A 121,962-nucleotide genomic window follows, 5' to 3' on the forward strand; every position below is an offset into this window, starting at 1 on the left:
TTGTTGTTACAGTTCAACAACAAAATCCAAATAAAAAATGGGCAAAGGACTTGAAATAGACATTTCACCAAAGATGATATAGAAATGGCCAAAAAAACCCATGAAAAGATGCCCAACCTCACTAATCATAGGGAAATGCAAGTCAAAACCACAGTGAGATTATCACCTTATACCTGTTAGGATGGCTACTACCAAAAAAACCCAGAAAATAACAAGTGTCAGTGAGCATGTGGAGAAATTGGGACCCTTGTAAACTATTGGTGGGAATGTATAAAAACAGTGCAGCAGCTGTGGGAAACTGTGGTGTTTCCTCAAAAAATTTAAAATGGTACTACCATATGATCCAGCAGCTTCACTTCTGAGTATATATGCAAAAAAATTGAATGCGGTATCCCAAATGAATGCATTTGTTAACCTTTATGTAAGAATCTATTTCACTTCATCATCTCTAGCATTCATGTTTGGGGTCTTTGCTAATTTGATATCTCATTCTAATTTACTTTTCTTTGATTTCTACTGTGTTGCTAATCCCTCCTCTGTGAACTGTTGGTTCAGTTTTTAAATACAATTTTTAAAGGTATTTTCCATTTAGTTATTACAAAATATCGGCTGTATTCCCCGTGTTGTACGATACATCTTTTTTTTTTTTAATTTATTTTTTTATTAGTTTCTGCTTTATAACAAAGTGAATCAGTCATACATATACATCTGTTCCCACATCCCTTCCCTCATGCATCTCCCTCCCTCCCACCCTCCCCATCCCGTCCCTCCAGGTGGTCACAAAGCACCGAGCTGATCTCCCCCTGCGGCTGCTTCCCACTATCTATCTACCTTACGTTTGGTAGTGTATATATGTCCATGCCTCTCTTTCGCTTTGTCACAGCTTACCCTTCCCCCTCCCCATATCCTCAAGTCCATTCTCAAGTAGGTCTGTGTCTTTATTCACGATACATCTTTGAGCCTATCTCACACCCTATAGTTTGTACCCCGATTCCCCACCCCTATATGAACCCTCCCCCTGCAACCACTAGTTTGTTCTCTGTATTTGTGAGTCTGCTACTTTGTTACTAAATTCACTAGTTTGTTGTATTTTTTTTAGGTTCTACATATAAGTGATATCATGCAGTATTTGTCTCTGTGATTTATTTCACTTATCATAATACCCTCCAAGTCCATCCATGTTGCTGCAAATGGCAACATTTCGTTCTTTTTTATGACTGAGTAGTATTCCACTGTATGTATATATACAACAACTTCTTTATCCATCATCTGTTTATGGACACTTAGGTTGCTTCCATACCTTGGCAATTGTGAATAATGCTGCTGTGAACATTGAGGTGCATGTATCTTTATGAATCAATGATTTTGGTTTTTTTTGGATATATACCCACGAGTGGAATTGTTGGATCATGTGGTAGTTCTATTTTTAGTTTTCTGAGAAACCTTCATACTGTTTTCCACAGTGGCTGTACCAGTTTACATTCCCACCAACAGTGTATAAGGGTTCCCTTTTCTCCACATCCTCACCAACATTTGTTATTTGTTTTTGATGACAACCATTCTGACAGGTGTGAGGTGATGTCTCATTGTGGTTTTGATTGGCACTTCCCTGATGATTAGCAGTGTTGAGCATCTTTTCATGTGCCTGTTGGCCATCTGCATTTCCTCTTTGGAAAAATATCTTTTCAAGACTTCTGCCCATTTTTTAATTGGGTTTGTTTTTTTTGATGTTGAGTTGTATGAGCTGTTTATGTATGTTGGACATTAATCCTTTATCGTATCATTTGCAAATATTTTCTCCTGTTCAGTAGGTTGTCTTTTCATTTTGTTGGTTTCCTTTGCTGTGCAAAAGCTTTTAAGTTTAATTAGGTCCCATTTGTTTATTTTTGCTTTTGTTTCCTTGAGGAGACTGGTTCAGATTCTTTGTCCATTTATCAATTGGAATATAAATTTTATCGATTTATTTGAGCTTGTTTTATATACACACATACTTTTCTAGTTTTTGTAATTTGATTTTTTTTTACACTTCTCACTTTGGTATTATTAAATAATCCCAGATCCTTCCTTTCCCTACCTTTTATGTTAAATTATTATATATACTAGATCCGTGTATGGTCTTTATCCGATTCTCATTGACCTGCTGTTACACTGTTTTAAATAATGTAGCTTTTTTGTATTACCATCAGGACAATACATTTTTTTTAATTTTTGTTTTATACTGGAGTATAGTTGATAGGATAATACATTTTAATATCTGGCAACAGTAGATCCTCATTCCTTTTTTCAAAATGTATTTGCCAATTTTTCAGCTTTTATTATTATTAATGTCAACCAGTGCTGTTCCTATAACTATAAATGGTTTATATTGTTACCTTATTATCCTACTGTTAGCTATCTAATTAAGTAGTAATATCTTTTCACTAGAGATCATTTCACTAGAGATTAGTTTTAGAACTGCTGACAAGGTAATGCACTTCCTTTGATATCATTGTGATGCTATTAGTATAGTAATATTCCCAAAAGATATTAAAGATTATTACTATGTACTATGTCTAGAAAGAGAAAATAATTTTAAATGGCCTAAAATTCAGCATCAAAACGAAGAAGTTAATTCAGAGTGGCCTAAATGCCAGAATTCTGCATAGATCTGGCTACAGAATGTCACCACTCTGACAAAAAGGAAGCTATAAAACAGGTAACTAGCAATGACTTTGAATATACTGCTGCCAAAGTCCCACCATAATAACTTTTTTATTGAAGTGAAGGAAATTATTTTTAAACTTTATATGGCAAATGAAAAATCCAGAAAAACACAAAACTAGGTTAATGTATTCCAAAAATTAACATTCAGTCACTCTTGTTGCTTGAGCCAAAGATCCCTATAAGTCAATCTAAATAGTTAATTTTCTTCTCAAAATCACTATTTCTTTGTTTTTAAGATGTTGGCAAATACTGAAAATTTCAAAAATATAGTAATGTAATTTATAAATGAAATATGTCAACACAGAATACTAATAAATTTCTTGTAGAGAACATTTATTTAAGCTGCTTCCCCAAATTTAGAAATACCCGGAAAACACAACTTCTGAAGATGCCGCAACATTTACACGGTCCGTTTTCAAAGTCTTGATATAAACAGCTCTCAGTTCTAATTTCAACTGGTTTGTCTTCAGTACATGATATTTGATGGCAAAGAATAGGATCTTTTAAGAGTTCTTGTGTAGTTCTGATCTGTCTGAAAGTGCTGAATTGAACAAATGCAGCCCACAGAATTAAAAATTTGAACACGTGAATGTACAGGATCATGTAAAACAGGGAATTCTGAAGTTTTCTGCCAGGGGTTTTTTAATGGAGAATTGTCTTTCATAGGATTTTTTTCTTTATTCTCTTTTGAGGTGGTGCCTCTGTCTTCCAAAGCCCGAGCAAGCATGTAACTAACTTTTCTTTGATGAGCCAAAGCTTCTTCTTTGTCATTTAACTGCATGCCCAGAAATTAAAAACGTACCAGTTAGTATACCACAGAGTACAGAGCTATAGTCAGAAGTATTTTAGGAAAATGTTCAATCTCCAATCTAAGCCAGTCAGTATGAATAAATCAATTAGGTGTCCACTGATTCCTAAGCATTATGCTACATGTTATTGAGGATTTTTTTTTAAAGGAAAAATAGAAAACAGCGTTCTTTCTGTTGAAAAAAATTTTAAGTCATCTGAAGAGAGAGGAGAAAGAAGTATATATTTACATGGTATGTGTGTATATATGTATATATAATACCAACATGTACTTACCTCTGTGAAAGAATGTTGAAGTTATTTATATAAAAATTGTTTTTATATTTTTATATGCAAGTAAACTTTAATACTCTTCTATAGATAAGTATGTTCATATAACAAAGTTTCTTTGTATAGTCAGGGTTGTGGTAATGAATAAAGGATATAATGCACGAGGAAGTTCGTTGAACACTTTAAAAATTCCTGAATATATAAGTCTTGTCATGAACTGTATATGTAACTGCAGATGACCAAGATGCCTGGACTTAATTACAGGGAGCCTCCTCTTTTGAGAGGTGGAGCTTTAAAGCTGCACAGGAAGAACATGGATGGGAGAAGTGGGAAGCATGTGTGGGGTGTTTAAGGAGATGAAGATCATAATTCTGGAAAATGGTACCTGAAATGGGAACAGAGCATAAAAGTCAAGTATAGAGCAATAAAGAGTTGAATTAATAGGAAGGAAAAAGATAAGCTCATCCACAGCTTCTAACAAAAAGCAAAGATACTAACCAAATCTGTTAGCACCTTAAAGACTTCCTGAGGATCATGCTGGTCATCAGTACTCTTAGAACTGTTTTCCAAAGGGAGCATACCCAACAGTTTCTGCCCTAAGTTCTTCTTACTCCTTTGCGATGGTAACCCTAAAATGGAACACGAAAATCCAGCTGAGACACAAAAAGACACTCACTGAAGTACTTCCAGAAAAAGAGGTAAGTGTGAATCAAGGCTAATTCATTCCTAAATCAGCCAGGACCTTGTCCTCTTCAGGTGACCTCTAGCACGAGTGAGTCAGGCAGCACAGTGCAGTGGGAAAAGCAGACTTTAGAGCCAGGATTGCAAACGCAGGTGAGAGGCCACAGTGTGAGAACCCAGAGCCGCGCCCTGCCGCTCTCATTGCTCAGCAGCTGCCCACAGGAGAATGCAGCCTGTGCTTGCTACCTGATAATCTCAGTCTTGCAAAGGAGCCAGCAATCCACATTTGCATGTGAAATCTCCCAGTGTAAAGGTTAGCCACCTGCCCACAATATTTGAGAACACTGTTCACTCCCAACAAAACATATCTGCAGACAGGTGGCCTCTGAACCATGCAAACTCTGCTTTAGAGCCAGAAAGACCTGGACTTGAATCCCCATTTAACCACTTCCTAATGGTACCATGTTGGACAAGTTCTCTGAGCTACATACCCTCACTTCCAGAATGAGAATAATAGTACCTATGCTCTATTGTTTGGTTGCTGTGCCATTAAATAATAGAGCACGGGCTGGGGGAAGGGAGTGGGCAGTTAGTATTGAATGGGGGTACAGAGTTTGGGAAGATGAAAAAGTTCTGGAGATGGATGGTGATGATAATACAACAACGTGAATGGACTTCTTGTCACTTAAAAATGGTTAAAATGGTAAGTTTAAAAAAAAATGGTTCTAAAGAACCTAGGAGCAGGACAGGAATAAAGACGTAGACGTAGAGAATGGACTTGAGGACACGGGGAGGGGGAAGGGTAAGCTGGGACAAAGTGAGAGAGTGGCATGGACTTATATACACTACCAAATGTAAACTAGATAGCTAGTGGGAAGCAGCTGCATAGCACAGGGAGATCAGCTCGGTGCTTTGTGTCCATCTAGAGGGGTGGGATAGGGAGGGTGGGAGGGAGACGCAAGAGGGAGGAGATATGGGGATATATGTGTACGTATAGCTGATTCACTTTGTTATAAAGCAGAAACTAACACACCATTGTAAGGCAATTATACTCCAATAAAGATGTTAAAAAAATGTACCTACTTAAAAAAGAATGGTAAGTTTTATGCAATTAAAAAAAAACAATTGTGAAAGCACCTAGCCCAGCTACTGACATAATGCTTAAAAGTCCACATCCTGCAATATGTACACTGATATTCTTCTTCATCCATAGAAAGGATGCAATTTGTAGCAGAAAATACAAAATTTATAGATTTATACAAAGAAAATTTCAAGAATGTTTTTAGAATGCTCTGCAAATGGTCTAATGGTCAGATAAAGTCTAAAGGGACAATTCCCTTTCCACCCAATCCTGATAAACCACAGTGACTGGGCCTCACACCTGACCTTTTTCAATGGCAGCTGTGGCAAAGGGGAAAAGCCAGACAAGTTGACCAGCTCACCAGTTCTGAGAGTGGATGAATCTGTCTCTATTTTCAATCTAAAAAAAAGGAAACATGCTTATAAGCTATCTCTCAGAACTTGTCTAAGCAGCCATATCAAGAAGAAAACTTAACATAGTGTTAACCACAAATAAGAAAATGACCTGTAACAATCATCTTGTACCAGATTATTGAAGTATATTAAAATGAATCAAAGTCTTATCACTAAGAAACTCACAAAGAGCTACTAAACCTTTTATGGACTTGTAAAGGCTTTTCAGAGATAAACTATTTTAAATTCTGCTTCCAGTACCTTAACGGAAAGCAAAGATTGGGAGCTGTACCTCTCAAATCGTATTTTCTATGGAGAAGTTCCTGAATTGTGTAAAAAACTAAGAAAGGCAGGAATTCTGGAATATAAAATGAGGACAAGTGCTGAACTGAATATGAATCTACCGCTTCTATTCTTTCTCCCTACTCTTCTACCTTCCATCAACAAAATCAGATTTTCAAAGGGATTTGACTTTAGTTAACAACACAAAACACCTAGGCTGCCCTCTAAGAGTATACCTTTGAAAATTTTGCAATCCAGCTCCTATCAAGGGCCTCACTGAAAGAAGAGGTGCTTGAGGAAGATCACCTACACATTGGTTGTTCACAGTAGAACTAGATATTCTTAATGTTTTCCACCAATTCCTCAAAGGCTAAGTACATTGGACTATGTTAGCTTATTTCCCTGGCAAATCACCTACCTTGACACTGAGGTTATACCTTTACCTTTTATCAAGGAATTATAGAAAACAGCCACATAAATACTAATTTTTTATTTATTATAAGTGACTGTTGAGGACTTAGCCATTATATTTGCTCACTGGCCTCTGTAAGTCTCATACTAGAAAACACCTTTAGAAGTTAATTTCAGTACAATGTGGAATGCCTGATTAAGAACGAACAAGACTTGAGGAACATTATTTCCCCCCTTTTGCCCTGACTTCCACCTGACTAAATACATAGCTTTTATATCTGCTTTCACCTGCTTTCACAGTTCTTGTTTACTACTTCTATTTTTATTATCCCTATAAGCTGTTTCTTAACACTTCAGCAAAGAGATGGGTAAAGTTTAGTTAATGAAGCTAAAATTCACAACACTTGACCCATATACTAACGCTAATATGCACGGTTTGAAGAGATATTTCAAACAAAATTAGGTATCTACTATTAAAAGTTTCATTTTTAATACTATAAGATTCTTACTGGTCCTAAGTTCATCTGAAAATGAGAGATACTGGAAATAGGATTACGGATTTTGTCAAAAAAGATTTAGAAACAGGGTCATGTCAGAATTTGAATACTAAAAATTTACACTTAATAAACTTCACTTTAATCTTTCTTGACTGATAAATGGTTTCAAATTAGAATTTTAAATTGAAGCAATATGAAGCCTACTGAATAATACTTACAAATGAAAATTGAGATTGACCATTTAGAGAAACTAAAATTTCTAAAAAATACCAGCTACTTTGTTTATATTGAACAGTCTACATACTTCAATGGCAATTTATTCTCTCATGCCATTTTTGTATATTTTGTTTACACTAATACCATAATGACTCCAAATTGGCCATGAACTTTTTTTTTTTTTTGGCCATGAACTTTTGATAGGCTTGTGAACCAAAACCTAAACCTTAACTTCTGTTTCACTTTTTATAAGAATATTAATTTGTCCAATTTAAGATTATTTCTGGGGCCTCCCTGGTGGCGCAGTGGTTGAGAGTCCGCCTGCCGATGCAGGGGATACGGGTTCGTGCCCCGGTCTGGGAGGATCCCATATGCCGCGGAGCGGCTGGGCCCGTGAGCCATGGCCGCTGGGCCTGCGCGTCCGGAGCCTGTGCTCCGCAACGGGAGAGGCCACAACAGTGAGAGGCCCGCATACCGCAAAAAGAAAAAAAAAAAAAAAAGAAAAAAAAAAAAAAGATTATTTCTCTACTGCTCAATGTCTCCTTCCAAAGTCACACATTTCAATAAAGTTTAATTAGATAGATTTAATGTTGGGTTCCGCTGTTGGGTTCTAGCACTCGTATTAAAATTTTTTCCACTAAAAATCTCTACTAAAAAAGAGATTCTCCTGTTATTTTATGGTTTCATCTGCATAAGTAACACCCAGTGACTCCTTTTTTCCCATAGTTGTTACATTTTTAGATAAATCATAACTATATGTGAAATTTCAATTATATTCACCATATTAACTGCTTAATCAACTATGATTATAACCAAAAACAACTGAAATGACACCTGATTATTACCATTATAATTCTTATTTACCATCATCTTTAAGGTGCTTCCAATTTGTCCCTTTTGTTGCTTTCTTACACATTTTATCCATTTGTGTCAATCTTAGTGCCTGGTCATTTTTCCTCATTAATTGTTGCTCAAATGCAATTCTGAATGCATCTGCCATTATGTAGGCTTCTTCTTTACTCTTCTGCAGAAGTTCCAACTGGTTTTGAAAGAAAGTTTGAGAGGTGTTAGAGGCAAAACCAGAACAATTCTTGCATGAATGCTGAGTCAGATTAGCAAATGCAGTCTCCTTGCCTAGTAGTTTTCTGCCTGCCCTTGATATACTGGATCCGCTTAATCTAATTACTACATGCCATTCTCTTCTGCAGTAGCTGCCCACTCTGAACCAGATTACCAGGAGTTTCTCTTGTGCCTATCAGTTCCCTGGTAATCCTACTCTTAGACCTCATTATCCTAGACGGGCCTCGTGTATGTCCTGCCCAACGAGGAAGAAGGGAGGATGCCAATGGCTGCATTTCAGTTCTGCCTTGGGCCATGCCAGAAAATACCACTGAAAACAATTATGAATACCATCTTTCAGATACCTCCCACAGCTGACTCTGATCTTTGTAATCTTATGCTTTTCCTGATGAATTGCTAATGTTTAGCTGTTTGCTTTCATATATACTCTGAAGACTTAAATTCCAAACCTTCAATAAAAACATTTTAAAAATTATGGTCCATACTGTATTTGTTGTGAAAGCCTAATTATAATGGCAGCTATCATTTGATTAAATGCCAGGCACGGCCCTATGCTAAACATTATATGTCTACCGTTTTTATTTTTCACAACAACCCTCCAAACTAGTTATTAGCCTCCATTTAACATACGTGTCCAAAGCCACAAAGCTGGAAAATATTGGAGCTGAGATTCAAACCTAGGTCTGGCTGGCACAAAGGTTCCTTCCACTGTACCTTGCAGCTTTTCTAATAAGCTTCATGTTTATATCTCGGCTAATCGGTGTTGCACATCCTGGTGATTTTAAGCAGGTGTGCCTTTTCCTCTAATATCTAGTAATTTTAGGGCCATGTATAGACAAAAGCAATATGAACTTAGGAAATATTAACTAAAACACAGGCAAACAACTTTTCATGGCTGTAATATCGTGCCAAGTAATGTAAATAAAATCCGGTTTATATGTTATCATTTAAAACTAAGAATAAGTTCCATAGCCAAAGACTACCAAATTAAGCTAATTATTACATATACTTCCATTTATTCTACTTTGTTTTAATGGAGAAGCAAAACCAAAGCTTTTACTCTTTTGATAACACAATACCTCCTGTTTGACCTGAAGGAGCATTTTCCGAGTAGATGCTGCCAGTCTGGCACAGGTACAGGGGCTCCCTCTGGGATCGTGACAAAGGCAGGCTCCCAGGACTGCAAGCTTTAAATCCAAAAGAATTATCCATTACTAAGTATCACATTGCTCAGCCGTACACAAACACGGGGCGCACACACAAACCCATGCACATTTTATTCAAGCACCTAGTTCAAAGAAACTGCAAAGGAAAACAAAAATAGGAAGCTGAGACCATGATTTCAGGACCCAAGGGGAAATTAACTACAAATGAGGAGAGACTGTTATTACTCGGAACAAAAATACACAGGAATTCTGCATTCCTTCTGCTCACGCTCCAAAGCCTTTCACTTGGTACCAGTTTCCTATACTTCTGAGTTCTTGGCAGGAACTTGACCTAACGAAGTAAATATAAACACCCACAATATGGATTTCCTGTGACTGGGTTTGGCCTTGCTACCCAGCATTCATTACTGTCAGGTCCTGCCAGGAGAGATGCATGCTCAGAAATGATGAGTGAATTCTAAGGAAAACAATCATCCTGCCACTCCTAAAAAAATGGTCTATGATCATGTAATAAATTCTTAATATATTTCTTGGTTCATCCACTGTTCTGGAATTGCATATGGCCCTGATCCTTCAAAACCTGTCTTTGGATCACAATGAAGAAACTAATCCACGTGGGTCACTCCTGGTTGACCACTGTAGCCAGAAGAAAAGTAAGAACTGTTGTACCCTTTTTTTTTTTTTTTTTTTTTTGGCGGTACGTGGGCCTCTCACTGTTGTGGCCTCTCCCGTTGCGGAGCACAGGCTCCAGACGCGCAGGCTCAGCGGCCATGGCTCACGGGCCCAGCCACTCCGCGGCATGTGGGATCTTCCCAGACCGGGGCACGAACCCATGTCCCCTGCATCGGCAGGCGGACTCTCAACCACTGCGCCACCAGGGAAGCCCTGCTGTACTTTTTTTTAAAAAACCATTTTGGCAACTAACCACAAGTTGCTTTCCCAAAATATTCCAACAGCTTCCAATTTAATGGAGGCGGTCTATGTAACATATTGTGCCACATCTTTTAAAGTTTCATGTGGAACTACAAAATTATTGTCTAAGCTTCCTGCTGCTATAAATTTCACATGGACTGGCTTAAAACAATTTTATTTTAGAGACTGTTTAGAGAGGAAGATTCCACGGTCTCTCTTAGTGTAAAGGCTATTTCAGAAAATTCCTTCTTGCATTAATGATAACTGTGAAGTACACAGTGAGCTTTCAGTTGACTCAAGTGTACAAATGGTGGTTATGTGGCAGATTGGTATCTTCCCTTTTCAACTTCCGGCTCCTGATAATTGTCCCTGCGAAAGTTGCCAAAAGCATCTTAAGACCTGGGTAGGGCCAATATAAAAATGCAAGGTTTCTGCAAGGACCTCTGCATCCTAATTCTATGTTCTTACCTCAGTGCTCCTTCATCAGCTGGCTCAGGGCCCTTGTTCTTGCCTGCCATAAAGTTACTTAGAGCCTACTCAAGATTATAATAGAGCACACTTTTTCTGAACTTTCTCTCCGTTCAGTTTCTTTTATTTTTCTTTTTATTGCTAGTACACTAGTTCTCCACCCAGGCAGTAGAGCACAGTGATCAAAAGCACAGACTCTAAACTCCATCTGGGTGTAAATCCCAGCTCCACCACTTAGCTGTGACTTTGGGCAAATCACTTAACCCTTCTGGGCCAAAATTACCTCATTTGTAAAGTAGGGATTTAATTGTACTCACCTTATTTGGTGGTGGTGAGAATGAAATGTGTTAATCTATGTGAATCACTTAGAACAGTGTCTGGAACTTACTAAGGACTATGTATTTGCTATTATTAGTAGTAGTTGCTTTCTTTGAAGTTCTATAATAAGTGAATGGCTACCCCTTCTCACTCCACTGGTACGCTTATTTCTCATGAGTCCCCAGGATACTTGTAAGACATTTCACACCTCAGCAAGCAATTAGCAATGCATCAGCAGATCTTTGTCCTGGACCTGGCTCAATCCCAGAGTGACTGCATCACTTTGGGAAAGTAACTAAAACTATCTGAGCCTGAGTTTCCTCCTCTGTAAAATGGGGATAATACCTGCTTTGCAGCCCTCACAAGACCATTATGAAGATCAGATTAAAAAATGTGTGGGGGCCTCCCTGGTGGCGCAGTGGTTGAGAGTCCGCCTGCCGATGCAGGGGATACGGGTTCGTGCCCCGGTCTGGGAGGATCCCATATGCCGCGGAGCGGCTGGGCCCGTGAGCCATGGCCGCTGGGCCTGCGCGTCCAGAGCCTGTGCTCCGCAACGGGAGAGGCCACAACAGTGAGAGGCCCGCATACCGCAAAAAGAAAAAAAATAAAAATTAAAAAAAAAAAAAAAAATGTGTGGGAAAGTACTCTGATGCTGTAAGCCTCTACCCAGGGAAGACACTACTAACATACTTTCTGCTAAAGCTGTAGAAAAAGGAAATAAAAGGGACAGGAAGTGGCTAGCACATCCCCTAATGTCCAAGAATGCTGTGCCGGAAAGGTATGGTACCAGCAAGGCTGAAGAGTGGACCTGGGCCTCTCTCACCCTTGGTCTCAAATTGCTAAGTATGGTTCTATCCTAGAAGTGGAGCTGATGGCGACAGCAGAAAGAAATGGAAGTGGAAAATTTCCCTCCTAAACTTTCATACCTGCTTACCTACCTCAAGACCTGAAACCTCTGTAAAGCCACTTGTGTCCCGGCATGTGTTTTCCTGAGCCATCTTCCGCTGTTTGATATCAAGCATGGCGAGGGCCTCCAAATACTGTTGATTCAAAACTAGGAAGGGCCATGTAAGAAAGTGTTAGGAGGTCTAACCCCAGCCTCACCTAATCCAGTTAAACCAACACCACATACTCACTTCTAAGCAAGGGATATACAACTACCCACAAAATCTGTCTCCAACCAGAAAATTTGATAGAATAGTGGGTATCAAGTGAGTTAACACTAGATAAAATGTTATTTTTAATGCGGAAATAATTTTGCAACCGAAGTCTGGTCTTCATTTGCTCAAAGAAAATTTGTAGGATTTTCAAAAAGAGAACATACAAAGGCTAATTATCCACACTGTGAGACGATCAGATGATGAAATCTAATATATTGTATTAATGTCAACTGTACCAGCTCTCCAAACTCTATCAGACTTTTCTTTTAGTTAAGAGTTTTCACAAGAGGCTCTCAATGCATATATTTAGAACAAGAGGGGTCCTGCTATTTACTGGAAAGCAGAATAACAGTAACTTTCCCTCTCTTCTTATAGGGTGGAAGGATACGGAGGAAGGGACAGGAGCAGTGGTTATGAGCAACTTCTGTCCTGGCACCAACCTAACATGGGAGAAATCACTATCTGCTCAAATCACTGGTGTGGAGAAGCATATCAGTGTGTGCAGTTCTCACCCAAGGGATTGCCACAGTTCACTTACTACACTATGTAAAGTGCTGCTCTCGGGCCCATTACCTGACTGAGCTCTCATTTTACGCCTTTCAAGCCACCACTTTAAAATAGTTTCTGCTGGGAATTCCCTGGTGGTCCAGTGGTTAGGACTCCGGGCTCTCACTGCCAGGGGCCCAGGTTTGATCCCCGGTCAGGGAACTAAGATCCCACATGCCACATGGTATGGCCAAAAAAATAGATTTCTAAAAAGTTAGTATCACCTTAATACTCTTTCATTAACTTCTGTCATATAGTGACTCATTATATAAAAGATATGCTCTGTGTGTGTGTGTACATACACATACATTTATATAATTTCAAGTTCTTAATGAGTCAAATAATATTCTGAAAAATATTTGTATTATGACAAAGTCACAGAAGACATTTTATGAGAAAAAATTATGTTGAATAACTATACAATTTTATACTTTTCATACTAGATTCCCAATAAACATACACCTACTCAGTTCCTCAAACATCAGGTACTCTACCATTTTGTTTACACTGAGTATAAAAATTAAAGGATAAAAGGAGAATCAGGAGAAATTACTTAATGGGTATAAGGTTTTATTTTGTAGTCATGGAAACGTTTTAGAACTAGATGTTTGTAAGCATTATGAATTGTTCACTTTTAAATGGTTAAATTTAAGTTGTGAATTTCACCTCAAAAAAAATTTTTTTTTTTTTTTTTTCTTTTTGCGGTATGCGGGCCTCTCACTCTTGTGGCCTCTCCCGTTGCGGAGCACAGGCTCCGGATGCGCAGGCCCAGCGGCCATGGCTCACGGGCCCAGCCGCTCCGCGGCATATGGGATCCTCCCAGACCGGGGCAAGAACCCGTATCCCCTGCATCGGCAGGCGGACTCTCAACCACTGCGCCACCAGGGAGGCCCCTCAAAAATTTTTTTAATTTGAAAACCTAACTGATCAAACCCACAGCCAACATCGTTCTCAATGGTGAAAAACTGAAACTATTTCCTCTAAGATCAGGAACAACACAAGGTTGCCCACTCTCACCACTATTATTCAACATAGTTTTGGAAGTTTTAGCCACAGCAATCAGAGAAGAAAAAGAAATAAAAGGAATCCAAATCAGAAAAGAGGTAAAACTGTCACTGTTTGCAGATGACATGATACTATACATACAGAATCCTAAAGATGCTACCAGAAAACTACTAGAGCTAATCAATGAATTTGGTAGAGTAGCAGGATACAAAATTAATGCACAGAAACCTCTTGCATTCCTATACACTAATGATGAAAAATCTGAAAGAGAAATTAAGGAAACACTCCCATTGACCATTGCAACAAAAAGAATAAAATATCCAGGAATAAACCTACCTACGGAGACAAAAGACCTGTATGCAGAAAACTATAAGACACTGATGAAAGAAATTAAAGATGATACAAATAGATGGAGAGATATACCATGTTCTTGGATTGGAAGAGTCAACATTGTGAAAATGACTATACTACCCAAAGCACTCTACAGATTCAATGCAATCCCTATCAAACTACCAATGGCATTTTTCACAGAACTAGAACAAAAAATTACAGAATTTGTATGGAAACACAAAAGACCCCAAACAGCCAAAGCAATCTTGAGAAACAAAAACAGAGCTGGGGGAATCAGGCTCCCTGACTTCAGACTATACTACAAAGCTACAGTAATCAAGACAGTATGGTATTGGCACAAAAACAGAAATATAGATCAATGGAACAGGATAGAAAGCCCAGAGATAAACCCATGCACCTATGGTCACCTTATCTTTGATAAGGAGGCAAGAGTATATAATAGAGAAAAGACAGTCTCTTCAATAAGTGGTGCTGGGAAAACTGGACAGCTACATGTAAAAGGATGAAATTAGAACACTTCCTAACACCATACACAAAAATAAACTCAAAATGGATTAAAGACCTAAATGTAAGGCCAGACACTATAAAACTCTTAGAGGAAAACATAGGCAGAACACTCTCTGACATAAATCACAGCAAGATCCTTTTTGACCCACCTCCTAGAAAAATGGAAATAAAAATAAACAAATGGGACCTAATGAAACTTAAAAGCTTTTGCACAGCAAAGGAAACCACAAACAAGACAAAAAGGCAACGCTCAGAATAGGAGAAAATATTTGCAAACAAAGAAACTGACAAAGGATTAATCTCCAAAAAATATACAAGCAGCTCATGCAGCTCAATATCAAAAAAACAAACAACCTGGACTTCCCTGGTGACGCAGTGGTTAAGAATCCACCTGCCAATGCAGGGGACATGGGTTTGATCCCTGGGCCGAGAAGATCCCACATGCCACGGAGCAACTAAGCCCATGCACCACAACTACTGAGCCTGTGCTCTAGAGCCCACGCGCCACAACTACTGAAGCCCAGGCGCCTAGAGCCTGTGCTCCACAACAAGAGACGCCACTGCAAGTGAGAAGCCCGCGCACTGCAAGGAAGACCCAACGCAGCCTAATTAATTAATTAATTAATTTTTTTAAAAAAAAGAATCCAAAAATGGGCAGAAGACCTAGACAGACATTTCTCCAAAGAAGATATACAGATTGCCAACAAACACACGAAAGGATGCTCAACATCACTAATCATTAGGGAAATGCAAGTCAAAACTACAATGAGGTATCACCTCACACCAGTCAGAATGGCCATCATCAAAAAATCTACAAACAATAAATGCTGAAGAGGGTGTAGAGAAAAGGGAACCCTCTTGCACTGTTGGTGGGAATGTAAATTGATAACAGCCACTATGGAGAACAGTATGGAGGTTCCTTAAAAAACTAAAAGTAGAACTACCAGATGACCCAGCAATCCCACTACTGGGCATATACCCTGAGAAAACCATAATTCAAAAAGAGTCATGTACCACAATGTTCATTGCAGCTCTATTTACAACAGCTAGGACATGGAAGCAACCTAAGTGTCTATCGACATATGAATGGATAAAGAAGATGTGGCACATATATACTGAGCCATAAAAAGAAATGAAATTGAGTTATTTGTAGTGAGGTGGATGGACCTAGAGTCTGTCATACAGAGTGAAGTAAGTCAGAAAGAGCAAACAAATACCGTATACTAATACATATATATGGAATCTAAAAAAAAAAATAGTTCTGATGAACCTAGGGGCAGGACAGGAATAAAGACACAGACGTAAAGAAGGGACTAGAGGACACGGGGAGTGGGAAGGGTAAGCTGGGACGAAGTGAGAGAGTAACACTGACATATATACACTACCAAATGTAAAACAGATAGCTAGTGGGAAGCAGCTGCATAGCACAGGGAGATCAGCTCGGTGCTTTGCAACCACCTAGAGGGGTGGGATAAGGAGGGTGGGAGGGAGATGTAAGAGGGAGAGGATATGGGGATATATGTATACGTATAGCTGATTCACTTTGTTATACAGCAGAAATGAACACAACATTGTAAAGCAATTATACTCCAATAAAGATGTTAAAAAAAACCCTAACTGATGCATTTCTTCTCTTTTATCCTTAAAATATGTTACTTCAAAATATTAGCACTTTGTCTATTGATATTTTGTTCTTAACATAGGACATTCTATTTAAAACTGATCTTTTAACATAGTATTTTTAAAGAATTATCAAAATACCACTCTACTTACTTGCATTTTCAGACTTGAGCATTTTAATTTCTTCTGTTTTCAGTTTCAAAGTTTCTTTGAGGACTGCATTTTCACAGTTTAGCCTGGAAAAAAGTACCCTCCAAGTAACTAAAACATTAATACTTTGAAGGTGAATGAGAATATTTAATCCCATAATTAGAACATGAAAACCCTAATATAATTTTTCTTACATCAAAACAGTCTAGAATTTATATATGTAATAAAATAAAAATTTAAAGGAGTGTGGTTAGAGTTTGAACTTACTCTTAACCCTTCTGTATACTTAGCTGAGAAAGTATCAGAACCAGAAATACTTCTAAGTCATCTAGTTTGAACATTCATTCTCTTTATTAAAGTTTCAATCAAGTTAATAACCATTTGAACACCAACTACATGCTTAGGTCACCTTCCAAAATTTGCATAAAAAGATACATAGGGAGGTACAAACTTCCAGTTGTAAAATAAGTAAGTCCTGGGGATGCAATGTACAGCATGAAGACTGTAGCTAACAATTATTGTACAGTATTTGAAAGCTGCTAAGAGAGTAGACCTTAAAAGTTCTCAACATAAGAAAAAAACTGTAATGATGAAAGGCAATGAATATTAACTAGATTTATTGTGATGATCATTTTGCAACATATACAAATATCAAATCATTATATTGTACACCTGAAACTAATACACTGTTATATGTCAATTATACCTCAATTTAAGAAAAAGATACATAGGGAGCTTTATCTATTGAATGAAAATTGGAATTACTTACAAGAGTTCCTAAATTGCCCAGCATCGGGACTTCCCTGGTAGTGCAGTGGTTAAGAATCCACCTGCCAATGCAGGGGACACGTTCAAGCCCGGGTCCGGGAAGATCCCACATGCTGCAGAGCAACTAAACCCACAAGCCACAGCTACTGAGTCCGCGTGCCACAACTAGTGAGCCCGCGTGCCACAACTACCAAAGCCTGCCCGCCACAACTACGGAAGCCCGCGCGCCTGGAGCCCGTTCTCTGCAACAAGAAAAGCCACCATAATGAGAAGAGTGTGCACCGCAACGAATAGTCCCTCAGCAACTAGAGAAAGCCTGCGTGCAGCAACGAAGACCCAACACAGCCAAAAATAAGTAAATAAATAAATTTATTTTTTAAATAAATAAATAAATTTGTTTTAAATAGCCCAGTATCAGAGGCTTAAAAAATTGCTTTTGTAATTAAAAACAGTCGCCAGATCATCTGGTCTAACTTATAACTTTAAATAATATACCTATCAGGACGTGATATTCCTAGGGAATATTACATGCTGTGCTTGAGACAGGCTTCATATCATTAAAACAGTGGTCATGAAGTTAGTTTCTCAATTAAAGTGAAATGTTGTTCACATCACAAGAAAAAAAAATTCTGTATCCATGTATGTGACGCATGTTGACTGTACTGTGGTGAACATTTTGTGATATGTACAGGTGTTGAGTCATTGTGTTGTACACCTGAACTAATGTAATATATGTCAGTTATATCTAAAAAACAAGAAATGTAAATCTAAGACATTCCCTTTCCATGAATTACCTACAAATTAATAAAACGTGAAATCAGTTTTTCAAGCAATGTCTATAACCCTTGAGGAATAAAGCACCTTTTTTTTTCCTTTATAAATTTATTTATTTATTTTTGGCTGCGTTGGGTCTTCATTGCTGCGTGCAGGCTTTCTCTAGTTGAGGCGAGAGGGGGCTACTCTTGGTTGCGGTGCATGGGCTTCTCATTGCAGTGGCTTCTCTTGTTGAGGAGCACGCGGCCTCTAGGCATGCGGGCTTCAGTAGTTGTGGCTCGTGGACTCTAGAGCACAGGCTCAGTAGTTGTGGCACATGGGCTTAGTTGCTCCACACATGTGGGATCTTCCGGACCAAGGCTCGAACACGTGTCCCCTGCACTGGCAGGTGGATTCTTAACCACTGTGCTACCAGGGAAGTCCTAAAGCACCTTTCTTAGCATGACCTTTTCCTAGGACTCTAGGTCTGTGATTCTCAAACTGAACTCTGAATAATTCTAAGCTTATGAGGACGTTGTGAGATGCTCACAAACATTTTATGAGATGCATGCAAACTACTTTATAAATTAATTTTAAAAAACAACCTACTCAGGGAGTTCCCTGGTGGTCCGGTGGTTAAGACTCCATGCTCCCAATGCAGGGGGCCAGGGTTCGATCCCTGGTCAGGGAACTAGATTCCACGTGCCACAACTAAGAGCCTGCATGCCACAACTAAAGATCCCACATGCCGCAATGAAGATCCCGTATGCTGCAACTAAGACCCGGCCCAGCTAAATAAATAAATAAATATTTTTAAAAACCAAAAAACCAAAAAAAAAATCACAACCTACTCAGTCAAATGCATTAACTTTGCTGTCTGGTTAACTATTTTTGTGCAGACCTCACTATAAAGCACTGTCTGCTAGTTCTGCCTAACTGAAGAGCATCCTAAGAGATAACCTGTTGACCAAGTGTAAATCTGTGTATGTGAATCAGAATTTTCTGGGTTCTGTGCAGCTATAACAAAATACAAAAAAAAAAAATTGGGTAAACAACACTATCACATTGGCAAATATCAAAACGTATGACATATTCTCTTGATGAGGCTATGGGGAAACAAGCACTCTCATGAGTTACCGTTAGGAATGCAAATTGGTACAAGCCTCATAGAGAGGAATTAGGCAACCTCTAATAAATCTACATATGTATCTACCTTTTGACCCATTCTACTTCTAAGAATTTACCTTGAAAATACATCTCCAGCAACACAAAAGTATATGTCAAGGCTATTTATTGCAGCATTGATTATAATAGCAAAATAATGGAAACAATCTAAGAGCCTATATATAGGAGAGTGGTTGAGTAACTGTTTCCCAGCCACACAATCGAGTGATTTCCAGGATATATTGTTAAACAGAAAAAGCACAAAAGAGTATCTACAGGAAACTATCTTTGATGTAAGAAAGAAGAGGAAATAAGAAAACATACATATACCTGCCTATTTGTGTAAACAAACAGAGGAAGGATAAATCACAAAATAGTAAGATTGATTATGTACAGATAGTGAAGGGAAGGAGGAATGGCAGGACATTGGGAATGGGGTAGAGGGGTGAAGGACACTTCTCTGAATCTACCTGTCTGAATACTTCTGACTGTTGGAAGCACTGTCAATGTTTCACAAAGTCAAAAGTAGACAAACAAAATAAGCAAATTAATAAGGATAGTGAAGAACTCTAAAACAGAATACAAATGGAAGCAAATGAACTTAAATGAAGAGCATAACCATACTGAAGATAAAAAAGAGGAAACTAACCAAGTAAGTTTTAAACACCATATACCTTCAGGCTAAAAACAAAACTGTAAACAAGTATGGAACTCTAGTTAATGGGTTTGATTTTACAATGGTATGTATTAGCAATTCTAAAGTTACTTTCTGTATAGTCTGTGGTGGAACAAATAAGTAAACATACAGGGTAACAGAAGTCAGGTTTCTCCTTGTGGGACTTACAAATGCAGAGAGGGGCAAGACTAAGATGAACCCTGTGGTGGTGTTCTGCAATTGGAGCTATGAGTATGATCTCCTGGATGTGATAGATACCTACATACATAAATGATAAAGAGACAGGTAGATAGATGATAACTTGATGACACAGATAGATAGATGTATATATACGTGTGTCTGCACCTGTGTATTTTCCAACTCTGTCCTCTATGAGGAACTTCACACAGTGAACCCTCAGTAGTAATGAGCGCACCTAGCACTCAGATTTGGATTTCTAAACACCATTCCCCATTAAAAGGAACTGCTGCTCCTTGAAGAAATACCTAATATTGTAGGCATACTGGCCTAGAATATCTTGTACCAGAAAGCAAGAAAGTGCTCAAAGAAAAATAGATGTCAAAACGTCACAGGAACACCTGTGCTTGATGGGGCTGCCACTGACCAAAGTTGGAAAATTTTAAGCATCAAAAGAAACCACGGGGCTTCCCTGGTGGCGCAGTGGTTGGGAGTCCGCCTGCCGATGCAGGGGACACGGGTCCGTGCCCCGGTCCGGGAAGATCCCACGTGCCGTGAAGCGGCTGGGCCCGTGAGCCATGGCCGCTGGGCCCGCGCATCTGGAGCCTGTGCTCCGCAACGGGAGAGGCCGCAGTGGTGAGAGGCCCGTGTACCGCAAAAAAAAAAAAAAAAAAAAAAAAGAAGAAATTATGGTAGTAATAGCTTTTAACCCACTGAATAATGCAAGAATCCTTGAATCCGTATTGGTATAAACAAACAAATGAGAAGGAAAAACTCTTTTTTGCAGTAAAATGCCAACATACAAATGTACAAGGAATAAGGGAATTAGAAAATTACTATTTGGCAACCATTGTAGTAATAATTGCTTCAGGTAGAATATCAGTGGATATAAAAACGAGTGGGTGAAAAGTCTGATGAGTCAGTTTCTTTACATAATTTTCAAGTATCTCTCCACACGATGCTTATTAATTACAAGGGGAAAAACAGTGACTTAATAGTGGAGAATGAGGGCAGACACCATACCTTAACCAAGTGATTAAGTCACATCCTAGGAATAGGACAAATCAGCATCACATGCCTCCAGATATGATGCACTTAGAATACATTGCTTCAGTGGTAATATTGCCCAAAATGTGTAACCCAATTCAATCCAGAAGCATCAGATACCCTCATTGTAGGATATTCTATAAAATAATGGGCCTGTCCGCCTCAAAAAAATGTAAAGGTTATAAAAGATCAACACTGAAGAACTGTTTCAGATTAAAGGAGACTAAAATTTAGACATGACAACCAAATGCAACATGTGGTTCTGGACTGGTCCTGAACAGGGGAAATTGTTTTTTCTCTTTTGCTCTAAGAACATTATTAAGATAGTTGGTAATATAAAGAAGGTCTGCACATTAAATAATAGTATTGGGTTAAGGTGTTTATTTTTATAACTATATTATGTTATAAATGAGAATGTCCCTTTTAAAATAAAATACAAACTGAAGTAGTTAGAGTAACGGGACCCTATATATGCAAAATGGTTCAGAAAATATAACCTCTATACTTATGTATTTAACTACAAAGAGAGCAAAAGAAAAGAAAAAGGAATGATAAAGTAAATGTGGTAAAGAGTTAAAATTTGGAGAATCTTGGTGAAAGATATATAGGAGTTGTTCTATTCTTACAACTTTTCTGTAAGTCTTCAATTATCTCAAATTAAAAGTTAAGAAGTAATAAATTTAAAAATCAGGTACTAAAGCCATCTATAATCCCAGATACCAAATCAATTTCTCAGTGATTAAATTATAGCATATTCATAAGGTCAAAGTTATTAAATAAATTCACACTAATACAAGAGTTGCTCAAAAGACTTTGAAAAAACAGTGCAAGGCTAAAATAACTTGGGAAACATGGCTCTTAAACTGTATTTTAATATACAGTTTATACTAGTTTTTAAAGAAAGAAAATTAACAGTAACAGTAAGATATGGAACTGGTAAGTGGATAAGCAATATGAATCTTATTTTATTTTATTTTATTTTGGCTGTGCCACGTGGCTTGCAGGATCTTAGTTCCCTGACCAGGGATTGAACCCGGGCCATGGCAATGAAAGCACCAAGTCCTAACCACTGGACAACCAGGGAATTCCCTGAATTTTATACTTAGTGTGCTCAAAAAAGAAAAGAGCCTAAGCTACATTTGAATTATACACAGTTTAAAAATTTCCAAAGAAAAATTATAGAATAATAATACACAAACCTGTCATATTTTTGGATCCAAGATTCCTCTATATTTTTAAATCTATTGCGATCAAATTCTATTTCCCACTGCAAGGCATTTATTTCCTATAGAAAAAAATAGCACTTTCAAGGAAATTACTACAAATAAATCATTTCATGACTTATGAATATCTGAAATAAATCATTTAGTCACTTCACAGAAATAGGTTAAAGACAAAAAACTAATTACTGCTCAAAAAGAGTCTATGACATTTGTAAACACATATGACATGCCTCTTTAGCACTCAAAAAGCTTTGCTGAAGCTTACTTATTATAGGGAACATTTCGAATTTGTTGGGCTGAACCTAGATTTCTCATTGCCCCCAACCCATGCAGACCCCAACATATACTCCTGGAAGTCTGAGCCCAGGACACTCCCACCAAGGGAGAGTAAAACAGGAATAGGAATATGACCATCTAGGGTGATTCCTAACTACCTTTTCAGTGAAGATGAGATGGTCAGAAAGAGGCAGGCTCTGCAGGGCAAGCAGAAGAAGAAAAATAGGAAAAGAAGAAAAACAGGAAGTGTCAATTTGGCAGGCTTAGCCCATGTGACAATCTGTTTTGAATTATAAGCTCCAAAAGGGAAGGGAGTGTATGAAGTTGAAGTACACCTAGCAGAGGGTATGCACAAATGACATATACACTGGTACGGTGATTTTTAAGGGAATTCCATTTGAAAGCTTATTGAATTGAACAAGTCTACACTATACGCTATATGTGGTCAAATACCTTCTCCAAGGATCTCTTTTGTTCCACAGTTTTTTGAAGCACTGCCTGGGTATGACTTGTGGCTTTGCCAAATATTGCCTAAGAAAAATAAAGATTGTATCAGTATAAATTAAATTTCCAATCACACTTATATGCAAGGTGAAGTTCACATTTTTATTTTAAGACAGTAGAAAATTACCTTGAGATGAGATTCCCACAGAGACCTTTTGTATAGAGTTTGATAGTTCAAAAGTCAGAAGATCTTGGTTTGGTTCTTTCCCAATGAACTTGAGAATGAATGAATGGATTTCGCACACAAAGACATGTACATGAACATTCATAGCAGCATTATTCATAATAGCCCAAAATAGCTATCAACTGGTAAATGGATAAACAAAATGTGGCATATGTACACCATGGAATATTATTTGGCAATAAAAAAAGGAAGAAAGCACTGACACATGCTACAAGATGCATGAACCTTAAAAATATGCTAACTATAAGAATCCAGAGGCAAAAGAATCTAGACACATACTGTATGATTCTATTTATGAAATAGAAAAGGCAAAGCTATAAAGCAGAAAGTAGATTAGTGGTGGCTGGGGATGGGAATAACTGCTAATGGGTAAGAGGTTCCTTTTTTGGGGTGATGGAAATGTTCTAAATTAAGTTGTGATGATAGTTACACAAGTCTAAGTTTAGTAAAAATAAATTGTATGCTTAAAACAAGTGAAATTCATGACGTTAAGTTATATCTTAATAAAGCTGTTTTAAAAACCTATAGCTCAAAAAAAAAACTATATTAAACACTGATGCTTTTATTTTAAAAGCTACAACCATGAGTTCCCTGGTGGTCTAGTGTTCAGGATTTGGCACTTTTACTGCCATGGCCCGGGTTCAATCCCTGGTTGGGGAATTGAGATCCGGCAAGCCGCGCAGATACAACCGTACTACCTATCATTGGAATGTGTACCTGATGAAAGTGTAAAAGTAACTTCTTACATTGCTTTGAAGAATTCTCAATGCTTCCTCTTTACCTTCAAGTTGTCTTTGAGATGCCTCAAGTTCAGTTTTCAAAATTTCTAACTCCTGAGGAGAAAAACACAATTAGTCTTCCTATCTGTGAGATATGCAACCCCAAATGATCAATTTAGATAGTTTACATTTAAGCTCAACATTCACTTTGACTCAAAGTGCTCTGACCTTACAAAATGAGGTTGGAAATTCCTCCAGGCTTTATAAGTGGACCAGAGAGGCTAAAACTGAGATGCTCACTGTCAGGTGCCAGTTATGACTAAAAGCCCAAATCTTTTGCTTTTACCCATCTAGGCCACACACACAGTTAATAATTTGGAGAAAAAGCTTTAGACCACATAAAATAAGAACATGATCGGCTACACAGCTACAGTAGCTATTATAAGTAGAACTGTGCCCCTCACCCCAAAAGATACGTTCAAGTCCTAACCCCTGGTACCATAAATTCGACCTTATTTGGAAATAGGGTCTTTGCAAATGTAATTAATGTCATACTAGATTAGAGTAGGTCTCAATCCAATGACTGGTGTGACGCAGCTACAAGCCGAAGGTTGTTGGCGACAACCACCAGAAGCTAGGAGGTGGTAAAGGATTCTCCTCTAGACCCTTCAGAGGGAACATGGCCCACCCACATCTTGATTTCAGACCTTTAGCCTCCATAGCTGAGACAGAATCGATCTGCTCTTTTAAGACACCAGTTTGTCAGGGCAGCCCTAGGAAACTAGTAGAGTAGCGATCACCAGAAGAGATACAAATGCACACTAAGGGACTTCCCTGGCGGTCCAGCGGTTAAGACCCCATGCGTCCACTGCAGGGGGCCTGAGGTATGACCTCTGGTCGGGAAATTAACATCCCACATGCTGTGGCCAAAAAAACCAAAAAAACCAAACAAACAAAAAAACAGATGCACACTAAGACGGGCTTTCTGTTCCTGAAAGGCCAAGCACCCTCATAGAAACTCCAACTCCCAGCAAGACGGATGGTTTCCTCAGACCCCCTGGGGTACTTTCTAGTCCTCTGACTTCAAAGAGGTTCAATTAAGTCAGGTTATTTCAAGTCACACATACTGGGAAGACAGATGGAAGAGAGTGATTATTTTCTCCAGGAGGTTAGAGAACTAAGTTGGAAAGGAGAACAGGAGGGCATGTTTATACGAACAGCCTTTCTGAGAGATGAGGAGACGAAGCCATCGAGATGCGGAGGCCAGCTGGAAGCTATGAGCTCGACAGTGTGGCTCGAGAATATCTGGAAAGCCCACAGTTGATTTCCATACCATGTTAGTAATACTTATACAAAATATCTATCAGTGGACTTTATTCACATGAGAATTTGTATGTTAGCCAGAGTACCTACCTCTAGAGTTTCCTGAAGGCGTTGCCTTAATTCCACATTTGACAACTCTGAATTAGAATCTATTAGAGGGAAAAGAAATTAAATATTTTCTTTAGCTAGTTAAATATGGGACATTTGTTTACAAAATATCAAATACAGCCTTTCCCTAAATTGAAACGAGAAAATAACTGTAATACACCAAATGATGATAAAAACATATAGCTTAAAACATTCCACAAATGAAAAGACACATACTTTTGAATCGAAAGACTCTTAAAAAAAAAGGACTCTAAAATAAAACTGTTGTTAATGAATTGGTTACTTACTACATCCAAACACAGTATTAATGAATGTTGGTGAGTAAAGTAAATAAATTTTGGTGTTTGGCTTAAGCCTGATCAATATCGTGATATGAATATCTAAGAAATAACCTGAATTTAATTTCTTTCCAAGGAGAATCACTAGAAGACTCCAGTAACTTCAATTATTCTCTCCTTAATGGGATCGATCAACTGAGACATTAATCTGGGCTTCCCAGGAACTTCATTTACATTGCAGTTTCACTGGCAATAGAAAAACATTGAAGTGATAAATTATAGCAAGAGAACAGGAAGTAAAAAGAAGCAAAAAAATTTAGAAAGAGTATTTTGAGGGACATTAAAAATTTCTCAAGGGCCTCCCTGGTGGCACAGTGGTTGAGAGTCCGCCTGCCGATGCAGGGGATACGGGTTCGTGCCCCGGTCTGGGAGGATCCCATATGCCGCGGAGCGGCTGGGCCCGTGAGCCATGGCCGCTGGGCCTGCGCATCCGGAGCCTGTGCTCCGCAAAGGGAGAGGCCACAAGAGTGAGAGGCCCGCATACCGCAAAAAGAAAAAAAAAAAAAAAAAAAAAAAAAAAAAAAAAAATTTCTCAAAACAATTCTTTTCTTTGCTATTCTGAACTTTCACCAACATGACAGTAACCAAGGGAAAACCTAAGTCATGTTTTTACTCTGATAATTCAGGGTTCCAATGAGGGACAAAAGTGACATTGGGGAACTTCCCTGGCGGTCCAGTGCAGGGAGCATGGGTTCAACCCCTGGTCGGGGAACTAAGATCTCGCATGCAGCATGATGTGGCCAAAAATAAAAAAATAAATAAAATTTTTAAAAAAGTAACACTGGGTTGACAATGACAAGTTCTATTCTATTAACACCTGTGGTAGGCAGAATAATGGCCCCCAAAGATGTCCACATTTAATCCCAGAACCTGTGAATACCTAGCAAAAAGGATTTTGCAGGTGTGATTAAATACTTGGAGATAGGAGATTATTCTGGATTACCCAGGTCCTTATAAATGAAAGGAGGCAGGGGAGTCAGTATCAGCATGAGGCAGCGGGAGAAGTGGCTGTGAAGATGGAGGAAGGGTACCACGGCCAGGGAAGGCAGCCTCTAGAAGGTGGAAAAGGCAAGGGAGTGGGTTCGCCCCTAGAGCCTCCAGAAGGGAGGCGGTCATGCCAACACCATGATTTTAGTCCAGTGAAACCTGTTTTGGATTTCTAACCTACAGACCTGTAAGACAATAAAATTTATGTTGTTTTAAACCATTAAATTTCTGGTAATTTGGAAACTGCCTATTAGCAAGAGGAAACTAACACAATATTCTTACCTAGGATCAAGTCAACTTTGATAAAAAGACAAAAGTCCGTAACTCAAAAAAAATAGGAGCTCATACCATTACTATTACTTCTTGTTTATATCCCAGTAGTTTCCTCACATTTTTGTAAAGGCATCTTAGCATAATGTTCAATTTTCAACATCTTGCTTGCAAAACAGTATCCATCCTCTATGCATGATAAGGACTTGGAAGAAAAATATACAAAGAATCCCACCCTAATTTCAAGAAGGATTTTGAAGGACTGAGATCAATCCCCAGCTGCACCATGTTTCTGTAAATCTGAAATGTTTCTTAAATTATTTTCATGTTGTTCTAATTGTGTTTGTTCCACTTTGGTGGGGAAGTTTTACAATATGGATTACAAAAGATTCAGCCACACCAGAGCTGTACCACAGTGCAGGCTGGGACTCATCCACCAGGTCTGGGTCACTTCGCAGCTGTAACATTCTATCACAATATGATTCTGAATTTTATTCTCTCCTTAGTGTACAGCACAATTTATTTTTACTTATGATAAATTCATCTTGTTTTGAGAATTTTATGACATCCCTAAAATAACCTGAAGCCTGTGTGTTCTGCCTGTAACACTCCTTCTCAGGTTGAGCATCAGGCTTGCAGTGCTCCAATGTCACCTCCTTAGAGAGGCCTCTCTTGACCTGTGCCTCAAACAGCAGCACCCCAGCCCCTCCACTCACTCACTGTCTTTTCACTTACCACTGCCTGATGTTACATAGCTGTTGATTTGCAGGTTTAGTTTCTGTCTGCTCTACCAGAATGTGAACTCCATGACATTAGGGCCTTTGACTATTTTATTTACTGATGTTATTCCCAGAGTCTGGTACTGTGCTGGGCACCTAATAGGTACCCAATAAATGTTTGTTGAATAAGACAAAAAAAGAGCAAATGAAGTATATCACTACTTCACAAGAAAAGCAAGGTAAGTAATTACTTATTGATATAACTAACATGTATGTATTGATGCAGAATAATTACTGTACTTCACAATTTGTATAATACGTGGAGACAGAAACATCAATTACTTTTACCATCACCAGTCAACCTCTAGAGGTGAATAAAGATAAATTTCTAAAATCCACGATGGTGACCCATCTTCATGTGTTGGGAGGCTGACAGCATTGATAAAATCCACAGGGCAGAAAAGAGGAGGAGAAAGAGGATGCTAGGCATTCTTACCAGTGCTACTTTGTCGGCCGTGATAGGGAATTTGGGGTCCTTCCGGGTATGTATCATGCAAGCTCTTATGCTTGGAATACTGAAAAACGGCACTGTTTCTTTCTTCCCCATTCCTTGAAAATGGGGGAGGACTAAAGGCCTTTCCATCTGATCTTTTTCTAGATGTAAATAAATGTGAAACTTGCACTTCACCAATGCCGCCAGGCCTTCTTCTGAGGCCGTACCCTAAATCGCCTTCTGCCATGTCATCGTCCTCTGCTTCCCAGGCCTGCCCCGCTGCTTCACTCTGCGGCCTCGCCTCCCTGCTCATCCGCCACGTGCCTTCTTTACCGTAGGGATAAACAAGTTATCTGCAGCTAAGAGAAAACAGTAGTGAAAAAGCCGTCAGTATAATCAAAGTTCGGTTTGCCAGGGAAGAAAAGTTCCTTCCTATATCTTGCAGGCACAGCCAGCAATGCACAAGCACACAGATGCCCCTTGCAATCCAACTGAGGCTGTTTAACATTTCAGGACTTTTCGGGTAAGAAAAGATCTGACTCCTTATTTCCAAGGAAATAGGAAAGACTTTTACTGAATCCAATAATCTACTGATCAGGATAAAGCAGATCAGGCTTTGCCAAGGAAAAAGAACGCACCTGACAAACAAGCTTACAAAGGAAAGGGATCAGTTTTCACAAGCTGAAGAGCTGTATAAAATTCAGAAGAGTCTCTGAAAACCCAGCTTCCAATGACTAAGACCATCTTGCCTCTGTTCCTCAGAACGCTTTATCTACTTCAGGTGCTCAGGGCCCTTACGCTCTCTCCCACAGCTCTGCTTGGTTCATTTTCTATTTCTGTGCAGATACGATTAGGAGAGGTTTTGTCGGGACAGTGACAGATGGAGGGAAGAAGGTCCCCCCATCGTCCCTGTCTTTCTCTAACCATGCCACACCTGTGTTCAAAACCCTCCAGTGGGGCTTCCCTGGTGGCACAGTGGTTGAGAGTCCGCCTGCCAATGCAGGGGACACGGGTTCGTGCCCCGGTCTGTGAAGATCCCGCATGCCACAGAGCGGCTGGGCCTGTGAGCCATGGCTGCTGAGCCTGCGCGTCCGGAGCCTGTGCTCCGCAGCGGGAGAGGCCACAACAGTGAGAGGCCCGCATATCACACACACACACACACACACAAAAAGCCCTACAGAGAAATGCCCATCACTGAGCACCACCCCCATGTGGAGCCCACTGTGGGCACCTACCTGGTGACAGTGGCCACCTGTTGGCTGGAGAGCACCGGAAATGCTCAGCCTTGTCCCTCCAGTACAAGGGCAGTGAAGAGGGACTTTCACCACCAGGCATTTCAAAACAGCTGCTTTGCTGAAGGTATTTAGAAATATTTCATCCTTTTCTCAAGACTCTTTTTTTTTTTAAAGGAAAATAAACACATCTGAAATCCTTTCTAAATATCCTGCTGTTTAAGTAATTGCTTACCAGGACATTCAAAAATAATTAAATCTCAGTCTTGTATTTTTGCTGAAGTCTCTCTCTTAGTCTCCCACTTTTAAAACCACACAAAGATGCCAAATAAATCTATCATGTTTGAAGGGATTTCTGTTATTTTTAGGGTCAAGGTACCATACATTTTCAATGTTTAAAAACAAAGGCCCTTAAAAAATTAAAAAACAAAACAAAACAAAGGCCCTTAAAAATTTTAGAGAGATACATCATAAAAGAAGATACTTGGAGAGTTCCCCAGTGGCCTAGTGGTTAGGATTCCAGACTTTCACTGCCGGGGCCCGGGTTCAATCCCTGGTCAGGGAACTGAGATTCAGCCATAAGGCACAGCCAAAAAAAAAAAAAAAAAAAAAAAGGAAGAAGAAGATATATAGATGGAAAGAGGCTCAATATCGTTCATCAAGGAATTATAGATTACAATTACAAAAAACTACAATGAGATTCCACCACGTACCACTGTCAATTCCAGGGGTTGCCAAGGATGTGGACACCCAAACACACTGATGGCAGGAGTATAAGATGGTACAACCACTGTGAAAAAGTGCGACAGCTTCTTTCAAACAAGTGACCTAACAACTGCATTCTTAAGCTTTACCCATGAGAAATGAAAACGTGTTCATACAAAGATGTGTGCATGCATGTCCAGAGTATTATTCAAATTAGCCAAAAAACTGAAAGCAACCCAAATGTCCATCAACAAGAAAATGGACAAATTGTGGTAGTCCACACACAGAATATATTCAGTAATAAATAATAAATTTCTGATATATGCAATAATGTGGATGAATCTTACATTATGCTAACAGAAGAACCATGTATTGTATGAAATCCAGGCAAAACAACAGATCAATGGTTGCCTGGGGTGGGAAGGTTGGCTTCAAAGGGAACTTTTCTGGGGTGATGAAAAAGTCTTCTATCTTGACTGGAATGATGGTTTGTCAAAACTCATTACACCATATACTTACAATGGTACATTTTATTATATGTAAATTATACCTCAATAATATGATATTAAATTTTTTTTTAAAAAACAGAAAAAAAAAAAGAGACCTTTTAACTGGATTAGGGGAAAAGACGAGAAGTGTGTGAATCAGCTGTGTCCTCCTAGAAAAGAAAATGATTAAACTGGATGCCTTAAACTGGCAACAACTTGGGCTTCCCTGGTGGCGCAGTGGTTGGGAATCTGCCTGCCAATGCAGGGGACACGGGTTCAAGCCCTGGTCTGGGAAGATCCCACATGCCACGGAGCAACTAAGCCCGTATACCACAACTACTGATCCCACACGCCTAGAGCCTGTGCTCCTCAACAAGAGAAGCCACCGCAATGAGAAGCCTGTGCACTGCAACGAGGAGTAGCCCCCACTCACCACAACTAGAGAAAGCCCGAGTGCAACAAGGAAGACCCAACACGGCCAAAAATAAATAATAAATTAATTAATTTAAAAAAATTGGCAACAACTTTTAAGCCATGATCTAATAACAGCTACCACTTGTTGCTTGCTTTCTGTGTGCTAGGCACTATTCTTTTTTTTTTTTTTAGGCACTATTCTAAGTGCTCTACTGAGATTATTCTATTTAATCTTCACAAACACTTTACAAGACAATACTATTATTGTTTAAGTCTAGACAATTACACTGAAGTACAGAGAGGTTAAATAACATAGCTAAAAAGAGATAGAGCCAGATTCTGAATCTAGACCCCTCACGTCAGAGATACTGTTAGACTCTTAGCCACTGCTTTCTATCTTTCAGAGAACTTCAATGAGATTAACATCAGAGTAAACCAAGTTTCTATTATTTATGATATCAAGTAAAACTGAGAGTAAAAGTCTAAAATAGCTAGTTTGGCAACACTCAACAAAGTATATTGTACCCATTTTTTCCCCAAATTTTTATGAAATCATCTTGGTTCCTTTACAAGTTTATTTCCTAAATAAGTTTGTCTAGGGACTTCCCTCGTGGTCCAGTGGGTAGGACTCTGTGCTCCCAATGCAGGGGGCCTGGGTTCGATCCCTGGTCGGGGAACTAGATCCCGCACATATGCTGCAACTAAGAGTTCACATGCTGCAACTAAGAAGTCTGCACGCCGCAACTGAGAAGCCCTCATGCAGCAAGAAGATCCCACGTGTTGCAACTAAGACCCGGCACAGCCAAAATAAATAAATAATTAATTAATTTTTAAAAAAGTTTGTCTATTTTTATTTGTCAAGGTAGATAGGATATTACTTACTGAATCAAAGACTAATCCCTAAGAGGCTGTATTTTACCGCTAGTGCAGATTCCTGCTTATAAATGCAGCCTCCTGCCTCGGTTAAGAAGGGTGTGGCCAGGGTCTGGTAGCCAACAGTGAAGAAAACAGAATTGGTCAACGCAAAGGAAAAAAGCAATAAGAGGAAAGAGTAAGCAATCACAGGATCCGCTAAGAACATTTTTCAATGTGCCACATATATTCAGGCGTCACAGGTACACCTTCCCACTGTTCAGAGTTGAACAAAATGAGCTTTCACATGGTCTAATGCTCTAGTGTTTTTTAAAATGTAACTTTGGGAATTGTTGGCTGTGTACTCTCCCGCTTTTATATACTAATTATATAGTAATAATATGTAATGCAGTCGGGACTTCCCTGGTGGTCCATGGGTTAAGACTTGACTTTTGGAACACATTTCTTCTAAGAAAGGGGAAAAAAGTTGAAGTTACTGACATTCCATTCAACCAGTTTTAAATGCATTCAAGGCTGACAACCAAGGAGGCAGCAGGATGTGTGACAGAGAAGGGCCGTGACCCAGAAGGCCTGGGTTCAGATCTCACACCGCCACGTGCTGCTGCTCTGTGATCCTGGGCAAGTCATTTAATCTCTCAGAGCCTATTTTAGGATTTCCAAAATGGCTTGAAGCATAACTACTTTATAGGGGTATTTTGGACACTATCAATATATTTGAAATCAATGTTCATTAATATGAATTTGAGTATTAGTTTCTTCATTTGTCAAGTCAGGGGACTGGATAAGATTCTTCCGTTCTTTAGACCTCTACAATTCTGGCTCTATAGCAGCATTTTCCAAAGTGTGCCCCATGGAACCCTGGCTCTATGGACTATTAGGTGTTGCTAGAAATACAAAGGTCCTTTTGGTCTTATTATGGGTGTCTTCTTATGCCAGCCCAAGCATACATGACTTGCCCAAAATTACACAGGCAGTGGCAGGGCCAGAACTAGAATCCATATCCCTGGCTCCTGGCCCACTTGGGAATGGCGACTGAATGAACAGACTACAGACCGTGAGCACACAATCTTCTACTCTTCCATTAAAACAACTCTGAAAGTGACGTGTATCTTCCTAATTGCTAAACCTAAGATCTAGCCTCATTCCTCAGGCTCCTGCGCCTCTGCAGAAGCTGTGATGCTTCTGACTCACCATGTCCAAGTCCCCCGGCCCACCTTCATTCCTCAACCCCACAGGGATCCCTGACTGGCTCCTACCTGCCCACTCAGACTCCTTTGCCTCTTCCTGTCCCTTCTGTATATGTTTGGCTTCCACTCCTGAACACTCTTAAAATACACATCTCCAGCTCGATATCCTGCCAGCAATTCAAACACAGCTTGTTCAAAAACAAATGCATTGGGCTTCCCTGGTGGCGCAGTGGTTGAGAGTCCGCCTGCCGATGCAGGGGACACGGGTTCGTGCCCCGGTCAGGGAAGATCCCACATGCCGCGGAGCGGCTGGGCCCGTGAGCCATGGCTGCTGAGCCTGTGCGTCCGGAGCCTGTGCTCCGCAGCGGGAGGGGCCGCAACAGTGAGAGGCCCGTGTACCGCAAAAACACAAACAAACAAACGAGAAACACAAATGCATTACCCTCCCCACTGCCACCCCAGGTCTCCTGCTGAGTCCCTCTGTTTCTGCAAACCCATCAATCACGCTCCAAAACATCCAGGGCCATAACTTTGGGATTTGGGGTTTCTTCCTTTTTCTTCTTCTCAGTGCCTTCAGTTGCCAAGTCCTCTAGGTCCACAAAATCTCCCCAAACCATGTCCTTCCTTGCACATCAACTTCACAGCCCCGGATGAACTTCTTTTACCTCTCCTGGGCTAAACCAATACTTCCCTAACTGATCTACTCCAAGCCATTGCTGCCAACTCAGTCATCTGCAAGCACAGATCCAATGATGCCCCTCTCCTGCCCCCAAACATTCCATAGCTCCCATGGTATATATGATTAAAGTAGGTGTCACCTTATTTTCTACAACGTAACCAGTTTTCACTTCCTGTGCCATCTGCCAGTATTCCCTGGGCATGCTCTGTGCTTCCGTGGAAAAGGGATTGTACCTGCTCCCAGGCCCCCTCAGCCTGGTCTCTTTAAAGCCTCTGCTGGAGCCATTCTCCACCCAGAATGCTTTCTCCTCTCAGGCCCCCCCTCAGTTCATGACAGCCACGCCCTCCAGTAGCCCTCCTGACTCCCCTGGGCCAGATGTGCTTTCTTCTACCTCTGAGCCCTCCTAGCTCTGCGTTGTATCTTTCTAATAGTCTGTATTTCCTACCTGACTTGCTTTTTTATCACACACGGCCCTACTGTAGGGAATGAGTGTCTCTCACTTACTTGTGCATAACAGGTGTGCCAGAGACACTTAATGGATGGAATTGAAAAAGAAAACAGATTCCTGCCCGGAAACTTGAACTAGAAGCATCCACACCCACTAGCCGGACAACTATTTCCTTAGCAAACAAGTTGATCAAACAGACACCTAATTCCTGTCAGGCTTGTCAAAAAAAGAACTGACTTCAGCCCTTTCTGTAAACAGTGATCTGCGGCATACCGCTGTAGGATTTTGTTTAAATTTTAATGTTAAAATAATTTTAGATTTACAGTAAGTTGCAAAGATAGTACAGTGAGCTCCTGTATGCCCTCTACCCAAATTCCTCTAATGCAATATTAGAGTACATTGATCAAAAATAAGAAATTAACATTGATACACGCACTGACCAAATACTTTATCAGGATTTCCCCAGTCTCTCTACTGATGTCCTTTTTCTGTTCTAGGATCCAATCCAGGATACCACATTGCATTTAGTGCGCTGTAGTTTTAAGGCTCATAATTAGCAGAAAAATATAGAAAAAAATAATAATAAAGGAGGAGATGAGAGAGGTAGAAAGAGTCTTTCAAAATCTATTCCTTATTTCTACAATATAAGATGAGGACATTCAACTAGCAAGAGCGGAAGAAGGAGCCAGTTTACCAGCTTGTACATAACCTGCCGAGTTTCTCGAATTTGCGCAGCCCCGCCCGGGGGTCTGGCCCCGGACCCTCCCCACTGTCCTTGGCTGGTAAGGAACCAAGAGCGGGTCTAAGAGAGCTGGACCCCAGCCGCCTCGCGCCGGCCCCGTCCCTCCGCCCCCTTAGCGCGCTCACCCGAGGCCGAGACTCCAAGCTGCGCTACCCGCCGCTCCTTCAGCCACGTGACCGCGCTGCCCGGCCCCAACCGGAAAGGCGGGCGTGGCGGCCGGGGTCCCGGCACCGCCCCCTGGCTCTGCGCCAGAGCCGGAGCTCACGTGGTTAGGGGGCGGCGCTGGTAGCTCTGTCCGACTTAGACGCCGGTAACGTGATCAGCTGTGCGCAACCGAGTTTTAAATAATAGCTCGAGACCTAGAAAAAGAGGGCGAGGCCGTAAGTGCGTCAATGAAGGTAAAATTAGCTGGCTCAAATATTAAGCGTCTAGGAATCGAGTAAGAGAAAGATGGACCTGAGCTGGAGCGGCGGCCCTTGAAAAGCAGGCTTTCAGAGCTAAGGAATGAGGGGGCCTTGTAGGCCAGAGGAACTGCTGGGGCAAAGGCCAGGCAGTGGGATGGAGCCAGAGGGCAGGGCCTGGTGGGCCTGGAAAGCTGCTATACGGGCCACCCATTCCTGTGAATGTAAGGCGAAGGGCCCTACCTCCCTTTAACCCCTCCCAAAACGTGCTGGGTCATTAGCTTCACCTGGTGCAATGATTTTGGTATTATACCCTAATAACCAACATCCTTGAAATAACTGAAGGAATTTTGTAATGGTCAAAAACTTGACCAGATTTAATGATTACTCTGGATTAGAAATAAACTAATGCCAAAGAAAATTCAGTTAACAATGGCATTAAGAAGAAAAAAAGGGAATTTTATTAGAGCCAAACTGAGGATTATAACCCAGAAGGCAGACTCTCAGAAAGCCCTGAGAACTGTTCCACCTGTTAGAAGTCCAAGACAGTTATATCCATTTTCAGGACGGAGGATCTTACATGGAAATGACATAGTGATATTTTACATAAAGTTCACCAAAGATACATAGCCCAGGTAAGCACGTGGAAAGCGAGCAACAAGGCACCATGACACCCTACAGAGCTGCTCTTCTTTTAGGAGGTTACATGGCTAGCATCAGAAGAAAGGGAAAAAAGTGATCTCTACGGTGGAGCATGCGCTTCTTTGAGGAGCTCTGGTTAATGTTTAATGCAGATGCACGTTCACATTAGGGAGGGAGGAGGCCCAAAGGGACACACAGAGATAATTATGTTTAATTTTTCTTGTCCTGCCTTAAAGTATACATTTTATTTCCTCACTAGTAAACCCTTTTCTCGCAGTAACAACCTTCTTAATCTTCCTCTTCTGCAAATCCATTACCATCCATTTCCCCAAAGTAAAGATACCTAGATATGAGGAAAACGAGACTTATAACTGAGGCTTTAATTTCTCCTGATTGTGAGCATACTAGAAGCTCAGGGATTTAGATTACCATAAAAGATCAATATGTTTATAACTAAAGCTAGTTTGCCTGCTGTCTTTAGTGTGTTGAGCATATTTACAAACCCCCAACTTTTCTTCACTTAAAGCTGTGACTTAACTATTTAAAATAGCAGTCTTTAAAATTTTTTAAGTCTCTCTCCCTAAAAAAAAATTAAATAACTTTGTTTTCTTTGTCAGAACTTCTCCAGAAAGCAGAACTTCGATTGCATGCATATAAAATGTATTATGAAACATTTTGAACTAATGTGGTATGCAGTTAAGTTTGTGGTTTCTTTTTTGTGTATGGAGGCACATCATTTGTTGAAAGATTATTATTTCCCCCATTGATTTGTCTTTGCACCTCCATCAAAAATTGCCCCTATATGCGTGGGTTTATTTCTGGACTCTATTCTGTTCCACTGATATGTGTTCATCCTTCCACCAATACCACACTGACTTACTTTACTCTTTATAGCAAATCTTTAAATCAGTTACTGTAAGTCTTTTAACTTTGTTCTTTTTCATCATTGGTTATTCTAGTTCCTGTATGTTTCCATATAAATTTTAGAAGCAGCTTATCAATTTTTACTTTAAAAGAGTATGCTGGAACCTAAGTGTCCATCGACAGATGAATAGATAAAGAAGATGTGGCACATATATACGATGGAATATTACTCAGCCATAAAAAGAAATGAAATTGAGTTATTTGTAGTGAGGTGGATGGACCTAGAGTCTGTCATACAGAGTGAAGTAAGTCAGAAAGAGAAAAACAAATACCATATGCTAACATATATATATGGAATCTAAAAAAAAAAAAAAGGTTTTGAAGAGCCTAGGGGCAGGATAGGAATAAAGACGCAGATGTAGAGAATGGACTTGAGGACACGGGGAGGGGGAAGGGTAAGCTGGGACGAAGTGAGAGAGTGGCATGGACTTATAAATACTACCAAATGGAAAATAGCTAGTGGGAAGTAGCCGCACAGCACAGGGAGATAAGCTTGGTGCTTTGTGACCACCTAGAGGGGTGGGATAGGGAGGGTGGGAGGGAGAGGCAAGAGGGAGGAGATATGGGGATATATGTATATGTATAGCTGATTCACTTTGTTATAAAGCAGAAACTAACACACCATTGTAAAGCAGTTATACTCCATTAAAGATGTTAAAAAAAAGTATGCTGTTTTTTTGCTTGGGATTGAATTTATAGATCAATTTGGAGAAAACTGACATGTTAATATTTATGAGTCTTGAAATTCATGAACATGGTATATCCATCCATTTGGATCTTTGATTTCTCTCATTTGAGTTTCTGCATGCAGATCTTGCACATATTTTGTTAGATTTATACCTAAGTATGCAATGCTTTTTGGTACTATTGTAAATGGTATTTTGATTTAATTTCCAGTTGTTTGTCTGGAAATGCAGTTGATTTTTGTGTATTGGTCTTGTGTATCCTGTGACCTTGCTAAAGTCAGTTATTCAAGTAGCTTTTGTGTGGTTTCTCTTTGGAATTTCTGCATAAATAATCATGTTAATTGAGAATAGCTTATTTATTCCTTTTAGCTCTTTTATTTATTTTCTTGCTTAATGCACTGGCTAGGACTTCCAGGACGACCAATTTGCTTTTTATTTGCTAGTCTTGCTTAACAAATTATATTTTTCTAATCTCTCCTTCCATAAAAATAAACCCCTTAAAAAATAAACCTCTAGATGGATTTCAGGGGCCTGTGAATCTTTGAAAAATATAAGCAACATTTTATGTTAGTACGTATATCTGTATTTCCTTGGAGGAAGTGGGTTCATAGCTTACATCAGACTGCCAAAGGGATTTATGTCACCAAAAGGATTAAGGAATAAATTTTAAGTAAAAGCATAGGTATAATTTTCATGATCTTGTTTTTCACATATGCAGCAACCAAAGTTATTAAGAACAGTGTTTTTTGTTCTTGTTTTTACTTTGCCCTCTCCCCTGTTGATAGGAAAGAATAAATAGTTCTCTGCAGTTTTGACCCCTATCATTTTTGTGTTAAAGATAAACACAAATTTAAATGTTGGTAGGGATTGGTGGTAGGACATGCTTAGAATGCAGAAGAAATATAGCTCAAGTAAGGCCAATACCTTATTTCAAAGCCCACAAAAATAAAAATATACCAAGAAGGGCATAAGGGGAAAAAATAACTAGTTATCCACATATCAAAGCTTATTAAGACACTCTTGAGAAATTGAATAAATCATGTTAAGAAGTCTCATTTAAAGAAATATAAAATGATTTAAAATTTGCCACACTTTTATCTCCTTAAGTTTGGTTTAAATCAGCCTATTTAAATGAAAAGTTAACAAGTAGGTTTGGATAAAACCAGAGACAAACAGTAAATAGGATTATTTTTAAGACCTTTTTCAAGCAACTATAAGATGTTAAAGCATTGTCACTAGTTTCACGTGAAAACCTAGGGCTGAAATTAATAAGTATATTAATATTTTTAAGATTCTCATAATGTATTAGATTCCATTATTTCCTTTCTGTTGAAGGAAAATCTTTATTATTATGAGCCAATGTTAGTGTTAGGATGGATAATTATTAGCAATCAGTTGACAAGCAAGAGAATTTAGTGAATCCCAGTAGTGAAAAGAATATTGTCTTTTCAAAACAGCCATTAGTGGGAATTCCCTGGTGGTCCATTGGTTAGGACTCCATGCTTCCACTGCAGGGTGCGTGGGTTTGATCCCTTGTCAGGGAACTAAGATCCCACAAGCCACGTGGCCAAAAAAAAAAGAAAAGCAGCCTAGTACTACTAAAAATAACAACAAACACATATATAGTGCTTAGTATGTGTAAAGCACTGTTTGTTTCGTCCTTATAGTTGTCCTCTGAAGTAGTAGTTGTCCTCATTCTATACATGATTTGATCCCACGTAGTACTGGTAAAACCTTTGTGATAGTATCCTACTAGTCTGGGTAAGCTTTCTTCTCCATACCCATCCTTCAAGGACCTGCATCCTATGTCATGTATCCTTACTTTTTTTCTTTTATTCTCTCATTATGTTAGAACCTCCAGAAGGGCACGTATCACAATCTGCTGTTTGTTTAAAGTGTCCATTTGAGTGTTTATCTTCTTTGTATACTAGATTAAGATCATCTGGAGGTCAAGAATTTATTTTAGGAGGACTTCTGCACCACAGTGATTTGCATGGAGTCTACATTATAGGTAATCTGTTTATTAAAATGAACCTTTTAATGTTATACTTGCATACAATTTATCTTCCAGGAATTTACTTGATAAACCTGCTCACATGCAAAGTTGCATATGCATTAGGCAGCACAACTCAGTGGGTAAGAGCCTAAGGTGGAATCCTAACTCTGATAACTTTACTATGATCTTAAGTCACTTAATCTTTCTGTGCCTTGGTTCCATCACCTGTAATGGCAATAATAATACCTACACCTCAGACAGTAGTCATGTGAATTGAGTTCTTTTGAAATGTGTTTAAAACAGTGCCTGCCACATAGTAATATATGTGCTATTCTTATTTTTTGTATTTTTTATTGAAGTATAGTTGATTTACAATGTTAATTTTTGCTGTACAGCAAAGTGATTCAGTTATACATATATATATTCTTTTTTGTATTCTTTTCCATTACAGTTCATCACAAGATATTGAATATAGTTCCCTATGCTATTCTTTCTTATTATTCTTGCCCCATCTGTAATAGTAAAAAGCTGGAAGCAACCTAAATGTCCATCAATAGGGGACTCAAACAATGCAAAGATGTTCAACATCATTAATCATTAGAGAAATGTAAATCAAAACCAAAATGAAATATGACTGTACATCTACAGGATGGCTATTAGATGAACAGTAGCAAGTGTTGTCAAGGATATGGAGAAATTAGATCCCTAATACATGGATGGTAAGAATATAAAGTAGTGCAACCACTCTGGAAAAGTTTGGCATTTCCTCAGAATTTTAAACTCAGTTGCAATATGACCCAGCAGTTTGCTTCTTAGCTATATCCAAGAGTTGAAAACACATCCACACAAAAACTTGAACACAAACGTTCATAATTCATAATACCCAAAGTGGAGGCAACCCAACTCTGCCACTGATGGAATGGATAAACAAAATGTGGAATAGCCATACAGTGGAATATTATTCAGCCATATAAAGGAACGAGGTATTCCTAAAGCATCAACATGAATGATCTTGAAAACACTATGCTAATTGAAAGAAGCCAGACACAAAAGACCACATATTGTATGATTCCATTTATATAAAAATGTCCAGAATATGCAAATCTATAGCAACAAAGTAGATTAGTGATAGCAAGGGGCTAGAAGGGAAGAATGGGAAGCGACTGCTAATAGGTATGGGATGTCTTTTGGGTGGGGTGATGAAAGTGTTACAGAATAGGATAGTTGCACCATCTTGTGAATACGATTTTAAAAATGGATTGTACACTTTAAAATGGTGAATTTTATATGTGAATTATACCTTAATAAAGTGAAGAATTGGAAGGTCTGTATGTTCTAAGATGATATAATATCCAAAATATATTAAATGAAAAAGAAATTACAGAAGTTTGCATGGTATGCTACCATATGCTTTAAAAAAAAAGTACACACACACACATGCTTTGCAGGCATAAAATCTCTGAAAAGATACACAGGTAACGAGTAACATTATTTCCTAAAGGGAGGGAGTCTAGTGGTGACTGAAGAACAGGGTGGCCTGGAAGGGAAACCTACCTTTCCGGTACACATCTTCCTTGACTTACGACGGGGTTACTTCCCGATAAACGCATTATAAGTTGAAAATATCCTAAGTCAAAAATGCGTTCAATACACCTGACCTGCCAAACATCACAGCTTAGCCTAGCCTACTGTAAAAAAATTTTTTTGGCTGTGCCGTGCATGTGGGATCTTAGTTCCGAGACCAGGGATGGAACCCGCACCTCCTGCAGTGGAAGCATGGAGTCCTAACGACTGGGCCAACAGGGAAGTCCCCAGCCTAGCCTACCTTAAACATGCTCAGAATACTTTCATTAACTTACAACTGGGCAAAATCATCTTAACATAAAGCCAATTTTATAATAAAGGATTAACTATCTCTTGTAATTTATTGACTACTGTACTGAAAGTGAAAAATAGAATGGTTGCATGGGTACAGAATGGTTGTGTGTATCAGTTGTTTACTCTCACGATCACCTGGCTGACTGGGAGCTGCGGCTCCCTGCTGCTGCGCAGCGTCACAGGTATTGTGCTGCATGTTGCTAGCCCAGGAAAAGATCAAAATTCAAAGTATGGTCTCTAGTGAACACGTATCGCTTTTGCACCATAGTAAAGTCGAAAAATCCTAAGTTGAACCACTGTAAGTCGGGCACCATCTGTATACGCTTTTGTACCTTCTGTATTTTACACAGAGTGCAAGTATTACCACTTCCATTTTTTTTAATTTAAAGAAATAAAAATGGAAGACTGATGCTTTATCTTTAGTCTAAGTTTTATTTTAAGAGATCTTCAATTTCTTCTGTAATAAAAGATACCCAACCATTTGATCAGATTTATTCTTTAGCAACTGAAGCATTAAACAATTATAGTTTTAACTCTCAATCCTCAATAATACTATTCATTATATTTGAGATTGTTTAGTTTTCTCATGGAGAAAAAAAACTAAACATAAACCTTTATACTATCCATCTATGAGTCCAACAGCACAATTTCAATAAGAAAGTTGTACTGATACTGATAATTGAACAATTTATATGATGTCAGCAGAGAGGTATCGAGTGATTGTAAAGTGGCATTCTTGTTAAGTCAAGAGCTATGATCTTTAACCCACTGCTCTATCCATTTCAATATCTGATTGATATTATCCTCTAGATCTTCTGGTTTATTGCTCGGCAGCTGATGCACTATTTCTTCCTTGTAGGATCCCAAAGCTTCTTCATAAAGTACTTGAAAAATTTCACACTGAATATTGTCTTTTAGTTTCTTCTGATTATAACCCCTAGAAGGCAAAGAGAAGATAAACAAACTGAATGGCATTAACTGGAGTTTTAGGAACAAACTAGAAACTGGACACTTTTGAACACATGAAAAATCACGCAAAAATACTTCTTGTAGGCTCTTTACCTAGAGAAAACAGATTGGCATCTGTGAATATGAGAGACTTCTTTGACAAGAGAGAGGGTTAAACTAAGGACCAAAGTTTAGCTTTGTCTGAGACTTTTTTCCCTACAATCTGTCAGCCACTCAATTAGCAAACATCTACCTGCCTCCAGCCAGATGCCAAACTATGAGATAAATAGTCTATAGCTATGGTCCTAAATTTCAAAAGAGTTAAGGAGTTAAGATACAGACACATAAAACAAATAGATGGCATATAATAAAATAAAATGCATATGATAAGGAATAGCATATACTGATTGGGTACTTGATCACACAGATGTATCTGTACTTTACCAATTCAAAGACATTGAAAAAATTATATAATCTTTATGCGGACGTAAATTAGCCAAATAATTAGTGAAAAAAGATAAGGAAAATTTAAACTCAAATTAGTTAAACTTTGTAACAATCAAAATTAAACTGAAGTACTTAAAAGATGATTAACTTTATGAAAAAACCCACAGAATGGAGAAAGTTTCTGCAAATCTTAATCTGATAAGGAACTTACATCTAAAATACGCAAAGAACTCTTGTAACTTAATAAAGAAAGGACAAATAACCAAAATAAAAATTGGGCAAGCGCTTCCCTGGTGGCGCAGTGGTTGAGAGTCCGCCTGCTGATACAGGGGACACGGGTTCGTGCCCCGGTCTGGGAAGATCCCACGTGCCGCAGAGCGGCTAGGCCCGTGAGCCATGGCTGCTGAGCCTGCGCGTCCGGAGCCTGTGCTCCGCAACGGGAGAGGCCACAGCAGTGAGAGGCCCGCATACCACACACACAAAAAAAAAAATTGGGCAAAAGATCTGAATAGCTATTTCTCCAAAAAAGATACACAAATGGCCAATAAGCACATAAAAAGATGCTCCACATCATTAGCCATCAAGGAAATGCAAATGAAAACCACAATGCGATACTACTTCACATCCACTAGGATGGCTACAATCAAAAAGGTAACAAGGATGTGAAAATACTGGCGGCTCCATACACTACTCTTGGGAATGTAAAGTGGTGCAGCCACTCTGGAAAATGGTCTGACAGTTCCCCAAGAGGTTACATAGTTAACATATGACCTAGCAATCCTATTCCTAAAGAAATTCAATACCCAAGATAAATGAATGAACATGTAATGTTCACACAAAAACACGTGTATGAATGTTCATGGCAGCATTATTCGTAATTGCCAAAAATGGCAAACAATCCAGATGTCTATAATCTGATAAATGGATAAATAAAATATGGTATATCCATATAATGGAATATTATTTGGCAATAAAAAGAAATGAAGTACTGGTACATGCCGTAACACAGATGAACCTTGAAAACGTTATGCTAAGTAAAAGAAGCCAGACACAAAAGATCACATTTTGTATGATTTCATTTATATAAAAAGTCCAGAACAGGCAAATCCACAGAGATAGAAGGTAAATTACTGGTTGCTTAGGACTGGGGACTGAGGGGAAATGGGGAGTGATTGCCAATGGGTATGGGTTTTTTGGTGGGGGAGGGGTGATGAACATTTTGAAAAATTGATTATAGTAATGGATACATAACTCTGTGAATATACTCAAAACCACTTAATTGTACACTTCAAATGGGTGTACAATTCACATGATGTGTGAATTTATCTCAGTAAAGCTTTTTTTAAGGTGATTAACTTTGTAAGTTTTTTCAACGGTTAAAACAGACTACTTTCTCATAGTTTTTCATACTTTAGTCTTTATTTATTTACATAAAATAGTAATTTTTAATAAAAATGTTAAATGGTCTTTTAGAAAACACATATGTACCGTATTATCTCTATTACTGCTCTGTTCAAATATTTTTAATGGCTTTTCCCTGACTAAAGAAAGATGATGAAAGTTTTAGGTATAGCTCCAACCTAACTTTCCCTATATATTTGCCACTATACTTTTTTGTGCAAGAATCTGCGAGTATCCCATCCAATGGTGCTTAGTCAGAGCTGACTATAGTCAGTGAGAACCACAAATTCTGAACCTGAAGTTAGGCAAACTTCTGGAGACTGCTTTCTAAATTCCTGTAAAATCCCCTTTTTTCCACAGTTTGAATCAAAAGATAGTGGGAAAATGTCTTCCATAAAATTTTGCTTTTCTGGTTATTCTGGATTAAGTCTGATGCTCTCTTGAAGGGATGAACTCAAACATATTGTGAAATGTTAATTTATCTTGTTAAAGGTTGTAAAATGTTCATTTATCTTTAGTTTTTCATAAGCTTTCCCATTTCTGTTGTGAGGATGATTTGAGTGGGTAATGTTCACTCCATAGCAAAGAGTATGTTATTGGCTTGGCTATTTTCCTATGGAAGTTTTACATTAAGGAAAAAGCATGACTAAGTAGGGTTGATATATAGTACATTTTACTGAATCAGACTGTCAGTTGAGGTATTCATTTACTCGGAAACTACTGCTTATGTTTTACGAATGCACCTTTTTCCATTAGGTTCAGAATGTTGGTACCGTACAGACTTGGTGTATAAGACCAAAATAAAGTAGTCACGTTTTCAAATAGAACCTTTTATGATGTTCATGTTGGCCACTTCAGGAATCTGAGTAAAAGTTTACATAATACTTTAAGGATTCAGTGTTCTTCCTTCCTTACCTAGTTTCAAGTCTTTTGTACAAAACACTGTTATCTGTTTTCAGCACAAATACTATATGAAACCAGCGTTCAGGGAAGAAATCACAACCATGGTAATCAACAATAACTCCACCTTCACTCATTTGGTTTTCTAACTCATCAATTACCTGTAAGAAAGGGGAGGGAAAAAAAAAAAAAGATGAATACTCTTTAAAAAAACTGAGGTCAACTTTCCTATAAAATTTTTTTAATGTATACTATATAAAAAAGATTGTACTTACTCTGTCTTCATCTAAAATGGGACAATCATACTCTTCATCATAGCCATCATATAACTGCCCTAAAAGAGATTTACATTGGTATATTAAAGTAGTATTTTCTAAGTAACTTTCAGTAATTTTCAATTACTGTTAGAGACAAGGGAGGGCACTAATACAATAGATGTCACATGGACATTAAATATAAAGAGTAGTATTGATAAATTAGAATTTTGTCTAGAAGGAAACCTGGATAACAAAATACCTGAAAAAGAATGAATAATAGCCAACTTCAGAATTTGTGGGGCTATTAGTAGAAGAGAACTAGTTTCATTGAGCTACAGATTGGTGCGAAGAGGGGACACATGGATACAAACACTCATACACACATTAACAGGAGATTAAGTTCCAAATTTATTAGGCCAAGGATATGAAACTTATTAAAAGGAACAGCAGGTTCTTGATTCCAGAAATGAACCCTTTGTCACTGAGGTCACATCTTGATGGGGTTTGGGGAAGGAGAGTCAGTACCCAGATGCTCCTTTACTTCTAGAATTCCAGCATCCCCAAAAGCCAAGGGTTGAATATCTTATTTCAGAAGGTAAAACAAGAATGATGGGGGCAGGCATAAAGAAGGCAGATTTAAATCTAACATAAGAACTTTTCAACAAATTAAAGCTTCCTTTCAAAGGAAGTGTGTCTTAAGGAGGTGAGACATACCAATCCCACCCTCACCCTGAATCCCTAGGAGGTATATACTCTAAGGCAGGCTTAGATCATTCTTCTAGCCGTCTCGAAGAGCATGCTATAGTCTTCCCACGTCTTTCCCCTTAATAGTTTGGCACAGGTTGAAATGAGCTTCAAAGGAGCATGAGTTCTGAAGTGACGAAGGGGTGCTCCTGAGGGTTAGTGGAAGGCACAAAGGCAGTTTTAACTGTCTTCCTGGAGGGTCTGTGGGCTGATTCTGGGCACATGAACCACTTCTCTAGCATCCTAGTGTGGCCTCTGACTTCTTGGGTTACAGTTCAGTGTCCAGAAACTCTTACCAGCTAAAAAGTTAAACTGTCTTGGTATGGGAAAAACTGGTTAACAATATAGAAAATAATCTAAACCCTTACTTTACACCACAAACCCTAGCTAAATTAAAGAGCTAATTTCTTAATTCCAAAGATAACTAATGGAAAATTAAACCTACGAAGGTATGATACATTTGAGTTTGTGAAAAAAATAAAATAATTGATTGAAACATATAAAATGTTACATCTCTGTTCGACGAAAAATAATATAATTTTTTAAAAATGAAAAATAGGGAGAAATACTAGGACAAAGGACTGAAATGTAGATTATATAAATACCTTAAATTCAAAATAACAAGTAGCTTAACAAAGAATAAGAAAAAAATTCACACAGGATGGAAAAGATAATTAGTAAACAATACATGAAAAAATACTGTACTTTCCCAGCTACTAAAGAGATGAAAATTTAAATGAGGCTTTTTATACCTGTTATATTAGTTATACATGGAAACGTATAATTTTTTTTTTTTTTTTTTTTTTTTCTTTTTTTGCGGTATGCGGGCCTCTCACTGTTGTGGCCTCTCCCGTTGCGGAGCACAGGCTCCGGACGCGCAGGCCCAGCGGCCATGGCTCACGGGCCCAGCCGCTCCGCGGCATATGGGATCCTCCCAGACCGGGGCACGAACCCGTATCCCCTGCATCGGCAGGCGGACTCTCAACCACTGCGCCACCAGGGAGGCCCGGAAACGTATAATTTTTAAAAGAAAAACGTCATACCCGTTCAGAGATTTCTTTTGACCATTGAATTTCTAACCAGAAAAAAATTTAAAAAGATGCTTTAAAATGTTCAACAATAGCGAATTAGTTAAATCTTGTTTACTAATTTGCTAAAATATTATTTAATTAAACTTAAGTAAGTAAAATATTAGGTTGTTAAATTTCTGTTATTTTTACAATACTATATATATATATATATATATATATTTTTTTTTTTTTAACAATGCCACAAAATCTAAGAATACCTACAGCTGATTTTGTACTATTTGGGAATCTGGAGTTAGTTAAATCTTTAAAAATATATGCTGTCTAAAACACAGACAACTATAGCAGTATTAACTTTTAGAATTAAAGTCTTTATATATTGCAATGCTGAAATGCAGGATTTCTTAAGTCATGTTAATACATATTAATAAAATAGTGTAATCCAAGCTTTCCAACATTCATTTCAAAAAACATTTATCAAACACCATGTACAAGTAATTACAGAAGTAAGGAAGATATAATAGTGAACAAATTGAACAAGAAGACCAACTCAGTCCTTCCCTCGAAGAGTTGACAATAATATGGGAGATGACAGACAAGTAACCTGGAAATTGTAATATTTAATGCTGTGGATCGTGGTGCTCTGGGAGCAATAACATGGGGACCTTTTAGGTTAGGAACATAAACTGGGGATATTAGGGGAGGCTTCCTGAAGCAGGTAACTTCTAAGTGGAAACTTGAAGCAGTTAGCTCAGGAAAAAAAGGTAGGTAAGATGATTCTTAACAGAGAAAACAAGATATTCAAAGGCAGAGAGACTAAGGAGGGCAAGCCTTTCAAGGGAGGAAAAGTCTTTCAGAATAGTTAGAAAATAAGTGATAAGGGGTCAGGGGGATTAAGGCCAGATTAAAAAGGACCTTGAGGGACTTCCCTGGTGGCGCAGTGGATAAGAATCCGCCTGCCAATGCAGGGGACACGGGTTTGAGCCCTGGTCCAGGAAGACCCACATGCCGCAGAGCAACTAAGTCCGTACGCCACAACTACTGAGCCTGCGCTCTACAGCCCGTGAGCCACAACTACTGAGCCTGAGTGCCACAACTACTGAAGCCCGCGAGCCTACAGCCTGTGCTCCACAACAAAGAGAAGCCCCAGCAACGAGAAGCCCGCGCACCGCAACGAAGAGTAGCCCCCGCTCACCGCAGCTAGAGAAAGCTGGCACGCAGCAACAAAGACCCAACACAGCCAAAAAAAATAAAATAAATATTTTTAAAAAAAGACCTTGAAGGCTGCACTGAGTTTAAACTTTATCCCAAAGCAAAGGAAAATCATTAAAGCATTTTAAGCATGAAATGACATGATTAATTTCAAATTTTTAAAAATAATTTTGATTTCTGTGTGGAGCTGGAAGGAAGCAAGTCCAGAAAAAGCATGGATACCATATAAAAGCTACTGCAGAATTTTAGGTGATAATTATAACCTGTACTACAAGGAACGGAGAGAGATGAATTCTAAACTCTGTTTCAAATTTCCAAAAAGAGGGAAAATTTGTGCTACTTTAGCAACTTCAACTGGTAGTCACATTTATAATTGTCTATACCGTGGATCTTCATATGGCAAAGAGGAAAAACAAGCTTGATTTCATCAAATTATCGAAACTTAGAAAATTAAATCAGTTTCCTAAACGAAGTTTTATGATTTACTTAGATAAATTACTTGCAGAAAAAAATTGATTGTGGAGCCAGTTAAAAGGCTTAAAATTACCTTCTTACCTTAAAAAGACCTTCCCAGCTGTTGTTGGTCAAGCTATAAAAACATGACCTTTCCTTTAACTGCCATCCTATCATTTATACACTTACGTGAAAGCCGTTCTTGAAAGCTAACGATATAGGGATGCTAGTCATCTATTTTGCATCTATACTAATGCAATTAGTGTAAGAAGTTAATTGGTTTAGAAGGATTGGGAGCTTTGATACCTGGCCTTTTATGCAGAGAAGAGAGCAATGAATTCTGCCAAGAGAAGTTAGCACCAAAAGATATGGCATTCGAGTAGGGCCTTTTAAGGAACCGTTTATAAGACAGACGAGGGAGGGCATGTACAGGTAAAGGGAATAGCACGTATAAGGACATGGAGATGGAAGACTCCCCATGCATTTGAAGAACAGTAGTGCACTGTGGGGAGAATTAAGGGGACACAGGGCATAGTGGCTGCAGGGAAGGGCTGAAGGTAAACTGTGGCCAGTTCATCACTTCATTAAGGTGGGTGGCCTTTATCATTAAAAAGTTCAAGTAATTTCATCCCCTCTCCCCGCCTGCCCCTTTTTAAAGGACATAATGATGGTGTACAGAAGAGGGAAGGAAGAGATACTGAAGAAGAGATTCAGCACGAATGGTCTTGAGAATGGTACAGCGGTACCAAAGGGACACAGCATTAATGGTCTTAGGAATGGGATAGGGGTATCAAAGGGATTTTTTAAACTATCACAATTAGGAGACAAGTGCATCTGTGTAGTGTGTAAATGCGTCTGTAATGTGTGGGTGACAGGAATCAGGAATGGGCAGTCAGGGATGACTTTAGAACATGTGCTTTTTAAATATTAATTTGGAAATATCTGGGAACTAACCAGATGGTTAAATCTAGTAGATGTCTAGGTATTGGGCTAAGTTTTAATAATAAATTTAAGAGTTATAAGCAAAAAGGACTAACTAGTCCTGAGTCAATGAAATTACCAGAGGGAGGGGCAGGATTACAAGATGGCTGCAATGAGTTCACAGGGGGAAGAGGTATATGGTGGGAAGGAGAGAATCAGATGAAAAGACTGGGAGAGCAGTGTTGGAGAGAGGACAACGGAGAAGTTAGTTTCAAAGGCTTCCAGTGGTAGTTGATTCAGGTGAGGGAAAAAAATGCGATACACATAGGTTAGAGCGGGAATGGCAAACTTCTTCTGTAAAGGGCCAGACAATAAATACTTCAGGATTTGCAGCCTAGTCTTTAGCTAGTGGCTCCTACAAAAACAGCTGCAGCTTGCCAAACCCTGTCTTAGAAACACATCAAGATTTTAAGTGTTGAGGGCCAGATATTTGAAATGCATCCAATGTCTAGACATATGAGCATCCTGGGGTTAGGCATAGAGGCTGAAGACTGATAAAACTGGTGGCAGGAAAATTAAGGATGCTGGAAGAAGTTTAATTAAATGATTGCATATGGGAAAGGACATCAAGTGAGGAATGCGAGACTGGAAGAACAGGGGTAAGAAAAGCATTCTTAGTCACTCCACATTCAGGACTCTCCATAGTTTTAAGCTTAATTCCCCACCTAATTTTTCCTGCTTTAGTTCTAAATGTCATAAAGGTCTCTTAATACAGCCATTCAACATAACTACTAGGGTGGCAATAAACTCCATTTAGACACATTTGTTTAAAACCAGTTTTGTTTTTTGTCTCCTTACTTATAGCAGGGTTTCTAAACCTGAAATACTACTGACCTTTTGAGCTTGATAATTCTGTTACGGGGGTGGAGGGCTGTCCTGTGAGTTGTAGGATGTTCAGCAGAATCCCTAGACTCTACCCATTAGAGGTCAGTAGCAACCCCCCCACCCCAGTTATGACTACCAAAATATCTCAGAAGGTGCCAAATGTCCCCTGGAGGGCAAAATCACCCCCTGTTGAGAACCACACTGCTTTATAGAAGATTGCATGGTTTCCCTTAAAACATATTACCATTTGGAAAAAATGAGGAGGCTGAAGTGTCTCAGACTATTTCTTAGTAAGATTTTCAGATACACTCAGATGGCATCGGGGGGAAAAAATCTGGTACATTTTGAAAAACACTATAAAGCACCTCATCTAACACATGTCAAATCACATCAGAAATCCTTTATCTGGCATAATGGGAGGGGAAAAAGCTCCACTTTTCCTTTAAGGCAGATTCTCATGAAATAATCTCAATAAAATACAAAGAAGACGGTCAGGACCATGCACCATCAAGTGTACACACATCTTTTGAGTACAAGGAGACTCGGTGAAGAGGAAGAGGAGTGTCTCACAGTGGATTATCCTTGGTCTGGTGTTACTGTTGCTCTCAGTGCTATTCATGACAGATTATATAGTAATTTCATTAAGTTTAGAAATATCGAGTGAGTGAGATGAGAACTGGAAGACATGACTGAAATTGACTGATGTGACTCTGAAATCACTTGTCAAAAACAGTAAAGTTCAACAGGCAAAGGAACAAAACCAGATTTCATATAGGTATAAAATGGAGAATGACAAGCTATGCACGGTAGCAAATAAAGGCCTAAGTTTTATTAACTATAATTTTAATGCCAAACCTGTATTAAAAATATAAGCATGATACTAGCTTATAGTATCAAGAATATGACAAGCAAAGATGCACAAAAATTGACCTGCAAAAAGGGATAATGGGAAAAAACTTCAAAAAAAAAATTTTTTTTTTAGATGTTGAGGGTAGGAGTTTATTAATTATTTTATTTTTGCTGTGTTGGGTCTTCGTTTCTGTGCGAGGGCTTTCTCTAGTTGTGGCAAGTGGGGGCCACTCTTCATCGTGGTGCGCGGGCCTCTCACTATTGCGGCCTCTCTTGTTGCGGAGCACAGGCTCCAGATGCGCAGGCTCAATAGTTGTGGCTCACGGGCCCAGGTGCTCCGCGGCATGTGGGATCTTCCCTGACCGGGGCTCGAACCCGTGTCCCCTGCATTAGCAAGCAGACCCTCAACCACTGCGCCACCAGGGAAGCCCCAAAACTTCAAAAATTTTTAAGTGGTAAGATACTGGGAGCCACACCAAGGGTCCTTAAATATATCCAAAGGGATAGAAAAATGGGACCTAGGAAGAAGTCTGGCAACTGAGAAAGATAAATCTAAATGGATGAGGATCCGCTATAAAAAAAAATCCTGACCAAGTGGTCTCTCTAAGAAACAGACATGGTATACTTCAGCAATCTGAAAGAATGGCCCTTAAGAGTGACTTTATACACCAGAGATCATACTGTGACCTAAACATGTGAAGACACTAGAAGTGACTCTATTGGTAAGGAACAGACTGCAACAACTTCAAGCTTTTGCAACTGTTATTTCTGTTGGTGATAATGAGGCAGAAAATTGCATCTAAAAATGTAAAAACATTATCGCCAAAGTACCAACAATCAAATGGATGAATTACAACTTTATTTTTTACACTTAAAGGCTGATGAAAAACCTTTACTACTCCTATTAAAGAAAATCCAACACAACATCTCAATTGAAAAGTATGGTAACCATATTTACTCATTAAATACTATTTTTCTAAAACACAACATGGAAACATCTAGCATGCATGTTAAATCTCAGTACAATGGATTCAAAACCAACTATACATGTTACATGATCAAGGCTAAATTACAAATTATCATAGTCATCATCATCATCGTCATCATCATCATCATCATCTTCACGTTTTCTTTTCAATGCATTTGATGCTTCATTGGCAGTATTCTGTGATGACACCATGTTAGTGGTAATAAGAATATTTTTGGACCCAATTAGTGATGGATTAATGAGAACATTCTGAACTGCTGATGTTGCAGGAATTGATGCTTTTACAGCTGGGGATTGTGAAGTGGGCATCTGTACTGTGAACCTTTGCCCTGTGAGGGACACTGGAGTCCCTACTTTAGTTGAAACAGACATGGTTTGTGGGGTTGGTGTGCCAAGTGTGGGAGTACTTGGTCTGCTAGTAACCGAACCAACACTTATCCGTGGAACTGTTATTCTTCCCGCAGAAGTAGATGCCTTTTTTTGTAAGGATTTAAGTCTATAATTTGGAGCAGTCAAGCAATATCTATCAGGTGGCAATCTGGGACCTGAATATGGCTTGATTAATGGCAAAGGGGTTTGATTCCTTTGCCTTGCAATATCTAATAAAAAATCTCTTGGGGGAGGAGAGGTAAAAGACTGGTCAGCACGACACTGGATTGCCAATCGCACATCATCTGCATCAACAGTAGCCTTCTTAGCATGACTTGAATAAATTTTTGCATCATCTAGAATTGTGGTCACATATCGGAAGGCAAACTCCAACATCTGATTTATAACTCTTGGTTCATATTCTGTAATCCCCATATCCTTCAGGATTTGTGCCATCATCTGTGCATCTTTCGGCATGCTCTTGGGAGAAGCCATCTTGCCAGACTCCATGATATCCGGTGATCAGACTTTAGATCATTTGAAAAAAATATGTACATTAGATCAAACCTGAAATAGTTACTTTAGTAGCAACTGTCAGGAACTTTAAAATTTTTAAATACATGTTAAATTTTTAAAAATATAAATTAAAAAAATACGTTAAATCTTGTTAATTTTAATGAGGCACATTTAAAGTTCCCTTCACTTAAATTTATTGAGTTTCTACCCATTAGAGAATATAAAAAGATGAAGACACAAATAAGGGAGTGATAAAAGATTGGGGAAAAACAGGGTAAAATAACCAGAAACATATATCACTTTAAAATATGTGCAGCTGGGGCTTCCCTGGTGGCACAGTGGTTGAGAGTCTGCCTGCCGATGCAGGGGACACGGGTTCGTGCCCCGGTCCGGGAAGATCCCACATGCCACGGAGTGGCTGGGCCCGTGAGCCATGGCTGCTGAGCCTGCGCGTCCGGAGCCTGTGCTCCACAACGGGAGAGGCCACCACAACAGTGAGAGGCCCGAGTACCGCAAAAAAAAAAAAAAAAAAAGTGCAGTTGCTTACAGGCATGCACCTATAAACTAACCTAAGAAAAGACCATAGGACAGCCATGTCCTACTGCCTGAGTTCAAAATCATGTCCTTCCAGTGAGCTCATATACTCACTGTCTCCATAGATATATATGCTTAGCACCACCCTGACCTTTACGTGTTTGCCCAACTCAAAATACTCTCCCTCTTCCTCATATTCAAACTGTCCTAAGTCTAATCTTCCTGGAAGCTATCCCACTTATTACTGTCCACAAGAACTGCTAGCCAACTGCAGAGGGGATGTAGTGGTCAAAATAACTAGGACACAGCATGAGACAATATGTTCTATTTCTATGGGTCTCCAACAGCACATAAATTCCTTCATGGCAATTTTTCTCTGCTTTTTGTACCTTCTCACAAGTACAGTACTAATACTCCATTATTCCTCTCACTTTTTTAAACAAATCTAACACCAAAGTGCCCCTTACCTTCTCGAGCTAAATCACCCACATTAACGTATTTCAGTCCTGATCTTGATGCAAGTTCTTTGCCTAGCGTGGTTTTTCCAACCCCTGGTGTACCTGCAAGACAAGCCACAGAAAAATACTGTTCATGAAATACTTATTAGACTTTAGCCTCTAATCTGCCCTTCTTAAGGTTCTTAACAACTGAAAAGCTTCCTAGTTAGCAATCCTATATAAAATTACACACACCATAATCTAATCAAAACTACCCAAAGCCTGCTGAATATCAGAATTTTACCCAGTGTATCTGATTTTACCAGGAGTGGGGCTTGGGAGAATCTGATGACAACTACAGAATGTCTGCCACCACCATGGAAATTCCCAGAATAAAACTAGCTACCTCAAATAAACTGCCATCATTTATTTGCTTTAATTAAAAAAAATTAAATTGTTCATGGAAAAAAGTTAAGCAGTATGAAAGAATATACACTATACTCTTCCCTAGAGACAACCAGTGTAAACCACTTTCTTATGTATCTCTCCAAAGAAGTCATATACATATGTTTGTGTATACATCCATATGTATGCATATATATGGTAGCATACTACATACGTGTACGTATACACACATTGCGTGCATACATACACACCATATATTTCCTTCTACATAAATGGCCATACTATACATTGTTCTTCGCCTTCACTTTTTTATATTTATTGTTTCAAGATAAATAATCAAACACTTAATTTTCAGCTTGAACTAACGCCACTGAAATTATAAAACCTGATCATTATAATTAAAGATAAAAGGAATAAGTCAATTCTACCTATAAGGGCAATAACAATTTTACCTCCAGTCCACTATAATTCACCAAGTCTGAATCCTCAACTCATCATGTTTTCAATAAAACGCTCACGTTTAGACTTTTGACGATATGGCCTAATATTAAAAAACCAAGACACTGTCTGACCCAAACAAATCAGATGTTGTAAAATCTTCCCCTTAAGAACGCTTAAGGGCTAAATAATAATCTGTTGAGGTTAATCTGCTGCTCTCAGAAAGACAGGACTTGTGCGCTGCCAATATGCTTACGTTTTGTTAAAGGATAAAACTTGGCTTTGATCCACAAACAGCGCCTCGAATTTTATCTTGCTGCAACAGCATCTACACCCATTAGATTTTTCCAGGAATGCCCTATGATGCTATTAAATGCTACAATTTAGTAAACATTTTCAGAGTTAAACGACCAAAAATAGTATTTTTTAAAGTCGTTATGCGGCATTTTACTACCCCTCACATGTAACAAGCGCCCTGAGTATGGATCCAAGGACCTAGAAAAAAACCCACGATCAGCCCGGGAATTTTACAGCATCTCTACGAGAAACGACCAGAGATGCTCAGTAGATGCCTTTGCTTCTTAAAACACAAAGAAAAAGCCCCTGATGCTAACTCCGCAAGCGTATACAGCAAATTCATCACCCCACACCGCAAACATCCGAACCCCTTCATCGAAATCTGACTCTCAGATACAAAGGGAAAATAAGAGACGGCCCTAGAGGCCTAAGGACTAAAACATCCACCATTAACGGATCTACTAAGGGCCAAATACGCCTTACCTTATCTCGCTAACCACGCAAAGACAGCCCCCCCAAGTAAAGAAGCAACAGCCATTTTGCAGACAAAAACCTGATTACGAAAGATTAGGCAGCTTGCCAAAAAAGGGAACTGTATATTATCTACCTCTCTCCGCCTCACCGAGCAGCCAACCTCTGCGCAAAAGAATTAACGTCCGTCGTCCCCTTCCCCCCGCCTCGTGCAAAACCGTCACGAGGGCCGGGGGTACAGGCCCTGACAACTACAACGCCACGCGACCCTCCCCGAGCCTCGCAATAGACACTAAGCGACCCCACTTCGGGCTTTCCAGGCCCCAGAGCACTCCGCGCCCCGCGCCAGCCCTGCCGCCCACCACCACCCCCAGCACGCCCCCTGACCGGTGAGCAGGATGTTCGGAAGCAACATGGTCCTCGCCGCGCTGGCTCCCGAAGCCTCTGCACAGGCGCCCTACACGCAACTGGGAGGGGCCGGAAGGGGAGGGTAACGGCAAGAGCCAGTGGCGCCAGGGTACTCGAGGCCTGGAGTGGCGCTCGCGACCCACCTCCGCCGCCTCGTCACCCACCATTGGTTACCTGGCTTTCTATGACACGCTTCCATCGCAGGGTCCGAAGTATGAGGACAGGTCGGGTCGGCGCTTCGGGTCAGGCAATGCGCTGGATGCCTAAGACAGTAGCTCCTTAGGAGGCCCCGCCTTTCGGGCTGTGTCGCGGAAGCGCCGACCGACCTGGAAGGTCCCCGGGAGGCGGGACCTCCAAGAGGGTTCCGCGCTGATCCCGGATAGGGCTGGGTGGCTTCCCCTGCACCTGGAGCTGAGCCTGGGCTCCACCGCTCCTCTCGGCCCACGAGGGGATGCAGCTACCGGAAGGTAAGGCTGCCGCGGCTGCGGCTGCGGTGTATATATGTCCTAGAGACGCGAGTCCATCTCTGCCTTCACGCCTTCCCAGACTCTCATGGCTCCTCCTCCCGACCTGCCCATCCCATCTGGGGATGAGACGGGTCGGGGTGCAGAGCTCTGGCCTGGAGCCGGGGCACGCGAGCTCATCTCGGCTTTCCCTTGACTAGCAGTATTATGTTGGACGAATGTGTGAGCTTAGTATCCCCAGTGCAGTGTGTAGGATGGTGGTGGGTTTGCTAGAAATACTCTTCAAGTTCTCTTCTATCTCTGACGTCTCATTTCAGAAACCTGGTACCATCAAGGACAATTGCCTGCTTTTTAAAGGAGGTAACTGTCAGTCTTGCTTTCAAAGAGCGACTAGAGTCCTGACTATAACAACAGCTGCGTCTTTTATTTCGACCTGCCAACTCTGTGTTTTCCACCTATGTATCTCTTTGAAACCACAAAGCAAAAACTTCTCTAGTGAACAGTTTGTGTATGATTTGTTTTCTAGTGTGTAGAAGTATTTACACATAAATTATGTGTGACTCCAAACTATAAAACTCAGTTTACAGGTTTGTAGACCTTAAAAAACTTTCCTTCTGGCTAACTTAAAATTGGTGAGTTCACTAGTTTGTATAAACATTGAAGAACTATGAAAGTCAGAAAACAGTGTTGCCAAAAAATTTCGTAATAAAATATTCAAATAACAACAGTTATAGAAAAAGTTTACAGTAAGATATAAAGTCTGTGTCCAAAGTAAGTGATAAGTCTGAATTCATTGTGTGGTGCCTTTTTTGTTATTATTTTTGAAATTTTGGAAAATTTTTTGAAATTATATAATTTGAAATGTGGGGAATTTTAATTTTCAGTATGAAAACTACACAAATAAAATTGTTTAATTTTTCTTAATGACAGAAGATAGGTTCACAAATGTGTAGTTTTTCTGTTTTCTCTAATACATTATTGAGTTCATAGGGAAAACGTTACATCACCACAGATAATTTGACAGTTATAGTCATTAAAAGTAAAATTTATTTTAGCCTTTTGATTTCTTTTTCTTTTTTTTTTTTTTTTGCCGTACACGGGCCTCTCACTGTTGTGGCCTCTCCCATTGCGGAGCACAGGCTCCGGACGCGCAGGCTCAGTGGCCATGGCTCACGGGCCCAGCTGCTCACGCGGCATGTGGGATCCTCCCAGACCGGGGCACGAACCCGTGTCCCCTGCATCGGCAGGCGGACTCTCAACCACTGCGCCACCAGGGAAGCCCGCCTTTTGATTTCTTGCTGCATGTATTTTTGCTGTGTTCTCTTTCACTAGTTCTTGAGCCTTAACTTTATTATGTCATTGATTTTTATCAATATAAATTACTTCTGTTTTACAGTTTTTCTTAATTTGAGATTTTTTTTCTTTTTTTTCCCCTAGGTGAATTATACTTTAATGTACTACAGGTTGTATACTACGGATGGGAACTATTAAAGTTTATAATGTCAAAAACTTTTCTTAGACCAAAGGCATCTTCCACAAAGGTATGATACACTAAAATGGCCATGTGACAACTGCCCAAAAGGAGTTATAAATTTTTATATGTGTTCCCAATGACTTATTACTGCTATGAGAGTAATGGTGCCCAGTATTTGTTGTAATTAGTGATCTAAAAAGTTCAATAATAAATTGTGAAACAACTGTGTACTGAAAACACAACCTTAATTTTGAAAAAATATTTATTTACAATCCTGGTCACAAAGAAAAGGCTGAAAACTCTTGAATGAAAGAGTAATAGAAGAAAAAGAAATACATGAGCTGTAGTTGGTGTTATAGCTTAACAACAGCCCTGCTTCTTAGAAATTAGGTGGTTCAGTGTGCCAGTTCTCAACAAGGCTAGCGGGTGGGTAGGATGGGTATCAGACAGTATACTGAAAGTTAGCTGTTCTCCTAGTGGTGGATCTGATTTTTCTCTTACTCTAAGTGAATTATTTAGCTTTGCTGTTTCTCTTCCTCTTCCTCTTTTTTTTTTTTTAAAGTAAATGGAAATCCATATTTACATAAGAAATAAAACTGTAAAATGTATAAGTAACATGGAGATTGGAATTGCTAGATCAGAATTGCTATCAAGAGTTTTACTACTACTAATATTTTTATGTACTCTTAAAAATAGAGGAAAGGGGCCAAAATTGTAGTACTAGTAATAGTCTTTTTAAAGAGGAGGAAATGAATTGGGTAGCTATGACTAAAATTTTTTTTCCAAAAAGTCTTCATTTCTTTACCCACTGCTGATCATAATCCTAGATTCTGTTTATAAGAGGAATGAAGTTTGATTTCACATTCATAAAATACTTGTAAGTATTGCTTCTCCTGAGCCTACTTTCAGCTCCAACCTCTGTTTTTTGTTTTGTTTGTCTCCCAGAAAGGAGCATTGTCAAATAAATGGTTCACAACTATGGTTGAGTATTCTTCAAGGAAAATATAATCTTGTTAGCCAGACAGGGAATTACAAAAGTCAGGTACTAAGCTAGATTTTTTTAGATTTATACTGTTGGAATGTTAAGAAGAAGTCCACTTTTAAAATTCTAATTATTAAAAAAAGAACGCTTTTTAATACTCCTAAATACTTTTAGGTTAAAATTGCTTAATTTGGCATTTTTCTCTGTGTATTCTTACAAAGGATTTTAAAGAAAAGGAAATGTTGGAGGGAAACGTAGAGGGGTTAATAGTTTCTATAGACCAGAAGACCATGAAATAGAACTCACTGATTTTCCTGCTCTATTAAACCAGTACTCTTTTTCCTAAACAAATCTGACAAATCACCCTCCCTGGAAAGCCTGCCCCCCTTTCATAAACATATTAGTTGCTTTATGAGCTGAAGAAAAATAGAATCAAGTCATAATTACAAACTATTCATAGCATCAGTATTCTTAGACCTATCTTCACATATCTTAAAGCCGATAGGGATTATTTGAATGTATAAAATGGTTTAGTTTGTGAATGTATTAACCTGGTCAAGGCAGAAGTGTTACTTTTCTTACTGCTCTACATGGTTAAAATAATGCCTTTTTTTCTTTATTCTGTTTTACTTCTTTTTTTGATAGGTAATTTTAATATTTGTGTTTCAGGGCTACAAATGAGTTTTTAAAGTATCAGTCTAATCTTTATTCTGGGAAGATTATAATTAGTAAAAAGAATTACGTTTATACTCTATATTCATTTATATGACATCCATCGTTACCATGGTCAAGTAGATAAGTATACATTTATGCTTATTGTAAAGTAGAAAAATGACTAATAGAGTCAATTTAATTTAAAGCGCTAATTTGGGAGATTTTTATTTTAAATATTACAAGTATAAGAAATTTTTTAATAGAGTAGTTTAGTTATATAGGGAATAGATGCAAAAAAAATGTAATAGTGTTTACATGGTTTCTTTTTTTTCAGATACCAAACTGGGTAGACTCATCATTTGATGATTTTTCAGAGACTACAAGCATCTCTACTATTACGGCCACATCACTAGGTGTGAATAACTCAAGTCTTAGAAGAAAAAAGGTGCCTTCCACACTAGAAAGTAGCAAATTTCCAGCTAGAAAAAGAGGAAACCTATCTTCCTCAAAGCAGATTTATGGTCTAGAAAATTCAAAAGAATATATGTCAGAAAATGAACCATGGGTGGATAAATACAAACCAGAAACGCAGGTAATAAATGGCATACAAACAAGTCTACGTAATTTCGTTTCAGGAAGGAGAGGGATGTGCATTTTCAGATATTATTCATAAAAATCTTTGTGCCTAAATGAATTAGAAAAAAAATAATAATTTCTAGGTTATTCAGAAGGTATACCATTGGTTATTTGTCTTCGATTTCATTTAACCCCCAACATAGACTTGATCCATTTAATTTCTTGCTAAGTGTAATACCCCTCCCTATTTGTTCCCTTCCCAAAATGTATTACAGGATTTTAAAATATTTTATAATTGCATATGTGCCTCCAATTTTCATATACTGGGGTCAGTTTAAGAATAGAATTTTTCCATATCAATATAAAGAATTGAATTAAGTATAATCAAAAGGACCTTTTTATTACTATATCATGTTACTTGTTTCTAGTTTTTTTCATTAAAAATGTGTAGATTGGGCTTCCCTGGTGGCGCAGTGGTTGAGAGTCCGCCTGCTGATGCAGGGGATACAGGTTCATGCCCCGGTCTGGGAAGATCCCACATGCCGCAGAGCGGCTGGACCCGTGAGCCAGGGACGCTGTGCCTGCGCATCCGGAGCCTGTGCTCCGCAACGGGAGAGGCCACAACAGTGAGAGGCCCGCGTACCGCAAAAAAAAAAAAAAAGTGTAGATTAACCTGTGCTGATGTATCAAAAATTTGTGAGTTAAAATGTTTTATTTTAAACTTGAAAATTTTAGCATGAACTTGCTGTGCATAAAAAGAAAATTGAAGAAGTTGAAACCTGGTTAAAAGCTGAAGTCTTAGAAAGGCAGCCAAAACAGGTAACTAAATAAGAAATGTGTTTAAAAATATTTGGCCTCAAATGTTTCTCTGGCTTATAGTTGGTTATAAGAAGTTAAAAACTTTTTTATTTTGACTTTCTCATAAGTCCAGATCACCTGCAGTAGAAAGCTGTCTGACCTTACTACTTCTTCCTCATTAAAAGACTTAAGAGACTTTGCGTTTTCCCCTTGACTTGTACCTCTTTTTCCTTCTTATATGTAAAGCATAGTAAACCATTAGGGTGCTAATATATGTAGCATATCAAATTATCTCACACTAAAGCAAGTAGGCAAATTACAAGTTAGTTTTTGTATTAAATATAGCCTAAAATAGTCATTCATCCTACGCTTATGTTTTTTCTTTCACTTCCTAATCCCATAATTACCCTTGGCTCCCAAGCTAGAATATTCTCTCTCTCTCTTTTTAAACTTTTTTAATTTTGAGATTCTTGAAACATAAAGAAAAAATAGAATAGTAAAAATAGAATAGTAAGTGAATATTCATGTACCTGTAAAAATACTCATCATTTTCTCCCATGAGTGTTTTAACGTAAATTATAAATGTTTGGCATTTAATTCTCTAATGTTATCTAATGCTCAGTTCATATTCACATTTTTCCAGTTGTCTTTTATATCTGGTTTGTTACAACCAGTATCTAATCAAGGACCACCCATTACATTTGATTGTTCTATCTCTTAGGGCTTTTAAAATCTACAACAGTTGCCTTCACCTTCTCTTTCCACAAGCCGCACAGCATGACCAAAAAATAAATAAACAAATAATAAAATTAAAGTGTAACTGGCTCTTCTCTGGGTCCAAGTATACAGGCCCTTATTTACTGTAGTTAAATAAAAGTAAACAAATGAGCCAGGATTGCAGCCCACCATTATATGTAGGACATCTTCCCCTGATAATTTTTCAGTTTTAACTTTTTTATCAGATTTACTGAATGAGAGAATGTTACTGGGAGCTGCATCCTCTAGTCTGTCTTTAGAGTCCTGTCCCTAGTAATATGTTTCTTAATATACATTTCTTAAAGAATCTGATATCTAAACTGAGGTTTTTCCATAAGAATATTATACTTATATAATATTGAAGTATATAATCCAAAGAGAGGTCTGTATTAAGATTGAATTTTATGAGTTCAGGTAACCCCTAAAAATACTTGTTTCAGACATTACCTCTTTAATCTAGCTGAAGTTGTTTTAATTTGGCTACTGAGTAGTCCTTGGGAGGAACATAATGCAAGAATTGAGGAATTATCAGAAGCTATGCTCAGAAGTTTAGGAAATAAGATTCTCTTATCTAAAGCTGGTTTATTCCAGCTAGCATCGTGAAATTTAGTCTGCTTATACCCGACATTTAGTAAATATCTATAGAGGTAATTAATATTTGAAAAGAATATTCAAACATAATATTCTAGCATTCCAATGATTTTGATTTTTTATTCATGTTTATATTTGGTTTTAGGGTGGATCTATTTTATTAATAACAGGACCCCCTGGATGTGGAAAAACAACAACTATAAAAATACTATCAAAGGAGCTTGGTATTCAAGTACAAGAGTGGATTAATCCAGTTTTACCACAATTCCAAAAAGATGATTTTAAGGAGATATTTAATCCTGGTAAGGTTTGCTCTGAAGGTAGTGGAAATAGTGGGGAAAGTTTGGTTTACAGGAGGTTTGTAACAAGCCCCCCCATCTATGCCTTTAAGATTTCTAAGACCCTATTGGGTATATGGGTTGGTTTGTTTGTTTAAAATTATTTATTTATTTTTGGCTGCATTGGGTCTTCATTGCTGTGCGTGGGCTTTCTCTAGTTGCAGCAAGCAGGGGCTACTCTTCGTTGCCATGCGCAGGCTTCTCATTGCGGTGGCTTATCTTGTTGCAGAGCATGGGCTCTAGGCATGCGGGCTTCAGTAGTTGTGGCTCGTGGGCTCTAGAGCGCAGGCTCAGTAGTTGTGGCACATGGGCTTAGTTGCTCTGTGGCACGTGGGATCTTCCTGGACCAGGGCTCAAACCCGTGTCCCCTGCATTGGCAGGTGGATTGTTAACCACTGCGCCACCAGGGAAGTCCCAGGGTATATGTTTTTGAGAGGAAGGTATATATTGCCGCTTCTACACTAGATTGGCATTTGCCCACTACCAACTGCTTCACAAAGTCAGAGTAGCAATCACATGAAACTATATGTGTGCATTTTCTCACATACTTCCCAGGTTTAGAGAGAAGTAATTTTAGGAGAAGGAAGGGTCCCTCCAGTAAAGGAGAGTGGGATGTTTTTAAGGATTAAGTGTTTTAACTGTTTTGTTAGATAACAAGCTAATCAGTTTGCATTATTTATGTACTCTTTTCCTAGGCTCTGGCTGTGTAAATGAACTCTTTGTTTAAATGTAAATCAAGGGCTTCCCTGGTGGCGCAGTGGTTGAGAGTCCGCCTGCCGATGCAGGGGACACAGGTTCGTGCCCCGGTCTGGGAAGATCCCACATGCTGTGGAGCAGCCGGGCCCGTGAGCCATGGCCACTAAGCCTGCACATCCGGAGCCTGTGCTCCACAACGGGAGAGGCCACAGCAGTGAGAGGCCCGCGTACCGCAAAAAAAAAAAAAAAAAAAGTAAATCAAGCATTAAAATATGTTAAAGTTGGCTTCCCTGGTGGCGCAGTGGTTGAGAGTCTGCCTGCTGCTGCAGGGGACACTGGTTCGTGCCCCGGTCCGGGAAGATCCCACATGCCGCGGAGCGGCTAGGCCCATGAGCCATGGCCACTGAGCCTGCGCGTCCGGAGCCTGTGCTCCGCAACGGGAGAGGCCACAACAGTGAGAGGCCCGTGTACCGCAAAAAAAAAAAAAAAAAAAAAAAAAAAAAAAATATATATATATATATATATATATATATATATATATATATATATGTATGTTAAAGTAACTTACCTCCAAACAAGAGTTTAGATCAGACCTCTTAGAATCAAATCAAAGTATATGGCAAAGACGGTCTTTGGAATTCGAAAGGGGGCTTTAAGACAAACATCCAAAAATAATGATAGTACCAATTTAAAGACGTAGTATGATATAACTTCACGTATATGCTCATAAACTCCAGCACGATCATTTTTAACTTTCATATCTGTCTTACTGCTGCTTTAGGTAACTAAGCTAGGGGTATCCAAATCTCCTAGGCCATTTTGAAGTGCAAGGGGTTCTGTAGAAGGCCGATTATATTCTAATGTGGAGTATTCCTCAAAATTCTTTCTTCAGGCTCTTCTTTAATATTCTCTGTGCGTACTATATCTTTAGTATGCATACCCTTATGCCCCTAGTATCCCATAGTCTTGGAATTCTTACTGCTTTCTAAAAGTAACATTACTTTTGACAATCTTGGAAGTCAAGTTTTTTTTTTTGGCTGCGCTGGGTCTTTGTTGCAGTGCACGGGTTTCTCTAGTTTTGGCATGTGGGCTCAGTAGTTGCAGCGCATGGGCTTAGTTGCCCTGCGCGGGCTTAGTTGCCCTGTGGCATGTGGGATCTTAGTTCCCCGACCAGGGATTGAACCCACGTCTGCTGCATTGCAAGGCAGATTCTTAACCACTGGACCACCAGGGAAGTCCCTAGGAAGTCTTTTTACAGTCTTCTGTATAAAATATTTCTTCCCTTATTCCCAAATTCACTAATCAGTCATTCTCTTTTTGTCATTAAAACTTATTATTTTTTAATAGATTTATTTATTTTATTTATTTTTTATTTTTGGCTGCATTGGGTCTTTGTTGCTGCGCACAGGCTTTCTCTAGTTGTGGAGACCGGGGGCTACTCTTCGTTGTGGTGCACGGGCTTCTCGTTGTGGTGGCTTCTCTTGTTGCAGAGCACAGGCTCTAGGCGCTCGGACTTCAGTAGGTGCGGCTCGCGGGCTTAGTTGCTCTGCGGCATGTGGGATCTTCCCAGACCAGGGCTCGAACCCGTGTCCCCTGCATTGGCAGGCGGATTCTTAACCACTGCACCACCAGGGAAGCCCAAAACTTATTATTAAATTAAATTAAAACTTACTATTATTGAAAACAGCTCATTTATAGTCATGCACTAATTGGGAGAATCTTCAATGTGTAGGCAGAGTCATGAATATTTTTACCAGTTGTATGACTTTTATACTAACAGCTGTGTTCTGAAATCAGTTAACTCCATATTACATTCATTGGTACAGAAAAGTTACTGTTGTTCATAGTGACTTTTGTCTTTTGAAATGAACATTCTGTTTTAAATTTGAACTGTTTTGCTAATTGAAAAAGTCTACAATATTGTGTGCTCCTTCATGTATATGTAAATGTATTCATTAACGTGTATGTATATTACATATGTATAATATTGATGTGCATATAATTGGTTGAAAATACAAGTGTTAAATATGTTTCCTTTCAGAATCAAGCTTCCACATATTTCCTTATCAGTCTCAGATAGCAGTTTTTAAAGAGTTTCTACTAAGAGCGACAAAATATAACAAACTACAAATGCTTGGAGATGATCTGAGAACTGATAAGAAGATAATTCTAGTTGAAGTAAGGACAGCTTTTGAAATTCTGCTATAACTATTGAGTAAACAATTGTAAGATATATTCTATGTGATAATGACATTTACACTCTCCATAGTATTAGTACTGGTAAAATATAACATAAAGGCTTTGTGCAATAGAAGAAACCTAAAGTTTCTTGTAGTAAACTTGCATAGAGTAGCTACAGGTTAATGAACTTTAAAAATTTAATGACCTAAGATTTGGAAAGTGACGTCTTAGTAAAAATATTATAATCTGTAGTGACCCTAAGGAATTTGCTATCAAAATCCCATTGATGTGTATTACTATTTAGGACATCAGCTATTTGATGTCTCCCTTAATTTCTACAAAAGTTCTGGTTACAGTACATTGAATATATAACATTTTTCCTGTTTTGGTAAATACAAATCTGAAAATAAATTTACATGGGAATAAAACTGAGCGAATGTTTCTCCTTTGTTTTTGGTAGGATTTACCTAACCAGTTTTATCGAGATTCTCATACTTTACATGAAGTTCTGAGGTGAGTTTCAGTGAACTTTTCTAAAACTCCAGATTAAATGGCAGGTGGTTTAAATTTCAACCTTGCTTGCTATCTTTTGTTACTTTAGGAAGTACGTGCAGATTGGTCGATGTCCTCTAATATTTATAATCTCTGACAGTCTCAGTGGAGGTAATAATCAAAGATTACTGTTTCCCAAAGAAATTCAGGAAGAGTGTGCTATATCAAATATTAGGTAAGAATGAAATTTCTGCTTAAAATTTCATATACATACTGTATTTTTTAATTAATCACGTAACCACTATCTTTCTTTATAAAACTTTGACAGTTTCAACCCTGTAGCACCAACAATTATGATGAAGTTTCTTAATCGAATAGTGACAAAAGAAGCTAATAAGGTAAGTCTTTTAAGAACTGATTAATTTGAATCTTACATTGTAATTATAGAAAGCCAAACTTAAGTAGTATTACATAAACTTGAGTTAGAGACAAACTATTTCAGTTTTTAAAATTAAAAAATTTTAATTACACTCATAAAGCACATCAGTTTAGAAAATGTAGGAAATACTAATTTTAAAAATCCTTAACCTTTTTCTACTTTTAAACTTAATTTTCTTTTTCACATTGAGGTAAATTTCCCTTTGCTTGGCTTAGTGTTCTAAATTGTATCTGTTATCAAGAAGCTGTTTTCTGGCATCTAGGTCCATTAGTAAGCAGCAGTCCAGCTCTACTTTTGTCCTGTTGTCACTTTTTAAAGATTCGATATCTTTTTTATTTTGATTAAAAAAATCGTAAAATTTACCATCTTAACCATTTTATTCCAGCTTTATTGAGATATAACTGACATATAACATCATGTAAGTTTAAAGTGTATGACACATTGATTTGATAAACTTATGTAATGAAAAATGATTACCACCATAGGGTTATCTAACACCTCCATCATGTCATGTAATTACCATTTCTTTTTTGTGGTGAGAACATTTAAGATTTTTTTCTCTTAGCAACTTTCAAATATGTAATACAGTATTATTAGCTGTATTATGTATTAGAAATATCTTAACCATTTTTAACCATCCAGTTTAATAGTGTTAAGTATACTAACATTGTTCTGAAATAGCTGTTACTTTTTTTTTTAATTTGGTTGCGCAGGGTCTTAGTTGCGGCAGGCAGGCTCCTTAGTTGTGGCATGCGAACTCTTAATTGCGACATGCGTGTGGAATCTAGTTCCCTTACCAGAGATCGAACCCGAGCCCCCTGCATTGGGAGCACAGAGTCTTATCCACTGCGCCATCAGCAAAGTCCCTGAAATAGCTGTTACTGTTCCCCCCATAAATTTTATGTATTTATTTATTTGGCTGCTTTGGGTCTTTGTTGCTGCATGGGGGCTTTCTCTAGTTGCAGCCAGCAGGGGCTACTCTTCGTTGCGGTGCATGGACCTCTCGTTGCAGTGACCTCTCCTGTTGCAGAGGCTTTAGAGCGCAGGCTCAGTAGCTGCGGCGCACAGGCTTAGCTTTTCCGCGGCATGTGGGATCTTCCCAGACCAGGGCTCGAACCCGTGTCCCTTGCACTGGCAGACGGATTCTTAACCAATGCGCCACCAGGGAAGCCCCACTAATACCTGAATACATAAAAATATGCCTACAAGAAAAAAATGGCTAAGAACAGAAGCCAGTACACAAAGAAATACAAATGGATAGTAAACATGAGAGGTGTTCAGCCCTACATAGTAATCAGAGAAATTCATATTTAAACCAGGTAACATTTTTCACATATCAGAGTACAAAAAATTTAAGATTTATATATACAGGGTTGCCAAAGATATGGAAAAATGAACACTCTCACCTACCATTGCTAGGAAAAATAAAACTGGCAAATGTTACAGACACTTTGAAGGGGCCTCTGCTTCTACAGAAATGTTCATGCATGTTGGCAAAGGTATACAGTTGACCCTTGAGCAACATGGGTTTGAACTGCATGGGCCACATATATGTGCATTTCTTTCAGTAGTGAATACTGCAGTACTATTGATCCATGATTGGTTGAATCCGAGGATGCAGAACCACGGCTACAGAGGGCAAACTATAAGTTACACTTGCATTTTCGACTGGGAGGAGGGCTGGTGTCCCTAACCCCACATTATTCAAGGGTCAGCTGTATATATAGTATATACATAGGTCTAGAATAGTAAAAAAAAAAGTGGAAACAATGTAAATGTCCCTTCATTGGGGGAAATATTAGTTAAATTACTGTCTACCCATAACATTTTTTTTAATTATATAGACTTAAAGGTACTAACATAGAAAGATCACAAAGACTGGTATTAATTCATAGAATAATACATATGATATGATCCCACTTATATTAAAAAAATTAACTCTGAATATACTTACAGATACTATATATACTTACAGATACTATATTTACTTACAGATATGTGTGCACAAAAAGTGGTCTGGAAAGGCTTCTCCTAAAATGTTAACACACGTTACAAAGTTGGGATCTGTAGAGCAAAAGGATAACTTTCATAAAGAACTTTTGAAACAGCTTTGGTTAATAAAGTTAAAAATATATTGAGGGCTTCCCTGGTGGCGCAGTAGTTGAGAGTCCGCCTGCCGATGCAGGGGACACGGGTTCGTGCCCTGGTCCGGGAAGATCCCACATGCCGCGGAGCGGCTGGGCCTGTGAGCCATGGCTGCTGAGCCTGCGTGTCCAGAGGCTGTGCTCCACAACGGGAGAAGCCACAACAGTGAGAGGCCCACGTACCGCAAAAAAAAAAAAAAATATATATATATATATATATATAGGCGATAATAGCACAGTACTATTTTTCTGTCAAGAGCTGAAATGGGATCATCTATGAACAATCACATGAATTCAGCTTAAGTTATGTTGTTAGTAAACTATTAGGAGTTTCTGAGGGGGAAGAGAGGATAAGTTTTTCTTGTCTTATACTTGATCTACCAAGGGTGTGATAGGTGATATATCGTATTCATGTATTTATGCATATGTGTGTGAGTGTGTGTGTGTGTTTATATATATTTGTATATATGTATGTATATAGTGAAAGAGAGAGAACTTCAAAATATAACCTAGTCCAAGTAAAAAAGTAAAACGATATTTTATAACCTTGAAATTTTACCTTAAACTGTGATGTCATTGACACTTGTACCTTCATAAGCAGACTGTTGTTTAACATGTAGGCTTTTTAGCATTCAAATTGGAAAGATTCTATTATACTTCCGTTAAGTTTAGAAAATAGGTGATTTTGTTTGTTTTTTGCTGAGAAAATAGCTTTTTTAATTTTAATTTTTAAATTTTAGGATGGAGGAAAGATTGTTGTCCCTGATAAAACTTCTCTGGAGTTACTCTGTCAAGGATGTTCTGGTGATATCAGAAGTGCAATAAACAGCCTCCAGTTTTCTTCTTCAACAGGTAACTAGAAAAGATACACTCTTATGGTATTATATAGGTGACTTTTTCTTAATTGTTCATGAAATGAAATTAAACTAAACATTTTAACTTAAAATTGGTATATACCTATCTCCACTTGCTATTTTTTTATTGAGACAGTGTAATAAAATTATGTATGTACACATGCATACACACACCACTATGAATGTGTCACCATATATATTTATATATCTGAGACAAAAGCTGATTTATTTAAGTGGTTTGCCACTTTACCCTTCAAAGTTAATTTGGAATGAGACTTCCTGAGAGAAAATCCTGGCTCTGCCACTTTTCAGTGACTGAATCTTGCAAGTTACTTAATCTTTCCCTGCCTTTATTTTTTCACCTTTTATATGAGAACCTGTCTGATCGAGATGTGTGAAGAGTGAGGTAATCCTTGCAGAGTGTTTATTCCAGTGCTTGACACACATTCAGTGCTCAAATGGCCAGCTGTTAATGAATTTAATAATAGTTCATATATGATATATTTAACAAATGCATTTCCACTCGTTAATATATAAAAGGGCTCCCTAGCCATGCTATAGTAAAGAGATAGCCCCACTGATAGCAATGAGTTCATTTTTGCTCTTAATGATCATAGTGTACTGCATACAGTCTTCATCAGAAAACATTTAACAAGTGACCTACTTGATGCTTAACATTGAGGAATTGACCTTAAAAAATTAAAAGCTCTTTGGAGCTCTCAAAATCCACCTGAAATCCTAGTTTCTACCCACAAGTGTGAGCTGTTCATTTAGTTACATCTTTGTTTTTCAAAATAACTCTTCAGAAATAGACACCCTAACACAACTGAAACCAGAATTCTGCTTCTTGCTGTAGAAACATAAATGTAAATTGTGCTTAGGTTCACTATTAGAATTAGGGATGGGTCAGTTTGGGATCCTAACTACCATTTATAATGTTATTGCTCTGAGCTCAGAAATTTCAGAGGGAAGAAAATAATAGTGGGTCAGGAACTGTATTAGCAATTATATGTTTTTTCGTTTAATTCTCAGACCAGCCTAATGAGATAGACAATAGTAGGATTCAAACCTAAATCCTGTGTTTTTCTAATACTCCAGGCTGGTTTTCTGAAGTCATGCATTCTGAGTTGTTTTTGTTTTGTTATAAATTTATTTATTTATTTATTTCTGGCTGCGTTGGGTGTTTGTTGCTGTGCACGGGCTTTCTCTAGTTGGGGCGAGCAGGGGCTACTCCTCGTTGCGGTGTGTGGGCTTCTCATTGCGGTGGCTTCTCTTGTTGCGGAGCATGGGCTCTAGGCACCCGGGCTTCAGTAGTTGTGGCACACGGGCTCAGTTCCTCCGCAGCATATGAGGTCTTCCTGGACCAGGGATCGAACCTGTGCATTGGCAGGCAGATTCTTAACCACTGCACCACCAGGGAGTCCCTGAGTTTTAAAAAGTAGATTTCCCAGTGAAATTTGAACACGGGCATATTCATAAATTGGAGACTGCCCAAATCAGTAAAGAAGTAATATAGCATCATTGTTAAGCATGGACTGCAGAACCAGACTGTCTGGATTCAAATCACTTACTAGCTGCTGACCTTTAACCAGTTACTTAACCTCTTTATGTCTCATTTCTTTACTCTATATAATAATAGTTCTCCTCTGATAGGGTTGTTATGAGGACTAAATTAGTTAGTACATACCATGCACCAAGAATAGTACCTTGCCATTAACACCATGAGAAACCAAGATGATATGACTGTGTTAGAGTATGTCATTGTGTATGTGAAAATTTGAAATCTGTGTCATGACATACTTTTAGATGACATTTTAGTTCGTTTTAATAGTTTAGTAACTGAGAGAGGACTCTGACTCTGTATACTTCATAATTATTTATTAGAAAAACATTTAAATTAAAATACCTAGTGTAACTATATCTGAAATGTTCTCAGTTTTAATTTTCATATTTAATTTTATTTTAAATATTGTTTCTTGGGTGTATATTATTTAGGAAAGAACAATTTATGGCCAAGGAAAAAACGAATGTCTTCATTAAAATCAGATGCTGTGCTGTCAAAATCAAAAGGAAGACAAAAACCTGATAGAATATTTGAAAATCAAGAGGTCCAAGCTATTGGTGGCAAAGATGTTTCTCTTTTTCTCTTCAGAGCTTTGGGGAAAATACTATATTGTAAACGTAAGAAAACCTTATACATTTAAAAAAAAATCTGTTATTATCTTACAATTGAAATAAAATACATTTTTTAAATGTCATATATTTGGTTCAGTTACAAGAAAGAGCTAGGACTAGGTCAGATACTCTTTGGCAGGGCCTAAGAAAGACAGCAGAAAAATGTATTTAGATAGAGTATTTTTGGATTATGAGTGGGATTAAACATTAAAACCAACTGTTGAAAAATCTTCAAATGAGAGGTGCTATATAATTATAAAGGTGGTGTTATTTTTAATAACTCCAGACATTTTTTTTTAATAGGAGCACCTGTAACAGAATTAGACTCACCTCGATTGCCGTCTCATTTATCAGAGTATGAGCGGGATACATTGCTTGTTCAACCTGAGGTAAAGTCTTTAATAACACTTAGTACTATTTACAGGCTGTATACTATTAATATTAAATATGTGTCCATATAAATTTGACCACTGAATTTTTACCAAAATTATATATACTTCTCTTTATAGGAAGTAGTAGAAATGTCACACATGCCAGGAGAATTATTTAATTTATATCTTCACCAGAACTACGTAGACTTCTTCACGGAAGTGGATGATCTTGTGAGAGCCAGTGAATTTCTGAGTTTTGCAGATATCCTCAGTGGTGACTGGAATGTAAGACTATTTGACTTAAATGTTTTTGTTTATGACTATTTCCTCAGAACTGAGAAAGAAAGTTTACTTTTATTCATACCGATTTGACATTATTTTAAGTAACTTCTTAATAACTATGACAAAATTAATTTATCCAACCCAGTGAAACTTCAGCAGTGAATCTGATTTTTCTATGATAATATACACTAATTTTTTCTAAAGTTATTTTCTGATTATAAAACTAATACATAGTCGGAAAACTTGACAACCATTGAAAAGTAGACAGAAGGAAAGGAACTGTGCCTCTGTCTTTTCTTCTTTTTTTTTTTTTTTTTTTGGCCACTCTGCGTGGCATGCGCTCTTAGTTCCCTGACCAGGGATCGAACCCATGCTCCTTCCAGTGGAAGCGTGGAATCTTAATCACTGAACCTCCAGGGAAGTCCCCTGTGCTTCTTGCTCTACTTTCTGATGGTTTTTTAATTAATTAAATTATTTATTTGCACATTTGAAATTATTCACTATAAGGTTTGTATTTTTTCTTAACAGTTTAACTGCTCTGACTGGTATAGTAGTTACTAGACACTTGTAGCTATTTCAATTAAATTAAAAATTCAGGGATTTCCCTGGTGGTCCAGTGGGTAAGACTCTGTGCTCCCAATACAGGGGGCCCCAGGTTCGATCCCTGGTCAGGGAACTAGATCCCACATGATGTGGCAACTAAGAAGCCCACATGTATGCCACAACTAAGAAGCCCGCATGCTGCAACTAAAGATCCCACATGCTGCAGCTAAGACCCAGCACAGCCAAAAAAAAAAAAAAAAAAAAAAAAATTCAGTTCCCTGGTCACACTAGCCATATTTCCATCATTTAAACAGTTATGATACAGTTTCTGTTATATATTTAGAGTTTCATTATTCAGCGGTTGCATTTGCTTAATTTTTTTATATTGCTTCTTTTTTATTTTGAAATTTTCCAACCTGTTGACAAATAGAAAGAATACACAATACCTGAATACCTTTAACTTTTGTTCACCAGTTTTTCACATTTTTCCACATTTGCTTAATCTGTATTGAAACACTTGTTTTGGCTAAATAATTGGAAAGTAATTGTAGCATCACAACACTTAACACTTAAGCATGCATAAGGACATTGCTCTCTTACAACCACAATAACATTATCATACCTAAGAAAGTAAACATAAATTCAGTAATATACTGTCCTTATTCCTGTTTCCCCAGTTATCTCAAAAATGTATTTAAAGTTATTTCCACCACCTCCATCCAACATCCAGTTAATATTCACTCATAGCATTTGATTATTATGTCGCAGTTGAATTTTCTGCAAAATTTTGTAGCACTATTATTTTTAGGGCTGTGGTGAGGTTGAAAAAAATGAACATACAGTAACTAAATATGATTAGCCTTTTTGAGGGTCAGTAGTACCAATAAGTACTGTTTTATAAATCTCTTATTTTCTTTATTTCACATCTTGTCTCCTTTTCTAGATGCGCTCTTTACTCAGGGAATATAGTACATCTATAGCTACAAGAGGTGTGATACATTCCAACAAAGCCCGAGGATTTGCTCATTGCCAAGGAGGAGGATCAAGTTTTCGACCCTTGCATAAACCCCAATGGTTTCTAATAAATAAAAAGGTAAAAAAAAGAATTGTACATTTTCAAAGAGTGAACTATTTATGGTATGTGAATTATATCTCAATAAAATTGGTTTTTTCTTTTAATTGAAAAAGAAAAATGATCTTTCATTCTTAATGAGAAATAGTTGCTAAGGCCCACAGTTTTCTTAGAATTATGATAAAACATAAAAAGGACAGTCTTAAATGCTTAGTCATTTTTTTAAGGAAAAAGCACTCAAAGATTGAAAGCACATACCTGTTTTATTGGAATCAAAGTATACAGGCCTACTTTGTTTTATAGCACTTTACTTCATTAAAGCGTTTCACAGATAATGCGTTTTTTACAAATTGAAGGTTTGTGTTAATTCTGCATCAAGCAAGTCTATCAGCACCATTTTTCCAACAGCATTTGCTCACCTCGTGTCTCTGTGTCACATTTTGATAATTCTAGCAATATTTCAAACACTCTACCAGCAAAAAGAGTATGACTGGATGACGGCTCAGGTGATGGTTAGCATTTTTTAGCAATGAAGTATTTTTTAATTAAAGTATGTACATTGTTTTTTTAGACATAATGCTATTGCACACTTAGGAGACTATAGTCTAGTGTGAGCATAACTTTTTTTTTTTTGGCCACGCCAAATGGCATGCAGGATCTTAGTTCCCTGACCAGGGATTGAACCCGTGCCCCCCTGCAGTGGGAGCGCAGTCTTAACCACTGGACCACCAGGGAAGTCCCAAGCATAACTTTTATATGCACTGGGAAACCACAAAATTTGTGTGACTTGCTTTATTGTGATACTCACTTTATTGCAGTGGTCTGGAACTGAACCCACAATATCCCCGAGGTATGCCTGTAGTTGTAATTATATTTTCGTTTCAATTGAAAATAAATCCTGGCTTTACCTCTAACCATTTGCACAAGTTATTTCACTTAATATGCCATTATTTTCCACAGCTATAAATATGGAGGATTGAATTATTTAGAGGTCAGAAAACAGGTGGCTCACAAGTTGAATACAACCCCCACACAGATTTTTTTAAATGAATTGCCAATCTTTAAAAACTAGTATAATAGTTAAAACTCAGATAAGGATTGCTGGCTTCAGAATTTCTGCAACCTCCTGAAAAAAAATTGGAAGTAAGGCAACACTCGTCCATATTTTACATGGCAGCAGTCTGCTCAAGCCAAGTATAATCTGCCCCTTGGTGATGGGAGTGGTCAGTACCACCTCCCCCAGCTGTTCCACTGCACTGATTTCTATTAACTGCCTGACTCCTATAGCGTCTGAATTTGTGACCCCCGGACTAGGTCATCTCTAAGATGTCTTCCAGTTTTAAATTCATATGGCTACATATGAACCTATCATTCATTACCTAAGAAAATTTTCAGTGGATTTCTTGGAGAATTTCATTACTTTTAAGCAATTTATGTCCCTTATTGACTCGCTTTGTGCTTTATAGCACGTATATTAATTTTGCATTTGTTACATGTAAATGATCTAAGACTGAGCACCCGAAAGGCAGAGATCATACTTCTCTTATCATCACTGTAACATAGTGCCTCTCTTAAGAAGAAAATACCTTCTTTCATTGAAAAACAATATTCTCACATAATTTGTGATATGTGTATGCTCATAAACAGAAGTCCTTTAATTTTTAAGTTTGTTTTTCTTCTAGCTTAAGTCTTGTTCTTATTGCTGTTATATCAAGTGTGAAATAGTTGTATAGATAAAATGCTTTGTTAGATAATGCTAGGACAGTTATAAAGGACTAATCAAGCTGCCCAGCGTGGCCAAAAAAAAAAAGAAGGGACTGATCAGATAAACTCTTAGAGTATATTTGTAGCATATAAACCCACATACTTTGTGATATAATAAACTTAGTCTAGGAATAAATATCCATATTTAAATTTTTATTTTTCATTTCACCATTTTTTTCCTTCTCTGCAGTATCGGGAAAATTGCCTGGCAGCAAAAGCACTTTTTTCTGACTTCTGCTTACCAGCTTTATGCCTCCAAACTCAGCTGTTGCCATACCTTGCTTTGCTAACCATTCCAATGAGAAATCAAGGTAATAACATGGGTTTTCCTTATCCCCAAGAAGTAGTGTTTTATAACATTATGTTTTTGTGGATCAACTTATTCCTATGTACCAGTGACACTAAGTTTTTTTCCCCTTTATTTTTTGAATCAGAACTAATACATGCTTTTTGATTAAAAAAGGAAGAAATTAAATAATAAAGAAGTACATAAAGTAGAAATTGAACGTCCCCTATAACCACGGGTAATTCCTTTTGACAGATTGGTGTAAATTCTTCTAGACTTTTTCCTGTGCATATACAAATGTTAGATGTAAGCTTTAACTTTTTTTTGTCACTTATCATGCATAGCGCTCCATATTTTATAATTAGGACAAAGGAGCTCTAGAGGATGGGAAGTCCAAAATCAAGGTGCCAGCAGATCTAGTGTCTGGTGAGGGTCTGCTTCCTAGTTTACAGGTGGCCATCTTCTCATTGTATTCTCACATGGTAAGGAGCAGAGTGAAAGAGAGCTCTCTCTGAGTTCTCATATATAAAGGCACTAATCCCATTCATGAGGGCTCTACCCTCATGACCTAAGCACCTCCCAAGGTTCCATCTCCTAATAACATCACTTCAGGGGTTAGGATTTCAAAATATGAATTTGGGGGTGACAGAAGCATTTAGTCTATAACAGCAGCAATGCAAAAGTATATTCAAATCTAACTCATATTTTTTCAAAATTTATAATAATTTTATTCAACCTTATTGATAGGTATTTTGGTTGATTTCAATATTACAAGCAGTATCCATTAATAGTATACTTACATTGTCTTTCCAAGTTTTGAAATTATAAATAGTGCTAAAAAAAATTAATATGCCTTTGGCAATACACACTTGCCCAGTTTATGTCTACTGAGGTTTGCCTTTTTTTGAACTTTACCAATTTTTCCATCAGTTGTTTCTCTTTTTTAATGTGTGTCTTAAGGGCCACATTTCATTAACAGTCCTAGGTCACATGTCTGTGGTGCTGATCTTCAAGGTAGAACAGAGAATTGATGTAATATTGAAAATATTACTAATCTACTACATAACTCATCAAACTTCTCAAGTTTTTTTTAAACTTAAAAAAATTTTTTTTTAATTATTTTTGGCTGTGTTGGGTCTTCATTGCTGCACACGGGCTTTCTCTAGTTGCGGCGAGCGGAGGCTACTCTTCGTTGCCGTGGGCAGGCTTCTCATTGCGGTGGCTTCTCGTTGCGGAGCATGGACTCTAGGTGCGTGGGCTTCAGTAGTTGTGGCACGCTGGCTCAGTAGTTGTGGCTCAGGGGCTTAGTTGCTCTGTGGCGTGTGGGATCTTCCCAGACCAGGGCTCAAACCCATGTCCCCTGCACTGGCAGGTGGATTCTTAACCACTGCACCACCAGGAAAGTCCAAAACTTCTCAAATTTTAAAGATAGGGTTTGCCTTATGAATTATCAGAAGAGAGGATTATAGAGTAAATGTCTGCCTTCATACAATGAGAGTCTCATCTTGTAAGAATATTGATACTTAAAGATTTAAAATATTCTGTATTTACAGGCAGAAGTGAGATGACTTTTGAGCAATGGGAATGATTAATCTGTGAGTCAGAATCCAGAGAGTTCCCTATCCTTGACTATTATTTTTAGATTATACTAGTTTTTATTTATTTATCGTTTCGGCTGTGCTGCATGGCTTGTGGGATCTTAGTTCGCCGACCAGGGATTCAACCCGGGCCCTCAGCAGTGAAAGTACGGAGTCCTAACCACTGGACCACCAGGGAACTCCCAGGTTATACTAGTTTTTAAACTTTATTTTGAAGTAATTTCAAACTTAGAAATTAGAAGAATGGTACAAAGAAGTTCTTGTATATCCTTCACCAGGATTCCTCAGTGTTTCATTTTTTACCGTATTTGCCTTTTATTCTTTTTTCCTTTATGTATACATGTATACAAATATATGTATTTTTTTCTGAACCATGGGTGAGTAAAGTGCAGACATTATGCCCATTATTTTTCAACACTTCAGCACGTACTTCCTAAAAACAAGGACATTCTCCTACATAACCACAGTATATACATCAAAATCAGGAAATTAACATTGATATATTACTGCTAATTTATAGTTTAATTATTAGACTCCATTTGTAATTTATAGACTCCATTCAAATTTTGCCAATTGTCCTAATAATGCCCTTTGTAAAATAACAACAAAAACTTGTTCTCTCTTGTCTAGAAATCCAATGCAAGATCACATGATACATTTAGTTACTTAGTTGCTATCTCTTTAGTCTCCTTTGATTTAGAATAGTACTGTGGTCTTTCTTCATCCATTACACTTCTGAAGCAGATTGTTATAACAGGGACTGCCCCTCAATTGGGGTTTATCTGAGGATTCCTCATGAGTGGATTCAGGATATATATTTTGGGCAGGAATACCACAGAAGTGATGCTGTGTTCTTCTCAGTGCATCACATCAGGGGAATATGATGTCTATTTAAACCATGCTGGTGAAGTTAACTTTTATTTTTTGGTAAGATAACATCTCTCAGGTTCTCCAATGTAAAGTTATTAAGTGTTTTGTGGGGAGACACTTTGAGACTATGTAAATATCCTATTTCTCATTAAAATTTCACCCACTAGTTATAGCATCTTTTGATAATTATTTCCTGAATCTGTCATGGTTGGCAAGTGATTTTCTAATGGCATTATTCCTTCTGTATTTGTGTTAATAAATTCTGCTGTAAGGTATTGCTTCGCCTTCTTCCCCATTTGTTTGTTTATATTTGTATGGACTTTGGAGCTTTTTCAGCTGTTGTTTCTATCATTATTTATTTTGGACTTAAATTGTCCAGATTTGGCCAGTGCAAGCTGCTTTAAGGTAACTCTGTGCCTTTACACTTAGAGTACTTTCTTTCTGATACAAAGTTTTCCCGGAATATTTCATACTCTCCCTACATGGACTTAGAAATCTCAATGAGTCCTGGTTCCTTTTAGTGGATATGGACCCATCTCCCACTTTGCTAAATATATTTACTTGTTTACTTAATTCCTATGTCTATAACCTATCTCCTGACAATGCAGGCTGCTACTTCAGTCCCAGCCCTACGGCCACCAACTTACACTGGCACAGCCACTCACATTCTTTGTCCCACTCCTAGCTGTGGGACAATGAATCAGTTTGATTAAGAGTCTCCTTGGACCAGAATCATCAGCATCACCTGGAAGCTTGAGAAAAATGCAGAATCTCAGGCCTCAACCAAGACCTACTGAATTGATCTGCAAGATCAATTAGCAAGGTTCTCCAGGTGATTCTTATGCAGGAGATGTTTGAGGAGTTTGAGAAGTATTGGTTTGGATTACTCACATTGGAATCATCTAGAGAATCATTATATCCACTAGAAAGTTCAGATTCCAGGATCACAACTCTTAAGTTTTCCATATCAAAAAGGTGTTTTTTAAAAATCCTAATTGTATTGTTTAGTGGATTTTTAAAAAAGTAAGGTAGTGTTTGATTTGCAAACTTTAGAAGGTTTATAAAATTTAGTCAAAAATAGGATGTTTTGCTTTTTTTTTTTTTTTAAGTCTTGTGGTCTGACTTTTTTTTTTTTAATTTATTTTTGGCTGTGTTGGGTCTTTGCTGCGCGCAGGCTTTCTCTAGTTGTGGTGAGCAGTGGCTACTCTTCCTTGCGGTGTGCAGGCTTCTCATTGTGGTGGCTTCTCTTGTTGTGGAACACGGGCTCTAGGTGCGCGGGCTTCAGTAGTTGTGGCACGCGGGCTCAGTAGTTGTGGCTCACAGGCTCTAGAGCGCAGGTTCAGTAGTTGTGGCACATGGGCTTGGTTGCTCTGAGGCATGTGGGATCTTCCCTGACCAGGGCTCGAACCTGTGTCCTCTACATTGTCAGGTGGATTCTTAACCACTGCGCCACCAGAGAAGCCCTTGGCTTTTCTTTTTTTTTTTTTTTTTTTTTTTTTTTGCAGTACGCGGGCCTCCCACCGTTGTGGCCTCTCTCGTTGCGGAGCACAGGCTCCGGACGCGCAGGCTCAGTGGCCATGGCTCACGGACCCAGCCACTCCGCGGGGCATGTGGGATCTTCCCAGACCGGGGCACGAACCCGTGTCCCCTGCATTGGCAGGCGGACTCTCAACCACTGCGCCACCAGGGAAGCCCTTGGCTTTTCTTTTTATTCATCAATTTTTATCCCATTTCTTTCACTTTACTATGTCATTTCAGACATGTTCTCTTTATGTTTCTTCTGCTCATTTCTCTCTGTCCTCTTTTCTAGTCCTCTATTAGTGTTTGTTAGAATGCTTACAGGTATCTCACGTTTCCTTCTGTTTTCTCTTTGATTGCATAATCTCTTATCAGTCTGTGTTCCAGGTTACTGATTATTTCTTCTCCCAGTTCAAATATACTATTGAGCCCCTGCAGTGGACTTTTCATTTTGGTATTGTACCATTTGGTTATTGTCTTTTCAAGTCCAGAATTTCCATTTGGTTCTTTTTTGCAATTTCCTTCTCTTTACTGATATTCCCTATTTGATGAGTTATTGTCATTGTAGCTCCCTTTACTTCTTTTTATTTTATTTTATTTTTTAAATTTATTTATTTCATTTATTTATTTTTCACTGTGTTTGGTCTTCGTTGCTGCACACGGGCTTTCTCTAGCTGCAGCGAGCAGGGGCTACTCTTTGTTGTGATGCGTGGGCTTCTCATTGTGGTGGCTTCTCTTGTTGTGGAGCACAGGCTCTAGGCACATGGATTTCAGTAGTTGTGGCACGTGGGCTCAGTAGTTGTGGCTCGCAGGCTCTAGAGCACAGGCTCAGTAGTTGTGGCACAGGGGCTTAGTTGCTCCGTGGCATGTGGGATCTTCCCAGACCAGGGCTCGAACCTGTGTCCTCTGCATTGGCAGATGGATTCTTAACCACTGTGCCACCAGGGAAGTCCAACACTACCTACTTTCTGTCTATGAATTTGACCACCCTAGGTACCCACTTAAGTGCAACCGTACAATATTTGTCTTTTTGTGACTGGCTTATTTCATTTAGCATGTCATCAGGGTTTATCCATGTTATAGCATGTGTCAGAATTTCCTTCCTTTTTAAGGCTGGATAATATTACATTGTATATATTTACCACATTTTATTTATCCATTCATCTGTTTTTGGACACTTAAGTTTCTCCCACTTTTTTTTTTCTTTTTAACACTATTATTGGAGTATAATTGTTTTACAATGGTGTGTTAGTTTCTGCTGTATAACAAAGTGAATCAGCTATACATATACATATATGCTTCTACTTTTTGACTGTTATGAATAATGTTGTTATAAATATGGATATACAGATGTTTCTTCGAGATCTTGCTTTCAGTTCTTTTGGGTGTATACCCAGAAGTGGAATTGCTAGATCATATAGTAATTCTATTTTTAATTTTTTGAGGAGCTACCTTGCCATTTTCCACAGCAGCTACACCATTTTATATTTCTACAGCTTTCTCCACGTCCTTGTCAAACCTTGTTGTTTTATGGGGTGTTTTGATAATAGCCATCCTAAGGGGTGTGAAATAGTATCTCATGGTTTTGGTTTGCATTTTCCTAACAATTTGTGACTTTAAGCATCTTTTCATGTGCTTTTTGGCCATTCTTCTTTGGAGAAATGTCTATTTAAAGCTTTTTAAAAATCTCTTTTAGCTCAGATTTCTTTTATCCAGGATATTGGAAGACTTCCTCTGAAGCGACACTTTGGAAGGTAAGCTGATCATTTTAATTTTCAAAGAGCTGTTACTGAAATAACCACCAAATACCTTATGTATTTATTCATTATACAGTCAATAAATGTTACCTGTAAAGGCCAAGAAATACATGTTGTACCAGTGATCAGAGACCATGTGATTGCATTGTAGACCCATCTATTATATATATTACATGTAACAGCTATTTTCACCATGTCAGAATGGTATATTAGGCTAAATAGAATCATTGAACCACAGAGGCAGAGGAATCTTTAAAATCCTTGAGTTCAACAAATTTTGCATAGCTGAAAACCCCTTTTCAGCTTTCATGCCAAGAGGTGTTCTTAGCCTATATTTGGAGACTGCAATAATCAGGAACTACCTCAAAAGAGCACTGTCTTTTTTATTTCTTTATCACAGAATATTCAGACAAGTAAAAAAATATAGGGGAGATAAATCTACATCTATACTGTTCATTCCATTGCAAAATGGCTTCTGGCCTAATATCAGTGATTAACACAGTGCTTGTAGTTCATTTCTACTTGGCTTATTTGTAAGGTCAAATTATTCACTCAGGGGCTTCGCTGGTGGCGCAGTGGTTGAGAGTCCGCCTGCCGATGTCGGGGACACAGGTTTGTGCCCCGGTCCGGGAAGATCCCACATGCCGCGGAGCAGCTAGGCCCGTGAGCCATGGCCGCTGAGCCTGCGCATCCGGAGCCTGTGCTCCACAACGGGAGAGGCCACAAATAGTGAGAGGCCCGCGTACCGCAAAAAAAAAAAAAAATTATGCACTCAGGTATTCTAAAAAAGGTTAAAAAGTGCTTGCTTCCTGGTTGCAAGGATAAAAGTAAATGATAGAAATGGCATCTATTACCCCTTCTACTAGTTCTCCTCTTCCTGGTCCCAAATGGAAAACTTGCTTATCTGGGCTTTTTTTTCCTCTGCCTTCATAGATTCAGTAAAGGCCTTTGTAGTGTTAATGGTTTCTTCCTTATAATGACTTAGCTATTGGGAGCCCATCTTTCCTTTTACAGAAATACAGTGATGGATGGATCTTACAGCATCATCCCACTGGGATGTGGTCAGGGCTCAGACCTTTTATAAACTTCCCTTTTCTCCTCACTTCCCTCTGAATTGAAGAAGGACCAGCTGTTTTCACTGGCTCCTTTCCCCACAAGATTATGACATCAAAATCAAGGGAAGACCATTGTCTTCTATTGTCTTTTTCCTCCTAAGATGTAATTAAAAGAATGGGAGTCACCGTTTTATTACTGGTTCAGCTACTTCACCTGAATTGGGAGGCAGGATTTGTCAGTGCTACTTATTACAATGACTAGTACTGTTGTCTTTCATTTATAGTGACCATTTTAACATTAGTGACCATTTTAACATCTTTGATTTATATTGATAATATTGAATATTAATACTTAAACTTAACATTTAATATTGCTATTTAATAGCTGCATAATTTCCTATAATTGAACCTATACCTTGTTTTGTTTTGTTTATTATTTTTGGCTGCGTTGGGTCTTAGTTGTGGTACATAGGATCTTCCGTTACAGCACGAGGGTTTCTCTCTAGTTGTGGCACGTGGGCTTCTCTCTAGTTGTGGCGCACAGGCTTAGTTGCCCCGTGGCATGTGGGATCTTAGTTCCCCGACCAGGGTTCAAACCCGCATCCCCTGTATTGGAAAGCTGATTCTTAACCACTAGACCACAAGGGAAGTCCTCCTACACCTTGGTTCTGTACAGTTAGCTTGTTTCCAGCTTTTGTCATCACAGCCTTCCTTGAAGCCAAATCATGCATATCAAATACTATTTATGTAGGATGAATTCCTAGAAATAAAATTGCTGGATCAATGGATATACACCTTTGCTCTATATTGCCAGATTGCTTTAAAGAATATTTTGCCAATCTTATGCCCACTTAACAGTGTTTCAGCATGTTCTTTTCTCCTCTTACCACCACTGGGTTTTATTATTTTAAAAGGTCTTTACCAATTTGAAAGAAGACAATATTATTTTAATTTCCATTTTAAAATTACAAATTAGGTTGAGCAATTTCTTTAGTAACCATTCTTCTGTAAGCTATCTGTACATGTTTTATGTCTGTTTTCCTATTCCATTTAATTTTTTCTTTTTGTAAGAACTCTTTACTAAAGATATTAACTTGGTTGTGTTATAAGTTGTAATGATTTATTCAGTTTGTCATTTACTTTTTAGTTTTGTTTATATTGTTAAATAAACCAGACCACCTGGCTAAACAGCGCAAGGAAGGTAAATGAGAGACTACAGGAGAGGGCTTCATAATCACCACACTCATGGTGTAATTTAAAGGAATCCCCTCCTTTGCTTATTATTAATGCCTGTGTTATGAATCTGGCAGATTGAAAATGGAAGCCCTGACTGACAGGGAGCATGGAATGGTAGACCTGGACAGTGGAGATGAAGCCCAGCTTAATGGAGGGCAACCTGCAGAGGAAGCGCTGCGTGAACGCATTCAAACAGCTGAATCTGAAACCTGGTCTCTTCCTTTGAGTCAGGATAGTGGGAGTGAACTGCCTGCCAGCCAGCCTCAGCCCTTTTCAGCCCAGAGAGACATGGAAGAAGAAGACATGATAATAGAAGACTATGAGAGTGATGAGACATAGAAAGCAGCCTGCCTGCCCATGAGATTGTTACTTGACAGATTCATATTCGTTTTATTCAGTGGTACTTGAACAGAGATAATAGACTTTTCAGGTGAATTAGTTTGTTAATTCTTCACTCTTGTAGTATTTCAGCACAGAGAACTGATTTCTGTCATGTTGAAGTAAACAGAAGATCAAACCTTCAAATAATCTCTTAATCTTTTTCTCTAGTATTTATTTAGTCTTGTGAGTGGTGTTGGGAGAGGCCAGTGTGTATGAAGTGTGTTTGAACATTATGCCAAATATCAGAAAATGTGAAGGAATAATTCAGAATACAGAAACTCTGTGGGTTGTAAATAAGAATTATAAAACAGTTTAGGATGCAATTAAGAGTGTAAATAAACTTTGTGCCTTATTCACAATTTCTCTCTGGTCTCTAGCTTCTTCAGATACCATTTTTATATGTTGTACAGTGGAATATTTTAGATTCTGGAAACTATTTACATAATTTATATCAAAATTAAAATGTTGAATTTGTTTTTTTTTGTTTTGTTTCTCCTGTCTTTTAATGATTCTTAACGCGCACGGTCTGCCATGTGTCACTGGGCATAGTACGCAAGTCTCCTTCATCCAGTGCCAAACTTTTTCAAAAATAGAAAGGAAGGGGATTGCAACCTTGCGAAGAAAACTTTCCGGAGGGTTTGCTCTCACCCTTAACGACCTTTCCAGAGCTCTCCTAGCTGTTGCCTTGAGGTGCGGTGGGGGTGAGTGCACCGACCCGCCCGGTCCCCAGGCGGGAGTCCGGGCCTGACAAAGCCAGGCGGAGCGAAGTTCAGCTCGGCTCGGCCCCGCCCCCGGCGCCCAATCCCGGTTTCAGAGCCGCGGGCTGCGGGCGCGCACTTCCCGGCGACTGCGCAGGTGAGCAGGGCGCCAGGGGTGGGGCCCACGTGACCGGGAAGTGGGCGGGGAGGGGCCGGCGGACCCCGGGGAGGGGCCGGTGGACCCTAGGCAGGCGCGCGGCGGGGAGGGAGCCTTCGGCGTCCCTCGGTCCTTAGAAGCGGTGCGCTCGCTGCGCGGCCAGCCACTACCTGCGCCCGAGGCCGGACGCCGGCACGGTAAGGGGTGCGGGGCCCCGGGGAGAGCGGGGGGCCTGGGAGGCCGGAGGGCCCCTCGGCCAGCCAGGTTTCATTCGGCGGACACAGGTGCCGGGCGAGACGCGCCCACCCCCGGCCGCGGGGTTATCCCGACCTGGGCACGTCCGGCCCGACTTAGTTCCGGCCACTCTGGGGACAATCTCGGGAGACGAAGAGTGTGTTTTCCCTCTGACGTGGAGACGCGCACCTGGGTGGGCAGAGCTGAGTACTGAGCGAGGTTGGTGGGTCGGGGGCGTAGCGCCGAGCCGTGGCCTGGGGAGGGACCCCCGACGAGGATGCTCTGTATTCCCGGGCACTCGCTCGAGGGTTCAGTTCAGAGCGCAGGGGATTTCCCATCCCCCTGGAAACCCAGAAACGTCTGAAATCGGCCCCTTTCTCGGGGCCAGCAAAACTTTAAAGCCAGCTTAGTGGTGATTCTGTTGGTGTAAAGGTGACCAACTGGATTCCTATAACACTTCGCTGGGGAGAACCATTTCTCCTCCCACCGCTTTGACTTTCGGAGATTTGTGTGCCAACTGAATGGAGTCGGGCCCCGGGGGCTGGAACAAAACAAAGACCCGCTCTGCCTCAAAGTGCTGATTCTAAGTGAACTCTCAGTGACACCCTGAGAGATGCTAGGGGTATCCAGACGTTGAAATGTGGTAAAATACAACTGACTATTATTCCCTTCCAAAATTACATGATTTGCTATTCCACAGTTCTTCAAATTTGTAATTTTGGCTTTTTATTTAAACACTGATAAGATGATATAATTCAAATAAGCCACATTTCACAGGTGAGCATGAATTAAATCCATTATAGTGAAGCATACTTTTGCCAGTGAGTTAAATTAAGCAACCGGTATCCTTTAAATGCCTGTGTATCAAAGATATTGAAGGATATGTAAAACTTGCTAAAGTTATTTGTTGTGCTTTTGCCTCTACTATTTTTAGGAAAATGTATTTCAAGAATTATAGTAGTACTATGCATTCCTAGAATTTAAATGTTTTTAGACGACATAAAGCGATGAAAGACAAAAAAATAACTGCTAATTGCTATCAGTATAGAAATTTTTTTCTATACTAAATTTTTTCTCCTACTTTGCATTGGGCACCATCCTGGGACTCACAGTTAATTCTCTAAAATTGGAGTAGCCCATTAGAAGACCCTAGAATTTAGACCTCTTCTCCATCTCCACCCAGTACCCAGGTGATTGTATTTAGTCTGTTGGTAGTAAATACCCTTCTGTGGGTAGACTGCCTACTTGATATCTTTACCTGGACTTCTAACAGGTATCTCAGACTCTCTTCAGGCTGCTTCTCCCAGGACTAAGCTGGAGGGTTGGAGAAATGTTGCAGATGAAATGATCTGGTGTCTGGGATTGGCTTTAAAATAATCTGTTGACAAAAGGAATAAGGTAGAGGGTATAGACGAAACAAGATTGGTCATAAATTGATAATTATTGAAAGTGGTTGATGGGCACATAAGGGCTCATAATACTGTTCTTTCCACTTTTTATTGTGTTTGGAAATTTCTAAAATAAAAATTTTTAATTCCCTGAACATAGAGTTTAACCTCTTCTTGCTATCTTCGTTGCTACCACCATGGTCCATTGGATTACAGTTGGACAACACAGGTTTGAACTGCAGGGGTCCACTTACATGCGGTTTTTTTTTTCAATAAATATGTACTACAGTGCTGCGTGGTCTGCAGTTGGTTGAATCCGTGGATTCGGGACCACAGCTACATATTACCGACTATAAAGTTACACTTGGGTTTTTGACTGCGAAGAGAGTTGATGCCCCTAACCCCTATGTTGGTCAAGGGTCAACTGTATTTCAGTGGCCTCCTAGCCAGTCTCCCTCTTTTCACCCTTTTCTCCTGGAATGTACTCTTAACAGAGCCCCCAGAGTGATCCAGTTAAAATAAGTCATATCATGTCAGACCTCTACTGAAAATTTTCCAATGGCTTCTCACTCCCAATAGAAGGCTTAAATCTTTCTAATGATTTTTATTTATTTACTTTTAAATTTTATTTTATTTATTTGTTTATTTTTGGCTGCATTGGGTCTTCATTGCTGCGTGCGGGCTTTCTCTAGTTGTGGCGAGCAGGAGCTACTCTTCACTGTGGTGCTCGGGCTTCTCATTGTGGTGTCTTCCCTTGTTGCGGAGCACGGGCTCTAGGTGTTTGGGCTTCAGTAGTTGTGGCACGTAGGCTCAGGAGTTGTGGCTCGCAGGCTCTAGAGCACAGGCTCAGTAGTTGTGGCACAGGGGCTTAGTTGCTCCGCGGCATGTGGGATCCTCCCGGACCAGGGCTCAAACCCACGTCCCCTGCATTGGCAGGCGGATTCTTAACCACTGCGCCACCAGGGAAGCCCCTCTAATGATTTTTAAGCCTTAACGATTCAGATGTCCTCAATTCTACTACTCACCCTGCGGCTGCCTCCATTCCTGAACAGTTCTCGGACATGCCAGGCACTCCCACTTTAAGGCTCTTACACTAGCTGTTCCATCTGTGTGGAACACTTACCCCTTATACCTGCCTGGCTTCCTCCCTCATCTCCTTCATTTCTATATTCAGATGTCATGTTCTCTCTGAAGACTTCCCTCGTCACTCTGTTTAAAATTATAACACCCTGTCCACACTGCACTTCTTACCCTCTTTCTTAACTTTGTTCCTTGGCATCCGATATATTTCACTTGCTTTATCTATCATTTGTCACCGCCGCCCCCCCCACTGGAATTTAAGCTCCATGAAGGCAAGGATTTCCATTGGCTTTGTTCACTGATACATCTTCAGCAAGCCTGATGCATGGCAGGCACTCGGTAAATACTTGTTGAGTGATCTCCATTTTACAAAGTAAAACAAAACAAAGCCTTAGGAATTTCTAAATTGTTCAACACTGTAAAGGTGGGATTACCAGCTTTAATTCTGAGACGTTTACAGTGCCAAGTACAATGCCATGTGTCCAGCGAGTATTCAGTAAATACTCATGAGCAATTTGAGGGAGAAAATCATTGTGCCTTAAACCTAGTAGTTATATTAGCAAATAGTTTCCTTTTTACATACATGTCCAGGTCATTGATTTCATGAAGGAAATCAACAGGTTTGATAAAAAGTGCTTTTTCTATGCTTTATTTTTCAGGTGGATTGAATACCCTGTAAGATACTTTTTGAGTCTTTCTATGGCAACAGCAAGTCACCTTTAAATAATTGGTCTGGAGAGAGTGATGTCCATGGCCATTGCTGCGGCTCTGTGCTGTACTTTCGGGGAATCTTAGCCTTTGGTGATTTTATTTTTCTGAGAATTCAATTTTTTATATCTAGTATCAAGTGTTATACTCTTAGAGTGGAAGAAGCAACTCCCGTAACCTGACTTCCCGAGTTAGAAAAGAAAGGGACTCTCCACTCCCTGTGTTTATCAGACTGCTTCTCCTGGGCCATTCCAAAGCAGACTTGAGTTAATGAAAGTGAAGAGTATTTGCTGACCCATCACATTTTGGTATGTTCAGACTCTTAAATATGTTGATTTAGATATTTGAGGAAAGGACTCTTGAAATGTGTTAGCATCCTGTATTATTAAAATTTAGTCTCATTTTTGGTTTTTTGCATTTTGTTGTTTATAGGGCTCATAGGTAAATTCAACTTGTTTTAATCAAGAGCTAAGATTTAAAATTTTGATTGCCCTTAAAATCTCATAGAATGATTAGTAGATCCCTGGCTAACATAATTGTTACACGTTTAAAGTGTACATAATTTATGTTGTCATTTTTATATATCATAATAATTAGATATGATCATGTTGGTTTCCTGAATATGATCATTTGCTACTAAGTGAATAAAACCAGCATCATTGAAAGGATAAATAACTAAGCATAAGTGATAACTTTAATCTTGGCCCCAGGTGTGAACATCACAAATGTTGTCAAATGACGGAAGATCCAGGAATCGGGACAGGCACTACGATGAGGTCCCAAGGGACTCAAGCTATCAAGATGGCACTGTAAGAACCTTCCAGACTCTTCACGACAGTGAGCTGGCTGTGAGCACTGATCCGTTGCCACCACCCCCTCTCCCATTACAGCCACCATTCGGCCCAGAATTCTACTCAAGTGACACAGAGGAACCGGCCGTAGCGCCAGATCTCAAGCCTGTAAGGCGCTTTGTCCCTGAGTCCTGGAAGAACTTCTTCAGAGGGAAGAAAAAGGACCCAGAGTGGGATAAGCCGGTGTCAGACATCAGATACATCTCCGATGGAGTGGAGTGTTCACCTCCAGCCTCTCCCGCGAGACCAAACCACTGTTCACCCTCCAACTCCTGCGAAGATCCTCAGGGCGGGTCAGAAGGCAACGGTCGTTCCCGGAAAGAGGCCGAGGCAATGTTTCCCCACGATCCCTACGGATCCCTAGGCCGACGCACACACACAGCCCGAACCTACAGTGAGAAGGTGGAGGAGTATCACCTGAGGTATTCCTACATGAAGTCATGGGCAGGCCTGCTGCGGATTCTGGGTGTGGTGGAGCTGCTTCTGGGGGCCGGCGTCTTCGCTTGTGTCACGGCGTACATTCACAAGGACAGCGAGTGGTATAACCTGTTCGGATATTCACCCTATGGCATGGGAGGCGTTGGTGGCCTGGGCAGTATGTATGGGGGCTATTACTATAGTGGCCCCAAAACCCCTTTTGTGCTTGTGGTTGCTGGATTGGCTTGGATCACCACCATTATTATTCTGGTGCTTGGCATGTCCATGTATTATCGGACCATTCTTTTGGACTCAAATTGGTGGCCCCTAACTGAATTTGGAATTAACGTCTCCTTGTTTATCTTGTACATGGCCGCAGCCATAGTCTATGTGAATGATACCAACCGAGGTGGACTCTGCTACTATCCATTATTTAACACGCCAGTGAATGCAGCGTTCTGCCGGGTGGAAGGAGGACAGATAGCAGCGATGATCTTCCTCTTTGTCACCATGATTGTTTATCTCATTGGAGCTTTGGTTTGCCTAAAGTTATGGAGGCACGAGGCGGCCCGGAGACATAGGGAATTCCTGGAGCAACAGGAGGTAAGGGATTTCATGATCTTTGTTCTTTCTTTCTGTTTACTTCCTCCTTAAATATGTATAGTTCTCAAAACAAAGCTGTTGTTGTTTTTAAGGGTCTGAAGTTCAAAAGGCCCCACTCAGCATCTGACATGTTCTGACCAGGATAACCCACTCTGGTGTGTCATTTGTAGAATGTTGCAGGTAGACCCCAGATGTGTAATACCGTATATAGTTTGTCGGTTGCAGTATTGTCTGTCCGATACTTAAGGGGAAAACAATTTCTACAAAGAAGAAATGATAATACCTGCATAAGATTATATAAAAGCCCTATTAAAAATATTTTTTTTGGAATGGTGGCAAAAATGTTAGGAGTATGTTCTGCTAACTTCATTATTCCCTGACATAAGTTGATGTTTTGCTTTCTTCTTCTAAGGAGGAGTGTGTAGTAGAATTTCCTGTACCTCTGAAAATGTCAGTATTACCTTAAATATTTTCTTAATTTTAAGTCAACTGTACCGTGCATTTTTTTCCCCACTTTGCAAAGACTTCCTAGGTACAATGGCATATGGTGTATATTGGGCAAAACTATAGCTAAAAATAAAATCCTTCCTTATATACTCAATAACCTACGTATTTACTCACTGACCTATGTATTTTTTTTAATCTTATTCATAACAACAGCAAAAAAACTTGACTAACTTTATAATAGGTACCTTATGTGTTCTACACAGAACCTCATACTCTAGTGTCATAAAATGTATTTATCTTACTAGAATTTGACATAGATTCAAGTTGTTTCTAATAATTTATCTCAGCACTGTAAGCATTTTTTTTAAATTAATTTATTTATTTTTGGTTGCATTGGGTCTTCGTTGCTGCGCGCAGGCTTTCTCTAGTTGAGTTGAGCGGGGGCTACCCTTCGTTGCGGTATGTGCGTGGGCTTCTCATTGCGGTGGCTTCCCTTGTTGTGGAGCGCGGGCTCAGTAGTTGTGGCGTGTGAGCTCAGTAGTTGTGACTCGCGGGCTCTAGAGCGCAGGCTCAGTAGTTGTGGTGCACGGGCTTAGTTGCTCCACGGCATGTGGGATCTTCCTGGACCAGGGCTCAAAGCCATGTCCTCTGCATTGGCAGGCAGATTCTTAACCACTGCACCATCTATTTTTTTAATTTACATCTGTGTATACAAAGTAAGGAACTTTAAATTCTAATCAGTGTGAAATCCAGATAGTGAAGCACACATTTCCTTATAATTTTATGTAAGTTTAATAACAACGGAGTTCTTATCATTTCAAATTCTACATGAATATGACTGTTATCAACAGTACTTTTATTTCTTTTCCTTTTCTCAACAAAAATTTGTTTTTATAAGACTTCACATAGCGGTTAATTAAACTTGAGTCACCTATGATTCCTATTTGTGTGTTGCTGTAACTTCCTAAATGTTAAAAGACATAATGGCATATAGCTTTTTTCTGTTAATTTTATAATTTAACCATCCCAAACTCTTTAATCATGCAAGGTAATAGGAACCAAGAATAAATAAAATCTCTAGGTAATTCAAAGCAACTCACATAAGAGTCACCACCGTCTCCATATTTCCAACTCTGCTCTCTGCTCCTGATTGACAGGGAATCACAGTTATCCCTCCTCCTCTGGTTCTCCACTGGCCCATCAAAATGTGGCCAAAAGAGTAGGAGGATCATCTGTACAGTAGAGAATCAACATCTGTAAAGTTGAGATTGGGCTGTAGATGCAAATGGACAAAAATATTTGCAAAGTAGCTTCACACACCTCTGAAAAGTCATTTTAACTCTTTTTGTTCCAGGTAAGTGAGCCATCATTGCCATCGAAAAGGAAAATGGTAAGAATAAAGCTCCCGTTATATTTTATCTCTAGATTTGTTAAATAATTTTCTCTCTTATCTGTTTATCTATAGAGTAGACCATCTGTCTGTAAAAGTGTATCTATTGCATTAAGTTCATAATACGACTTTCAGCTTTCTTTTTTTTTTTTTTTTTTCTTTTAAAAATTTTATTTATTTACGTTTTGGCTGTGTTGGGTCTTCTTTGCTTGTGTGGGCTTTCTCTAGTTGCAGCGAGTGGGGGCTACTCTTTGTGGCGGTACGCGGGCTTCTCATTGCGGTGGCTTCTCTTGTTGTGCAGCACGGGCTCTAGGCACACCGGCTTCAGTAGTTGTGGTGCGTGGGCTCAGTAGTTCTGGCTCGTGGGCTCTAGAGTGCAGGCTCAGTAGCTGTGGCGTACAGGCTTAGTTGCTCCACAGCATGTGGGATCTTCCCGGCCCAGGGATCGAACCCGTGTCCCCTGCATTGGTAGGTGGATTCTTAACCACTGCACCGCCAGGGAAGTCCCTCAGCTTTTTTCTAACACTAAGAGGACCAAATCAGACAAGGCTATTTGTAGCATCTTTTAATTTTGTTAGATGAAGCTTCTACAAGTGAACCTAGTTGGTTCTCCTTACATATTTAAATTTAATTTTTAAAATATTTTTATTATTTATTTATTTATTTTTGGCTGCGTTGGGTCTTCGTTGCTGCACAGGGCTTTCTCTAGTTGCGGCGAGCGGGGGCTACTCTTTTTTTTTTTTCTTGCAGTACGCGGGCCTCTCACTGTTGTGGCCTCTCCCGTTGCAGGACGCGCAGGCTCAGTGGCCATGGCTCACAGGCCTAGCCGCTCCGCGGCATGTGGGATCTTCCCGGACCAGGGCACGAACCCATGTCCCCTGCATCGGCAGGCGGACTCTCAACCACTGTGCCACCAGGGAAGCCCCAGCCCATTTTTAATTTGAAAACCTTAGTAATTATATCCATAGCATTACTTACCCCATGGCTTAATTACTTTCTCTTGCTTCATGGTAAAGCGTTTCTCATATGTGCTGACAAGGCTAGTTTTTGCTAGATGCAAAGAAAGGTCATGAAATCTGGGGCCGTGTGTTTGTAATCAGGAGTACTGTTTGAAAGTGGTGTGTCCCAGGGCTGGAGCCCATCTACCTCCTTCCCATCAAACACCAAAGAGATTTTAATTTTTTGAGTCATATCTAGTTCTAGATATTTTTTCCCCAGTAGGGTTTTCTGCACTGATGATCAGTGAGGTTCACCCAAAAAGAGTGAAGAAAATTTTAAGATCATAAAAACAGAAAGAAAAAAAAAAGAAAAGTAAAGCAGGTGAAATAGTCTGTGTGGAAATATTCTGACTTCTTAGAACTCCCTTTTTATATTAAAAGGTGAATCTTAGAATTAGAGATGGGCAAGTAAGGAAAATGAATAGTTTCTGCTTGAAAAAACTTTACCTGAGGGGGGAGAAAACTCATATGGATTCTCCTTCCCAACATAGTCACCTGGGTAGAATTCGTGATTTTGACCAGGAAAACCGAGCCTGACACCTGGGGCTACTGACTAGGGAGTCAGTGTGCTCCCTGGCCACTCCTCAGGCAGCCTTGGGAGAAACAGATGGTTAAATACTTAGAAGATAAAAAGGGATGCCATGAAATGGAAATCCACTTATTTAAGCCAAAACAGTTTCCCCTAATTTTAATACCATGATGGATTTTCAAGATTAAACATAAAAGAATTCATTAGGATGAAGAAATGGCATCCCGACCAGCGAGGAACAAAGTGGGATAGATACTGACCTCAGAATATGTTTCCTAAAATACTCTTGTTTGATCTCCGTTCCTCTGGATTTTCTGCTCCCCACTCACGTTCTTGCTGTCTGGGGCCGATGGCTGGGCGTCCTTTCTGGCCGAGGGGACCTGGTTCCCCTTCCACCCAGCGCCTCGGGTGCAAGCTTCCCGTCTTGGTAGCCCTACCCCAGGGCAAGTCAGCAGCCTCCACGTCTAATCCGATTAATCCACTAATCTGTGGGCTGCTGCTGTTTGGTGAGTTAACAGCTGGTAGTTTCTAGAATGAGCTAATGTTAAACCAGACCTCAAAGGCAGCCTCAGAGATAGAGAAATCAGGAAACAAAGGATTTTAAAAGCTGCCTGACAAGGTAAAGAGCAAGGTTTTTTTAAAATCTCATTTTATATTTTGTTTTCAATGGAGTCAGGTCCCTCCCGAGCACCTCTTGGTTAGCTCAGCGAGTTTAATTCAGCAAGCATGGACTGAAGCCCCAAGGGGTGAGTGGAGGGAGCTTTCTTCTGTGTCATGGGATCAACATGCTCAAGCAGGATGGCTTTGCCCGCCCCCCTCCCCATCACAAACTCATTTCTAGCTTTAGGATTGAGCGGTATACATTTAAGTAAACCTGTTTCCTCGTGTTGCTCACTTAAAGAATCAATGAGCCAAAAAAGTGCTGGCTTGTTTGGTTGGGTGGTTGGGTTTTGGTTTTTAGGTGTTTTTTTTTTGGACGAGCCATGCAGCTTCTAGGACCCAGGCCCTCGGCCGTAAGAGCGAGAAGCTGTAACCGCTGGACTGCCAGGGAATTCCCAGAAAAGTGCTGGGTTTTCATTGTGGCTTTTCCACTCAGAGCCTTGAGACCTTGGAGAATTTACTGAACCTCTCTGAACCTTGCTCCTTTATGTGTAACATGGAAACCCCTCTCCTGGCATCCACCAGCCTCACAATTTGGTTGGTGTTCTGGGCGCTGCCCAGTGGGGCCCCCAAGCACTCTTTTCCCAACCCCAAAGCTGCACATCCACCTCGCCCTGCCCGTTCTGGAGTGGGCTCCCCTGGGTCTTCCACTTCCGCGTCCCTCCTGTTGGCTATTTTAGCTCTTTTTTAAAAAAACATAAATTTATTTATTTTTATTTTTGGCTGCATTGGGTCTTCATTGCTATGTGCCGGCTTTCTCTAGTTGCAGTGAGCGGGGGCTATTCTTCTTTTTGGTGCGCAGGCTTCTCATTGCGGTGGCTTCTCTTGCTGCGGAGCACAGGCTCTAGACACGCGGACTTCAGTAGTTGTGGCACGCGGGCTCAGTAATTGTGTCACGTGGGCTCTAGAGCGCAGGCTCAGTAGTTGTGGCACATGGGCCCAGTTGCTCCGCACATGTGGAACTTCCCGGACCAGGGCTCAAACCCGTGTCCCCTGCATCGACAGGTGGATTCTTATTAACCACTGCACCACCAGGGAAGCCCTATTTTAGCTCTTAAGGTCTGTCCCCATGCTTCCTCCTTGGGCATTTCTGTCTCATGTTCTTTCGCCCTCTTTGAATGGATCCTTTTCCTACAGAGACCTCTAGGAGCTCTCCAGTGTAGAAGCCAGCTGACTTAAACCACTATCTCCAGCGTTCTCGTAGACCTCTTCAAGGAACCGCAGGTTAAGAACACCTGGGAAAGTAAAGCCATCCACCGCCCTTCCCTTGGTTTTACTTGCTGTCCTTTTCAGATGATGAAGCAACGTGACTCGTCCCTCATTCTGACCTACTCAGTGGCTACTTGTAATTGATTCATCTGAAGTTGCTGGTGTCATTTTTTGCTCTTTCCATTTAAGTCGACTTGTTCCATTTTTATCGATGAATTTCTTATTTTGAACTACATTTTCTGTTCTTTTACAGTTAATTGGGGTATAAATCTTAAAAGTACTTAAGACACATTTACCATTTCATCATCCACCTTTGATGATCCCACGACTGGGATTGGAGGGTGTTTTATCTATTATATACTCTCTTAGCTCACTATTTCCCTTAACTGTTACAAAAGTGTTCCGAACAACTCTGTGACTATAAAACACGTAATTCTGAGGGGAAATTGTTGATTGCTGTCTCTACTCTTCTTCCTCCTGCTCCCACCCCCCAGTTTTCTTCTAAGAATAAAGTTGGGATTTTTGTTTTTTCTTCTGCCTTCATTTATAAATAAATCCTCTTTTTCTCTCTAACTGTAGTGTGACATGGCCACCGGTTGTGACAGACAGAGAGACCAAGAAGTTAATTTTAAAGAACTGAGAGCAAAAAAAATGAAATCTGAGCTACTGAGTGGACATATCCCCGCTGGCCACATCCCGAAACCGATCGTGATGCCAGACTATGTGGCGTGAGTATCTACCTAAGTCCTCCTTCAAGGTAAAAATAGAGGTTCCATTTGGGTTTTCTCTTTTCTGTTTGTCTACAAGTTAATACTCTGCTTAAAGTCAATTATATTTGAACAGTTGTTTGTTTCCTGAGAGGTAGTATATTGAATTGAAGATACAGTATGGTCGTTGAGGAATAAGCTAATAAGCTGATTTCCTATTCCTGTTGTTTTAGTGAAAAAGTTATCACTTCAGTTTATTTTTTTTCTTCCAGTTTTATTGAGATATAATTGACCTATAGCACTGTATAAGTTTGAAGTGTACAGCATAATGATTTGACTTACATGCATCCTGAAATGATTATCACAGTAGGTCTAGTGACCATCCATCATCTCATATAGATACAAAATTAAAGAAATAGAAAACAACTTTTTCCTTGTGATGAGAACTCTTAGGATTTACTCTCTTAACTTTCATATGTAACATACAGCAGTGTTAATTATATTTATCATGTTGTACATTACATCGCTAATACTTATTTATCTTATAACTGGAAGTTTATAGGTTTTGACTACCTTCATCCAATTCCCTCTCCCCCTACTTCCTCCCCCAACCTCTGGTAACCACAAATTTGATCTCTTTTTCTATGAGTTTGTCTGTTGGTTTTTGAAGTATAATTGACCTACAGCACGGTTAGTTCCTGGTGCACAACCTAGTGAAATGTATATTTCTGTACATTTCAAAATCATCCCCAGGATAACTCTGGTTATTATCTGTCACCGTACAAAGATATTACATAGTTATTGACTATATTCCCCATACTGTACATGTTGTACCTGTGACTCATTTATTTTGCGTCTGAAAGTTTTTACCTCTTCATCTCCCTCACCTATTGCTTCACTTCCCCCACCCCCCTCCCCTCTGGCAACCACCTGTTTGTTCTCTGTACCTATGAGTCTGTTTCTGTTTGGTTATGTTTGTTCAGTTGTTTTGTTTTCTAGATTCCACATGTAAGTGAAATCATACAGTATTTGTCTTTCTCTGTTTGACTTATTTCAGCAAGCATGATACCCTCTAGGTCCATCCATGTTGTTGGAAATGGCAAGATTTCATTCCTTTTTTTTTTTTTTAACTTTTTATTTTGTATTGGAGTATAGCCAATTAACAATGTTGTGATAGTTTCAGGTGCACAGCAAAGGGACTCGGCTATACATATGCATGTATCCAAACATTCTGTGTCTTTTGATTGGAGCATTTAGTCCATTTACATTTAAAATAATTATTCATAGGTGTGTACATATTGCCATTTTATTAATTGTTTGGGAGTTGTTTTATGGTTCTTTTTTGTTCCTTTCTTTTGCTCTCTTCCCTTATGATTTGATGACTATCATTAGTGTTAGGTTTGGATTTCTTGCTCTTTTTTGTGTGTGTATCTATTATAGATTTCTTTTTAATATTTATTTATTTATTTGGCCACACCAGGTCTTAGTTGCAGCATGTGGTATCTTCATTGTGGCATGCGGGATCTTTAGTTGCCACATGTGAACTCTTAGTTGCGGCATGCATGTGGGATCTAGTTCCATGACCAGAGATTGAACCTGGGCCTCCTGCATTGGGAGTGTGGAGTCTTAGCCACTGGACCACCAGGGAAGTCCCCTCTATTATAGATTTTTGGTTTGGGTTACCATGAGGTTTATATATAGCAAACTGTATATATATATATGTATCTATCTGTGATTATTTTAAGTTGCTGATCTCTTAAGTTTGAACACATTTTAACAACCCTATATTTTTGCTCTCCATCCCCAGCGTTTACTGTTTTTGACATCAAATTTTACATCTTTTTGTTTTGTGTTTCCCTTAACTACTTATTGGGGATATAGATGACTTTATGACTTTTGTCTTTTAACCTTCCTACTAGCTTTATAACAGGGCTGATTTACTACCTTTACTGTATATTTGCCTTTGCCAATAAGAGTTTTCCTTTTGCAATTTTCAGATTTCTAGCTGTGGCCTTTTCTTTTCTACTTAGAGAAATTCCTTTAACATTTCTTATAAAGCTGGTTTGGTGATACTGACTCTTTTATCTTTTGCTTGTCTTTAAAACTTTTGACCTCTCCAACAAATCTGAACAAAAGCCTTGCCAGGTAGAGCAGCGGTCCCCAACCCCAGGGCCGTAGACCGGTACCAGTCCCTGTTAGGAACTGGGCCGCACAGCAGGAGGTGAGGGGTAGGCAAGCGAGCGAAGCTTCATCTGCGGCTCCCCATCACTCCCCATCACTCCCATTACCACCTGACCCATCCCACACCCCTACCCCATCCATGGAAAAACTGTCTTCCATGAAACTGGTCCCTAGAGCCAAAAAGGGTGGGGACCACTGAGGTAGAGTATTCTTGGTTGTAGGTGTTTCCTTATCATCACTTTAAATATATTATGTCACTTCTTTCTGGCCTGCAGAGTTTCTACTGAAAAGTCATGTGGTAGCTTTATGCCAGTTCCCTTGTAATAAATTGTTGCTTTTCCCTTGCTACCCAGGTTAGGAAAGTTTTCAGCTATTATGTCTCCAAATATGTTCTCCGCCCCTTTCTCTCTCTATTCACCTTCTGGGACCCCTATAATGTGAATGTTAGTATGCATGATGTTGTCCCAGAGTTCTCTTAAACTGTTCTCATTTTTTTTTCTTTCCTTTTTTCTGTTCAGCTTGAGTCATTTCCACTGCTCTGTCTTCCAGTTAGCTGATCCGCTGCTCTGTATCATCTAATCTACTGTTGATTCCTTTTAGTATATTTTTCATTTTAGTTACTGTATTCTTCAGCTGTGCTTAATATGTCTTTTTACTTTTTCACTCTTTGTTTAAAACTTTTAACTTCTCACTCTGTTCATCCATTCTTCTCCCAAGTTCTTTGAACATCTTTACAAGTATTATTGGGTAGTTTGCCTATTTCCACTTTACTTGGTTTTTCTGGAGTTTTATCGTGTTGCTTCACTTGGAACATAATTGCCTGTAGCCTAATTTTGTCTAATTTGCTGTTTTATTTCTGTGTATTTGGTAGGTTGGTTTGTTTCTCGACCTTGGAGAAGTGGCCTTTTGTAGAAGATGTCCTGTGTGTTGCAGCAGTGCACTCCCTTCTGGTCACCAGGGCTATATGCTCTAAGGGTGTCCCCTATGTGGGCTGCGTGGGTCCTTCTGTTGTGGCAGGCTGACTACTGTGGTTGGTCTGATAGGCATGGCCAGCCCCCAGTCCTGTTGGTTGCCAGGCCCTGCCTTGTGTGGAGGCTACCGGCCACTAGTGGGTGGAGCTGGGTCATAAGCTTGCTGTCTGTGGAGTCCTGAGGGGTCCCAGGGCCAGTGCTGGTCCATGGATGGGCAGAGCTGGTTTCCAGGGTTGGTGGTTATAGGCCTGGGGGTCCCATATCTAGTGTCAGCCTGCTTGAGTGAGACCGGTTCCTGACATGGCTGGCTGTGTGGGGTCCAGGTGTCTCAAAGCTGGTGTCAGATCCCAGGGCAGCTGGCTTAGGGACCGAGAGTGTCTCAGCTCTGATGCTGGCCTTCTGGTGGGTGTGCTGGCGTCTGGGGGTCCCATGACTTCAGCCTGCTGGTAGACAGGGCTGGGACCCAGGGGATCCTGGGGCTAGTACCAGCCTGCTGGTTGATGGGGCCAGGTCCTGGGGTCCTGGAGCTAGTGCTGGCCCACTGGTGGGCAGAGCTGGGTCCTGGGGTCTCTGGCTGCAGGGCCCAGGCATCCCAGAGCTGGTGTTGGTCCTTTGGTGGATGGGATCCTGGCCCCATCCACCAGGGGGATCAGGGAATCTTAAGACAGCTGGCCTGTTGGTGGGTGGCACTGTGTCCCCACCTGGCTAGCTGCTTGGCCTGAGACATCTCAGTACTGGTGCTGACAGGCTGGTGGGCAGGGCCCAGTCCCTTTGCCAACAAGCTAGAGGGAGGATTACAGGATGGCGCCTGCCAGCACCAGTGTCCTCGTGGTAGAATGAGCTCCCCAGCATAGCTGCTGTCAGTGTCTGTGTCCCCAGGGTGAGCTTCAGTGGCCTCCTGCCTCTGTGGGAGGCTCTCCAGGATCAGCAGGTGGGTCTGAACCAGACTCCTTTCAGATCACTGCTTCTGCTTTGGGTCCTGGAGTGTGTGAGATTTTGTGCGTGCCCTGTAAGGGTGGAGTCTCTATTTCCCACAGCCCTCAGAGTCCTGAAAGTCAGCCCTGATGACCTTCAAAACGAGACATTCTTGGGGCTTGTCTTCCCAGTGCTGGGGAGCCCAATGTGGGGCTTAGACACCTCACTCATTGGGGAGACCCTCTGCACTTGCAATTATCCTCCCATTTGTGGGTCACCCACCCAAGGGTACGGGTGTTGACTATACTATACCATGTCTCTACCCTCCTATCCATCTGGTGGTGCCTACTTTATATCTTTAATTGTAGAAGATACCTTCTGCTAGTCGTCCAGTCTTTCTCATCAGTAGTTGCTCTGTAGATATATGTAACTTAGGCATGCCTGTGGGAGGAGGTGAGCTCAGGGTCTTCCTCCTCCGCCATCTTGGCCACACCTCCACTTTGGTTTATTTTTTTTCCTCAGGAAATACCCTATGATTCAGACGGATGATGAACGAGAACGCTATAAAGCTGTGTTCCAGGACCAGTTTTCAGAGTACAAAGAGCTCTCTGCAGAAGTTCAAGCCATCTTGAAGAAGTTTGATGAGCTGGATGCAGTGATGAGCAGATTGCCTCATCGTTCAGAAAACCAGCAGGTGAGTGCCTGCAGCGGAAGGATGAACTCTGACCTCGTTTGACGTGTAGAGAAGGCATAACCATCTGCATCTGCTGTCTAGGAAGCTCCCTTGAGATCCTCAGGGTGACCGTTCAAAATATATAATTTAATGTCTTTGCCTTCAATTATTAAACAGTATTTTGTTTTCTTACTTAAGTAAAGTATAAGTTTGCCAGCATACGTACCGGGTCAGTCAGGGCTCCAGAGGAGACAGATAGCACACTCTAAGGTAATCTGAGGAAGGTTTAGTCACACGTGGTGGACGGGGGTGTAGAGGAACTGCCAGTGGCCATGCGTTCTCCCAGGTAAGTCACAGCCAAGCAGTCAGCACCCCAAGCCCAGAGAGCACAGTGGGCAGGGATGGAGAGTGGATCTGAAGCTGCATACATGAGCTACAGGCCTCGTGCTTCAGACCAATAACCGTGATGATGGCAGAGAGGAAAACCAGGGTGGAGATGGCAGTCATAGGGGACTGAAGTGTTTTCTCTAATGTTCTGTCTTTTCTTTTTCTTCACATTTTAATATCTGGGAAATCAGGATGCCCTCATAATCAATGGCATTTTTTACCTGACCTATATTTTTCATTGAGAAATAATTCACGTACTATAAAATTCACTGCTTTTAAGTGTGCAGTTCAGTGGGTTTTAGTACTTTCACAAAGGGGTGTAACCGTTACCACTGTAGTTCCAGAACATTTTCATCACCCCCCAAGAAGTAACCCATACCCATTAGCACTTTTTCCCCATTTCCCCTCTCTCCAACCACTGACAACTACTAATGTACTTTCTGTCTGTATGGGTAAATGCAATGATATAATATGTGGCCTCATGTCTGGCTTCTTTTGCTTAGCATCATGTTTTCAAGGTTCATCTATGTGTCAAGAGTCAATATTTCATTATTTTTTGTGGTGAGATAATAATATTCCATTGTATGAATATACCACATTTTCTTTATCCATTTATCAGATGATGGACAGTGGGTTGTTGCCACTTTTTGGCTATTATAAATAATGCTGCTATGAACATTTGTGTGTAATATCCTATCCTTTTTAAAGAGAATGTATTCATCTAATCTATTTGTGTAATTGAAATTTTAAAAACATACAGCATTTTTTAGTAAATGTCAAATGTATGTATATATAATATATACACACATTTTTTTATATAGATAGATAGATAGATTCTTCTCCTGAGACCTGCATTAATTGGGCATCTTTGTTTTGACCAGACCTTTAAGTGTACATTTAAATGAGTTATAATTACAAGTCCTCTAAGCCAAATGTATAGAGTAATGACATTTTCCCAGTCTTGGAGTGATGGAAGGGTGTCAGCTAAGAGGTGCCAGTACCAGAAAGCAGGAGAAATCCAGCACATACTGCAGGTTCAGGGTCAGTTAGTACCATTTGGAGAACAAGCAAGGTCCACAGGTCCAAGAAGGGTGACCAGGTTTAGATGCCCTCAAAGGAGTGCAGGAAGGAAGGAGCAGGCACCAAGCGTCTGGATCACCGCAGGTCGGGAAGAGCAAGCTGGTTAACAGACATAACGCTGAGAAACCTGAACGTGACATGTGGCCTTTTGAGCCCAGGCCCAGAGGCATCGGGTGTGTAGGCTGTGTATGCGTGGGCAAGGGCTCAGGCTAGTGGGTGTGCGATTGGGGGTGGGAGGGTCCTGATTACAGCAGGTGCTGAGAAACTGAGTCCTCCCACAGTACTCCCACACAATCTCACAATAGTCATTTCCTTTGCTTTTCAGCATGGCTTGGCAAGTAAGTAGCCAAATGACAGGGCCTCACTTAGTCTCGGTGTCTCCTCCAGGCCTTATCTAAAGTGGAGATATCAATTGTATCACAAAAGTGAACTTCTTCTCAGCCATAGGCTGAGCTTTGTGGTGGGCAAGAATCTCCCAGCAAGGCTCACTCGTCCCCTAGCACGTCCCCAGGGAGGTGTCTCTGTGCCCAGTGGGCCTGCTGGGGGCATGGGTTCTCACACACACCTGCTCATGCACCCATGAAAAATTAAACCATCACATGACTTTTCTAAGCCCATCAAATAGGAGTTTTGCTCAAAATAATCTCTCCGGTCCTCACCCTCCTAATTCAGTCTCTCTGACCGAGTCTAGGATAGATTTTTACAGCTCTCATCTCTGCCTGCGTCTCCAGCACAGCACCCCTGCCCCGAGGCAGCTAGTTCAGTCCCAGGCCAGGACCTGTTAATGTAGATGACAACTGAATAACCGGCTTCATCTCACTGATGGCAAGCAGTCAAAACACAAACAATACTCATGATCTTAGTATGTAAAAAACATTGAAGAGTTAAAATATATTGGGAAAAGGATGTGGATTTGTGATGGAAAATGGTCTCAGGGGAAGCTTTTAGAACTATAAATTATTACATTTTCTTTTGTATTTATTAGGTTTACAGTGTTTCACAATCTCCAAAGCATAGGTTTACCTGGATAAATGAGGACATTGCTCTAGTAACCTATTTCCTTTGGATAGACTATTCAACCCTTTAACATATTTCATATTTATTATTAAACTTAGAATAAAGTTGGAAGGAACCTCATATTAGCTATTTTCAAAAGTTGAATAGTCTCAACTTGCCAAAGGGGATGAAAATGCTACCTAATTATAGCTAATGTGGTTATTATGTGCCAAGCACTTTAGAAGGATCATTTCAAATAAATGAACCTTCTCACAACACTATGAGATAGTTATGGTTATTTTTCCCATTTTACTGATAAGGAAACCAAGTCTTACTGTAAAGAGCTTGCCCAAGTCACACCGCCGGCAAGCAGTGGCACTGGAACTCGGTCCAGGTTTTACACGAGCAGGGGCCTCGCCCTATTGTTCATCCCTGGATCTCAGGACCTGGCCAAGAGTAAGCCCTCAAGTATTTATCCAGTGAGTTGAATTTGTTCGTGTATGAATATTTTCATTATGGTCTTAGGTAAAAATTGTTTTCTGTTCTTATGCCCACTGTACTCTTGAGACATTCTTGAGATATGATGTGAGTAACTGCAAGTATTTTCATTCACATATACAGTATATTATTTTTAGGAACATGAGAGAATTTCAAGAGTCCATGAAGAGTTTAAGAAAAAAAGGAATGTGAGTAAAACCATTTTCTTCTTTAAAGTGTATTCTTATCCAGGTACAGTGGTGACAGCTGACAGATTGTAGATTCTTGCAGCTAAAGTAGTTCTTTTTTTGTAATTCTTAAGATGCTACTTGTTAGGGACCATGGGTGGCTGCTGGGTACCTTTTTTTTTTTTTTAATTTACCTTTTGGCTGCGTTGGGTGTTCGTTGCTCTGCGCGCAGGCTTTCTCTAGTTGCAGCGAGTGGGGTCTACTCTTCGTTGCGGTGCACGGGCTTCTCATTGCAGTGGCTTTTCTTGTTGCAGAGCGCAGGCTTCAGTAGTTGCAGCACACGGGCTCAGTAGTTATGATCCGTGGGCCCTAGAGCACACAGGTTTCAGTAGTTGCGGCGTGTGGGCTCAGTAGTTGTGGCACACGGGCTTAGTTGCTCCACGGCATGTGGGATCTTCCCGGACCAGGGCCAAACCCGTGTCCTCTGCATTGACAGGCAGATTCTTAAACACTGAGCCACCAGGGAAGCCCCTGGGTGCCTTTTCTTCTCGTCTCTGTCCTGAATACATTCTGCTGTGTCCTGATTCAGGAACCCAGGGAAATGAGCACCCATATAGAGCTCTTCACCCACATTTCATTCACAAAGATTAAGTTCTTTTACAGGTTTCTAATTCCATCCTTAATTGCACAAATTAGTAGAGAATGGAAAGAGCTTTTATTAATCCATTAATTACTTTTTAATGTATTTTAATACTGAAGGGTGCCTCAGCTCTCTACTTCGACTCAATTTCGCTGTGAACCAAAAGCTTCTAAAAAATAAAATCCACTGAAAAAAATGTAGAGAGCTTACCTGTTATTCTTGTTAGGCAGATTTTGAAATCTGCTATGAAAGGTCATTTTCTGGGTGATAATGTGCTTTTTTGTGTTTTTCGCTGAGGAAGCCAGAGGCTGAGATAATAGCTATGTCTCTTTTCTAGGATCCTACATTTCTGGAAAAAAAAGAACGCTGTGATTATCTGAAGAATAAACTTTCTCACATAAAGCAAAGGATTCAAGAATATGATAAAGTAATGAACTGGGATGTACAGGGTTATTCTTAAAACTTATTTGAAACCACTTTTTTATATCAAGCTTCATATTTATTTACTGTCTTTTTTTATGCTCGTCTCTGTGATAGAGAAGCAAACGCCTCCTGAATCAGCTTGTAGTTGGTTTAGCTGGTATGTCAAGTTAAAACAGTATGTGATTGCATTTCAGACATTTCAAAACAAATTCAAATTTACTAAGGGCCTTTACTAAGAGTGGAAGAAATTCTGGATTCATCTGTGTACAATTTATATTTATCTTGTTAAAATTGATTTAAGCATTGTGTCCTTGTGGTGTGATGATCAAGTGGAGTATCAATTCTGGTGCTGCTTTTTCCTTTTTTACTTAGGCCAGTTCCTGGGATTCTTCTAGGACAAATTTCTCTTCCTAGCCAAAGATGTCATTTCTGCCCTTGAAAGGGGTTTGAGTTCAACATTTTGAAGCCTTATGATCTTGGGCAAGTTGTTTAATCTGCCTGTGCCTATTTCCTCATCTGTAAAATGGGGCTAATCAGAGGACCTACCTCCTAGGGTTGTTATGAGGATTGAATGAGTTAATATTCGTAAAGCACTTAGAACAGAGCCTGGCACATTTGTAAGCACTGCATTAGTGTTTGAACTATGTAGACCTGATTGTGGAATGAATAAACTATATAGAATAAGTCTCAAGGAAAGGACCTTAAAGAGCAAGTCCAGCCAGCTAACCCAAGGCCATGGCCTCATGACTTTCTTTTTTTGTGCTGTAAATAAATCTTACACACGTCGCCTTAAGCAGATGCTTCCCTGTGGCCCTGTGCCTACTGGGGTCCAGTGCAGCCTTCTTATCTCTAATCAGCATCACTGTGCACATCTCTCAAGGTCCCCACAGCCCAGCCCTTCCTGTAAACCTTGAATACAAGGATTGTATGAATGTTGTTGCCGTTTCTATCCTGTTTAGATGTCCATCCTAAGGCCCCATGATGTTGCATCTGCTTAGAATCTCCCTTTGATTTATTGGAATGCTTGCTTCATTGTCCCAAGAATTATCTTGGCTTTGAGGCTTTATTCATGAGAAATGTTTTATTTTTATTAATGTGAACAAGAGACTGCTTTAAAAATGTTTTAAAAAATCATTGTTATTGGTTCCTATTCAGCAGCATCTATCTTGTAGATAACTTCCCTGTAGTAGTGTAGAAATACAATTTCTGCTTCATATAGTTGCCATTCAAACAATTAATACTGGAGGAATTTTCTAAATGATGAAACCAAAGAAAAAGAATGTGGAAAAGCAAAGGCTTACCAAGTATTGGTTACTGAATAAACTTCCTAGTTCTTCTTTGTCAATGATATCTTATTTAGTGTATCTTGTTACTATTTTCAATCCATGGTTCTCAGACTATGCTTAGGGTGCTAAGAGTCTTAAGAGGTGATACCGAGGAAAGTGTGAGGCTAGGCTCCCTCTGGACCCCCCCTCAAACTAGAACAGCTGCACTTTCTGTTTTACATATTGGGACCCCGTGTTAACATTTCGCTTAAGAAGAGCACCCATGCTGGGCTTCCCTGGTGGCGCAGTGGTGGAGAGTCCGCCTGCCGATGCTAGGGGACACGGGTTCGTGCCCTGGTCCGGGAGGATCCCACATGCCGCGGAGCGGCTGGGCCCGTGAGCCATGGCCGCTGAGCCTGCGCGTCAGGAGCCTGTGCTCCGCAACGGGAGAGGCCACAGCAGTGAGAGGCCCGCGTACCGCAAAAAAAAAAAAAAAAGAAGAGCACCCATGCTTTAAAAATAAAAGAAAGATGAAATAATACCATTTTGATGAACTGTGAAGAGATTAATATTGAAATGAAGTGTTAAGGAAATTTGACTTTGTGAAACTTTATTTTACTACAGTTGTAAATGTTAATCTTTGAAGACCAATGTTGTAATGCTGATTTTTTACAGTTTTTATGTGAATACCTAGGCATGTTAAAATTTCAGTCACCTGTTGTTTTGTGTGTATCCTTTATTGTTTACTTTTCTAGCGTTCCTGAGTTGACTGGGCATATTCTCCATTATCAGAAAATAAACTGGGAAGTCATTGAAAACTTGTAGATCATGATGCTCAAGTGACTATTTCCTTCTCCCCCATTTTTTGCAAGAATTCAAAGTCAAGGCCACTGTTTGTTTCCTCAGGCTGCCTGCCTTAACCAAGTACCACAAGCTTACAACAACAGAAATGTATTGTCTCACAGTTCTGCAGGCTCGAAGTCTGAAATCAAGGTGTCAGCAGGGCCATCCTGCCTTGAAGCCTGTAGGGGAATCCTTCCCAGCTTCTGGCGGTTTGGGCTGGCAGTCTTTGACATTCCTTGGCTTGTATACATATCGCCCCAATCCTCCGTCTTCCCGTGGCCTTCTCCCTGTGCCTCTGTCTTAACAAGGCTATGTTCTTATAAGGACACCAGTCGTATTGGATCAGGGACCCACCCTCTCTAGTATGACCTCACCTTAACTAATTACACCTGCAAAGACCCTATGTCCAAATAATGTCACATTCTGAGGTCCCAGAGGTTAGGACTTCAACCCATCTTCTTTGAAGAGGACACAGTTCAACCCATAACAGCCACCTTTGTTTGGCAAGTTGTGAGATTCAGAAAAAGATAGTTCCCTGTACATTTTTTTTCTCACCTGACTTGTAACATGTATTCTATTTTGCTACTTAATATGAGGAGATAGCAGCATATCTAAAACTTGAAAAGAGAAAAGTCTATATCCTTCACTCATTCATTCGTCAGTTATGTGCCAAATGCTTTCATTGGCCAGATGTTCTAGCACTGAAGATACGGTAGTCAGTAAAACAGGTAGAGACCCTGAAGTTACTGTCTAACAGGAGATCTGAATGAGAAGATAAAGGGTTGGTGATGAAGTATGCATTTTTCTTATGTGCTTTTCTATAAATGGTTTGTGTAGAGACCCTGATACATAGATGCACCAATGTTCAAAAGATAGACAATATAGGAAAAATCTATAATTTTTTCTGACTCAATCTTTTAAAAAAAACTTAGAGAAAATTTTTTTTTTTTTTTTTTTTGCGGTACATGGGCCTCTCACTGTTGTGGCCTCTCCTGCTGCGGAGCGCAGGCTCAGCGGCCATGGCTCACGGGCCCAGCCGCTCCACGGCATGTGGGATCTTCCCGGACCGGGGCACGAACCCGCGTTCCCCACATCGGCAGGTGAACTCTCAACCACTGCGCCACCAGGGAAGCCCGAGAAAAATTTTTTAAAGAAAAAAACCGAATAGATACAAAAGCATAGAAAATGGAAGTCCCGCCACCCTGGTGATATATACTGTTCAGAGCATATCCTTCCAGTCTTTTTATTTTTTTATTTTTATTTTTATTTTATTTTATGTATGTATTTATTTTTGACTGCGTTGGGTCTTCGTTGCAGCACACGAGCTTTCTCTAGTTGCGGCGAGCAGGGGCTACTCTTCGTTGCGGTGTGTGGGCTGCTCATTGCGGTGGCTTCTCTTGTGGAGCATGGGCTCTAGGCACACGGGCTCAGTAGTTGTGGCTCACAGGCTTAGTTGCTCAGCAGCATGTAGGATCTTCCCGGACCAGGGCTCGAACCCGTGTCCCCTGCATTGGCAGGCGGATTCTTAACCACTGTGCCACCAGGGAAGTCCCTTCCAGTCTTTTTATAATACATGTAATCATTTTTAAATGGTCTACTTTAATACCGTAAGTGTTTTCAAAGAAGAGTATCTGGGAGGCTGCACCAGCATGTGGTAGAGCAGCTCTCCTACATTAGACAAGCCAGCCTTAGAAGGAAGGTAGGAGGAGCCCAGCAGGGCAAGGTGGACTTCAAGCTCACCACAACAAAGACTCCTTTATTTCCTGTGTCATCTTGAACCTAAGCATCAGCCTCATCTGTGATGGGATAATATTACTACCTGATGAAACTTATCAAAATTAAATGGAATAATGTTTGTAAAATATCAGGAAGATGCTTGCTCAATTAGTGGTGGCTAGATATTCAAACTGTACTTTTCATTAAGATAATGAATTGGCTGTTTTAAAGTTAGAATATCAAAATGACTTTAATAATAACAATAATAAAGGGCTGTTTTTGAAAGTGTGTAGGTAATGCATTTATTGCAGAAAAATTTAGAAAATGAACTCTTCCAAGTTCACACAAATAAAATTGCCCATAATTCTGCCCCTTGGAGATAGTCACTGTTAACATTTGAGATCATATCCTTCCATTCTCATCTTACACAGGTATGTATAAGCATATTATATACAGAAAGTTTTGGTATTTACAAAATGAGTTTATTATATAGTATGTTGTGTTTTGTGTTTTAATTAATAAAACTAGACTATATTTTTTCTGAATTTATAGTTTTTATGTTTTCTATTTATTTCATTTTAATGCAGTTATATTATCATTGTTTTAGTTACTGATGTTCATATTGTATGGCGGAAAAAGCAAGGAATGGGAGTTAGGTCTAGATTGAAGCTGTGTGGCCTCAGGCGCCTAAGTCACTTAACTCCTTTGAGCAATGGGATTAGATGAGGTACAGGTACCTAAGGGGGGAACTTCCCTGGCCCTCCAGTGGTTAAGACTCCGAGCTTCCAGTGCTTCAGTCCCTGGTGGGGGAACTAAGATCCCACAGGCGTGTGGCACGGCAAAAAAAAAAAAAAAAAAAATTACCTGAAATAATTTCGTAAACCATAAATCTCTGAAAAATCCTTACATTTATTTTTATATTTTTGTTCTGATAATGTTATCAATAAGAAATTTTCTTTAGTTCATTATTAATAACTTGAGCTATTAATAAGCATATTTACTATATAATCAGGGCTTCTTCGGAGGTCTGTATATGCTGGTACAGCCAGAATGGCCTTGACACATACAAAGAATATTTCCATTTCAGCTGATTGACTTGGAAGCCACAGCGTGTGCCAGTGTGAAAGGAGGAAAGAGCAGGCCACTGGGGAACAGGGGAGGAATTTTCCAATTAATAGAGTACAGATTTGGCACCTTCCTTTCTTCTTTGTAAAGTAGAAAAAAGGCCCCCAGATATAAGAACTTCATTATGCACCCCACCTCCAGGTATGGTTTTTTTTTTTTTTTTTTTTTTTCCTTTGGTACGCGGGCCTCTCACTGTTGTGACCTCTCCCGTTGCGGAGCACAGGCTCCGGACGCGCAGGCTCAGCGGCCGTGGCCCACGGGCCCAGCCGCTCCGCGGCATGTGGGATCTTCCCGGACCGGGGCACGAACCCGTGTCCCCTGCATCGGTAGGTGGACTCTCAACCACTGCGCCACCAGGGAAGCCCCAGGTATGTATTTTATGACAGTTCTGTTTGCCTCGAAATTTGTTTAATGGATAACCCTACCACTTAACTGCTTTGGAGAAACTAAAGTTATTGCAAGATATTAGACCCATAATAGGCGTTTATCAAGACCGTTTGAATTGTAAGCAGTGTACAAGGTTGCTCTTTTTACACAAAACACCATTTTGTGCTACCAATTAAAACAATAAATATTTGTAATCATTATTTATGGGGGAATTTTAGTAGGAGGATTTAGCAGTCAGTGTTCTCAGTCATAAGCCACAGAAACCAAAGCTGGTTGATTTAAGAAGAGGAACTTATTACTATTTACTGTCTAGCTTACAGAATTGCTGGGAGACCTGGAAAACTGAGTTGGAGGCTATGCAGCAGGAAAAAATGCCCAAAATCACACCTAAAATCCCATCTGGTGAAAACAGCTCTCCTGCTCCTGCTGCCCTCTGTGTGCCAAAGGCACTACCAGCCCTGCCATCCTTGGAAGCGTGACTCAGATTGAGATGATTCAGAGTGAGAGATGGATTGGTGGAAGCTAGGTCCCTTGCCATGCTCTAATTGCAAAGGAGACTGGGATGGGAAGGGCCTTTTGAGCTTCAGCAGGCAGACCCGGCTTCCTACTGAGAGTCATCAATTGAGGAATTCCCCAAAGTATGAAGGGATTTGGATGCTGACAGCCAAAGAGGAAACAAATATCACCTACAGATTAGTAGTTGTCCTAATTGGGAGTGTAGTCAGGGATTTATCTTACTCATTTACAAACAGGCCAGATACGCACATGACATCCAGTGCCAGAACACCTTTGACCTTAATGCTTCCAGAGCTGACAGGAAAGACAGGAAGGGTCCCCACTAAGGTCCTAGATGTAGGAATGTGTCCCTGGCCTCCAGGTTTGAGGTTCAGAAACACATTATCACCCAGAAAGCATTGCAGTGCAGTGATTTCCTGGCCTTTCCAGATTAGGTCAAATCCTCCTGCTATATGCTCTTCTACACTTGTACCTCTTATTGAAATGAGTACAAGTGTTTACCAAAAGGCGTGTACAAGAATGTTCATAGCAGCTTTACTCATAATAGCCCCGAGCTAGCAATAACTCAGACTGTCCATCAACAGTAGAGTAGTAGAAATGAGAAATTGTGGTATAGTCATAGAATTTTAAAGAAGAGTGAATTGCTGTTACATGCAAAACACAACACAATGTTGAACAAAAGCCAGACCAGAGCACATACTGCACAATTCTATACAAAGCCCCAAATCAGGCAAGATTAAACAATGGTGATCTAAGAATAGGGATTAACTTTGGAAAGCCAGTTATTAACTGGGAAGGGGTATGAGGGAGACTTCTAGGGTATGAAAATATTCCATACGTTGCTCTGGATGGTAGTTACATGGCTATATACATATTTATTTCACTGTGCTGTTGGGTTCATTTTATACACTTAACATATGTCTGTTCTATATCAATAAAAAAGCTACTGTATTATAAAAATCTAATGTCTGGTGATAGAATTCAGAATAGAGGTTACCTCTGAGAGATGGTTATTGTCTGGAATGGGGCATGTGGGAGCCTTTGGGGTGCTATACCTGGATCTGGTTGGTTACCTGGGTATATACATAGGTAAAAGTTCATCAAGCTGAAGACTTAAAATTAGTGCCTTTTACTGCATATGTGTAATGCCTCAATTTTTAACAATCATATGTATGTTTGAAGAAAACTGTATTCCCAATTTAAAACAATCAATGTGAATTTGGGAACACAATCCTTTCATAAATTGAGGACTGCCTAGTGTTCAGGTGGTCTTTGGAGAACATCTGCGAAGTTATAGCTGGGGCAGCACAACAGTCTTACCACTGCTGATTCAGTGAGTTATATTTGAAACCCAAAGTTGTACATGTTTGTGACTGGGAACCGACCCCCATATCAGAGAGGGCAGGTTATAACCAGTTTCTTCCTCTTTTCCTCCATGAACTGTCCAAAAACAGATGGTCTACACATGAATGACCCTGAAGATTATTTATACCTGTTTAAATGCTTTTATTCTCACACTGTTGAATTCGTGGCTATTGATCCTTTTTGTGCATAGGGCAGGAGGCTGACGGATATATGACAGGTGAGGAAAATACTGTTTGTTAGTAACGTGTGAAACACAGCAGCCCTTCCCTATTTAAATCTTGTTTGTGATCAGGAAGGCTGCCAATGTTGTTAATATTCAAGGGTACTCTGGGGATTGTTTTTGCCAGAGGGCAAACTCAAGTTAAACCGTGGGACAAAGTTATGCTCAACTACCATCCAAGTATTTGGAGGTGCCTGCCATGTGATTCAGCTGCCCAGATGCAACAGGGTGGTGGAAACGGTCTGCTGCTCTTCATATAATTAGCAGTGATATCCAGGATTTTCTTAGAAACCCTCAGGATTAAGCGTTTGAAGACAGAGACTATGGGGAGATTACATACTGCAAGAATGTGAACGTAGGTGTCTGATGTCAGCATGCCATGTGTCAGTGAGTAATTCATGAGTCACTTTCAGAGTTTCACCATTTCCCTACAGGCTGCTCCTTGATTTTCCCCTATTCTCATGATGAGAAATTGGCACCGAACAATAGGACTATAGAAATTCTTCTTTATCTTTGTGACATTCAGATCCTCCGCAGCTCACACTGAGGCTGGAATAGCCACCTCCCTGCTCTTCCCATGTCCGTTTTGTGATGTCAGTTGAACAGGAATTGAGCTTCTCCTGTATGCAAAGCAGACGCTTTGCTTATAGTGCTTCTCATGAGACTTAACCATGGTTTTTGCTTTCACAGAAGTCATTGGTGTACCATATGCCCATGAACTATGTTAGAAGCTGCAGCGTGGTTAAGAGTACTGGGTGGCTCTGGGACCAGACTGCCTGGGTCCAAATCCTGGCAATGCCACTTACTAGCTGTGTAAACCTTGGGCAAGTTACTTCATCTCTCAGAGAGTAGGGACCATGACTCCATCATTTTTGTGCCTCTGCTTAGGCCCTTGAAGTGGTTGGTCCGATTATCAGAATCACCTGGGATGCTGTTATTAGTTTAGGTTCCTAGTTCCCTTCCTGGGATTTTCTGACCTGTTTGGAGTGGGGTCCAGGATTTGTATTTGTGTTTATTATGTATTATGAGAGATACCCAGGGAAGAGACCCAGGGAACAAAAACTCCAACCTTTTTCTCCTCCTCCTTCCATGTCCTGCTGGTACCTCCCAATAACCCAACCAGAAGGCAGAGACAAGGAGTCTGATGATGTGGTCTACCCAGGTCAGCCCCTGGGGTCAGCATGGAGAAGGGTGGAAAGTGGGTCTGGAGGAAGACATCCAGCATCCGTGTTACCACACCAAATCCCAACCATCGTCAATTCCATGATATGCGTGCTCTCGTTATACTATTTTACAACTGAGGTCACTGGGGCCCAGAGGCAGACACTCAAGTTTCCCATACAAGCAATGCTCAGTTCTACCTACGAGGCATTAATCTTAACAGGGTTTGTATTGAAGCTCATATGGCCTAGATACCTCTCATTGAATACCCAGCTTATTTAACGCCTCACCTTTCTCATCCTCCTTTGTTCTATTGCACCATTTGTGGTCAGAGCTGCAGAGGCCACAATTCGTTACTGTCCTGGTTCCATTTACATATAGACTGTTGGAATCAGGGAGTTCAAGGAGGTGTCATCCAACTCATTTCTTTCTTTATTTAATATGTATTTATTTATCTGGCTGCACAGGGGCTTAGTTGAGGCATGCAGGATCTAGTTCCCTGACCAGGGATCAAACCTTGGCCCCCTGCATTGGGAACATGGAGTCTTAACCACTGGACCACCAGGGAAGTCCCCAACTCTTTTATATTATACAATAATTTGGCAACCCAAGATCTAGTTCATGTATTCATTTTCCATTCCCTGACTAGACTGTAAGCCGCAGGAGGGCAGAAGTCAAGTCTTTTATATCAACTCTATCTTCCACCCTCTTATCAGAGTGTAATGAATGCATTGCTGTTACTCAACAAATTCATTTTGATTGGTTGGTTGGCTAATATTTTTAGTTAAATAGCAGATGAGCTATTTTAGCCTGAGGGTGAGAGAGAAACAAACATCCTCATTCACAGCTGCTGAGAGTAGAAATTGTTAAACCATCCAAATGTCCATTGCCAAAATGTCAAATATAATGCAATCCTTTAAAAAAGCTGTACCTTCTGACTTGACAATCTCACTTCTAGGAGTTCAACCCAAAGATAAATTCATAGATACATATAGATTTATGGACACATATGTTCATCTCGGTGTTGAGTATAACTACACATACGAACACACATAGATTGTGAGAGACTGATACAGGCAATGATCAAACCATATATAAAAAGAGAATTCTGGCCCACAACCTGGCAGCAAGGAGTCCAGGAACATAAACCACAACCTCTGTATCAAGCAGCACCAAACAGCAAGGACTTGATCAGTAATTGCCAGCTTCCCTAATTTTTGCCCCCCTTCCCCCCTTCCAATTAGGGATCAACCAGAAAAAGCCAAATATGCTCTCCTAACCAAGTACATGATGCCTGTTCCTCAGTAGCCCACCTCTAGCTTCCCTTGGCAACAACGTCCAATCAGGGCATGCCTGAAGCCTTTCTTTTCTTTCAACTTTCTTTTTCTTTCTTCCTTTCTTCCTTCCTTTCTTTCTATTAAAGGTTTTCTTTTTTAAATTAATTAATTTATTTTTTGCCTGCATTGGGTCTTCATTGCTTTGCGCAGGCTTTCTCTAGTTGCGGCAAGTGGGGGCTATTCGTTGCTGTGCATGGGCTTCACATTGCAGTGGCTTCTCTTGTTGCAGAGCATGGGCTCTAGGCACGTGGGCTCTAGAGCACAAGCTCAGTAGTTGTGGCACATGGGCTTAGTTGCTCCATGGCATGTGGGATCTTCCCGGACCAGGGATTGAATACACGTCCCCTACATTGGCAGGCAGATTCTTAACCACTGCGCAACCAGGGAAGTCCCCTTTCTTTCTCTCTTTCTCTCTTCTCTCTCTCTCTTTCTTTATTTTTCTCTGCATCGGGTCTTAGTTGCAGCAGGTGGGATCTTTTGCTGCAGCATTTGGGATCTTTCATTGTGGTGTGCGGGCTTCTCTCTAGTTGTGGTGTGAGGGCTCCAGGGTATGCATGCTCAGTAGTTGCAGCACACGGGCACTCTAGTTGTGGCCTGTGGGCTCTATAGCGCGTGGGCTTAGTTGCCCCATGGCATGTGGGATCTTAGTTCCCCAACCAGGGATCGAACCCGCATCCCCTGTATTGGAAGGTGGATTCTTAGCCACTGGACCACCAGGGAAGTCCCTCAACTTCTTTCAATAAAGCCTGTCAGCTCCTCTGCCTGCCTGCCTGCCTGCCTTTGAGTCTCTGCCAAATGCATGCAATGGTGGCTGACTTCCTAGCTATAGCAAGCTCTGAATAAGTAGCCTGCTTGTTCTCATTTGGGTGGTCCTCCTTTATTTCCACAACTGGAAACAACCCAAAGCATCTGACAATAGAAAATGGTGTATCTATATGGCAGAATATTATACAGTGAGTAAAAATCAAGTTTTTTGAAGAAAAGTCAATGGTAAATGCTCCTGAAGTAATTTTGGGTGAAAAAAAGGAAACATAGTTATAGATATAGTATGATCTATATACAGTTATACTTTGCTTATATATATATTTTTTCCACTCTCCACCAGGGAAGTCCCCATGGTTCTTTTTTTTTGCTGTACGCGGGCCTCTCACTGTTGTGGCCTCTCCCGTTGCGGAGCACAGGCTCCGGACGCGCAGGCTCAGCGGCCATGGCTCACGGGCCCAGCCGCTCCGCGGCACGTGGGATCCTCCCCGACCGGGGCACGAACCCGTGTCCCCTGCATCGGCAGGCGGACTCTCAACCCCTGCGCCACCAGGGAAGCCCCCCACGGTTCTTTTTTTATTGTGGTAAAATATACATAAAATTTACCATTTTAACCTTTTTTTTTTTTTTTTAAGGTAAGAAGTGGATTTATTTAGAGAGAAACACATTCCACAGACAGAATGCGGTCCACCCCAACAGGCGGGAATGGCCTTGGGAGAAACACTCCACAGAGTATAGGCCACCTCAGAAGGCAAGAGGCCCCGAAATATAGGGTGGTTAGTTTTTATGGGCTGGGTAATTTCATAGGCTAATGAGTGAGAGAATTATTCCAACTATTTTGGGGAAGGTGGGGGGGAAGATTTCCAGGAATTGGGCCACTGCCCACTTTTTGACCTTTTATGGTCAGCCTCAGAACTGTCATGGCACCTGTGGGTGTGTCATTTAGATGCTGATGTATTACAATGAGCGTATAATGAGGCTCAAGGTCTACTGGAAGTCGAATCTTCTGCCATCTCGGACCTAGTCGGTTCTAGCCAGTTTTTGTCGTGTCCTATGGCTATGTCATTCTTTTAAAGGTTGTGCCCTGCCCCCTTCCCTCCTGTTTCATTTCCCCCTCAGAGATTTTACTCCTAGATTCTTATTTTAAAATGCACAGTTCTTAAGTGTGCAATTCAGTGGCATTAAGTACAGTCATAATGTTGTGCAACGGCCACAACTATCCATTTACAGAATTTTTTCATCATCCAGAACAGAAACTCTGTGCCCATTAAACTATAACTCCTCACTCCTGCCTCCCCACAGTCCCTGGTAGCCTCTATTCTACTCTCTGTGTCCAATATATGAATTTGCCTATACTAGATACCTAATATAAGTGGAATCATACAATAGTTGTCCTCTTGTGTCTGGTTTATTTCACTTAACATAACATTTCAAGATTTACCCATGTTGTAACATGTGTCAGAACGTCATTCCTTTTTTCTGGCTGAATAATGGTCCACTGTGTGTATATATTACATTGTTCTTATATATTCATCTGTTGATGGACATGGGTTGTCTCCATCTTCTGGCTATTGTGAATAATGCTGCTATGAATATTGGTGTTTATTTGAATCCCCACTTTCAGTTGTTTGGGATATATACCTAGGATGGAAATTGCTGGATCATGTGGTAATTCTATACTTCTTGAGGAACCACTATACTAGTTTCAACAGCAACTGCACCATTTTACATTCCTACCAGCAATGCACGAGGGTTCCAATTTCTCCACTTTCTCACCAACTCTTGTTATTTTCTCTCTCTTTTTTTAGAATGGCCATCTGAATGGGTGTGAAGTGATATCTCATTATGGTTTTCATTTGTTTTCCTAATGATTAGTGATGTTGATCATCTTTTGATGTGTGTATCTTCTGTAGAGAAATATCTGTTCAAGTCCTTTGACCATTTTTTAGTTGGGTGTTTTTTGTTGTTGTTGAGTTGTAAGAGTTCTTTATATACTCTGGATTTGATTTAATTTTGAATTGAACTAAATCCATCAGTTCATCAGAAGACTTATAAACGTAGACTCCAGAAAATATTCTCAACTAGATTATCTTTATTTTTTAATTTAATTTAATTTTTTTTTTTTTTTTTTTTTTTTTTGCGGTATGCGGGCCTCTCACTGTTGTGGCCTCTCCCGTTGCGGAGCACAGGCTCAGTGGCCGTGGCTCACGGGCCTAGCCGCTCCGCGGCATGTGGGATCTTCCCGGACTGGGGCACGAACCCGTGTCCCCTGCATCGGCAGGCGGACTCTCAACCACTGCGCCACCAGGAAAGCCCTTAATTTAATTTTTAAATTAATTTATTTTTTGGCTGCGTTGGGTCTTCATTGCTGTGCACAGGCTCTCTCTAGTTTCAGTGAGCAGGGGCTACTCCTTGTTGCGGTGCGCAGGCTTCTCATTGCGGTGGCTTCTCTTGTTGCGGAGCACGGGCTCTAGGCGCCTAGGCTTCAGTAGTTGTGGCACACGGGCTCAGTAGTTGTGGCTCGTGGGATCTAGAGCACAGGCTCAGTAGTTGTGGCACACGGGCTTAGTTGCTCAGTGGCATGTGGGATCTTCCTGGACCAGGGATCAAACCCGTGTCCCCTGCATTGGCAGGTGGATTCTTAACCACTGTGCCACCAGGGAAGCCTAGCTTATCTTTAGAAACAAAAATATATCAAATAGGGCTTCCCTGGTGGCGCAGTGGTTGGGAGTCCGCCTGCCGATGCAGGGGACATGGGTTCCTGCCCCGGTCCGGGAAGATCCCACATGCCGCGGAGCGGCTGGGCCCGTGAGCCATGGCCGCTGAGCCTGCGCGTCCGGAGCCTGTGCTCCGCAACGGGAGAGGCCACAACAGTGAGAGGCCCGTGTACCGAAAAAAAAAAAAAAAAAAAAAAAAAAAAAATATATATATATATATATATATATATATATATATCAAATAATATAATCTGATGGGGCTTAATGGTGGTGGAGGGTACTTAACAACACAGAAATTGGTCAAACGTTACTTCTGGACTGTTGGCTGGGCTGGCCAGATTACTTAAGGACAATAGGTCACCAAAAAGTGAATGTCAAGCAACAAAAGCCAAGACTCCTTTCATTACTGTGTTTGCTGTGTCCCTTGTTACCCGAGCCTGCTGTAGCCTTCTACTCCAGCCTGGTTGTCCATAAACTGATGGGAGATGGAGGGGACACATTTCTGAGGTGTTTTTGGCTTGTAGTGGGGGAAGGAGTGCTCCAGTGAATCATTCGGGATCTTCTATGTCAAAAGATTCTGAAGAAATGGAGTATACGCTAGGTGAACATAGTATGAGACATAGGAATGAAATGAGGAGTGCATTAAGGGGGAGCAGTTTCAGAGACATTGAGAGAATGGACATTTAGACAGAAATATTGAATGAGAGAATATGAAAGTAGTTATCCAGAAGTAAGTGTTTGGGACCAAGATTTTAAAGTCACAACAAACCACCTAATTATGCTTTTCACTCCCATAAGTGGTTTTAGAAACACTATTTTATGGGAATTAAAGTTATTTTAAAAGGCAGCCAACAAGAGTTACTTATTTTTTATTTATTTATTTATTTTTGCGGTACGTGGGCCTCTCACCATTGTGGCCTCTCCCCTTGTGGATCACAGGCTCCGGACGCACAGGCTCAGTGGCCATGACTCACGGGCCCAGCCGCTCTGCGGCATGTGGAATCCTCCCAGACCGGGGCACGAACCCGTGTTCCCTGCATCGGCAGGTGGACTCTCAACCACTGCGCCACCAGGAAAGCCCAACAAGAGTTATTTTAAGAGGCAATTTAAATATTTACTTTCATGCTCTAACCTTTGCCTTGTTTGTAGTTGAGTTTAAGCCTTTAGACTGAAGACGAAAGGATAAAAGGATTTAAGTTTTGAGATAATCACATGAATATTATAAATAAGTGAAGCACCATGCCAACAAAAATTGACCTTTTCAAATTAGCAACACAAAATTGGTTATATCTAATTTACAGAAAACTATTTTTATCTTGTTATTTCATTATAATTATTCAACATATATTCCAAACAAGAGGAAGGAAAACTATTTTAAAATTCTCAAAACCAGTTAAAAAGCTCTTTAAATAATATGAATGAATAAATAAAATTTCTGGGTTTTATAAATCTGTTTAAAGAAGGACCTAAATTATATCATGTATTTAAAAATCATATATTTGTGTGTATGTGTACATTTAATTTAATTTAAACATACAATTTAATTGAGAAAAAAGTGGTGTGGGTTTTTTTCTTGTTAAAAAGTGGGAGAGGACAGAGGGTAAATATTTTCATGTTAAATCCTTGCCTGGAGGAGGCTGAGCAGTGGAAAATGGGTTGTAAATGTTTGTTTTTGTTTCCATTTAAAAAACCAAACTTTGTTATTTTGCCAGCTTTGAAAGTCTGCCTTTTCTTTGAGGGACTGGGGGCGTGGTGCAAATCGGAGGGTATGGCCCACCAGTTCAAAAGACCCGGAGGGGTGTTACTTCCTTTCCTTCACAAGTTTAAAAGCTGTGGACGCCTAAGACCAGTCCCCAAGGGTGGGGAGAGGATATGGCATCACTCCTCTTGGTAACTTTGGCAGCAGGACCACATCCATTGGAAGTCCTAGATTAAGTTCATTAACATTTTTAATCTGAGGGCAGGGAAGGTGAAGCATCTGTGGCTCTGGTTTGTGACTCTCATTTTCTAAGGACATGGCCACCGTCCTCTATCTTCCCTCATGAAGTCTTCGTTTTATTTTCGACTGGCTTACAGTAACTGACTTCACCTTCTCTCTTCCCTGCCCACTCTTGAGTTGCCCCTTATCAGGAAATGACTCGGTCTTAATCCCAAAGGAATACTGAAAGAGGAGAGTGCATTGGTCTCAGAGAAGCTAATTGCTCCCTTAAATTAAAGAACTGGACTGGGGTCAGATCTATTGCTCTTCTTCTAGAAGTTTGCTCTAGACTTTTTGTGTGTGTGTGAATATTTATTTATTTGTTTTGGCTGCTCCAGGTCTTAGTTGTGGCACATGGGATCTTTGTTGTGACATGCATGTGGGATCTAGTTCCCTGACCAGGGATCAAACCTGGGTCCCCTGCATTGGAAGCAAGGAGTCTTACCCACTGGACCACCAGGGAAGTCCCTACTCTAGACTTTAGAATTGTCCTCCCAGTGAAAAGCTTTTAAAGTATGCAGGCCAGGTCAAAGGAGCCCCACCCACATGTCTGAAATATTCATTTTCCTCTCTGAAACCTGTGCACATTCTTACTCTCCCCAATATCCAATTCATTACCAGGTTTTACATGAGAAATATCTCTCAAAACCCTTGTCTTCTA

At 39.9% G+C, this 121,962-nt stretch overlaps 5 protein-coding genes across 17 annotated transcripts; 2 read left to right on the forward strand and 3 right to left on the reverse strand.

Annotated features, from left to right (window-relative positions):
- Window positions 1-3,019: 3,019 nt before the first annotated feature.
- CCDC125 (coiled-coil domain containing 125) lies at window positions 3,020-35,295 on the reverse strand. Of its 4 annotated transcripts, none has more exons than XM_081232403.1 (12): window positions 35,246-35,295; window positions 28,356-28,705; window positions 25,528-25,586; window positions 24,142-24,228; window positions 23,161-23,238; window positions 22,408-22,493; window positions 16,627-16,709; window positions 12,223-12,338; window positions 9,500-9,607; window positions 8,205-8,379; window positions 4,279-4,409; window positions 3,020-3,478 (listed from the first exon to the last, which is right to left on the reverse strand). In XM_081232403.1, the coding sequence occupies exons 2-12, from the start codon at window positions 28,663-28,665 to the stop codon at window positions 3,170-3,172; spliced, it is 1,542 nt and encodes a 513-aa protein (XP_081088529.1). In that variant the 5' UTR covers window positions 28,666-28,705; window positions 35,246-35,295; the 3' UTR covers window positions 3,020-3,169. The 4 variants fall into 4 exon arrangements, 3 of the variants coding, with proteins under 3 accessions (XP_081088529.1, XP_081088530.1, XP_081088531.1); XM_081232405.1 differs by lacking the exon at window positions 3,020-3,478 and adding an exon at window positions 5,904-5,941 and having other exon boundaries at window positions 4,352-4,409; XR_014015709.1 differs by lacking the exon at window positions 3,020-3,478 and adding an exon at window positions 5,848-5,941 and having other exon boundaries at window positions 4,353-4,409.
- A 6,828-nt stretch (window positions 35,296-42,123) lies between these two features.
- On the reverse strand, window positions 42,124-56,841 carry AK6 (adenylate kinase 6). 2 transcript variants are annotated; one of them, XM_081231074.1, is made up of 5 exons: window positions 56,730-56,841; window positions 54,567-54,659; window positions 45,619-45,677; window positions 45,359-45,504; window positions 42,124-42,584 (listed from the first exon to the last, which is right to left on the reverse strand). In XM_081231074.1, the coding sequence occupies exons 1-5, from the start codon at window positions 56,752-56,754 to the stop codon at window positions 42,392-42,394; spliced, it is 516 nt and encodes a 171-aa protein (XP_081087200.1). In that variant the 5' UTR covers window positions 56,755-56,841; the 3' UTR covers window positions 42,124-42,391. The 2 variants fall into 2 exon arrangements, with proteins under 2 accessions (XP_081087200.1, XP_081087199.1); XM_081231073.1 differs by lacking the exon at window positions 56,730-56,841 and adding an exon at window positions 56,535-56,629.
- On the reverse strand, window positions 52,535-54,657 carry TAF9 (TATA-box binding protein associated factor 9). Its single transcript, XM_081231072.1, has 2 exons — window positions 54,567-54,657; window positions 52,535-53,576 (listed from the first exon to the last, which is right to left on the reverse strand). Exon 2 carries the CDS (start codon window positions 53,557-53,559, stop codon window positions 52,762-52,764), a length of 798 nt encoding a protein of 265 aa, XP_081087198.1. The 5' UTR covers window positions 53,560-53,576; window positions 54,567-54,657; the 3' UTR covers window positions 52,535-52,761.
- A 59-nt stretch (window positions 56,842-56,900) lies between the features above and the next one.
- On the forward strand, window positions 56,901-85,376 carry RAD17 (RAD17 checkpoint clamp loader component). Of its 6 annotated transcripts, XM_081231071.1 has the most exons (18): window positions 57,004-57,022; window positions 57,337-57,379; window positions 58,457-58,560; window positions 60,464-60,721; window positions 61,441-61,524; window positions 62,996-63,152; window positions 65,926-66,062; window positions 66,526-66,578; window positions 66,667-66,792; window positions 66,886-66,955; window positions 69,881-69,992; window positions 71,990-72,175; window positions 72,473-72,558; window positions 72,679-72,825; window positions 74,309-74,458; window positions 76,392-76,512; window positions 82,170-82,227; window positions 84,596-85,376. In XM_081231071.1, exons 3-18 carry the CDS (start codon window positions 58,519-58,521, stop codon window positions 84,858-84,860), a joined length of 2,052 nt encoding a protein of 683 aa, XP_081087197.1. In that variant the 5' UTR covers window positions 57,004-57,022; window positions 57,337-57,379; window positions 58,457-58,518; the 3' UTR covers window positions 84,861-85,376. The 6 variants fall into 6 exon arrangements, with proteins under 6 accessions (XP_081087192.1, XP_081087193.1, XP_081087195.1 ...); XM_081231066.1 differs by lacking the exon at window positions 57,337-57,379 and having other exon boundaries at window positions 56,901-57,022; XM_081231067.1 differs by lacking the exon at window positions 57,337-57,379 and having other exon boundaries at window positions 56,901-57,022; window positions 60,464-60,574.
- Window positions 85,377-85,720: 344 nt separating this feature from the next.
- Window positions 85,721-107,674, forward strand: MARVELD2 (MARVEL domain containing 2). 4 transcript variants are annotated; one of them, XM_081230812.1, is made up of 8 exons: window positions 85,772-85,954; window positions 89,119-89,475; window positions 89,878-91,038; window positions 92,840-92,875; window positions 96,851-96,999; window positions 101,568-101,739; window positions 104,817-104,867; window positions 105,824-107,674. In XM_081230812.1, exons 3-8 carry the CDS (start codon window positions 89,893-89,895, stop codon window positions 105,944-105,946), a joined length of 1,677 nt encoding a protein of 558 aa, XP_081086938.1. In that variant the 5' UTR covers window positions 85,772-85,954; window positions 89,119-89,475; window positions 89,878-89,892; the 3' UTR covers window positions 105,947-107,674. The 4 variants fall into 4 exon arrangements, with proteins under 4 accessions (XP_081086940.1, XP_081086938.1, XP_081086941.1 ...); XM_081230814.1 differs by lacking the exons at window positions 85,772-85,954; window positions 89,119-89,475 and adding an exon at window positions 85,721-85,757; XM_081230815.1 differs by lacking the exon at window positions 92,840-92,875.
- The last annotated feature ends 14,288 nt before the right edge of the window (window positions 107,675-121,962 follow it).

Source organism: Mesoplodon bidens (assembly GCF_964165515.1).
Source record: "Mesoplodon bidens genome assembly, chromosome: 4".
NCBI classification, from domain to species: domain Eukaryota; kingdom Metazoa; phylum Chordata; class Mammalia; order Artiodactyla; family Ziphiidae; genus Mesoplodon; species Mesoplodon bidens.

Coding starts and splice junctions, on each gene's coding strand:
- CCDC125 (XM_081232403.1), bottom strand. CDS start 28,665: ATGAGCAGGGAGGCGAGGCCGCAGAGTGAAGCAGCGGGGCAGGCCTGG. Junction 12,339..16,626: donor GCTCAAGTCTGAAAATGCAA/GTAAGTAGAGTG, acceptor GGCCCTTCCTAG/TTTTGAATCAACAGTATTTG. Junction 9,608..12,222: donor CAGAGGTTTCAGGTCTTGAG/GTAGGTAAGCAG, acceptor TTGGATTTAAAG/CTTGCAGTCCTGGGAGCCTG.
- TAF9 (XM_081231072.1), bottom strand. CDS start 53,559: ATGGAGTCTGGCAAGATGGCTTCTCCCAAGAGCATGCCGAAAGATGCA.
- AK6 (XM_081231073.1), bottom strand. CDS start 56,562: ATGTTGCTTCCGAACATCCTGCTCACCG. Junction 54,660..56,534: donor TCCGAACATCCTGCTCACCG/GTCAGGGGGCGT, acceptor CTTGTCTTGCAG/GTACACCAGGGGTTGGAAAA. Junction 45,505..45,618: donor CCATTTTAGATGAAGACAGA/GTAAGTACAATC, acceptor CCTTTCTTACAG/GTAATTGATGAGTTAGAAAA.
- RAD17 (XM_081231066.1), top strand. Junction 61,525..62,995: donor TAGAAAGGCAGCCAAAACAG/GTAACTAAATAA, acceptor ATTTGGTTTTAG/GGTGGATCTATTTTATTAAT. Junction 82,228..84,595: donor CTGAAGCGACACTTTGGAAG/GTAAGCTGATCA, acceptor TGAATCTGGCAG/ATTGAAAATGGAAGCCCTGA.
- MARVELD2 (XM_081230814.1), top strand. CDS start 89,893: ATGTTGTCAAATGACGGAAGATCCAGGAATCGGGACAGGCACTACGAT. Junction 91,039..92,839: donor AATTCCTGGAGCAACAGGAG/GTAAGGGATTTC, acceptor TTTTTGTTCCAG/GTAAGTGAGCCATCATTGCC. Junction 104,868..105,823: donor AGTTTAAGAAAAAAAGGAAT/GTGAGTAAAACC, acceptor TCTCTTTTCTAG/GATCCTACATTTCTGGAAAA.